The 144,179-nt window shown below is 46.0% G+C and overlaps 3 protein-coding genes across 3 annotated transcripts in view; 1 reads left to right on the plus strand and 2 right to left on the minus strand.

Annotated features, from left to right (window-relative positions):
• The first annotated feature begins 10,723 nt into the window (after positions 1 to 10,723).
• On the plus strand, positions 10,724 to 101,144 carry HELZ2 (helicase with zinc finger 2). The gene is made up of 21 exons (XM_063147290.1): positions 10,724 to 10,787; positions 35,810 to 36,565; positions 37,793 to 38,140; positions 41,908 to 42,091; positions 46,358 to 46,465; positions 49,116 to 49,630; positions 52,613 to 53,251; positions 55,046 to 55,832; positions 56,735 to 56,810; positions 58,595 to 62,111; positions 66,665 to 66,750; positions 67,945 to 68,079; positions 70,072 to 70,233; positions 73,489 to 73,633; positions 76,755 to 76,871; positions 79,414 to 79,609; positions 82,475 to 82,609; positions 84,174 to 84,392; positions 88,051 to 88,207; positions 90,989 to 91,156; positions 95,470 to 101,144. The coding sequence occupies exons 2-21, from the start codon at positions 35,928 to 35,930 to the stop codon at positions 95,589 to 95,591; spliced, it is 8,454 nt and encodes a 2,817-aa protein (XP_063003360.1). The 5' UTR covers positions 10,724 to 10,787; positions 35,810 to 35,927; the 3' UTR covers positions 95,592 to 101,144.
• A 2,135-nt stretch (positions 101,145 to 103,279) lies between these two features.
• Positions 103,280 to 111,170, minus strand: FNDC11 (fibronectin type III domain containing 11). Its single transcript, XM_063121114.1, has 2 exons — positions 111,157 to 111,170; positions 103,280 to 104,231 (listed from the first exon to the last, which is right to left on the minus strand). Exons 1-2 carry the CDS (start codon positions 111,168 to 111,170, stop codon positions 103,280 to 103,282), a joined length of 966 nt encoding a protein of 321 aa, XP_062977184.1.
• Positions 111,171 to 134,284: 23,114 nt separating this feature from the next.
• Positions 134,285 to 144,179, minus strand: part of LOC134413145 (serine/threonine-protein kinase 35-like) — a 59,919-nt gene continuing 50,024 nt past the window's right edge. The window contains exon 4 of the transcript XR_010026456.1: positions 134,285 to 134,297. The gene's annotated coding sequence lies outside the window, so the exon portion shown is untranslated. The remainder of the gene's footprint in view (positions 134,298 to 144,179) is intronic.

Genomic DNA, 144,179 nt, shown 5'->3' on the forward strand with positions numbered 1-144,179 from the left:
ACCGAAAAAGAAAGAGATCTTGGGATTGTGGTGGACAGCTCGATGAAAATGTCCACCCAGGGTGTGGTCGCTGTAAAGAAGGCAAACTCCATGTTAGGCGTTATAAAAAAAGGAATTGAGAATAAAATGGCCAAAATCATACTGCCCTTATACAAATCTATGGTGCGACCACACTTAGAATACTGTGTACAGTTCTGGTCACCACACCTAAAAAAGGATATTATAGAGCTGGAAAAAGTGCAGAAAAGGGCAACTCAAATGATCAAGGGGCTGGAGCATCTCCCCTGCGAGGGAAGGTTACATCAACTGGGATTGTTTAGCTTGGAAAAAAAGGAGAGCAAGGGGAGACATGATAGAGGTGTACAAAATGATGCATGGTGTGGAGAATGTGGACAGGGAGACATTTTTCTCCCTCTCTCAAAATATTAGAAACCAAAGGGTCATCCCAGGAAACTGATTGGTGGGAGATCCAGGACAAACAAAAGGAAGGACTTCTTCACACAGCGCATAGTTAAATTATGGAACTCACTGCCACAAAATGTAGCGATGGCCACCAATCTGGATGGCTTCAAATGGGGGTTGAATCAATTCCTAGAGGCGAAGGCTATCAATGGCTACTAGCCCTAATGGCTGTGTGTGCTATCTCCAGTATTCATGGCAATAAGCCTGTGTGCCCCAGTTGCTGGGGAACATGGGTGGGAGGGTGCTGTTGCACCATGTCCTGCTTGTTCATCCCTGGCTGATGGCTGGTTGGCCACTGTATGAACAGAATGCTGGACTAGATGGACCTTTGGTCTGATCCCGCAGGGCACTTCTGATGTTCTTAATACGTTGATGAATTGTAGCCAGAGGCTTGAAGAGGGATAAAGGATTTTTTAAAACAACAACACTACATGTGTTAATTGGTTTACTTAGCGCCAGGGTGTTTGTGCTGTCAGCAACAACTGCACTGTGAATGACCACTGTAAATAATATCGAGAGGGGTGATGTAAACTGTGTTGTTAGAGATGGTTCAAATGCAAAAAAGGACAGGCAGTGATGACTCTGTTAACAGCTGCCATTCACAAAACGTAGTTGGGTGATCTCACGGAGATCATGCAATGCTGAGCCGATTGATATCAAAGGGCTGTCTATACGGCGTATTTGCCCCGCAGTGGCCGGACCCTACGATCATCTTAGGGCAACCTCCAAATCACAAGAAATAAGAATTGAGTCTCTTGATGAATTGTACTCCAACAATTTCACATTGGTCTTTGAAATTCTGTTGTTCAAGAAAAGCCAAAAGGTCATTCACAAAGTTTCCTGGCCGGCGGACATGTTCCCTTTCCTTATGTCAAATCTGTGTCGATTTAGACAGATTTGTTTATTATTTATTTATTTATTTATTTATTTATTGCATTTATATCCCGCCCCATAGCCGTAGTTCTCTGGGCGGTTTACAAAAGTTAAAAACAGTAAACATTAAAAACAAATATACAAAGTTTAAAAACATAAAAAGAAGCATAAAACCAGCAGTATCTTCTGAGATTGTGGATGGCGTTATTGGGTCCTGTAAGAGTGTTGCCAGAGGAGGTACGGCAACACACAAACATAGACACGTGGTGTGAGTTGCCATCCAACAGGTCTAGAAGGCATCAGGTTCAGGAAGGCAGGTTGGCGACTGTCAGCGGAATGTTGACTTGCAGGTAGCGAAGGAAACAAAACGCACAAAAGAGTAAGGGGGAAGGAACTGTGATTAGGAAAAGCCCTAGAGGTCAAATGGACTAGATCCTATCTGACTTCTCAAGTGAGAAGAGGTAGTTGTTGTGGATTGAAAAACTTTCGTGATCTGTAAGAGGTTCTGTCAATGTGCTCCTAAAGTTTGGGAATGGAAAATGAGTCTGGTGTGCATGATACAGTCCCCATGGGGAATCATAGAATAGCAGAGTTGGAAGGGGCCTATAAGGCCATCGAGTCCAACCCCCTGCTCAATGCAGGAATCCACCCTAAAGCATCCCTGACAGGTAGCTGTCCAGCTGCATTTTGAATGTCTCTAGCGTGGGAAAGCCCACGACCTCCCTAGGGAACTGGTTCCATTGTCGTACTGCTCTAACAGTCAGGAAGTTTTTCCTGATGTCCAGCTGGAATCTGGCTTCCTGTAACTTGAGCCTGTTATTCCGTGTCCTGCACTCTGGGATGATCGAGAAGCGATCCTGGCCCTCCTCTGTGTGACAACCTTTCAAGTATTTCAAGAGTGCTATCATAGAATCATAGAATAGCAGAGTTGGAAGGGGCCTACAAGGCCATCGAGTCCAACCCCCTGCTCAATGCAGGAATCCACCCTAAAGCATACTTGACAGATGGTTGTCCAGCTGCCTCTTGAAAGCCTCTAGCGTGGGAGAGCCCACAACCTCCCTAGGTAACTTGTTCCATTGTCGTACTGCTCTAACAGTCAGGAAGTTTTTCCTGATGTCCAGCTGGAATCTGGCTTCCTGTAACTTGAGCCTGTTATTCCGTGTCCTGCACTGTGGGATGATCGAGAAGCGATCCTGGCCCTCCTCTGTGAGACAACCTTTCAAGTATTTCAAGAGTGCTATCATAGAATCATAGAATAGCAGAGTTGGAAGGGGCCTACAAGGCCATCGAGTCCAACCCCCTGCTCAATGCAGGAATCCACCCTAAAGCATCCCCGACAGATGCTTGTCCAGCTGCCTCTTGAAGGCCTCTAGTGTGGGAGAGCCCACAACCTCCCTAGGGAACTGGTTCCATTGTTGTACTGCTCTAACAGTCAGGAAATTGCCTTCCCCAAAGCGATGTGCTAATAGTCACCCGTGGAGTGGACTATTAACACAGGGTTGGCTGTTGTGTCATCCGAACGCAGCCCTTATCTTTAAACTGGAATTGGTCAGATAGAGAACTGTTTGTTCTCTGATAGCCTTTCTCATGGAGGACTGTCCTCTCCTCTGTAAAAGAGGACAAATGGGAGTCTGAGATATAATATCTTCAAACAAAACCCAAGTCTATCTATCTAATATTTACAAATCAATATGTTTTAATATTTAAGTCTACTGTTCAGCTTTAAGCCACCACAGCAGTATAAAGCATCTTACGGTGTTTGCTTTTATTACATATTTAGGAGTGAATGCAAATATTAAGATGTTTGTCTACGTTTTTTTCTTCTCCTCTTTGGCTTTCATTTAAGCTTTGGTCAAACAGTAGTGACAAATTGCTGAGGAATTTAAGCACAGAGAGAAGAAACCAAGGATGCAATCTTAAGCACACTGACTTCTCAGAGTACACAGCCTTCAGATCATGTTGTAAATCTCCCTTGTTTGGGAAGCTGAATCTGCTCTGGCTTTCAGTCAGAACTCTAAAGGAGCTGTTGAAGCACTTTAGAATCATAGAATAGCAGAGTTGGAAGGGGCCTACAAGGCCATCGAGTCCAACCCCCTGCTCAATGCAGGAATCCACCCTAAAGCTTCCCTGACAGATGGTTGTCCAGCTGCCTCTTGAAGGCCTCTACTGTGGGAGAGCCCACAACCTCCCTAGGTAACTGATTCCATTGTTGTACTACTCTAACAGTCAGGAAGTTTTTCCTGATATCCAGCTGGAATCTGGCTTCCTTTAACTTGAGCCCATTGTTCCATGTCCTGCACTCTGGGAGGATCGAGAAGAGATCCTGGCCCTCCTCTGTGTGACAACCTTTCACGTACTTGAAGAGTGCTCTCATGTCTCCCCTCAATCTTCTCTTCTCCAGGCTAAACATGCCCAGTTCTTTCAGCCTCTCCTCATAGGGCTTTGTTTCCAGACCCCTGATCATCCTGGTTGCCCTCCTCTGAACACGCTCCAGCTTGTCTGCGTCCTTCTTGAATTGTGGAGCCCGGAACTGGACGCAATGCTCTAGACGAGGCCTAACCAGGGCCGAATAGAGAGGAACCAGTACCTCACGCGATTTGGAAGCTATACTTCTATTAATGCAGCCCAAAATAGCATTTGCCTTTCTTGCAGCCATATCGCACTGTTGGCTCATATTCACCTTGCGATCTACAACAATTCCATAGCATCATAGAATCATTGAATAGCAGAGTTGGAAGGGGCCTACATTGCCATCTAGTCCAACCCCCTGCTCAATGCAGGAATCCACCCTAAAGCATCCCTGACAGATGCTTGTCCAGCTGCCTCTTTAATGCCCCTAGTTTGGGAGAGCCCACAACCTCCCTAGGTAACTGATTCCATTGTTGTACTGCTCTAACAGTCAGGAAGTTTTTCCTGATGTCCAGCTGGAATCTCGTTTGTAGTATTCTTCTCGTTTGTAGTATTGATCCTTTCTTGCAGCGATATCACACTGTTGGCTCATATTAAGCTTGTGATCTACAACAATTCCAAGATCCTTCTCGTTTGTAGTATTGCTGAGCCAAGTATCCCCCCATCTTGTAACTGTGCCTTTGGTTTCTATTTCCTAAATGTAGAACTTGGCCTTTATCCCAATTAAATTTCATCCTGTTGTTTTCAGCCCAGCACTCCAGCCTATCAAGATCACTTTGAAGTTTGTTTCTGTCTTCCAGGGTATTAGCTATCCCACCCAATTTTGGAGAGGTCCTTTAGAGTTCTGACTGGTTCTGACTGAAACCCGGAATGGATGCACTGCCCCACTGACTTCAGAGCCACCAGCCTCCACTGTTTAGATGGTACTATGTATTACTTCATTTACTTTAAAATTTGGGCACTCCGCTGCTCATTCTGTGGCATGGGGTGCTCTGCTCCAAAGTTTTGCCTTGAGCACTTTGGAGGAAAAGCAAAATATAAATGCAATTCAATAGATAATCATAGTAGCAGAGGACTTTACCTAAATCTCTAGGAAGGAGAAAAATCCGTTTAGTGAATAGTGCTTATAATACCTTTGAAGATACACCGGTGTTGTTTTCGTTTTGTTTTTAAGAGTTTGTGTTCAGTCCAAAGCTTTCTTGCATCAGGCTTTGACACTTCCTGCTGCACGACATACCTTGCAATAGTTTGAAAACGTCATGAAGCAATAGAAAGTGAAAACGATTATGAAGGGAAACAGCTCAGCTTGTGATGATTTCACTTCTGGAGAGGAATGAGAACATAATACAAAGAGAAGAATTCATCCAGCGGAGAGAAAGAGGACAGAATGAAAAGGTTTGGATCTGCACTAAATACTGATCTCGTGATGTCTGACAGCTGTATCTCAGCCACCACATCAAAAGTGACCACTCAAATCCAGGGGTCCATGCAAAAGTTTTATCAGATTCAGAATGTTGATTTCCTGTCCTCAAAATTCAGAAGAAATCCCTGCTCATTCAATCACCATCAACAAGCCATCCTCCTGACCTGCCTCACTGCTCTCTCTGTGTGTGTTGTGTATAACATGATCTATCTTTTTTAAAAACAACAACACACACACCAAAGTTTTGCTTGACCACTGAAACCATCCAACTCTTCCATGTCTCATTGGTGGCACCCCAGCCGAAAGCCTTCGACTGCAATTCTCACCAGCTTTTCATAGAGTCTAGGATCATTTAAAATACTTTCTTATTTACTTGGGTGCACTTGAAACTTCAGGGGGGTGTTTTGCACCTGCTGTTTTTGCTCTAAAAGTTGCTGCTGTCTGGTTGGTTTTGTTTGTTTTACTCATTAATTTTTTTGTATGGATTTTAGATCGTTTTGTTAGCTGACTTGAAAACTAAGGTTTCATTAAACATTTAATTTAAACATTTTAATCACACATCACTTTGTGCACATACTGCTGGATCAGACCAAGGGTCCACCTAGTACAGCATTCTGTTTATACAGTGGCCAAAGGGCTGTTGACCAGGGACCCACAAGCAGAACGTGGTACCACAGCACCCTCCCATCCATCTTCCACAGCAACGGGTGTATATAGGCTTACTGCCTTTGAAACTGGAGGTTGCATTTATCCATCAGGACTGGTAGCCATTGATAGCCTTCTCCCACAGGAATTTATCCAAACCCCTTTTAAAGCCATCCAAATTGGTAAAGAAGTATCTCCTTTTATCTGTCTTGAATCTCCCACCAATCAGCTTTATGGGATGACCTGTTGAGTTCTAGTATTATGGGAGCCACAGTTGGCTGGTAGCTTGTTCCAACCTTAAGAGCAGTGATAAAGTCAACTCTGACTATTATTATTATTATTATTATTATTATTATTATTATTATTATTATTATTCTGGCTGCCTGCATGTTTCCGAGCCCAATTCAAGGTGCTGGTTTTGACCTATAAAGCCTTACACGGCTTGGGACCACAATACCTGACGGAACGCCTCTCCCGACGTGAATATGCCCGGTCACTACGTTCAACATCTAAGGTCCTCCTCCGGGTGCCTACTCCGAGAGAGGCTTGGAGTGTGGCAACTAGGGACAGGGCCTTTTCGGTGGTGGCCCCCAGACTATGGAATGATCTCCCTGACGAGGCTCGCCTGGCACCAACGCTGCTATCTTTCTGGTGCCAGGTTAAGACTTTCCTCTTTGCCCAGGCATATGGCGGCACATCCTAATCACCCACATGTTTAGTTTTTTAACGGTTTTTAATGCTTTAAGTGTGTATGTTCTATGTTTTAGAATTTTAAATTTTGTATACTTGTTTTTACAAAGGAGGGCTTTCTCCGCTGTGGCACCCCGGTTGTGGAATGAGCTCCCCAGAGAGGTCCGCCTGGCTCCTACACTGTACTCCTTTCGTCGCCAGCTGAAGACCTTTTTATTCACTCAGTATTTTAATACTTAATTTTAACTCAAATTTAAATTATACTGTTTTAACTCTGTATTTTAACCTTATATCAATTGTGCTGCGTGGTTTTATCCTGGTTGTGCTTTTTATATTGTATTTTGTATTTGTATTTTTAACTTGTTGGTTGTTTTATGATGGTTTTAATTTTTGTGAACCGCCCAGAGAGCTTCGGCTATTGGGTGGTATAAAAATGTAATAAATAAATAAATAAATAAATTTATCTTAATTTTAGAATTTCTGTAAACCACCCAGAGAGCCCCCGGCTATGGGAGCGGTATATAAGTGCAATAAATAAATAAATAAATAAATAAATAAATAATTATTATTACATTTATATACTGCCTCATAGCCAAAGCTCTTTGGGAGGTTTACAAAGATTAAAAACACTGAACATTTAAGAAAAACAGGTATACAAAATTTTAAAACCCGTAAGAATATAAAACAGGTAATATACACAATTTAAAAACATAAAACAGGTAATATACAAAGACAATATCCGTTTATATGGATATTGATCTGGGGTCAGTTCGAAAGCTCAACGTATGCTGTTAAATGCCTGGGAGAAGAGAAAAGTCTTGACCAGGCACCAAAAAGATAACAATGTTGGGGCCAGGCGAGCCTCGTTGGGGAGATTATTCCAGAATTGGGGGGCCACCACCGAGAAGGCCCTCTTCCTTGTTGCCATCCTTCGAGCTTCCCTTGGAGTAGGCACCTGGAGGAGGACCTTAGACGTTGAGCGTAGTGTACAGGTAGGTTCATGTTGGGAGGGGCGTTCCGTCAGGTATTGTGGTCTCTGTAAAGACTGAGCAGGTTTTCCTGTGACCTGTTAACACCGGATTTAGCACGGACCCAAGCCAAGACAAAGAGGGCCCACAGATTGTGAAGCAGAAGACTTTATTAAGACTAAGGGTAGGGTAAATACATGAGAAGAATAGTTAAGAGTAACTTGAAAACATGCATAGCATAAAAACCCAGTAACGTATAAAGCAATAAAACCTTAACTGATGCTACCTACTTGCAGGTAGGGCCTTGCCCCTTTCGCCATGGTTCTCTCCGCATACTTTGGCAAAGACAAGTTTGGGTTGGGTCCTCAGCTATAAACCTTTTCCCTAGTTTCATTTCGCCCCCACCTCCAGGTGGTACCTTTGTGTCACTCCCTCTTTGTCCTCGGAGGTGAATGGCTGACCTTCCTTCCCTCTCCAGGTGGTTGGCCAGGACTCTTTGTCATTCAGACTTGGCGCATAATAATACTAGAATAGAACTACCATTGTGATCTCTGCTTCACCCCTCCCTTGGCCTCCAGGTGACCCGGCTAAGGTTCTTTATCAGTTAGAATTTGTACATATCAATATCAAGCCAACCACATCACCCATTTGTCCTCTGCCCAGCACAGTCTATCTGTTCTCCTTTGCAATCTCAAGCCATGTAAGGCTTTATAGGTTAAAACCAGCACCTTGAATTGGGCTCAGAAACATATATTGAAATATCCTGTAGTGACTAATGGCCCCTTCCATGTCCTTCCAGTAGTAGGGTCCTCCATGGTTGTCCTCCAGATGTTGTTGAACTCCAACTCCCATCAGCCCCAGCCATTGGCAAGGACTGATGGATGTCGCAGTTCCACACCATCTAGAGGGCCATAGGTTTCTCCTACACCTGCTATGCAGGATGGATAAAAGGAGAACAAAAGGCATTCTGAATAAAGGGTTATGATTGTTAAATGTTCTTCCTTAAAATGAAGAAACAGTGTTCCTTGTCTACCTAAAAAAAAAAAAAAAAAAATTCTGGAGGAAGATTTTGGATCATAACATGTTTGTTAACTACTGCTAGAAGTGCACTGCAGCCTTCTCAAAGTCTTCTACTGTTCCCTCTGTGATGGGACTGGTTCTCTAGAACAGGGATGGACAGAAGGTAGAAGTCCCAAAGAAGACTTTGGGACTTCAACTCCCAGAAGCCCCTGGCAGCATGGCCAATGGACAGGAACGGTGGGAGGTGAAGTCTAAAACATCTGGCAATTTACTTTTTGCCCACCATGGCTCCCGAGTGTGAAGAGTTGCTCTGTTGACAAAAAAAACCCGACGGGTTTAAAGGAGGAATACCAACAAAGGATTTCATTGAAAGGTGGGTTTTATTTGTCAGTTATTTAATGTCAAAACAATCTGCAACGTTATACACTATTTCCAGAGGAATAGCCCTGCTAGTCTGTTGACACAAACACAAAGAATCTTGTGGTACTTTAAGAGTTCTCAAATATATTAAGAACATCAGAAGAGCCAAGCTGGATCAGACCAAGGGCCCATCTAGTCCAGTACTCTGTTCAAACAGTGGCCAACCAGCCATTGGCCAAGGATGAACAAGCAGGACATGGTGCAACAGCACCATCCCACCCATGTTCCCCAGCAACTGGTGTACATAGACATACTGCCTCTGATACTGGAGTTAGCACACAGCCATCAGGACCAGTAGCCAGCCATGGATAGCCTTCTCCTCCAGGAATTTATCCAACCCCCTCTTAAAGCCATCCAGACTGATGGCCATCACATCTTGTGGTAGTGCGTTCCATAGTTTAACTCTGCACTGTATGAAGAACCACTTCCCTTTATCTGCCCTGAATCTCCCACCAATCAGCTTCGTGATACGGCCCCAGATTCTAATATTTTGAGAGAGGGAGAAAAACGTTTTCCTATCCACATTCTCCGTGCCATACTCTGGCGCAAACTTTTGTGGACCGCATTCCATTTCAGGCATCTGATGAAGCAGACAGTGTCCGTGGAAACCTGTGCTAGAGTAAATGCATTCGCCTTCAAGATGCCACAAGGCTCTTCGTCGTCCTCATCCACCATTCTCAGTTTTGGAGAGGAAATAATTGTCAAGAGGTTTCGTTGTTGTTTCTTCGTAAAGTCAGAGGTTACAATGACAGTGTGGCAACGAGGGATAGGGCCTTTTTGGTGGTGGCCCCTAGACTATGGAATGATCTCCCTGTCGAGGCTCGCCTGGCACTAACGCTGCTATCTTTCCAGCGCCAGGTTAAGACTTTCCTCTTTGCCCAGGCATATGGCGGCACATCTTAATCACCCACATGTTTAGTTTTTAATGGTTTTTAATGCTTTATGTGTATATGTTCTGTGTTTTAGAGTTTTAAATTTTGTATACTTGTTTTTATCTCAATTTTAGAATTTCTGTAAACCGCCCAGAGAGCCCTGGCTATGGGAGCGGTATAGAAGTGTAATAATAAATAAATAAATAAATAAATAAATAAATAAATGTTGCCTCATCCCAACAACACCAACAACCAGTGTGGTGTAGCGGCTAAAGTGTTGGACTGGGAGTCGGGAGATCCGCGTTCTTAGTCCCCCACTCGGCCATGGAAACCCACTGGGTGACTTTGGGCCAGGTACAGACTCCCAGCCCAACCTACCTCACAGGGTTGTTGTGAGGATAAAATGGAGAGGATGATGATGATGTACACTGCCTTGGGTTCCTTGGAGGAAAAAAAGTGGGATATAAATGCAATAAATAAACAAACAAACAAATATAAACAAACAAACAGCAACTTGAAGGAGCCAATAGTCTCTCCGCTTCCGCCACCTGAGATTCTTTTCAAGAGGGAGAGGAGAACAGAGGCGGGCGTGGCAACGGCGAGGAAGCAACGCGCCCCGAGAACGGAGCGGGCTGGGCCCGGCCGGGGTGGAGGGTGGCTGTGGGGCGGGCTGGGTGCTCTCACGGGGCAGATCCAGGGTTGCCGCTGCTGCTGCAGCCATCGCGGAGGCGGCCCTGCCCTGCCCGGCGCGCCCCGCCGCCCGCCCCTCCGCCGCGGCGGCGGCTCCTCCTCCTCCTCCCTGGGGCTGGAGCATCGCCTGATGTAATTTCCGAGAAGCGCTGCCATAGGTTTGGCCGCCCAGGACCCCGAGAAACGAAACCGTAGCCGGGCTTTAAAGACTCCCCGCGTCTCGTCCCCGCCAACAGCCGTCTCAGCTGGGCCACGCGGAGGCGCGGCGGCGGCCATCCCGAGCAGGGCCGGGGAAAAGCTCGCCGAGGTCCCACGGTAAGCGGGGGCGCGTCGGAGGGAGCTCGCCTTTCCCTGCGCGCGTGGAACCCGGGTTTGCCGGCCGTCTGAAGCCATCCCCCGGGGGGGGGGTGCAGTGTCGGCGAGCTCTCCCGCTTTTGGGGACGGATCTCGGATTTGCTGGTGTTTCAAAGTCATCACGCTCGGGGGCCGGTGTCCCGGAGAGCCCTGGCCCGCGTCTCCGGGCCGGGGGGAGAGCCGGACTTTCCACGTGGCGAGCGCAGGCCGCGGTGGGATGGACGGTCGGCGAGAGGCCACGGAGGGGGAGGCTGCCGCCTCCGCTTTGGCTCGGACTTTGGAGGTTCCCCCCTGTACCCCGGATCCTCCCCCTGGTCTAGGATCAGCGGTGCCCCCCTCCCCCGCCTGCAAAAGGTAAAGACAAAGGGGTGAGAGCGGCAAGCGAAGATTTTACAAGAGTCAATCCGGATCGTCTTGAGCGGAGAGGGCTCCGAGTAGGGAAGGGGGCTTTGGCAGATGTTGCCGCGCCGAGGGATGGGGGGACGGGGAAGGAAAGAGTAACTCGAGCTTTGTGAAAAGAGGCGCGCAAGAGATCAGCCGGCCGGATTGCCCAAAACCGTCCAGGCGAGTCCCTCACCCAGCCTCCCCTAACCTGGGGCGTTCCAGATGCGTTCGACTACAACTCCCATAATCCCCAGGCGGCCTGGCCAACGGATGCCCGGGTGGGGGCTTCTTCTTCTCATCTTTCCCATTTGGGCGCAGCGCTGGTGCTGGTGGCTGTGTCGGAGGGCGAGCCCCCTCTCTCTGGCGGTTCTGACCTTTTGGCCTCGGGAAGTTTCTGTTTAGCCATCCAGGAAAGTGTTTCCCTAATTCCCTTGACATTCCCCTCTGGCTGTGGATGCTTCTTGACCTGCCCACTCCGGTGAATGTTGGGCTTTTGTGCACCGGGACAAAACCAGGGCAAGGAAAAAGCGGTTGGAGAAGGTCCTGGGAAGGCTGGCTCGGTGCTTTCTCCTTGGACCTTTGCGCGCGTTCAGGTCCCGGCGGTCCTTGACTCCAGCGGCTGTGTTTACATGCAGCCAAATGAGCAACAGTGAGGTTGCAGAACCTGATTGGTTCGGAGCATCAACAGCCAAAAAGAAAAAAGAAAGAAAGGAAAAAGAAGAAGCTTGTGACACCCGGGAAAACTTCACACATTTCTGGGCACAAAAGCTTCTGAGCAATTTCTTGGCTTGGTTTTGTAAAAGGATGATCCCCGCCCCGCCCCCTGCACTTCTTCACCCCGCAATCCTCGCTCTGTATTCATGGCATATAAACCTCACTATTTAGAGATGACTTCCACTAACTTATTTTGTGCATTTTCGTCGTAGCTGCTGAGCAATCTTAAGGCAGCGTAAATCATTGATCGTGCTGGTCACGGCAACCCTGCGAGGTGGGTTAGTTAGGGCTGGCAGACCAGCCTAAGGTCGCCCAGTAAGTTTTAGGATGGAGTGGGAATTTGGACTGGGTCCCCCTGTAGCAGAATATACGCAGTAGTGAATGAAATTGATAAAGAGTTGTTTTTGGTAGATGTGATTAGTTTTGTGTGTGTTGTGAGCTAACTGTGAGTACTGGGAAATATTCCAGGAATATGGGGCAAAGAAGATTTGACACATGTGGGTTGGTTAAGGGTTGGAAGCAGACAGCTCCTTGGCTTAGGAGGGATACCTTTATTTATTTATTTATTTATTGCATTTGTATACCGCCCCATAGCCGAAGCACTCTGGGCGGTTTACAGAAGTTAAAAACAGTTAAAATTTAGGTGCTACTGGTGTAAGTGGTTAAACCTGGCTGCATTGGGAGGATGCTTTAGGGTGGATTCCTGCATTGAGCAGGGGGTTGGACTCGATGGCCTTGTAGGCCCTTTCCAACTCTGCTATTCTGTGATTCTATGAAGCCCTATTAGGGTTACGTGGTAAGAACATAAGAAGAGCTATGCTGGATCAGAACAAGGGTCATAGAATCATAGAACAGCAGAGTTGGAAGGGTCCTACAAGGCCATCAAGTCCAACCCCCTGCTCAATGCAGGAATCCACCCTAAAGCATCCCTGACAGATGGTTGTTCAGCTGCCTCTTGAAGGCCTCTAGTGTGGGAGAGCCCACAACCTCCCTAGGTAACTGATTCCATTGTCGTACTACTCTAACAGTCAGGAAGTTTTTCCTGATGTCCAGCTGGTATCTGGCTTCCTTTAACTTGAGCCTGTTATTCCGTGTCCTGCACTCTGGGAGGATCGAGAAGAGATCCTGGCCCTCCTCTGTGTGACAACCTTTCAAGCATTTGAGGAGTGCTATCATGTCTCCCCTCAATCTCCAGGGTAAACATGCCCAGTTCTTTCAGTCTCACTTCATAGGGCTTTATTTCCAGACCCCTGATGATCCTGGTTGCCCTCCTCTGAACACGCTCCAGCTTGTCTGCGTCCTTCTTGAATTGTGGAGCCCAGAACTGGATGCAATACTCTAGATGAGGCCTAACCAGGGCCGAATAGAGAGGAACCAGTACCTCACGTGATTTGGAAGCTATATTTCCAAATCCATCTAGTCCATCTAGTCCAGCATTCTGAAAACACAGCGGCTGATAGGCTGTCAACCAAGAACCCACAAGTAGGACATAGTGCAGCAGCAACCTCCCACCCATGTACACTGCCCTGAGATATTATTTGATAAATAATAATACATTTTAATAAATAAGCATTCCCCAGCAACTGGGGTATATAGGCTTACTGCCTTTGATACTGCCCAGGGCTGTGGAGTCAGCACATAAAACCTCCAACTCCTTTATTCATAGCAACTCCGACTCCTTTAATTATATATTGATAAAGGAAATAAGTTTCCTATATATTTCCTACATCGACTGCAAGCATGCAACTTTTTAGAACCCTAACCTATTAAAGTCCGGGTCTAAAGGCTATAGCTAAGACATTCTGTTATTTATTTATTTATTTATTAAAGGAGCCTGAAAATGAAAACAATGAGGTTATGTTTTTATTTATTTATTTATTTAATTGCATTTATATTGCCCCATAGCCGAAGTTCTCTGGGCGGTTTATCAAAAGACCATTGAGTATAAAGTAATAGGATAAGAAACTGTAAAAGAAAATCAGGATTTTTAGAATAAAAAATCTAAAGTATATACTTTGATATCAAAGTCAAAACTACAAAAAAGTAAAAAGCAATTGAACACCTAAAACAACTTAACAAATGACCATTTTAAAAGAAATGAACTCAGGTGCATAAGTAACATAAACCTTTTTCAAGATTAAAGTATCATTTGAATATAAAATTCAAGTGAATATACATATCGCAACTCTATATACAATTTAAATTTATTTGGAGTCGGAGTCAGTACATTTTTATCGACTCCGAATCCAGTAACCCAAGAATTGCTTCTGACTCCACGACTCCGACTCCACAGCCCTGGATAACACATAGCCATCTGGGCTAGTAGCCATTGATAACCTTCTCCTCCAGGAATTAATCCAACCCCCTTTTAAAGCCATCCAAATTGGTGGCCGTCACCACATCTTTTGGTAGCAAATTCCATAGTTTAACTAGAATCATAGAATAGTATTATTATTATTATTATTTATTTATTTATTTATTTATATAGCACCATCAATGTACATGGTGCTGTACAGAGTAAAACAGTAAATAGCAGAGTTGGAAGGGCCTATAAGGCCATCTAGTCCAACCCCCTGCTCAATGCAAGAATCCACCCTAAAGCATCCCGGACAGAAGGCTGTCCAGCTGCCTCTTGAAGGCCCCTAGGGTGGGAGAGCTGTGTGAAGAAGTATCTCCTTTTATCTGCTCTGAATCTCCCACCAATCAGCTTCATGGGATGACCCCGGATTTTAGTATTATGAGAGAGTGGGAAAAATTTCTCCCAATCCACATTCTCCACATTTTTGTCTGTCTCTTCTGCCAAGACTCTTGTTCATGCATTGGTTATTTCTCGGTTGGACTACTGCAACCTTCTTCTCTCTGGCCTTCCTTCTTCTCACATCAGTCCGTTGGTTTCTGTTCACCACTCTGCTGCTAAGATCTCTTCTTGGCTTGCCGCTCTGACCATGTTACTCCACTGCTGAAATCTCTTCATTGGCTTCCAATTCACCTCAGAATCCAATATAAACTTCTCATCTTGACCTACAAAGCTTTTCACTGTCTAGCTCCTTCCTATCTCTCTTCTCTCATCTCACACTATTGCCCCACTCGGGCTCTTCGCTCCTCTGATGCCATGTTTCTCACCTGCCCAAGGGTCTCTACTTCCCTTGCTCGGCTTCATCCATTTTCTTCGGCTGCCCCTTACGTCTGGAACGCTCTTCCAGAACATTTGAGAACTACAAGTTCAATCGCAGCTTTTAAAGCTCAGCTAAAAACTTTTCTTTTTCCTAAAGCTTTTAAAACTTGATTTTGTTCTGACTTTATACTGCTAGTTTTACCCTACCCTGTGCCTGTTTGCATTCTCTTCCCTTCCTTATTGTTTTATTATGACTTTATTAGAATGTAAGCCTATGCGGCAGGGTCTTGCTATTTACTGTTTTACTCTGTACAGCACCATGTACATTGATGGTGCTATATAAATTAATAATAATAATAATAATAATAATAATAATAATAATAATAATAATCAAGCATAATTTGGTTCGCCTTACTTGTAGAACTAGGGGTAGTGATATGACCAGGTCTGAAACTTAGGATGAGGTCATCAACATCGGGGTTATAAAATGCAAGGGTTTGATCTGTTTGAGAGAGAAATCCTGGGAGAAGGAGAAACCCGCCAGTGTGCTTATGCCAGCTCTGTCCACCATTCCATTTAGGTAAATTTGAAATTTTGATTAACTGCTAGTTTTAAAGGAACGTGGCTTTTGCTATGTTAACAATATGCTTGCTGTTATTTCTATTATACTACAGCTTATCTGGAGAGGAAAGCATAAAGGGCTTCCATACGCCCAGCGGAGATGTATTTGTGGTGCAGGGGAGGTGAAAGACATAGTACATTACTTGTTACACTGCTCCTTGTATAAAGATACTAGGGATCGGTTTTTGGGAGATCTCCTGAGAGCAAGAGCGGGTTGGCCCACTGCTGATATTATCTGTGATCTGTTATCAGATTATGGTAAAGCGATTACAATCAAGGTTGCAACGTTTGCTGCAGCTGCTCAAAAGAACCACCAAAATTTTCTTTCACCAGTATAAATTTCAGCCTTTTATCTCAGTTTGGTTCTTTGATATGAATTCTCTCCCTCTGAGTTTGTAAGTATTTAGGCTGTCATATAGACACCTTGCTTTATTGTTGTGGTTGTAACGGACTTTGTGCCATAGACAAATAAAATGTATTCTATACTTTTACTGATTATAACTTGTGTATGTTTAGGGATGTTTGTGACCTGTATTATCATAATTTTATTTATTTATTTATTTTTATTTATTTAAGCATTTTTATGCCGCCATTCAGCCAAAAAAGGCTCTCACGGCAGCTTACAAAAGTATTTCTTGACAGCCCCTGCCCACAGGCTTACAATCTAAAAGACATGACACAAAAGGAAAGAGGATTGGGAGGGAGGAGGAGGAGGGGGAAAAGGAAAGCAAATTCAGGCACTACAATCTTAGTTGTAAAGATCAGCAGTTAGTTGACAGTTGGCAGCAGGAGGGAGGGGGCTCTCAGCTGGAGCTGGACCCAGGCACGATGGAGAGGTGCCTGGCTGCTGCTTCCTCCCTCACTGGTGGCCTCTGCAGTGTCAGTTGGTAGCAGGAGGGAGGGGGCTCTCAGCTGGAGTTGGACCCAGGCATGATGGAGAGGTGCCTGGCTGCTGCTTCCTCCCTCATTGGTGGCCTCTGCAGTGTCAGTTGGTAGCAGGAGGGAGGGGGCTCTCAGCTGGAGTTGGACTCAGGCACGATGGAGAGGTGCCTGGCTGCTGCTTCCTCCCTCACTGGTGGCCTCTGCAGTGTCAGTTGGTAGCAGGAGGGAGGGGGCTCTCAGCTGGAGTTGGACCCAGGCACGATGGAGAGGTGCCTGGCTGCTGCTTCCTCCCTCACTGGTGGCCTCTGCAGTGTCAGTTGGTATAAGGATGGAGGGGGCTCTGTATATTCCTTAATACCAAATTTGTGTTGTCTGGTTTGAGAGACGCTTCAGGGGCCGCTAGCCCTATGTTAATTCTTGAAGCCGAAAACGTTCAGTGGTGATTTGTAAATCTATAGCAGTCTGTCCTTAAAGCTGTTGTATGTTCTCTTGATCCGCTGATTCTCAAATACAGCCGTTCAAGAAAAGGAAATAAGCTAGTCAAAGGGATCAAGGATAAGTTACTCGTCTTGTTCCCAGATCTTCTTTGACACTCCAACCACTTAACCTAGCCTTCCCTCACCTGGATCCCTCCAGATGTATTGGACTACAGGTAGGGTGACCCTATGAAAAGGAGGACAGGGCTCCTGTCTCTTTAACAGTTGCATAGAAAAGGGAATTTCAGCAGGTGTCATTGGTATATATGGAGAACCTGGTGAAATTGCCTCTTCATCACCACAGTTAAAGCTGTAGGAGCTATACTATAGTGACCAGATTTAAAAGAGGGCAGGGCGCCTGCAGCTTTAACTGTGGTGATGAAGAGGGAATTTCAACAGGTTCTCCATATATACAAATGACACCTGCTGCAATTCCCTTTTCAATACAACTGTTAAAAGATACAGGAGCCCTGTCCTCCTTTTCATAGGGTCACCCTACTACAGGTCCCAGGAGGCCCAGCCAGCATAGTGCAGGTCAGGGATGTCTGGTTTAGGCTATGCTGGCTCAAATTTATTTTGTCTGACAAAACGGGCTGTAGTCAATGGAAGCTGATGCTGCAAAATATTTGTTAGTGTGTAAGTTGTCATAAGCCTAGGGTGACCATATGAAAAAGAGGACAGGGCTCCTGTATCTTTAACAGTTGCATAGAAAACTGTTGCATAGAAAACATAGAGCTTCGGCTATTGGGCGGTATAAAAATGTAATAAATAAATAAAAAAATAAAAGGGAATTTCAGCAGGTGTCATTTGTATATATGGAGAACCTGGTGAAATTCCCTCTTCATCACAGCAGTTAAAGGTGCAGGGGCTATACTAGAATGACTAGATTTACAAGAGGGCAGGGCACCTGCAGCTTCAACTGTTGTGATGAAGAGGAAATTTCACCAGGTTCCCCATATATACCAATGACACCTGCTGAAATTTCCTTTCCAATACAACTGTTAAAGATACAGGAGCCCTGTCCTCTTTTTCACAGGGTCACCCTACATAAGCCTTATGCCTCCCATGCCCCCCGCTGAGAGTTGCCCATCTGTGCCAGGAGGGTCTCATTTTCTTTTGCTGCAAAAGATTGCTACCAGACTGAAACCTACTTTTACCCCTCTGTTGTTTCCAGTATTTGCCCCATTGATCTCAAAACTCCCTTAACAGATGACAGCTCAAACACATAGGGCAACCTTTCCCGACCAGGTCCTTTCCAGAGGTTTTGGACTTCAACTCCCTTCAGCCCCAGACAGCATCACCAATGGTCAAAAATCCTGGGAGTTGTAGGTCAAAACATCTGGAGGGCATCAGGTTGGGGAAAACGGGCATAAGGAATTTAGCCCTTAAGTAATAATTTCACCTTATCAGCTTTGCCCCCTTTGCAAAATTCACAATGAATTGCTTCATCGTGAAAGTCACAGAGTGCCTAGTTAAACTGTGGAATTCGCTACTACAAGACATAGTGATGGCCACCAGTTTGGATGGCTTTAAAAGGAGGGTTGGATAAATTCCTGGAGGAGATCAGTGGCTACTAATGGTTGTGTGCTACTTCTAGGATCAGAGGCAGTAAGCTTAAATACACCAGTTGCTGGGGAACATGGGTGGGGGTGCTGCTGTTGCACTCATGTCATGTTTCCCATGGGCAGCTGGCTGGCCACTGTGTGAACAGAATGTTGAACTAGATCAGTGGTTCCCAAACTTTTTCAGGTCACCACCCCCTTGGTTCCACAAACTCATGCCTAGTGCCCCCCTACCCTACCCTATAAAAATCATTATTCAGAATAGCGGCTTTCAACAACCCACTAAGGAAGATAATAACAATAAAATGCAAAACAGTAACAATTAATTTAATATTTATTCAAAATCCAAAGCACCTGCCGCAGGCTTGCCGAGGGAGGGAGGGAAAAGAGAGCGAATGCTTCTATTTTGCAGCCGGCATGGCGGGGCACACCAAGCAGGGTATGTCTCTTCATTACGGTTTTGATGCTTTTGAAACATTTCAATTCACCATTAAAAGGTCTCTTAAACAGTATTAATACATGTGTGGATTCTTCCCCTACATGGCTTGGGACCAAACTACCTTCTCCCATAAAAATGTCCCTGGGTTTTAAGACCTTCTGGAGAGGTGCTTCTCGGAAAAGACCACCTCGAGCGCCCCCCTGCTGCCCCCTTGCTCTTAGCGCCCCCCTGCCATCCCCTTGCCTCTTAACGCCCCCCCTATGCAATCCCACCGCCCACTTTGGGAACCACTGAACTAGATGGACTCTTGGGCTATGGCTAGACCAGACCTATATCCTGGGATCATCCCTGTGCATCCAAATGACACACAGGGGATCCCGGGAGCAGGCAGGGATGACACCTCCATTTGCCTGGGATAATCCTTAGGTCTAGCTAAGGCCTTGGTCTGATCCAGCATAGCTCTCCTTATGTTCTTATGCCAGATGGCACTCTGCCGTGTTCAAGGTGTTAAATTATTTCTGCCAGGGGTTCTTCAGGTCATGCCTTCCATAGGGGGTCACAAAGAGGCTGGTTTTGTGGAGAAAAACCCACAAGAAGAACTTGAGTGCAACAGTGCCTGGAATCAAGCCCTGAAACATACAGGCAGCCAGTGCAAGTGGACCAGAATCGGTGTTCTGTGTTTTGACTTCCTTGTCGCTGCTTTCAAGCACTTTGCACAAACTGCAGCTTTTGAACTGTCTTTAAAGGCAGCCCCATGTAGAGGGCATTGCAGTAATCTCACAGCCCTGTTATTCCCTCTTTTGTACAGTCTGAACACTTAAGACATAAACACATTTAATTAGCCCCACCCCAATTGAGGGTCTAATATACACATGAGTATAAGTTTGCCTATGTTGCCTTCTAGGCTAGTGTGGGCTACTTCTGTGCATCCAACACGCCTTCCTAGCTGAGTTTTTATGTTACTGACGGGGTTTAAAAGCCGGTTCAATATTTAAATGGATTGATACTCAGATTAGCATGGATTGTTTCGTAGGTGACCCAGTGCTGAGGAATTGTATCAGGAGCCATACTAGAGTGACTAGATACAAAGAGGGCAGGGCTCCTGCAGCTTTAGATGTTGTGATGAAGAGGGAATGTCACTACGTGCTGCATTGCATACAAAGGACACCTGCTGAAATTCCCTTTTCTGTACAGCTGTTAAAAGATACAGGAGCCCTGTCCTCCTTTCCGTAGGGTCACCCTATTTAGCTGTTGTATTGCTGTGTTTGTGGCCTGTGATTTGTGATGGCTTTAGGAGGGAGGGAGACTTGGGCCACAGCTAGACCTAAGGTTTATCCTGGGATTATCCAGGGTTCGCCCCTGCCTGAGCATTGGATCCCCTGTGTGTTACCTAGATGAACAGGTTTGACCCCTGGACGATCCAGGGATAAACCTTAGGTCTAGCTATGGCCTTGGTGGGGTGGTGCTATCATAAGCATAGTGTCAGGAGGGTGTTATGGTGGCAGGGGACAATGGCATCCGAAGGAAAGGCAGTTTAGACATCTTTATTCTTTTCTCCCTTGTGGAATGCCGTTTTTGCGTCTGAGCAGGATGGGACCCTTGGGCCATCTTGTTTTGTTATGATGGATACTTCTCAGTTTGAGCAACAGGAAGACGTGGACAAACTGCTTGGAAGGATTCCGCCCACCATATGGTTCTTCGATCCTTGTCCATCTCGGCTGGTGAAATCTGCCCGGGCTCAGCAGGGTCTATGGATCTCTGAGGTTGGGGGAAGCCTCTCTGAGGGATGCTTTAGCCCAGTGTTTCCCTTGGGGGTGGTGGGATTGCATAAGGGGGTGTTAAGAGGCAAGGGGGCAGCAGGGGGCGCTAAGAGGCAGGGGGGCGTTCGAGGTGGTCTTTTCCGTATCAGGACTTTTGGTTACAGAAGGCAATTTCTGATCGCTATCCTGCACTATGGAGAGGGGTTCAGAAGCTCCTGGTTGCATTTCCAACATCATGTTTGGTGGAATGTGGTTTTAGTGTGGTCTGCCTACTTCTCTCTAAGCAAAGAAACCAACTCCAGATTACTAAGCGCGGTGATTTAAGACTCATGTTAAGTGACTCTAAACCAGACATTGGGAAAGTGGTATCACTTCATCAGGCTCATCCATCACATTAAGAATTTACAGACTAGTGAGGTACTCTACCCTGGTTACTAAATGTGATATCTAATATTCTTGCTAGATGACTATCAGACTTTGAAAAGATGATATCACTGGATCAAGTTCATCAATTATGTTTAATTGAATAAACTAAAAAAATGTAATTGGATTTTGAATAAATATTCAATTAATTGTTATTCTTTTGAATTTTGTTATTATTATCTTCCTTAGTGGGTCGTTGAAAACTGCTATTCTGAATAATGATTTTTATAGTGTAGGGTAGGGGGGGCGCTGGGCATGAGTTTGTGGAACCAAGGGGGCAGATACCTGAAAAAGTTTGGGAACCACTGCTTTAACCTCTGCTGCCTTGAAGTGGTGAGGCTGTTAGTAAAGAAATCAATTGGACCCACATGAGTGAAATTAGCACATGCAAAAACAAAAAAAACCCAGTTCTGTGCGCAAAGTTGCTTGCAAAATTAGGGGGACCCTATGGAAAGGAAGACGGCTCCTATATCTTTAACAGTTGTCTAGAAAAGGGAATTTCAGCAGGTGTCCTTCGTATGCATGAAGCACCTGGTGAAATTACTTTTCCATCACCACAATTAAAGCAGCAGGAGCCCTGCCCTCTTTTGTATTTGGTCGCTCTAGTATAGCTCCTGTAGCTTTAACTGTGGTGATGAAGAGGGAATTTCACCAGGTGCTGCATGCATACAAAGGACACCTGCTGAAATCCACTTTTCTAGACAACTGTTAAAGACAAAGGAGCCCTGTCCTCCTTTCCATATGGTCACCCTAGTTTAGTAAGCGACAAATCTAAAAAAAAAAAAGTAGCTCATGTTAGGTTTTTGTCTCAAAATGCCAGAAATATTTGACCTAAAATACTTGAGGGGGGAAATAGTAAACACCCAATGTGATTTAAATGCTCTATTATGTTTTTTATTAATTGGAATACTTGTAAAAAAAGAAAAGAAAATAACATGTACTTCTCTTACATTGGTTACATTTAAGGAAAACACACACACATACACCCAGAGGTACTGAAAACTGCTGACACACTGACAGATTTTCACAACACAAAGAACTGTGCTGACAATCACTCATCTACAACTCTGAAACTAACATGTTTCCCCCGAATTGTATTTGCAATTGTATTCATTGTTACTAATATACTTATGAAGTAGGAAATTTTCCATGGAAAAAGAAAGCACTAGAAAATTTTCAGGGAAGAAAAATGAGTCCGGTTATTGACATAAGAGTTTGAGCTGGTAACGAGCCTTTAAATTTGCTAAAACGGGTCCAGTTTATGGCCTTAGAATCATAGAATAGCAGAGTTGGAAGGGACCTACAAGGCCATTGAGTCCAACCCCCTGCTCAATGCAGGAATCCACCCTAAAACATCCCTGATAGATGGTTGTCCAGCTGCCTCTTGAAGGCCTCTGGTGTGGGAGAGCCCACAACCTCCCTAGGTAACTGATTCCATTGCCGTACTGCTCTAACAGTCAGGAAGTTTTTCCTGATGTCCAGCTGGAATCTGGCTTCCCGTTATTCCGTGTCCTGCACTCTGGGAGGATCGGGAAGAGATCCTGGCCCTCCTCTGTGTGACAACCTTTCAAGTATTTGAAGAGTGCTCTCCTGTCTCCCCCTCAATCTTCTCTTCTCCAGGCTAAACATGCCCAGTTCTTTCAGCCTCTCTTCATAGGGCTTTGTTTCCAGACCCCTGATGATCCTGGTTGCCCTCTTCTGAACAAGCTCCAGCTTGTCTGCATCCTTCTTGAATTGTGGAGCCCAGAACTGGACGCAATACTCTAGATGAGGCCTAACCAGGGCCTAATAGAGAGGAACCAGTACCTCACGCGATTTGGAAGCTATACTTCTATTAATGCAGCCCAAAATAGCATTTGACTTTCTTGCAGCCATATCGCACTGTTGGCCCATATTCAGCTTGTGATCCACAACAATTCCAAGATCCCTCTCGTTTCCCCCATCTTGTAACACTGCATTTGGTTTCTATTTCCTAGATGTAGAACTTGGCATTTATCTCTATTCAATTTCATTCTGTTGTTTTCCGCTCAGCACTCCAGCCTATCAAGATCACTTTGAAGTTTGTTTCTGCCTTCCAGGGTATTAGCTATCCCACCCAATTTTGTGTCATCTGCAAATTTGATCAGCGTTCCCTGCACCTCCTCGTCCAAATCATTAATAAAAATGTTGAAGAGCACTGGGCCCAGGACTGAGCCCTGCGGCACCCCACTCGTTGCCTCTCCCCAGTTTGAGAAGGTTCCATTGATAAGTATTCTTTGAGTCCGATTCTGTAGCCAACTGTGGATCCACCTAATAGTTGTTCCATCTAGCCCTTGTCTCACTTTAACAAACTGAAGCCATTCTTTCCATGGTATTTCCTTGCCGATTCAGTTGGGTTCGTGTACTGGTGGAACAACAGTTGCCCATCACAAGCTCGATAGCATTTTGTTCCTTGTTTTCATTCTGTTGCTGTCGTGGGCTTTGGAGTTTATGCCCGTCTCTCGTCATTGCAATGTTGCACATCCATGTTGGGTGTGTCTTTGTGTGATTGTCTCCGGTCTTGCTGACAAGGAGAAGGTTGAATGTAATGCAGTGTAGTGGCAAAGTGTGTTAGCTTTGAACCAGGAAGTCCCTGATTCAAATCCTACTGTTAACACAAGCCAACCCCCAGGCAAGCCACAATCTCCCAGCCTCTCGGTCTCCTCCTATTGGCTGACCTCACAGTAGGGTTATCCAACCTGTTTTAGCATTCCAGAGGTGGGATGGCCGAATACCAAAACCACCCGTGTATTTTAGCATAAAACTCTCCCTTCCCGTCATTAAGCCTTCGGAGAGGAATTTCAACCTTTTTAGAAAGAAGCAGCTGGACAGCCATCTGTCAGAGATGCTTTAAGGTGGATTCCTGCATTGAGCAAGGGGTTGGACTTGATGGCCTTAGAGGACCCTTCCAACTCTGCTATTCTATGATTCTATGGGTCTATGATTCCTCTCCCTCCATGTTGTCATTTGCAGGGAATAGTCCAGCATGCCTGCTCAAAGCAGGCTTAAGTTTGTATCAAATGTCCCATCCATTTCAGTGGGTTTACTCTAAGTAGGACTAACATTGGATGGGTTGTATCCAGTGTTAGTACTACTTAGGATAAACCCATTAAAAAGAATGCAACTGATTAGGATTGGATACAACCCTTTAATAGCTATGTGCTACTAGACCTGATGGCTGCAAAGATGCCATGAGAAGGAGCAGGCCTGGGTCACAGTGAGCAGCTGCTGGTGGCCTGTCGTTGCCACTGCCAGGACCTCATTGCATCTCCTCCTCCGACGCACCGCTGCTTCTGCTTTCTTCTCTGCATCGGCTCTTCAAGAAGGATGCAGACAAGCTGGAGCGTGTTCAGAGGAGGGTAACGATATGGTGACCATATGAAAAGGAGGACCGGGCTCCTGTATCTTTAATAGTTGTATTGAAGAGGAAATTTCAGCAGGTGTCATTTGTATATGTGGAGAACCTGGTGAAATTTCCTCTTCATCACAACAGTGAAAGCTGCAGGTGCCCTGCCCTCTTTTAAAATGGTCACTCTAGTATAGCTCCTGCACCTTTAACTGTTGTGATGAAGACAGAATTTCACCAGGTTCCCCATATATACAAATGACACCTGCTGAAATTCCCTTTTCGATGCATCTGTTAAAGATACAGGAGCCTTGTCCTCCTTTTCATATGGTCACCCTAGGCAACGAGGATGATCAGGGGTCTGGAAACAAAGCTCTATGAAGAGAGACTGAAACAACTGGGCATGTTTAGCCTGGAGAAGAGAAGACTGAGGAGAGACATGATAGCACTCTTCAAGGACTTGAATAGTTGTCACACAGAGGAGGGCCGGGATCTCTTCTCGATTCTCTCAGAGTGCTGGATATGGAATCATGGGCTCAAGTTACAGGAAGCCAGATTCCGGCTGGACATCAGGAAAAACTTCCTGACTGTTAGAGCAGTACAACAATGGAACCAATGAGCTAGGGAGGTTGTGGGCTCTCCCACACAAGAGGCTTCCAAGAAGCAGCTCAAAGCTGGCATAGGTTTGTATCCAATGTCCCATCCATTTCAATGGGTTTACTAGATGTAGGACTAGCATTGGATGGGTTGTATCCAGTGTTAGTGCTACTTCGGATAAACCCATTGAAAAGAATGGGACTGAAGTTTGATTAGCGTTGGATACAACCCTTTAATAACTATGTGCTACTAGACCTGATGGCTATGTGCTACCTCCAGTATCGGAGACAGAAAGCCTGTGTGCCCCAAAATTTCTGGAAATTTTGAAGCCATGGAAAAAACCCGGGTTTTTCCTGGATTTTTGAAAAAACCCCGGAAATTTTGGGAAAAATTGAAATAATGCAATATTAGCACTTTTTACAGATTGAAAGTCACTTTGCTACTTTAGGAACATAAAATGTAATTACGTCCAAGTTGGTTTGGCATAAAATTATTACATTTGGTATATTTAAAAGTAGTGTATTCAAACAATTATTACAAATTTAGTTTACTTTTACTTTTTTTTGGTAACAAATGGAGCTACAAGCTCCTGAACTGTTAGGAACACTTGAACTGTAAGGAACCTGAGGAGCAGGCAAAAAACAATTTAAAAAAACAACAGAAGAAACCACCAACATTAGTAACAAAGAAAATTATTTATGTCTCCACTAGTCCTCCAGTGTCAAGACATAAAGCCCTCATTCCCATAAAAAACTGAGAAAAATGGGGGGGGGGACACCAAGATTCAATGAATATGCATGAAATTTAATCAGACTCATTTTCTATAGCTATCAGTATCAGTTTCAGTCTCTGCTTCCATGGCAGTGCTGCACCCTAGAGGCAGAAATGCATCTTGCTCTTGCATGTGAGAGTTGTAGTCTCAGTTTGCAACCTAGGACTTGCTTGTCCTTTGTGCACAGACATTGTAATAATCTGATACTGTTCAGTTTTTAGAAATCATTTGGAGAAGTAAATATCTGCACACCTTGTCTTAAACATTTTTATCATGCTAAAATAAAACATCCCGTAATCCGTTTTTTCTTCATTTTTTTTCAGCTTTCCGGAAAAAACCTTCCGCCTCTCCAGAAGGTCTTAAAACCCAGGGACCTTTTTCATTGGAGAAGGTAGTTTGGTCCTAAGCTATATAGGGGAAGAATCCACACATGTATTAATACTGTTTAAGAAGAGTCCTTTTAATGGTGAATTGAAATGTTTCAAAAGCACCAAAACCGTAATGAAGAGACATACCCTGCTTGGTGTGCCCCGCCACGCCGGCTGCAAAACAGAGGTGCTCGCCTGCGGCGGGTGCTTTGGATTTTGAATAAATATCCAATTAATTGTTACTGTTTTGAATTTTATTGTTATTATCTTCCTTAGTGGGTCGTTGAAAACCGCTATTCTGAATAATGATTTTTTATAGTGTAGGTTAAGGGGCGCTGGGCATGAGTTTGTGGAACCAAGGGGGCGGTTAACTGAAAAAGTTTGGGAACCACTGCTCTAAACATTATTGACTAGCGCACCCTTCCCCAAGCTCCAAAGGGGGTGGACTACAACTCCCAAGATTCCTGACTATTGGCCTGGTGGCTTGGGCTGATAGGAGTTGAAGTCCAAAACTTCTGGTTGGGCGAGGCTGGACTGGAGATTGACCACATTGTATAGAGCGTAAACTAGGGTCAGGCAGCCCTAAGGCTTTCCAGATGCTTTGAACTACAACTGGCATAAGCCTGAGCCATCATGGCCAATGGACAGGGATTATGGGAATTGCACTCCAAAAAAACTGGATGACGCCAGGTTGCCTTCTTTTTGGAGCAAACTAATCTGGGCAGGGGGCCATCTTGTTTCTTACAATTTATGTAGAGCTGGACCATAAGGAAAGCTGAGCGAAGGAAGATAGATGCTTTTGAACTGTGGTGTTGGAGGAAAATTCTGAGAGTGCCTTGGACTGCAAGAAGATCAAACCAGTCCATACTCCAGGAAATAAAGCCAGACTGCTCCCTTGAGGGAATGGTATTAAAGGCAAAACTGAAGTACTTTGGCCACATAATGAGAAGACAGGATACCCTGGAGAAGAGGCTGATGCTAGGGAAAGTGGAAGGCAAAAGGAAGAGGGGCCGGCCAAGGGCAAGATGGATGGATGATATTCTGGAGGTGACAGACTTGACCTTGGGGGAGCTAGGGGTGGCGACAGCCGACAGAAAGCTCTGGCGTGGGCTGGTCCATGAAGTCACGAAGAGTCAGAAGCAACTGAACGAATAAACAACAAATGGGTTCTCAACAAGGGGGTAATCCCCCCCCGGGATAGAATTTTAGGGTTCGGGGGGGAATTGGGACCATTATTCAGCAAAGTATGATGTCTTGTAGATTATGTCTTCCAACACGTTATTTAAAATGTCCCAGAAAAGTGTTCTGTCGTCTGCAAAATGCTCTCTTTTCCCTCCCTACTTCGAAATCCTAGAAGTTTCAAGCTTCCCATTTAAAGGGGCAATGCAAAGCATGGGAGCTGAGAATGTAAAAGGGGCCATACTTTGCATTGCCCCTTTAAATGGGACTAACATAGGAAAAAATAAAAGTTTTTCAATATTATATGCATATTATTTAGAATGCACCTTTTGAGTTAGACTATGTTGGGAAGGGGGGAAATTATATTCTGAACAATGGTGAAAGGGGGGAATGGAGCAAAAAAGGTTGATAACCACTGATGTAGAGCTTTGCACATATATGGCATTAAATCCTAACTTCCTAAATGGATGCTACCCCTGGGGGGGGCGGGCATGTTATATGTATGTATGTGTGTGAGGGATGAATGGTACGAGAATGGGTAGATTTCCAAGTGAGACCCCCAAGAGGTGTTGAATACGGATGTTAGCCAATTAAAGAAATCTTAATCAACTAAGGGCACAATCCTATGCATGTCAAGAACATAAGAAGAACCATGCTGCATCAGACCAAGGGTCCGTCTAGTCCAGTACTCACACAATGGCCAACCAGCTGTCAACCAAGGAACCACAAGCAAGACATGGTTCAACAGCACCCTCCCACCCATGTTCCCCAGCAACTAGTGTATATAGGCTTACTGCCTCTAATACTGGAGGTAGCGCATAGCCATGCGGACTAGCAGTAATTGATAGCCTTCTCCAGGATTTGATCCGACCCCCTTTCAAAGCCATCCAAATTGGTGGCCATCACCACATCTTGTGGTAGTGAATGTCATAATTTAACTATGCGCTGTGTGAAGAAGTCCTTCTAAGCCCAATTCAAGGTGCTGGTTTTAACCTATAAAGCCTTACACGGTTTGGGACCACAATACCTGACGGAACGCCTCTCCCGACATGAACCCACCCGTACACTGCGCTCAACATCTAAGGTCCTCCTCCGAGTGCCTACTTTGAGGGAAGCTCGGAGGATGGCAACAAGGGGGAGGGCCTTTTCAGTGGTGGCTCCCCAATTATGGAATGATCTCCCCAATGAGGCTCGCCTGGCGCCAACATTGTTATCTTTTCAGTGCCGGGTCAAGACTTTTCTCTTCTCTCAGGCATTTAACAACATATGCTAAGTTTTTTTTTTAATGGACCCCAGAACTGTTGTTCTTTAAATGGATACTGTTGTTTTATACTGTTGTTTTTATATTTTTGATGGTTTTAAATTTTGTATACTTTTAAATGTTCACTGTTTTTAACTTTTGTAAACCGCCCAGAGAGCTTCGGCTATGGGGCGGCACATACATTTAATAAATAAATAAATAAATTTTTTTTTAATCTGTCCTGAATCTCCCACAAATCAGTTTCATGGGATGTCCCCACTGGGATCTAGTATTACGGGAGAGGGAAAAATGTCTCTCTATCCACATTCTGCACACCTCCATCACGTCTCCCCTTAGCCTCCATTTTTCCAAGCTAAACAATCCCAGCTGTTGTAACCTTCCATCGTAGGGAAAATGTGCCAGAGCTGTACACAATATTGAGTGTGGTCATACCACAGATTTGTATAAAGCCAGTGTGATACTGGCAGTTTTATTCTCAATTCCTTTTCTTTATAATGCCTAACATGGAATTTTCCTTCTTTACAGTGGCTGCACACTGGGTGGACATTTTCACTGAGCTGTTCACCATAACCCCAAGATCTCTTTCTGGGTTAGTAACCACCAGCTCAGATCCCATAGGCTGCCTGGGGGATGATGGGAGTTGTAGGACTTTCTTCTTCTTCTAAACATGCATAAGATTGTGCCCTAATTGTTTGAGCTCTAATCGATTAATTATTCACTTAATTGTCTGCAAGAAGGTGGGGGATCCAGGTGGTAGAACAAGTTTAGGAAGGGGCACGCCCCATGTTCCAAAAATGCTTTCAGTTAGCGGCTTCAGTAGTCCAGAGTTTTGGTTTTGTGTTTGTGATGCCTAAAATCAAACTAAACATGACGTGACAGTCAACTCTCTTATGAGTAAGTCAACAAAAAGTTATTGTTTAGCTCTTGGATGCCTCAGATGAGGGCTTTGCCCAGACAGAAAGCAAATCCCAACCCACACAGACCTGGTATCTTTAAAAACAAATGTTTTGTGGTCTTGTGTCATCCTGTTGTGGGATAGAGCTATGCGTGAGTCACGGGACAAGGCCCTACATGTTAACCCTTGAGGAGGTCTTGAGGGATTTTGATTTACTTTTAAATAGGGTGACCCTATGGAAAGGAGGACAGGGCTCCTGTATCTTTAACAGTTGTAATGAAAAGGGAATTTCTGCAGGTGTCATTTGTATATATGGAGAACCTGGTGAAATTCCCTCTTCATCACAATAGTTAAAGCTGCAGGTGCCCTGCCCTCTTTTAAAATGGTCACTCTAGTATAGCTCCTGCAGCTTTAACTGTAGTCATGAAGAGGAAATTTCACCAGGTTTGCCATATATACAAATGACACCTGCTGAAATTCCCTTTTCTATGCAACTGTTAAAGAGACAGGAGCCCTGTCCTCCTTTTCATAGGGTTACCCTATATATATATATATATATATATATATATATGCAAATGTTTTCTTTTTAGTTTTAATAGGGTGACCATATGAAAAGGAGGTTGTCACGCCTTACGTGTAAATGGTTTTAATTTTTGTGATCCACCCAGAGAGCTTCGGCTATTGGGCGGTATAAAAATGTAATAAATAAATAAATAAATAAAATAAATGGGGCAGAGATTTTGCGTTAATCCCAACGCAAGATCTCCCCTCCTCTGCCCCAGAGCAAAAGGTAGGTCTAGCTAAGGCCATAGAATGCCAAGGTGTTTTTACACAACAGAGTGCAAATACTGAGCCCTGTCCACATCATCAAAAAGTGGCAATCCGCTTACAGGGTCTGATTTCTAAGGCACATTTTCTCCCGATGCAGCAGACGGGGCTGGAGAGTCAAATGTTTGTAACAGCAGTGATTAAAACTGGTGAGGTGGGCTCCATTCTATGAAAGCTGCTACCGTGCCGTTACATCACTTGGGCCTAATTTACACCAAGCAGGATATTGCACTATGAAAGCGGTATATAGTTTGTGTCAATGGGACCCAACAGTAGGGTGACCATATGACAAGGAGGACAGGGCTCCTGTATCTTTAACAGTTGTATTGTAAAGGGAATTTCAGCGGGTGCCATTTGTATATATGGAGAACCTGGTGGAATTTCCTCTTCATCACAACAGTGAAAGCTGCAGGTGCCCTGCCCTCTTTTAAATCTGGTCACTCTAGTATAGCTCTTGCAAGTTTAATCACGAGGAAATTTCACCAGGTTCTCCATATATACAAATGACACCTGCTGCAATTCCCTTTTCGATACCTCTGTTAAAGATACAGGAGCTCTGTCCTCCTTTTCATAGGGTCACCCTACCCAACAGTTGTCAATGCACTTCAATGCCACTACAAAGCAACAGTGTGGCTCCTGCCTTTTATATACCGCTTTCATAGTGCAATATCCTGCTTGGTGTAGATGAGGCCCTGGTCTTTAGAGTGCCACAAGAGTCTTTGTTGATTTTATAGCAATGTTTCCCCATCCCATGGGATATGATGCAACATTCGTTGCCCATTAACTTACACTGCTATTAGTACTTCGTTTGCTGTCCAACTTAGGCCTCAGCTAGACAAGGGGGGTCGGAGGGAGGCGATCTCATGATTTTATGATCGCAAGGTCATTGGCCTGGTTCACACGCAGCGCATGACATCGCGCCCACCACATCGCGCCCGCCATTTTGTGTTTTTTTTTTGTTAAAGGGGACGGAGCACACGAGCACTCGTGCGCAAATCATAAGTTTTTTTTTTTAAAAAAAACTAATTTCCCCTGCCCACCCCCAACCCACTCCCGGCTCCTCGCGGTTACTTGCGAGAAGCCGGGACAAACCGCAACACCAGGCCACATGTTCTGCGGTCTTGGGATCATCCCGAGACTGCGGAAAAAGTGGGCTACAACTGTAGGGCGAAATCCTGGGCCAAGGGAGGGATCATCCCTCCCTGCTCCTGGGATGCCCTGTGAAGATTTGGACGCACAGGGACGATCCCGGGGCGAACATCCGGATATCGCCCCGTCTAGCTATGCCTTAATACCCACTGACCCCTGGTCTTCGACATCCCTGTAACGGCATCTGCTCACATGCACCCCGTATTATGCTTCTCTTGTTCCTTCTCGGCATTCCTCGCTTTCAGTCTTTTTGCCTGCAAGCTCTTTGGGCAGGAATCTACTTCTGAGGCCCTCCTCCGAGAGAGGCTCGGAGGGCGGCAGCAAGGGATAGGGCCTTCTCAGTGGTGGTGCCCTGATTATGCAATACTCTCCCCACAGAAGGCCGCCTGTTACCAACATTGTCATCTTTCCGCTGCAAGGTTAAGACTTTCCTCTACTTCCATGCATTTGACGGCATATGGTGGGGGTATTTATGCCAAGTGTTTTATCAGGTCCTAACTTATTGTAAGTGATTTTTTTCCCTGTTTTATATGGTTTTTATTTTATTTTATTTTATTTATTTATTTATTTCATTTATATACCGCCCCATAGCCGAAGCTCTCTGGGTGGTTTACAAAAGTTAAAAACAGTAAACATTAAAACAAATATACAAAGTTTAAAAACATAAAAAAGCATAAAAACACGGTATCCTTGTAAAAAGGATTTTTTTAAAATATAATTTTGCATGTTAGTGTTTATGTTATGTTTTTACTATTTTGTATTTGTGGCTTGCAGTTTTTTGTGAGCCGCCCAGAGAGCTTTGGCTATTGGGCGGTATAGAAATGAAAGAAAATAATAATAATAATAATAATAATAATAATAATAATAATAATAAGAAGAAGAAGAAGAAGAAGAAGAAGAAGAAGAAGAAGAAGTTACCATATGAAAAGGAAGAGGGCTCCTGTATCTTTAACAGTTGCATCGAAAAGGGAATTTCAGCAGGTGTCATTTGTATATATGGAGAACCTGGCGAAATTCCCTCTTCATCACAACAGTGAAAGGTGCAGGAGCTATACTAGAGTGACCAGATTTAAAAGAGGGCAGGGCGCCTGCAGCTTTAACTGTCGTGATGAAGAGGAAATTTCACCAGGTTCCCCATATATACAAATGACACTTGCTGAAATTCCCTTTTCAATACAACTGTTAAAGATACAGGAGCCCAGTCCTCCTTTTCATATGGTCACCCTAAATAATAATTCTTGATGATCCTGCAAAAATGAGAACTCGTAAATTGCAGCTTCCTGGGAGGCCTTGCAACAGGCAAAAAGACCATGAGAGCCCGGCTCCAACTCTCCAGGTTTGGCGCATGGGCGTAGCGAACTCAAGAAGCTACACGTGATCCAGCTGAGAGAGCATGAAGGGTCGTAGCGACATCGTAGGTTTGGGGAGGAAGATGCCTAGGCGATCTGGTTCCTGTTTTTCTGCGGGCAGGAAGCAGTTTTGATGAGCCGACGCATCGATGGTGCAGAGTTCTGAGAAACCTGTGGAAATCATCCAAGCTTTGGGGGTCAAGAAAGATTTGGGAGAGGATTTCCAATCACAGCAGTGCTAGCGACAAGCGGCGTCCTGCACTCCGCAAGAGGGCCTCTTATCTAAAAAGGGCGTCACACCGTATTGCGTTGTGCACACACTTTGCGGGTGATGTGGCCCGGTGGAATCCAGATGTGTTTGTCATCGCTAGGTAGGGTTGCCCTCCTCCCTTCCCTTCGCCCCGGCCCTGTTCTTGTGGTTCGTTGTGTTTATTATTTAAAGTGAACTTACAAATGAATTTCTTGCTTGCTCCAAAGAATTGCTGCTGTGCTTTTCTGTCCGTGGCAATCGGAATGGCTAGAGTGACCATATGAAAAGGACAGGGCTCCTGTATCTTTAACAGTTGCATAGAAAAGGGAATTTTCAGCAGGTGTCATTTGTATATAGGGAGAACCTGGCGGAATTCCCTCTTCATCACAGCAGTTAAAAGTTGCAGGAGCTATACTAGAGTGATCAGATTTAAAAGAGGGCAGGACACCTGCAGCTTTAACGGTTGTGATGAAGAGGAAATTTCACCAGGTTCTTCATATACACAAATGACACCTGCTGAAATTCCCTTTTCTATGCAACTGTTAAAGATACAGGAGCCCTGTCCTCCTTTTCATATGGTCACCCTAGGAATGGCATGCAAAATAATGCTAAAGGAACTCCAAAATTCATGTTAAAAACAGACAAAGAAGCAACACAGAAAAACCTGCAGCGTTAGGGGCAATGACAGGTCCACGGCAGGGTGACCCTATGGAAAGGAGGACAGGGCTCCTGTATCTTTAACAGTTGTATCGTAAAGGAAATTTCAGCAGGTGTCATTTGTATATATGGAGAACCTGGTGAAATTTCCTCTTCATCACACCAGTTAAAGCTGCAGGTGCCCTGCCCTCTTTGAAATCTGGTCACTCTAGTATAGCTCCTGCACTTTAAGTGTTGTGATGAAGAGGGAATTTCACCAGGTTCTCCGTATATACAAATGACACCTGCTGAAATTCCCTTTTCTATGCTACTGTTAAAGATACGGGAGCCCTGTCCTCCTTTCCATAGGGTCAGCCTGCCCTGAGATGCAAGGCAAGAAGTTGGAACCAGAATGCACCTGCTTCGATCAGGACAATGGGCTGTATTTTTAAGCCCCCAAAGCAAATTGAGGTTATTGAAAGCGGAGAGTGGCTCTTATCATGTTGATGCATGGATCTCACCTGAGTTTGTAAAACTGGAGGGGGCTTTTAACAGCCCTACCTCTGCCCCCCAGAATGCACTGATTAGTTGAGCCCCCTCCAACCATGTGCCTTCCAGGTGTTTTGGACTTGGCCAGGAATGCTAGAAGTTTATTTATCTAATTGGGACCCCACTTTTCTGCCAAAAATGGCACTCCGGGCAGCTAACAAAATAAAATGCAGATTAAAAAACAAAACGTTAATGAAAACACGTCCATTAAAATACAATTCGAGACACAATGATAAAAGAAATAGCACCCAACCTACTATTTATTTATTTATTTATTTATTTATTACATTTTTATACCACCCAATAGCCGAAGCTCTCTGGGCGGTTCACAAAAATTAAAACCATCAACAACCAACAAGTTAAAAACACAAATACAAAATACAATATAAAAAGCACAACCAGGATAAAACCACGCAGCAAAATTGATATAAAGTTAAAATACAGAGTTAAAACAGTATAATTTAAATTTAAGTTAAAATTAAGTGTTAAAATACTGAGTGAATAAAAAGGTCTTCAGCTGGCGACGAAAGGAGTACAGTGCAGGCGCCAGGTGGACCTCTCTGGGGAGCTCGTTCCACAACTGGGGTGCCACAGCGGAGAAAGCCCTGCTCCTAGTAGCCACCTGCCTCACTTCCTTTGGCAGGGGCTCACGGAGAAGGGCCCCTGTAGATGATCTTAAGGTCCGGGTAGGTACATATGGGAGGAGGCGTTCCTTCAAATAACCTGGCCCCAAACTGTTTAGGGCTTTAAATGTCAATACCAGCACTTTGAATCGGGCCCGGACCTGGACTGGCAGCCAATGAAGTTGTAAAAGGACTGGCGTAATATGATCTTGCCAGCCAGTCCCTGTTAGTAGACGGGCTGCCCTGTTTTGTACCAGCTGAAGCTTCCAGACCGTTTTCAAAGGCAGCCCCACGTATAACGCATTGCAGTAATCCAAACGAGAGGTTATCAGAGCATGGATAACTGTAGCTAGACTATCTCTGTCCAGATAAGGGCGTAGTTGGTATATCAACCTAAGCTGATAAAAGGTGCTCCTTGCCACTGAGTTCACCTGTGCCTCAAGTGACAGTTCTGGATCGAAGAGCACCCCCAAACTGAGTACAGAGAATAGAGCTCAGTACATAGGTGTATCTGTTTCTCTCTCTCTGTGAGTGTGTGGGCGACAATTTCAGAAACACCTGGGATCCGCTGAAGTTACTCCAGTAGCTCTAGTGCAGTTTCCTCCAAGCTGGTGTTCTCCAGATGTGTGGGAGCATCCCCCCATCATTCCCAGCCAGTGGACACCCCTGGAGCGCACCAGGTTGGGCGAGGCTGCTTTCGTGTGCCTTCGGTAACTGCAGAAGGACGGCTGTCCTGTTCCAACGCTCCTGCTGACTTTTTAATTGTGCTCCCTTTTGCAGTCTCTAGGATTTGGAGAGCGCAGCCAGAAGTCCACCTCGCTGAGCGTTCCGCAGCTGGTCCCTGATCCATGTCACGGGGGATTTTTGTTCTCTGTTGAACAGAGTTTATCGGACCTTTGGACAAGATGCCCCACCTGAACGGGGTTGTTCTGGCGCCGCTGGACAGCCTCCAGGAGCAGCTGAGCCTGTACCTGGCCTGCTCGAAATGCAGCCAGCAGGAAAACGAGAGCACCTACAGGCTGAAGGAGGTGGACCACCCGTGCACGATGGACATCCTCCTAGCCAGGTGCAAGGAGCAGCAAGGCAAGCTGTGGCGGAAAGTTGGCAGGAGGCCCAGGCTCCCAAACCCCACCCATTATGACATCTGCTGGTACAACGTTGTTGGCTCAGGTTGCACAAAGCACAGGAACCGCTGCACCTTCGCCTCAAGCCGGGAGGAGGTGATCGTGTGGACGTTTGAGAGGAAGAACAGCATGGAAAGGCACGTTCTGAAGACGCTGGTGCGGCGGGCCCAAGCCCCCTTGGCCAATGGCCTTTGGGAGCCCAACGTCTCGGAGGAAATTCGTAGCGAGTTTGGGGGCCGTTTCCAAGAGATTTGTAAGTTCTGTTTTTACCGAACCCCACAAAGGATCTGCCCGAAAGACTTGGCTCACAGCTGCAAGGGCCACTGGAACGCGCTGTTGGTCCACGTGATCACCGACGGCAAGATGAAGGAGCAGTACACGGAGATCCGGCCCTGCCCGGGGGCCGTAAAGACCTTTAGGTATCTTGGCAGTCTTAGATCAAATACATTGCAGGCTATTTAATTATTGGTTTAAGCTACTTTCGATGAATGAGGCCAGGCTTCCAAAGATGTGTCTTCTCGAGCAGATGGCCAAACCTTTAAAAACTTCCTGGCTTTATAAATTTACAAAGATGTTACCAAGTTATGGCGTCAGTTTGCAAGCAATTAGCATTTCGAATACCAACATAAGAAATGCCGTTAAACTTAGGATTTCAGACATTAGAAGTCAGACTGATATAGCTGCAGTGTCAAAATCAAGGGCCATGAAATGGCTAGCCAGAACAAAATTCCACTTTAAAGAAGAAAAATATTTGTTCTTTGATATGAAACGGGTCCATCGAGTAGCCTTTACTCGGCTTCGATTTGAGCTGATGGACACAATGATGTTACAGGGTAGATTCCAAGGTATTCCATCGAAAGATAGACTATGTATATGTGGCAACCCTGAAATAGAAGATTTAGCCCACTTACTTGAATATTGTTTATATTCAAAAATGAGCCTCGTGTGGCGCAGAGCGGTAAAGCAGCAGTTTCTGCAGCTGAAACTCTCCCTATGGCCTGAGTTCGATCCCAGCGGAAGCTGGTTTCAGGCAGCTGGCTCGGGTCGACTCAGCCTTCCATCTTTCCGAGGTCGGTAAAATGAGTACCCAGTTAGCTGGGGGAAAGTTAATAACAGCCGGGGAAGGCAACGGCAAACCACCCCGCTATAAGGCCTGCCAAGAAAACGTCAGCGAAAGCTGGCGTCCCTCCAAGAGTCAGTAATGACCCAGTGCTTGCACAAGAGAGGTTCCTTTCCTCCTTTTCCTATATTCAAAATGTAGAGAATATTCTCTCTCTATGTTTTTAATACGCATGAGAGTCTGGACAGCCAAGGATAAATGGTTCTTTCTCTTACGTGGTTCTAACTATTTTGTGACCCAGAGGGTTGCTCTCTTCGCTCTTAAAGCAGCCAGCATAAGGAAAAAAGAATTCGAAAAAATGGATCAATTAATAAGTTTTTAATCAAATGTTGTAATATACGAGGGGTCTTATTAACTGTTAGTCATATATAATATCATATACGAATTGTATATTGTTTTAAAATTTTCAATCATAAATTTTAAGTAATGTCTGTTTGTTTTTAATGATTATGTGATTTTTTGAAATGGTCAGAAGACTTATTCAATAAAGGTATTCATTCATTCATTCATTCATTCATTCATTTAGTTACTGCAAGGACGGCTTTGCTGGCAAACCGTGCAAATCTACCATGCACCAGTGCATCTTTGCTCACAGCGATGTGGAATTGGCGGTCTGGGAGGCGGAGGAGCGTTGCGGCTTGGCGCGCGGAGACCTTCTGCGCCCGCCGGTAGGTTGCAGGGCGGAAGAGGAGGCCTCGCAGCCCAAAGTCCAATTCTACTGCAAAGTGTGTCTGGTGACCTGTGACTCTCAGGAGAGCTTTGAGAACCACTGTTCCTCCGTGGAGCACACGCAGCTGATCGTCACGGACACCATGATCGAGTGGACTCACCGGGCCCCTCCGTACGACCTGAAGACCTTTGCCCTTTGCAGCCGGTAAGCAGGACTGTTTCTGTAGCTTGCTTATTCTTTCAGGTGTATATTAATTTTTAAAGCTCAGAGCTTACCCAGAATCATTCCTAGGGTGGTACCCAATGTGAGTCTAAGGCCTTTTCTACACCTGCCTTTCCCCCCCAGGATTGTCCCAGGATCGTCCCAAATGATGCACAAGGGATCCCGGGAGCAGGGAGGGATGACCCCTCCATTTTCCAGGGGTAACTGAGACTTTGGTTATCCCGGTTTTACCTGTGGTCCTGGGACAATCCCGAGGACCACAGGCAGTGTGGGTGCTCATCCCGGTTTCTTTCCTCCTCCCCGTGAGTAGCGGGGTGAGCCAGGCTCGGGGGAGTCCAGGGGCATCGGGGATGGGTGTGGAGTGGGATCTTTTCACTGGAGCGCAAGTGCACTCTGGCTCCTTTTCTTTTTTTAAAAAAAAATGGCGGCCACAACAGGCGCGCCACCCCTGTGCACTTCCAGGGTGTCGTGTGGTCATCTGGACACAGGCTGATGATCCCGGAAGTTGGAAATCCCGGGATCATTTCCCCTGCGTCCCTCTATACCAGTGGTTCCCAAAGTGGGCGGTACCACCCCCTTGGGGGCGGTGGGATTGCATAGGGGGGCGTTAAGAGGCAAGGGGGTGGCAGGGGGGCGCTCCAGGTGGTCTTTTCCAAGAAGCGTCTCTCCAGAAGGTCTTAAAACCCAGGGACATTTTTTATGGGAGAAGATAGTTTGGTCCCAAGCCATACACGGGAAGAATCCACACATGTATTAATACCGTTTAAGAAGAGTCCTTTTAACGGTGAATTGAAATGTTTCAAAAGCACCAAAACGCTAATGAAGAGACATACCCTGCTTGGTGTGCCCTGCCACGCCGGCTGCAAAACAGAGGCATTCGCTCTCTTTTCCCTCCCTCCCTTGGCAAGTCTGCGGTGGGTGCTTTGGATTTTGAATAAATATTCAATTAATTGTTACTGTTTTGAATTTTATTATTATTATTATAATAATAGGGTCGTTGAAAACCGCTATTCTGAATAATGACTTTTATAGTGTAGGGTAGGGGGCACTGGGCATGAGTTCGTGGAACCAAGTGGGCGGTTACCTGAAAAAGTTTGGGAACCACTGCTCTATACCCTTAGGTGTAGAAAGGGCCTAACTTAAGTCTGGTTCATTTCAGTGGGTCTACTCTAAGTAGGATTAATTTTGGATACTACCCAAAGACCCGGTTCAGAGGACACGCTAAGCCCTTGTGGTTAAGCATTTTGAGTTAAACCTTATGGCTTAGCATGTTGTGTGACCCATTCCTAAGCATGGTGGCTACATGATCATGATTTAAACACACTCACTAACCATTTGCTGGAAAAGGATTATCAGGCTAGACTACTGTGTGCTTAATGAAATAGGCAATGTCCACGAAAGTTTATGCCATAATTTTATTTATTATTTTATTTTATTTATTACATTTCTATACCGCCCAATAGCTGGAGCTCTCTGGACGGTTCACAAAATGCATTTATTTTATTTTTTAAAGATTCTTGGCCACCTTTCAGGGCATTAGCTGTCCCAGGGCGGCTTACATTAGTAAAATACATAAAAATAGTTGAAATATTAAAAGCAGTTAAAAACATAAACACAACAAAATAGCAATAAAAACAACAATAAAGCCAATAATAAAACCAGCAGCAACGAGGATAAGAGTTACGACAGCACTCATATCACGAGAAGGCCGCCGTAAAATAGTGTTTTCAAGGGCTTCTTAAAAGGCTGCAATGACGGATCTCCAGTGGCAGCTTTTTGCAAAGGTGTGCCTCCCCCTCCTGTATTTGTTATTTATTTATTTATTTATTTATTTATTACATTTTTATACCGCCCAATAGCCGAAGCTCTCTGGGCGGTTCACAAAAATTAAAACCACAGTAAAACACCCAACAGTTTAAAACACAATTATGAAATACAGTATAAAAAGCGCAACCAGGATAAAACCACACAGCAAAGTTGATATAGGATTAAAATACAGAGTTAAAACAGTAAAATTTAAATTTAAGTTAAAATTAAGTGTTAAAATACTGAGTGAATAAAAAGGTCTTCAGCTGGCGACGAAAGCAGTACAGTGTAGGCGCCAAGCGGACCTCTCTGGGGAGCTTTAAAGTCTTTTAAAGTGCCACAAGGGTCTTTGTTGTTTTTGTATGCTCAGTGGGAAATCTGACCGCCTTCCTCTTTTTCATTGCTGATCTGGTGGCCAGACTTGAAATTGCATATGTTAGTCAATAGAGTCCATGAAAAGTGCTCCGGTCTTCGATTGATGGTCCCCAACATTCCATCACACTGAAAAGTGACCCAGAAACAGAATGTAGGGTGGAGCTATACAAATGAAGGGGTGGCGTTATGCAGATTGGGGCAGGCTTGACTCTTAACAGCCTGCGGTCATTCACAAGGATAAAGGAGCAGATCTATAGACACAGACACAGGCCGTTGCTAGATGAGGAGTTAGCCCGGTGTGAGGCCCGGGCTCCCTGCTGTGCATCCAGATGACGCACAGGGGATCCCGGGGTCAGGCCGGGCTAAGTCCTCCCTTGACCTGGGATAAGCGGATCCGCTTATGGCCCGGTTTTCCGCAGTCCCGGGCTGAGCCCGGGGCTGTGGAAGGTCTAGTGACTTCCGTGGCTTTTCCTGGCTGCTCGCTTACTCGCGAGTAGCCGAGAGAAGCCACGCACTGGGCACAGCATTCCATAGGAGCGCTGTGCCCATCGGGCCGGGGGGGGGGAATCATCGGGGGGGGGAGATGGGGGCCGGGGGGAAAAGCGGACCCGGCAGGAGAAATTGGGGGGGGGAGAGCGGAGCCAGGGTGGGGAGATCATGGATGGGGGGGGGCGCGGAGGGGGCATCGGACATGGCAGGCGGGTGATCGGGTGGGCATGGCTAGTGGGCAGGGGGGCATCAGACATGGCGGATGGGGGGGGAAGAAGAACGGGGCCAGGGCATGGTGGATGGGGGACGGGCATGGCGAGCGGGGACGGGGGATGGGCATGGAGGATGGGGGATGGGCATGGCAATTGGTGGGAGGACGGGCGAGCGAGTGGGCAGGGGGTCATCAGGCATTGTGGGGGGGGAAATGAGGGACAGAGGAAGCGGGGAACCCTTTATTTCTTTAAACAAAAACACTTACTGTTCCGTTGGTGCGCTCCTGCGCCCTTTAAGGGGAGAAAAAATGGCGGACGCGACGCGGCTTCCCTCGGCCCCGTCGTGTCTTACGTGTGGACAGGGCCTACAGGCCACGCTACTTCTAGCGCAGCCTGGCCCCTCCTCCCACACGGATTATCAGGTAGGTCTTTCAAGGCCCACAGACACACCATGGCATCCCAAACTGCACTCGATCCCTTTATCTCTGGAGTATGGAAAAGCTCTCGTGAGCTCCATTGCAGTGATGGGTGGGACCAAAGTGAATGGGATAGGACCAAAATGCAACACACACCCCTGCACAAAAAGCAGCCCAGCGTATTTTAACTCAAAAGTTCTTTCTTTAAAAGGTTGAAATGTCTTCGGAGAGGGCGTTGCACCCTTTTAGAATGGTGGGGGGAAACACATTAAATCAGGGAACTGCTGTTGATATTTGGGGGGAAGGGGGTGGCGTGGCTACCCGGAGGATCTCCGGAGGACTTGGATTGGGACCCCAGGAAGGTGAAGGCCTGAAGACCGTCTTCACACACACACCCCGGCATAATCTCATATAAAGAAATGATTGCCTGTGGGCTGGTTTCTCCGTGCAGAGCTGATGTCTGCGAATATGGGCAGGATTGCACCAAGGCCCATTCCATGGAGGAGCTGGAAGAGTGGATCCAGAGGGCAAAGGTTGCGGAGAGCAACAAGAAGCTGGCCAAGCAGGACGGCCTCCTGGCTTATCAGGACCGCCTTCTTGCGGAATACACAGGAAGCCACAGCAAAGCCTTAATTGTAAGTTGCCGGCCGCGGAAGGAAACTGTGGTGCTGAGGGAAGGCCTGTCTGCCTTTTGGTGAAATAATAATAATAATAATAATAATAATAATAATAATAATAATAATTTCTTACCCGCCTCTCCATTTTGATCGAGGCAGGGAACAATAGTAAATATAAAATACATAAAATGAATTGAGAACATAATATAACATTGTTAAAACATCCTAAAAACATTCTAAAATCCCCTTGGATAGGCCTGCAGGAATAGGGTGACCCTATGAAAAGGAGGACAGGGGAAACTGGTGAAAATTCCCTCTTCATCACAACAGTGAAAGGTGCAGGAGCTATACTAGAGTGACCAGATTTAAAAGAGGGCAGGGCACCTGCAGCTTTAACTGCTGTGATGAAGAGGGAATTTCACCGGGTGCTGCATGCATACAAATGACACCTGCTGAAATTCCCTTTTCAATACAACTGTTAAAGATACAGGAGCCCTGTCCTCCTTTTCATATGGTCACCCTATGCAGGAAGAGATCAGTCAATAGCTTTCTTGAATGCTAAAAGACTGTCAAGTTGACGAGTCTCCTCCGGCAGGCCATTCCACAGTCTGGGAGCAGCAGAAGAGAAGGTCCTCTGGGTAATACCTGTCAGCCTAGTTTTGGCTGGCTGAAGGAAGTTCTTCCCAGAGGACCTGAGTGTGCGGGGCGGATTGTACGGACAAGGCGATCCCGCAGGTAGCCTGGACCCAAACCATGTAGGGCTTTAAAGGTGATAACCAGCACTTTGTACTTCGCCCGGAAACTAATTGGCGGCCAGTGAAGGGATTTTAAGACTGGTGTAATGTGGTCCCCCCTAGGTGTACTGGTGATTAGCCTGGCTGCCGTATTTTGAACTAGTTGAAGTTTCCGGATTAGACCCAAAGGTAGCCCTATGTAGAGCGCATTGCAGAAGTCGAGCCTTGACGTTACCAGCGCGTACATGACCGTCTTTAGGTCTTCCTAAAGGGGCGCAGCTGGCATATCAGCCGAAGAATGTACAAAGAGCTTCCTGCTTGATCAGACCAATGGTCCACTCAGTCCAGCGACTTGCTTCCAACAGTGGCCAGCTAAGATGCTTCTAGAAAGGTGCTAAAATTCTTTTAGAGAAATCCTCTGCAGCTGGGATCTTTAACAATGGTGCCTGTGGGCAGCAATGCGCCCAAGAACACCTCTCTTGAAGCTCAATAGACTTCTTGCTTCTCCTCATTTTTGTTTTATTTCTTAAAAGACTCTTTCATTCATTTTTTAAAAATTGGGAGGCTGGCATGGTGGAAAGGGATGGGCTGCTTTGAGTTTGTGTCTTGGGGTTCAGCCCCCAACTCTGTCTTGTACTTTGCTTCTTCTGCAAGTTCCTTTCCTTTGGGTCTCACCAGTTTGCCTTCTGGGAAACAAGTGTTTTGTAATTGGCCAAAAATGCCCGCTATGGCAGTCATTTTTTGAATGAGCGAGATGCCTCCATGTGGCATAGGGTGACCATATTTTAGAAACCAAAAAGGAGGACAACATGGTCGGCCCCCAAGGGGGCGTGTCTAGCACCAAGGGGGCATGCCCACCCGAACATAGCCTTGGTCACATGTCTGATTTTACAGCACACATTTAAGACAAATCTGTTCTACAAAATAATGTTAAAACCTCAATTTTTAAAAATTTCCTAAAAAATCAATGGATGAACGGATCTGTTTCAAATTTGGTATGACTAAAGCCCTTCCTAAGAGCTACCATCGTGCCATGTTTCATGTCTTTATCTTTAAAAATGACAGAGTTATAAGCATTTTTGTTAATTCTCATTAGAGCTGCTCTTTGACTAGGGAAGATTGGAAAAATCCGGATTTCCCCTCCCCCCTCCCGGATTTGTCACCAAAAAAACTGGACAAATCCGGGCAAATCCGGTCATATAGTCACCCTAATGTGGCAGCCATTTTACGAGATAGTCCACAGCATTCTTTCAAAACTCCAGATGTGCCCAAAAAGGTTGGGGGAAGGCTTCTCTAGAGCAGCAGACTAGCCAAAACGTAGAGAGCAATCTTAAGTGTCCCAGGGACAATAGGATTGTTTGGAATCTCTCTTCCAAGGTCGGAGTTGATACTCAAACCGCAGAAGGGAGGGAATTGGAGATCCGCCTCCCTCCCTCCCCCTGCCCCTTTCCAGCTGGCGTAGAAAGAGCCACACTGGCTGACCTTCGAGATCAGAAAAGCGACCGAGGAGTTGGAGGGAAGAATCACAGAATCATAGAATAGTAGAGTTGGAAGGGGCCTATTTGGCCATCGAGTCCAACCCCTTGCTCCATGCAGGAATCCACCTTAAAGCATCCCTGACAGATGGTTGTCCAGATGCCTCTTGAAGGCCTCTAGCTTGGGAGAGCCCACAACCTCCCTAGGTCATGGGTTCCATTGTCATACTGGAACAGGACATTTTTCCTGATGACCATCTCCCTGTAACTTGAGCCCGTGATTCCATGTCCTGCATTCTGGGATGATCAAGAAGAGATCCTGGCCCTCCTCAGTGTGACAACCTTTCAAGTATTTGAAGAGTGCTTTCATGTCTCCCCTCAATCTTCTCTTCTCCAGGCTCAACATGCCCAGTTCTTTCAGTCTCTCCTCATAGGGCTTTGCTTCCAGACCCCTGATCATCCTGGTTGCCCTCCTCTGAACACACTCCAGCTTGTCTGCGTCCTTCTTGAAGTGTGGTGCCCAGAGCTGATGCAGTACTCAAAATGAGGCCTAACCAGTGACGAATAGAGGGGAACCACTACTTCACATAGTTTGGAAGTTATACTTCTATTAATGCAGCCCAAAATAGCAATATCACACTGTTGGCTCAGGAGTCCTTCTCTGTGAGCCCCTGCCAAAAGAAGTGAGGCAGGTGGCTACAAGGAGGAGGGCCTTCTCTGCTGTGGCACCCCGGCTGTGGAATGAGCTCCCTAAGGAGGTTCGCTTGGCACCTACATTAGATGCACTTAGACGCCAGGTGAAGACCTTTTTATTCTCCCAGCATTTTAACCGTCTATAAATAAATTTGAACTTGGTGTTTTAAATTTGTAATTTTGCATTGCTGCTGTTTTGATCTGGTTGAGCTTTTATATTGTATTTTATATTATGGTTTTATACTGTTGTTTTATACTTTGAATGTTTTTAATTTTTGTGAACCGCCCAGAGAGCTCCGGCTATTGGGCGGTATAGAAATGTAATTAATAAAATAAATAAATAAAATAAAATAAAGCCTGCCCCCTTCTGGTGGGCGGGGAAAGCAGGGGACCAGAGAGGTCAGGACATGAGTTGTTCTGCATCTCTTCCAGCCTCCTTCCGTTCCCCTCTGAAGCACCCTCACTAAAAAGCCCGTCAAACGAAATCTGCAGGGCAGGAGGGCAGGAAGTCGATAATAATAATAATAATAATGATAATAATTAATAAATACCTCTGCCACTCCTCCTGCCTTGCATTGGATGATCAGACACCTTGGAGTTCAGGGGCTACCCATCACTGAGGACGTAATCGATAGGGCTGTGCCCTTAAACACCTTGAACAGGATCCTGTAGAATGATTGTAGTGAGAGGCACTTTCAGTGAAGTATGACTAGTCCTTCCAGGAGATAATGTGCTTTCGCTACCATGTCCCGCCTAAGGGCTGCTTAAGAATAAGTTACCACAATGCTGTTTGCTACAACGAATAAAGGAAGGCTGTTTATTTATTTTTGGAACCTCCTTAAAAACTTAAAACTTGCGATTACTTACCCAAATTGGTGAATACTTAAATTGAATTGAAATGTTTGACTGTCAAAATCCGTGGGCATTGATCTCTTTGCTCTAGTTGCTCAAGCTCAGATTTCGATTTCCTGATTAAGCTCAGTGAACACAATTTGTGTTTGTGCGTCTTATGTGTGCACCTGGAAGTCACCCCCAAACCTGGAAGACACCCCCAAATTCATTTTAAGCCCCGTGTCCCATATAAGAAATGATGGCTTTGAAAGTAGGAAATAAATTCTGCAACCATCGATCAGCAAGCGAACACAATTTAAAACCTTGATGGTCAGTTTGATGCAAACATTAGCTTGGTTCAGACTACATGCTAAACCATGCTTCTTAACCACAAAATGGTTAACCAGCATGGTTTAGCGTGTTGTCTGAACCAGGCCAAAGAGTTACTTCAGTTGTTTACACATTCTTGACTGGGAAAGAAAGAGGAAAACTCCCCATGTTATCCTGCCACTTATTTGCCCTGGGCCTCATCTGGTCACTTCTCTCATCAGATTTCTGAGGAAGTAGACGGCGTGAAAGTTACTTGCCAGCAGCCGCTGCGGGTACAGTCGGAAGACAAGAAGATGGAGTACCGGTGGGTTTTCACCGTTCATTCCCAGGTAAGGTAAAATAGATCGCAGAGATGGTTGAACTTCGGCGACCCTATGAAAAGGAGGACGGGGCTCCTGTATCTTTTTTTTTTTTTTAAAAAAAATAATTTTTTATTGATTTTTACCTACAACAATACAATTAACAAAGGAAAAAAACATAGTACATAAACACAAAATTATATTTGTATCATATATTCAAGCTTAATCTATTAAACATAATCATACTCAACATAAAAGTGCTCCCCCCACCTCGGGATCTCATTCCTGTTTCCCAAAACTCATAGCTTCTTCTGTTGGTGGCTTCCCGCTTCCCTTAGAAAACACAAATACTAGGAACTTTTTCCAGATTCCCTCAAAATCATTCGTTTTTACTATACCTCTTTTCACTTTGATATTACATGTCAATTTATCATTAATAGCAATATCCCACACTTCTTTATACCATTCTTCAATACAATAATCAACTTGAATCTTCCAGTTCCTAGCTACGATTAACCTTGCAGCTGTCAGCAAATTCGTTATCAGTTCCTTAATTTCTTTACTACATTTAAGATCTTCTTGCAGTGAGAGTAATGCAATTCTTGGTGTATCTTCTATTTTCATTCCAACAATCTGCTCAATCACCATCTTCCACAACTTTTGCACATATTTACAATCCCACCACATATGTAAGTACGTTCCTTTTTCACCACAGCCCCTCCAACAATCTGCTGAATACTGATTATTAATCTTGTTTAATCTAACCGGAGTTAGGTACCACCTCCATAAAATTTTATAATACAGATACAGGGCTCCTGTATCTTTAATAGTTGCATAGAAAAGGGAATTTCAGCAGGTGTCATTTGTATATATGGAGAACCTGGTGAAATTCCCTCTTCATCACAACAGTTAAAGCTTTAGGAGCTATACTAGAGTGACCAGATTTAAAAGAGGGCAGGGCTCCTGCAGCTTTAACTAGTCAAGTATAGTTTGACGCTCAGGAGAAAGCTAGAAAGCTGGACAAGCTCAGGACTTTCCCAAGTGCAGAGGAGGAGGCTTAGGAGGCTGGCTTATACAGAGTCAGCTCATTGGCTGATGTAGCCCAGTATTGTCTGCGTTTAGCTGGCAACAGCAGAGGCGGGTGCCTCCGATGTCAGTGGGGCGGTGAATCCGCTCCGGGATTCAGTCACAACTCTAAAGGAGCTCTCCCAGGTGCTTGGAGAGCTCCTTTAGAATTTTGACTGGTTCTGACTGAAACCCGGAGCAGATTCACCACCCCACTGACCTGGGAGCTGCCTGCCTCCATTGGCTGGATACATACCTGCAAGGTCTTTCCAAGTCCTGTGAGTGAAGACCCTTTTATTTGGAGAGGCCAGTCATGGGACCTGGCACCTTCTGCTTGGGGCTGCTCCCTAGTTGTCCTAAGGAAGGTGGGACTTGAACCTGCACTCCTGGAGAACAAGGGGTGTGTAACTTCAGGCCCTACCATGGGGGCCTATCTGACTCTCTGGGGTTCCCCAAATTGCCCTGTTCCCTTTCACCCAACTGCCAATTGATTGGTTGTTGACTGACTTGTACGTATTCTTTAAAGGTTGAAATGCCTCATCTAAAGCTTAATTCCAGCCAGTAAGAACTAAAATAGAGCTAAAATTCGCTGCCAGTTTTTCCCCTTGGCTCCGCCCACCGCTGGAATGCGGCCCACAAGAGGTTGAATTTGGCCCTCAGCTGAAAGAGGTTCTGCGTAGGGTGACCATATGAAAAGGAGGACCAGGCTCCTGTATCTTTAACAGTTGCATAGAAAAGGGAACTTCAGCAGGTGTCATTTGTATATATGGAGAACCTGGTGAAACTTCCTCTTCATCACAGCAGTTAAAGCTGCTGGAGCTACACTAGAGTGACCAGATTTAAAAGAGGGCAGGGCACCTGCAGCTTTAACTGGTGTGATGAAGAGGAAATTTCCCCAGGTTCCCCATATATACAAATGTCACCTGCTGAAATTCCCTTTTCAACACAACTCTTAAAGATGCAGGAGCCCAGTCCTCCTTTTCATAGGGTCCCCCTAGTTCTGCGTCCCTCTTGACTTTGAGTACCCAACTGTGACACAGCATCTGGGAGAAGAGAGCCAGCCTCTTGGAGGACGGCTTCCATCCCTCGGCCTCTGGGTTATGGGCTTCGCCTGCTTCTGAGGCACCACTCTGACGCTGGGGTGGGGTTCCCCCCTCACTCCACTTCCTCTCAGGGGTCTGGAAACAAAGCCCTATGAGGAGAGACTGAAAGAACAGGGCAGGTTTAGCCTGGAGAAGAGAAGACTGAGGGGAGACATGATAGCACTCTTCAAAGACTTGAAAGGTGGTCACACGGAGGAGGGCCAAGATCTCTTCTCGATCCTCCCAGAGTGCAGGACACGGAATAACGGGCTCAAGTTAAAGGAAGCCAGATTCCAGCTGGACATCAGGAAAAACTTCCTGACTGTTAGAGCAGTACGACAATGGAACCAATTACCTAGGGAGGTGGTGGGCTCTCCCACACTAGAGGCCTTCAAGAGGCAGCTGGACAACCCTCTGTCAGGGATGCTTTAGGGTGGATTCCTGCACTGAGCAGGGGGTTGGACTTGATGGCCTTGTAGGCCCCTTCCAACCCTGCTATTCTCTGATTCTATGTTGTATTCTCCCCATTTCAGAAGCCGTTGGCGCACGTGGCCCTGCTGAAACGTGTCCCCGGAGCTGTCTTTTTCCTCCCCGTGAACGGGCCCTGCCAGGGCCTGACCTATGCCTCGGGAGGGAGATTCAAGACCCTGCGGGGATACCCGCTCACGACTGAGGTGGAGGTGTGCCTGGCGTGTCGCACCTTTGGGGTCTACGAGCAATGGCTGGTGTTCGATTTCGGCAGCCGCCCGGTGTTGCTCCGGAAGCTCCAAGCCAGGATCGGTCAAAAGGATCCCCTGTGGCGCATGGACCCGGCTGCCGAGCCCAGAAGTCAGTTTGTGGACTTTGAGCACTGGCACAGCGGCAACCGCGTGGTGGTGCCCAGCGTGGAGCGCACCGGCAAGGAGATGGAACTGCTGGCCAAGTACAAGTCTCCGCAGGAGTTTCCGCGGGGTGCCGGGGGCGAACCGATCAGTCGCTCGAATTACCGCCAGCAAATGCACAACTTCCTGTTCAGAGAGGAGTCGGCACAGCAAGTGTTGATCGCCAGGTGAGTGGCTGAAGAGCCGGCCCACGTGGGATCAGGGTGACAGTGCAGGAGCCGTGAATTAAAACGTACTGTGTTTTTTTAAAAATATTTTATTATTTATTTATTATTTATTTATTATTTATTTATTAATTACATTTCTATACCGCCCAATAGCCGGAGCTCTCTGGGCAGTTCACAAAAATTAAAAACATTCAAAGTATAAAACAACAGTATAAAACCATCATATGAAATACAATTTAAAAGCTCAACCAGATAAAAACAGCAGCAATGCAAAATTACAAATTTAAAACACCAAGTTAAAATGTATTTATAGACTGTTAAAACGCTGGGAGAATAAAAAGGTCTTCACCTGGCGTCTAAAAGCATATTATTATTATTAATTTTATTTATTTATTTATTTATTTATTTATTTATTTATTTATTTATATAGCACCATCAATGTACATGGTGCTGTACAGAGTAAAACAGTAAATCGCAAGACCCTGCCGCATAGGCTTACAATCTAATAAATCATAGTAAAGCAATAAGGAGGGGAAGAGAATGTAAACAGGCACAGGGTAGGGTAAAACTAACAGTGTAAAGTCCAAACAACATCAAGTTTTAAAAGCTTTAGGAAAAAGAAAAGTTTTTAGCTGAGCTTTAAAAGCTGCGATTGAACTTGTGGATCTCAGATGTTCTGGAAGAGCGTTCCAGGCGTAAGGGGCAGCAGAAGAAAATGGACGAAGCCAAGCAAGGGAAGTAGAGGCCCTTGGGCAGGCGAGAAACATGGCATCAGAGGAGCGAAGAGGACGAGCGGGGCAATAGTGTGAGATGAGAGAGGAGAGATAGGAAGGAGCTAGACCGTGAAAAGCTTTGAAGGTCGACAGGAGAAGTTTATATTGGATTCTGAATATAACGTAGGTGCTAAGCGAACCTCCTTAGGGAGCTCATTCCACAGCCGGGGTGCCACAGCAGAGAAGGCCCTGCTCCTAGTAGCCACCTGTCTCACTTACTTTGGCAGGGGCTCACAGAGAAGGACCCCTGAGAATGACCTTAGGGTCCGGGCAGGTACCTACGGGAGGAGGCGTTCCTTCAGATAACCTGGCCCCAAGCCGTTTAGGGCTTTAAATGTTAATACCAGCACTTTGAATCGGGCCTGGACCTGGACTGGCAGCCAGTGAAGCTGGAAAAGGACTGGCGTGATGTGGTCTTGTCGTGATGTGTACAATTTTAAAGTTGTACACCCTGCTTCTCTCCCCCTGCACTCCCCCCCCCCCCCCGCCAAAAAGGACCTCAAGTATACATGAAATAAAAGCAAATCCATCGAATCACAAACGGCAACAAATCCGCGACAGGCCCATTCAAATCAAGGAGCAGCTGGATAAAATGCATCTCTAAACAATCTTACCCTGTTTAGAACAGGCTGTTCTGAACCAGTGCCTGGGCACGGTAATGGACTGGATGAGGGCTAACAAACTGAGACTCAATCCAGACAAGACGGAGGTACTGTTAGCGGGTGGCTCATCTGTCCGGCGAGGTGATGTTTGCCCTGTCCTGGACGGGGTTGCACTGAAGGATGGGGTCCGTAGTTTGGGGGTGCTCTTGGATCCAGAACTGTCACTTGAGGCATAGGTGAACTCAGTGGCAAGGAGCACCTTTTATCAGCTTAGGTTGATATACCAACTGCGCCCTTATCTGGACAGAGATAGCCTAGCTGCAGTGATCCATGCCTTGATAAACTCTCGTTTGGATTACTGCGATGCATTATACGTGGGGCTGCCTTTGAAAATGGTCCGGAAACGTCAGCTGGTACAAAACAGGGCAGCCCGTTTACTAACAGGGACTGGCCGTCGAGATCATATCACGCCAGTCCTTCTACAACTTCATTGGCTGCCAGTCCAGGTCCGGGCCCGATTCAAAGTGCTGGTATTGACATTCAAAGCCCTAAACGGTCTGGGGCCAGGTTATTTGAAGGAACGCCTCCTCCCATATGTCCCTGCCTGGACCTTAAGATCATCTACAGGGGCCCTTCTCCGTGAGCTCCTGCCAAAGGAAGTGAGGCAGGTGGCTACTAGGAGGAGGGCCTTCTCTGCTGTGGCACCCCGGCTGTGGAATGAGCTCTCCAGAGAGGTCTGCCTGGCGCCTACACTGTACTCCTTTCGTCGCCAGCTGAAGACCTTTTGATTCTCTCAGTATTTTAACACTTAATTTTAACTTAAATTTAAATTTTACTGTTCTAACTCTGCATTTTAATCTTATATCAATTTTGCTGCGTGGTTTTATCCTGGTTGTGCTATTTATACTGTATTTTGTAATTGTGCTTTTAACCTGTTGGTTGTTTTATTATGGTTTTAATTTTTGTGAACTGCCCAGAGGGCTTCGGCTATTGGGCGGTATAAAAATGTAATAAAATAAATAAATAAATAAATAAATAAATAAATAAATACCTTGCAAAAATAGAGGAAGTTAGTGGGGTTTCAGGGGGAGAGGACTTCCAGAGCTTGGGTGCCACCAAAGAGAAGGCCCTGTCCCACGCTCCCAACACCTCAGATCGTGGTGGGACACACAGAGTGGTGTGTGTCCCATTCTGGAGGGCCGCCTCTGGTGATCCTGGAGTGCAGTTATTTTCATGCCATTGGAGATGGTCCTTTCGTCATCCATGTCCCCAAAATGTAGGGCTTTAAATCGCTGGCCTAGAGAAAGGAGTGGGCAATCTGGTGCCCTCCAGATGTTTTGGAGTCCATCTCCCATAATCCCTGATCAGTGGCCGTGGTGCCTTGGGCTGATGGAAGTTGTAGTCCAAGGCCATCTGGAGGACACCAGGATGCGTAGCCCCTGGCATACGGTGTTACTATGTTGCAAGAGAGGTGGGTGAAAGTCTCTGATCTTTGACCAAAACAAATAGACGTTCTTCTGTCTCCGTTGCTTCCTGGCCTCCCTCTGCACCCCTGTTCCTCCAATCTTGCCCTGCGCTCCTGGCTTGTTCCTCCTGCTCTGACACAGGCTCAACTTGCAAGTCGTGGCATCCCTTCAGCAGATGACGGAGACCCTTTTCACGGGAATGAGGTTTGCTCCCCCGGGGTTGCTGTATGCCGAACTCCGCACCCCCGACGCTCTGACCCCGGACTCCAAGGAAGGCCACCTGCTGCACCGCTCCGTCAAGACCGCCCTCCTGGCCCTGGATCCGCCGGCCAACAACCGCGTCTTCGAGGTCTCCGTCGACAGCAAGGCCTTCACCGAGCGGAGCATCTGGCTTCTCCTGCCCCAGCGCTGCTGCTCGGAGCTGGGCCTCAAGGCGGACACGTCCGTCAAGGTGGAGGTCCAGTTCCAGATCGACCGGCTCCTGTTCCGACAGTGGCACGAGGCCGTGGACCAGCTATGCGACGAGCAACTGGTCCTTCCTGATCTGGCCGCCTGCTCTGTCCCGCAGCCCCTAGGGCCTGCGCTGCCACCTCTGCAGGGGAACGCGAAGCAGAACCAAGCTGTCTCCTTCATCACCGGGGCGGCCTGGGTCCAGCAAGTGCCCCCTCTCCTGATCTACGGGCCTTTTGGCACTGGGAAGACATTCACCTTGGCCATGGCCACCTTGGAGATCATCAAGCAGCCACAGACGCGGGTGCTGATCTGCACCCACACCAACAGGTAAGTTGGGATCTGGGCGGAATCCTGGTTTTCAGCCATTTTATGAGATTTCGGGCGCTTCTCAGGCATAGGAACATAGGATTACACAGTGGAAGCTGGTGGCTCCAATCTGGAAACAAAGCCCTATGAAGAGAGACTGAAAGAACTGGGCATGTTTAGCCTGGAGCACTCTTCAAATACTTAAAAGGTTGTCACGCAGAGGAGGGCCAGGATCTCTTCTCGATCCTCCCAGAGTGCAGGACACAGAATAACGGGCTCAAGTTACAGGAAGCCAGATTCCAGCTGGACATCAGGAAAAACTTCCTGACTGTTAGAGCAGTACGACAATGGAATCCGTTACCTAGGGAGGTTGTGGGCTCTCCCACACTAGAGGCCTTCAAGAGGCAGCTGGACAACCCTCTGTCAGGGATGCTTTAGGGTGGATTCCTGCATTGAGCAGGGGGTTGGACTCGATGGCCTTGTAGGCCCCTTCCAACTCTGCTATTCTATGATTCTATGATCAGTGGGGTGATGGAACAGAACCAGACAGAGCTTTGTTTCACACCTTGGAGAGCTCCTTTAGGGTTCTGACTGCTTCTGTTTGTAACCCATAGCAGATTCACTGCCCCACTGACACTGGAGCCACCAGCCTCCACTGCATCAACATACATGCACATACATTGATGGAGTGCTCATAGGTTGCTTGGCCAGTCTTATGTATGTCTACTCTAGGGATTCCAGCCCTCCAAATGACTTGCCCTACAACACCCACAATCCCTGACAATTGGCTACATGGTCTAGGACTGATGGGAATTGTTGCCCACCTCTGGTCTGCTCAGAAGTAGGCCCTGCTGAGTTCAGTGGGAATTACTCCCAGACAACATTTGGGGGCATGCAGATTTAATCCTATCGAGGGTAGGGTGACCCTATGAAAAGGGGGATAGGGCCCCTGTATCTTTAACAGTTGTATTGAAAAGGAAATTTCAGCAGGTGTCATTTGTATACATGGAGAACCTGGTGAAATTTCGTCTTCATCACCACAGTTAAAGTTGCAGGTGCCCTGCCCTCTTTTAAATCTGGTCACTCTAGTATAGCTCCTGCACTTTAAGTGTTGTGATGAAGAGGGAATTTCACCAGGTTCTCCATATATACAAAAGACACCTGCTGAAATTCCCTTTTCTATGCAACTATTAAAGATGTAGGAGCCCTGTCCTCCTTTTCATAGGGTCACCGGGTGACCCTATGAAAAGGAGGATAGGGCTCCTGTGCCTTTAACAGTTGTATTAAAATCTGGGCTCCACAATCTGGGCTCCACAATTCAAGAAGGACGCAGAGAAGTTGGAGCGAGTTCAGAGGAGGGCAATCAGGATGATCAGGGGTCTGGAAACAAAGCCCTATGAAGAGAGACTGAAAGAACTGGGCATGTTTAGCCTGGAGAAGAGAAGACTGGGGGTGGGAGAAAGACATGATAGCACTCTTCAAATACTTAAAAGCTTGTCACACAGAGGAGGGCCAGGATCTCTTCTCGATCCTCCCAGAGTGCAGGACACGGAATAACGGGCTCAAGTTAAGGAAAGCCAGATTCCAGCTGGACATCAGGAAAAACTTCCTGACTGTTAGAGCAGTACGACAATGGAATCAGTTACCTAGGGAGGTGGTGGGCTCTCCCACACTAGAGGCCTTCAAGAGGCAGCTGGACAAGCATCTGTCAGGGATGCTTTAGGGTGGATTCCTGCATTGAGCAGGGGTTGGACTCGATGGCCTTGTAGGCCCCTGCCAACTCTGCTATTCTATGATTCTATGATTCTCTTGCAGCGCGGCTGATATCTACATTCGTGAGTATTTCCATGCTTATGTCACATCTGGGCACCCTGAAGCAGTCCCCTTAAGGGTCAAATTCACTGACCGAGATATCAGAACAACAGACCCCATCACCCTGCCCTATTGCTGCCTCTCCCCGAACCGGGATTCCTTCCGCCTCCCTACGAAGAAAGAGCTGGACCAGCACCGCATCATCATCACCACCTCCATGCTCTCCGTGGAGCTGGGGCTCAGCCCCGGCTATTTCAGCCACATCTTGATCGACGAGGCGGCCCAGATGTTGGAGTGTGAAGCTTTGGTCCCCCTCTCCCTCGCGACTCTCCGGACCCGCCTCGTCCTGGCGGGCGACCACATGCAGGTCACCCCCAAGCTCTTCTGCCTGCAGGAGGGCGAGCAGTTGGCGGACCACACGCTTCTGAACCGCCTCTTCCAATACTACAAGAAGGAGAAGCACGACCTGGCTGCGAAGAGCAGGGTCATCTTCAACGAGAACTACCGCTCCACCGCCAGCATAATTGATTTTGTCTCCCGGCACTTCTATGTGGGGAAGGGAGACGCCATCCATGTCAAGGGCAACGTCCCCCCTCATCCAGAGTTCTACCCACTCATGTTCTGCCATGTGGCCGGCTCTGCTGAGCGGGACATGTCCACGCCTTCCTGGCGCAACAGCTCCGAGATCATGCAAGTCATCGAGAAGGTGCAAGAGATGGACCAGAGGTGGCCAGATGAATGGGGGCAGCGAGACCTCAAGAGGATCTGCGTGGTCTCCTACGGCGTGCAGGTAATCGCAAGGGGTCCATGTAGGCCAGTGGTATTTCGTTTATTAATTAATGCATTTATATCCCACCTTTACTCTTGCAAAAGAAACCAAAGGGAGTTCGTGTGGTCATCCTACTCTCCATTTCATCCTCACAACAACAGCCCTGTGAGGTGGGTTTGGCTGAGAGTCTGTGAGTGGCCCAAAGTTATCCAGTGGGCTTCCATGGTCGAGTGGGGACTAGAACCTGGACCTCCTAACTCCAACACTCTAACCACTACACCACATTGGCTCACACATTGGCTATCTTCTCCCATATAATTACCGTGGCCCAAATTTAAGGTTCTGCATCAGAGACCCTGTCAGGCAGGCCAGTTAGTGCTGCCTGGGGATGATGGGAATGGTAGTCCACATCTGAAGGGGAAAGCTAGGGGAAACTGAGCTAAAGGGTTATTCTGCTGATTCCTCCCTGTCCTTCACGGTTCTCATGTGTTCTATAGCAGGCAGGAATTCAGAAAGTTCAGAAATTACAGGCAGGAATTCTGCTAAGCTTTCTTTTCCCATCAGCAGAGCTCCATTCTAGAGAGGTCTACAGTAGCCTTCTCCGCCCCTTCTCCATTCGTTTTGGACTACAACCGACCATTAGCCATTCTGGGTGGGGCTGATGGGAGCTGAAGTCCAAAACCTCTGGCAGGCACCAGGCCAGTCAACAGTCCACCTGTTGATGCAGCTCTTAAAATGCTCAGGAGCCTTGACAAAGAACAGGGCTCCCACACTAGAGGCCTTCAAGAGGCAGCTGGACAACCATCTGTCAGGGATGCTTTAGGGTGGATTCCTGCATTGAGCAGGGGGTTGGACTCAATGGCCTTGTAGGCCCCTTCCAACTCTGCTATTCTATGATTCTATGATTCTTTTGCTCTCACCAGGTGAAGGTGATAAGGCAGCAGCTGCGGAAGAAGGGCCTGGGAGAGGTGACTGTGGAGAGCTATGAGAACCTACCGGGTAGGTCTCCGCCCGTGTCTCTGACGCACTTGCAGCCGACGAAGGGAACCCATTTTAGTGTCCACGTGTAGAGATGTAAAATTTCCGGAAATTTTGAAGCCATGGAAAAAACTGTTTCCCCCCCTCCCCCGTTTCCCCCCCAGAAAAAACGAAAATTTTCGGAAAAATGGAAATAATGCAATATTAGCACTTTTTACGTATTGAAAGTCACTTTGTTACTTTAGGAACATAAAATGTAATTATGTCCAAGTTGGTTTGGCATAAAATTATTACATTTGGTATATTAAAAGTACAGTGTATTCAAACAATTATTACAAATGTAATTTACTATTACTTTTTTTACGGTTTTTTGGTAACAAATGGAGCTACAAGCTCCTGAACTGTTAGGAACCTCTTTGGTTTTTGCCAGTTCATGAGCAGGCAAAAAAATAAATGTAAAACAACAACATCAGAAGAAACCACCAACATTAGTAACAAAGAAAATCATTTATGTTTCTGCCAGTCCTCCAGTGTCAAGACATAAAACACCCATTCCCATAAAAAGAACTAAGAAGAAGGGGGAAACCAACGTTAAATGGATATGCATGAAATTTAACCATACTCATTTCCTGAGCTGTAGCCATCACTATCAGTTTCAGTCTCTGCTTCCATGGCAGTGCTGCCCCCTAGAGGCAGAAATGCATCTTCCTCTTGCATTTGAGAGTTGTAGTCTCAGTTTGCAACCTAGGACTTGCTTGTCCTTGGTGCATAGACATTGTAATAATCTGATACTGTACAGTTTTTAGAAATCATTGGAGAAGAGCTGGTAAAAAGCTCACTCCTCCATCACCCCCAACCTGGGGCCCTCCAGGTGTGTTGGGTGACAACTCATCATCGTCTAGCCAGCATGGCCATGCTGGCTGGAGATGATAGGAGTTATCCTCCAACATGTCTGGAGGGCGCCAGGTTAGGGAGAGCTACACAACTAATAGAAGGCAGTCGTTATGAAGCAGTACTGTATAAGGTGCCAGGAGGCACACAACTACTCCAAACACCAATAAAAAGTGATAATTATCAAATAACCCATTTATTTACAATTTGTAAAGATATGTAAAACAAACTGATGTGTCTCAAGGTGGTTAACAATCACGATGTTGGGTACGATAATAACCAATAATATGTACCATACATGAAAGAGTACAATTTTAATACAGTCCAACAATATTACAGACTTTTATAACACTTAGCACCTGAGACAATACCATCAGAATAATATATATACACAAATGGGGTTTCTTCTCATTTTCTATTCTTTTCAGCGTTGTCAATGCATTGAATGACAGGAATTTGCAATTCAACTTCCCGTTTTCGCTGTTTCAGCTTCTTTGGACTCAACGCTATAGAGATAAGAGATTCAATACAAAATTATCACCATTAGTTCTAATCCTCTTTATAGTTTAGGACACCAGATACTCATTTCCACAGTAGCCTAAGAACACTCACTCACCCATATCAGGTAATACCCTCATTAGAACTGGTGATAACACTGGCCCAGTGTTTTCTACTCTGAAGGGCAGCAGCTCTTTGGCAGAAAAGGAGTGGCAATTATGGCTAAGTCCTAAGGACCCAGCTCCGTCAGTACCTTCTTGCTTCGTGGGGGTAGACGCTGGTCTCTGTTTACTAGTAGTAACCTTTCCTTCCTTCCTTCCTTCCTTCCTTCCTTCCTTCCTTCCTTCTTTCCTTCCTTCCTTCCTTCCTTCCTTCCTTCCTTCCTTCCTTCCTTCCTCCATTTCACTTTCAAACAGGGAAGGAATTCCGTGTTATCATCGTCAGCACCATCCACACCAGGGAGAGCCTCAGCCGTATCACCTCGTCCAACTTGGACTTCTTTAACGATGCGCGGGTGCTGAACACCATCATGACGAGGGCCCAGTCCCAGGTCATTGCCGTGGGGGATGCGGTGGCGTTGTGTTCCTATGGGCAGTGCAGCAAGGTCTGGAAAGGCTTCGTCAAGGAGTGCATCGACAAGAGGGCTGTGGCTCCTGAAACCCTGACGCTGGAGGAGATCCGGCAGGCGGTGTGCGACCGGGCCAGCTGGAGCAGGGGGAGCCCCGAGCTCAAGGAAGAGGGGAGCGACACAGATTCCTGGTTCTCCGATGTAGAAAGCTTGAATGTCGACGACCCTATCTTGCAGGAACTCTTGGACGAGAGCAAAGACATGGCGGTGATGGTCTCCGAGGAAGGGCTGTTGAATGTGGAGCCCGTGGTGTCCACCCCTCAGAGCCGCAGGGAGCCGTATGTCAACTACTCCCCGCAAACCATGGGGGCGTACCTGCATATGCAGCGCAACATATACAAGCGTTGTGAGCTCATCAAGGAGGGGTTTGATCACGGTTCTGCCTTCACGCTGGACGACGTCCCTCCTGTGAGCATCCAGATCAAAGGCCGGCTTCATTGCGGGATGTCCTTCACCGGGGACCAGGTCTTGGTGGAGATCCTGCAGCCCAACCCAGCGAGGGCCACGACTGAGGGAAGACCACATGGGAGAGTGGTGGGTGTGCTGAAGAAGGCCGAGAGGGAGCGTATCTTTGTCTGTTCACTGGATGAGTATGATCTCCGAGTCATGGTCCCCATTGACCGTACAGTCACCAAAATCTTTGTCCCGGGTCTAAAAAATGAACCCAATGTTATTCCCATCCGCAAGGTAGACCAAGGAGGGCAAATCCGCCTGAAGAGGCGCATGAAGATAACTGAAGAAAGCAAGAAGAGATTTCTCTTTGTGGTCCAAGTCATGAAGTGGCAGGAAGTCTATTACTTCCCCCTGGGGATTGTCACAGATGTCCTTCCCGTGGCTTCCACTCTAGAGGAAGGATTGCCCATTCTTGATGTAGAGTACTGCCTCACGAATAAATACCCAGCCTCGGTGAACCGCGAGGTGGCGAAATTCACCTCCAGCAAATGTCCTTCCGCGGCGGGTAATCGGAAAGACTGCCGCGCCTACCTGACCTTCACGGTGGACCCCCCAGGTGCGAGAGATCTGGACGACGCCATCAGTGTCAGAGACCTGGGCAATGAATACGAGATTGGGATCCACATTGCGGACATAGCATCTGCGATCCCCAAAGACGGTGCTATAGATTCGGAAGCAAAGAAACGGGGAGCCACTTACTACGCTCCCAGGAAGGAGCCGGTGTGCATGATCCCACCTCAGCTCAGCCAAGACCTCTGCAGTCTCCTTCCAGGGAAAGAGCGTCAGGTGATCTCTCTCTTCGTCTCCGTGGATAAAGCAACTGACCAGATGGCACCTGTTTCCTTTACTCGGTCCACAATCTGCTCAGGCCGGCAGCTCAGCTACATAGAGGCAGAGGGCATAATTAAGAACTACTATAACCCAGAGACTCCATCGCTTAACTTCGACACCCTGGAGGACTGTATTGCAGTTGCGTACCATTTCTCCCGAGTCCACCGTCTGTCCAGGCTCCATGAAGATTGTTTTTATGACCAGTTGGATGAAGAAAGACCTCTGGGCCAGAGATGTTCCCACCAGATGGTCGAGGAGTTCATGATCATGTTCAACAGTTCCGTGGCAGAGTTCCTCTCCAACAAGGATCCCACCAGAAATATAACCCCTCTGCGTTGCCAGAAGGAGCCTAACCCACAGCAAATGTCTCAAATGAGGGACAAATTCAGAGATATAATCCCGCTATCCACCCACCTCTCCCATCATCTGGGGTCTCCAACCACTGGAGGCCACATGGAAACCACTAATAATTTTGTTGTCCTGACTGCAATGTGGGAACATCTCAAGTCAGCTGCCGATGTCGGTGACATTCCCAAGCTGCTCGACCTGATTACAACGGATGACATCCACCCCCGGCTGGCCCATGTGAACCTGGAGTTCCGGAAGCTTTTGAGCCGCTCTTTTTTCCTCTGCTCCAATTCCTGTGATCTGTCCAAAGTGGGCCATTACTCCTTGCATGCAGACTCTTACACCTGGGCTACCTCCCCCATCCGGCGCTACATGGACATTGTGCTCCAGCGGCACATCCTATCTGTGATCTTGAAGGAGCCGGTACAGTATAACCCAGCAGATATTGAGGTCCTTTGCCACGATTTCAACCAGAAGAACGGTATGGCCACCGCCTACGAGAAGAAGGCCCGCTGCTTGGAGATGGCGGCTCAGTTGAAGCGTCAGGCCCAGCAGAAGGTTGCCTTTGTGATGAACGTTGAAGAGATGGCCAAGCACTTCAGAGTCTTGTTTCCTCTGAACAAGGAAACGCTTCCAGATGCTCATCTCATCAACTACAGAGCCCTCCAACTGGTGGCACAGCCGTCTTTCGATCAGGAGCAGGGCAGCATTAAGTTGATGTGGAAGAGGAGAGTCTACTCCATGGTGAGCTTAAAGGAGTGCACCTCCAAATCGGCAGTGCTCCGGGACAAGAGGATCACTTTCTTCGATGTACAAGCTTGGGTTGATGTCCTTCAAGCCATCCGAAACAGAGGTTATGAGGAGGTGATCTCTCTCCTTGAGAAGGGTCACCACAAGGACCTGAGAAGTATGGGGAGAATGGAGAGGAGCAAGTGCTCTCACTTTGTCGAACTGTCAATGGAGCTCAGAGCTGGGGACGTCTTGTACCTCCAGCTCACAACAGATGTCCAGCGGGGCTTCCTGGCGCCGTTCGTGCAACTGTGGACCATAGGGCCGGGCGTTGATGTGTGTTTAGAGCACTCGGAGAGGCCCATTGACTGCTTCTCCAAATACGCCACCCAGGCGGCCAAGAAGGGGTATAAGGACGCCTCTGACTACCGCAAAGTGTGGCTGCCCCTCTCTGACATGGAAGCGGCTTCGGGTGCCGTGGCGGAAAACGACTCCATCGTCCTGCACGCCGTCAAGATCGCCTGGAAGAAGCAACGGTCAAAGAAAGGGCAGCTCCAGGGAACACTCTCCTTCTCCAAGGAGTTCCTGAAGGAGTGTGCCATCGAAGTTGATTTCAGCTATTGCTACCTGTGCATCCGTCTGTCGGGCCTGACAGTTGACCGAGTCCAGAACAATGCTGATGCCCTCAGCCACAGCCTCCAACAGCTCAGTTTGACCAAGGAAAATGCCGAGGTCGGCCAGTTCATAGTTGATCCAGTTACCTATACTTGGGTGGCCCATGGCTGCACCGAAGAGGTTAACAAGCATGAGGATTCTGATCAGCGTGTCGAAATGATGGTGAATTTCTACGTCCATTTTACGTCCATGGAAAGCATGCCTGTTGAGGTCACCCAGGAGTCTTCCCTGTTCACGGTGGAGCTGATTCCAAAGTTGGTGCCTGATATGTAAGTCTGCATTGCTTGCAAACCCAATTGACAGTTCTACTCTCACCTCTACCCATTTCTAGAGTAATCTTCTCATTGCAAATTACGTAGAGCAGTGTGGTGGAACCTGAAAGAGTGGGTCCCCGTGGTTCGCTGAGTGGTGATCACAGACTCTCAAAACACAATTTCTCTCTCTTTAGAAGGTTTATCACAAGCAGCGCTGCAGGGTGGCAGTCTCAGAAGACCTGAGGAACTGCCCAATAATTTCAGGAAAGGCTAACATATTTATAGGGTCAGTTCCCCTCAGTTACAATGACAGAACCTTCCCACCAATCATAATACAGCTCTGCAATACACTAACCAATGAGAAGCAAAGCATTTAGGCATGTACAGAGTTTAAGTACTTTTCTGACTAGAATACCATACATATATGGGTATTGCAACAGTTACAGGAAACACATCTCCATCTGTTTCTTTCATCGGTTATCTTGCCTTGCAAACATCTTACTCCACCCTACAACTTCTGGTGTGGACACCGCCTGTCTTGTGACATGGTTTCAGCATCAGCTTAATCGTGAAAGCAATTTCAGCATTAAAAATATGTTTTAAAGAAGCAGGAAGCCATGAACTTTATGGTTTATATAGCTAATGATTTATAGAGCCATTTTCCTATACCTATGGGCATAGTAAAAGAACCACCCAGCTTGATTTCCTCGACAGCAGCCTCCCCCAGTTTGGCTGGGGATGATGGGAACTGTAGTCCAATACATCTGGAGGGGCCCGCATTGGGGAAGTGTGACACACACACACACAGAGAGAGCAAATGGTTCAGCAATTTGACTGAAGGTACTCGTATAAGGCAAATACTCTCCACATCACAATGTAGATACTAACCCATCCTTCCTTTAGAGCTCTTCCATTTCCCTCTTAAATACAAGATGGTTTCCACTGTGTTTAGTCATACAATGCCTGCAAGTGTGACTAGCACAATATCAAGAGCTACTTCCCGTTTGATAGGGTCTGTATCCACCTTTCTTTGCCATTGCAAACCATCGACTGCTCTCCTGTCACCCTTTATGTGCTGACAGACGCAAAAATAGAATATTAGTTCAGATCCAGCTTCTGTGATGTTGAGGGAAAGGCAGCCTTTAGCCAACAAGAGCAAAATGGCCCTGTTCAGACAACACGCTAAACCATGATGATTAAGCGTTTTGAGCTAAACACTGGCCCCATTCAGAAGACACTTTAAACCATGTCTTTAACCACGGTGGTTAAGCCAGAAAGCCTGGCTGTGTTCAGAAGACACCTTAAACCACGGCTTTAACCATGGTGACTAAAGCAAAAAGCCTTATTCACGTGGTTAAAGCCGTGGTTTAAGGTGTCTTCTGAACACGGCTTGGCTTTCTGGCTTAATCACCGTGGTTAAAGCCATGGTTTAAGGTGTCTTCTGAATGGGCCCACTATGGCTTAGCATGCTATGTGAACCATGACGTAGCATGTCATGTGAACCGTTCCTAATGAAGGTGGCTACATAACCATGGTTTAAACGTGCTCACTAACCACTTGCTGCAAAAGGGTTAGTGGCCTGACATTGGCTTAGCATGTTGTCTGAACAGGCTCAATCTCCTCAGACCACCTGTCAGGGTTTCCTGGTCCTCAGGCAATCACATATTCTCTGTCAAACTGACCCGGGATACCCAAATCAGTGAGACTTCTTTATTGCAGAGAACACAGTAAAAGCTTAATGGTTACACGCTTCAGAATTCATATAGCTGGTCATCAGTGGCTGTAGCCTCTTAAGAAATTCCAGAACGGTCAAAAGCGAATCGCTACAACCATGGCAGAGATCATCATTAATATGGTTTCTGCATTGTCATCTCTAGGGTTCTGAACACAAAGGAAGGGCAATCCATACAGGGGTTCCAAACCCAGACAAGGAATGGGAATGATTCCTGGAATGATCCCTCAGGCAAATTTTTGAAAGGCCTAAGCCAGCCTTCCTCAATCTGAGGCGCTCCAGATGTGTTGGACTGCATCTCCCAGAATGCCCCAGCCAGGGTGAGGAAGGCTGGCCTAAGCAAAGCCACACCCATATAGAACTAGTCCAACTTTGAATCTTTCTCAATCATCCCTTTCTCAATTTTCTTCACAATTCCCCCCATTAAGCAATCTGTTATCTAATCTTCATCTTCTAGCATCCCTATAATCCTGTATTTCGATATCTACATTAACTAATGCATGATCCGTAACTTTGATTATACCTATTTCTGTATTTATTAATTTCGTCACTAAACTCTTTGATACAAAAATGTAATCTATTCTAGAATAATTATTGTGAGCTGAGAAAAAGTATGTGTACTTTGATTCATGCCCTTTAATCCACCTCCACACGTCTTGCACCTCGTTTCTTTCCATAATTTTATATAACCCTGTAATATTTTTACGTTTTTCTTGTGCTGTAGGCTTCAACTTATCTTTCTTTTTATCTAAAACCGTATTAAAATCTCCAGCCATTATTGTTGATCCATTTTGCAGACCCTCCCATTTCTCTAAACACTTGTTCGTAAAACTCCACCTGATTCTCATTCGGGGCGTATATATTCACCAATGTGTACTTTTCTCGGCCCACTTCTCCTTGAATTATTATAAATCTACCCCTTGTATCCTTCTTTACTTGTAACACATTAAAACCACATTTCTTCGAGATTATCACCGCTACACCCCTAGACTTTGATGATCCATATGCTTTTTCATACGTGGTTGCCCACCTCAATTTAAGTTCATTAACTCCTTCTTTAACTTGATGCGTTTCTTGTAAAAATATAATATCCGCTTTATCTCTGTTCAGTAAAGCTTCTATTCTCCATCTTTTTAACACTGTTCCTAACCCTTTGATGTTTAACGTAGTAATTCTCATTCAATTCTCCATATAATTATTGTCTTTTCTTTCAAATGGTCCTCTAGTGAAAAAACAACATACATATACATACATTCCCCGCTCTTCTCCCACCCACCCCCACCCATCCCCACATTTAAGCCCTTCCCCCCTTTCTTCTCTGGAGGTGTCCAACCTCCCGCATGGCAATTCTACCCTTGAGGGGGGTGGGATGACAACTCCTGGTATCTGGCAACCTCCAGCCCACACTCCCGGTCAGTCTTCTTCTCTCTTCTCACTTCTCTGCATTCCCTACAGCGACACCTCCAACTGCTCCTTCTTCTGTTTCAGATTCCACATCCTTGTTTTCCATCTCTTTGTTGCCTTGGATCAGCCCCAACTCCCGCAACAATGCGCATCCTTGCGAAGCCGATGTTATTCTGTGATGGCATCCCCCATATACAAATTTCAAAAACACTGGGTAACCCCAGCTGTAGCTTATTCTAGCTCTCTTCAAAATCACAGTGCATGGCTTCACACTCCTCCAACTAATGGTTTCCAGGCAAAAATCGTTGAAAACTTGAATTGGATTTGATTTGAACATCAGCAACCCGAGAACAAACCTTATTGCTTTCATCAGTTGGTCTTTTTTGAAAGAGCTTGCAAATCTTATGATAATGTCTCTTAGGTACATACTCCTTCTGGGGCCCATTCTGTAGAGATGTTCCAGATCAGCTTCTTCCCATCCCAGCGCTTTGGTCACAGTCCCCAACCATTCCAGGATCATGCCTCTCAGAACTTTAGGTTTCTCAACTGAAACCTCAGGGACCCTTCTGATGCGAAGATTCCAGCGGCAGTCCCCATCCTGTAAAAAAAACAATCCTTTGCTCCCATTGTTCAAATCTGACCTCATGTTCTTCCAGCTTCTGATCTTGAATCAAAGTCTTTCTTTGCATTTCTGCCACTTTTGTCTGCAAAACCTGTGTGTCTTTCTTAACCTCCTTAACAGCTTCTCTCATCTTCTCTTCCACTCTTTGCAGCAGTTTTTCTCTAGCTGCTTCTTCTTCCTTACGGAATGTTTGTAGCTCATCCCTTATCAGCTCTCTGACACTCCCTAGCATCTGTTCTGGAGTCATATCTGGCTTCTTAGCAGCAGGAGCTGCCTTGACTCCTTTCTGATTCCCAGTAGCCATCGGAGCGTGCGCTTCCGCTTCCGTGTCACTCTTATCTTGCTCCTTATCTCCGATCCTTTCAAAACATGCCAAATTCCTATCTGAGGGATGTCTACCCCAGCGCGGCAGCTCAAGTTGTTTATATACTTTCCGAGCTTTAGAGGAAGATTTAGGGTCTCCAGACATCAGCTTTCGGCCACACACCAAACGCCAAACGCCAGTTTCAGACCGGTAACAAAACTTATTTATTCCCCCCTTATCTCCCTCTTAAAACTCCAGCTCCTTTCGCTTTCAGTGCCAGAGGCTTTCGCTTCGCTCTGTCAAAATTTGCTCACTCTTAATTGCTCTCGGAAGTGAGATATTTTCTTATAAATGATTCAGCGACCGGGAGCTCGCGACTCCAGATGTTACTCAGCCACCAGAAGTTGCATCACACACACCCCCAACTCTACTATTCTATGCTTCCTCTGTGCTGAGCTGTATTTCAGAAGTTCTGTCATTACCCACCTTTCTTCCTTTTCTCACAGCCGGAAGGAGGAAGCCATTTGGGAACTGGCGTATGCGACTGAGCTCGTCAAAGGAATAGTCCTTGGCAAGAAAATTCCTATAAGAGGTAAGTGGAAACAAAGTGCAGGGTGTGAAATTTAAAAAACGAACAACAATAATAGTTCTAATAATAGGATCTTTTGCTCTGCCTGTGAATATTATCCAAGGATTGTTAGATAATTTTTCATTGATTTAACCTTCTGCCTTTTCACCATTTTCAGTTGTAATTCTATACTGTGTATCGTATACGTACTTACCTGGGAGTAAGCCCCATTGAGCACAGCAAGGCTTGCTTCTGAGCAAACACGTATAGGATTGCGCTGTTAATCAGTTAACGCCAATAATATTTTGCATGTTTGCAGAAACTTCCATATAGGCGCTCTTTTTTAGGATACTGAATAAGAATCCTTAGCATTTATTTATTTAGAATACCTCCGTACTGCTTAATATGATAAAATCCCTAAGCAGTTTTATTTATTTTATTTTATTTATTACATTTTTATACCGCCCAATAGCCGAAGCGCTCTGGGCGGTTCACAAAAATTAAAACCATAATAAAACAAGTTTACATTAAAAAGCAACGTAACAATATCAAACTAATAAATGGAAAGTTTATTTATGTTAGGACTGTAATATTTAATCCAGCCTTTGCCGTCCGGCTGGACTCCAGATATGTTGGACTGCAACGTCTGTCCTTCCCAGTCAGGTTGGTGAAGGTTGGTTTCGTCCATGAAATCGTCCAATTTAAAACCCTTTATGGTTATCTAAGCACCTGACAAAAGTGCCAGTGGCAGGAAGCATCTCAGAAGAGGCATTCTCCCATCATTCTGAGCCATGGAATGCCTCTTCTGAGATGCCTGCTATGCCATGTTGGTGCATAATCCCCAAACAAAGAAATTGCTTTAGTGTTTGTTGAATGACAATTCTAATCAGTATAATGCTCTGTGGTAGTCCCTCTGGCTTCTCAGGATTCTGCACCCTACTAGCCCTGACGGTTGTGTGCTACCTCCAGTATCCAAGGCAGTAAGCCTGTGTGTACCAGTTGTTGGGGAACATGGGTGGGAGGGTGCTATTGCACCATGTCCTGCTTTGTTGGTCCCTGGTCAACAGTTGCTTAGCCACTGTGTGAACAGAGTGCTGGACTAGATGGACCCTTGGTGTGATCCAGCAGGGCACTTCTGATGTTCTTAAATACTGGTTTATCTTGAGGTGCCTGTTGCAATGTCTATTTGATGCCTCTTCTTTTTTTATTAATATACAGAAATGAGTCCTTCCAACCTCTTGACACGCAGCAGCTTTGATCTTCCAGGAAGCTCCCGCAGACTCAACCCGAGCCAACATCATGCTGTTCTTGAGGCTTTGAAAAGGCCGTACACTGTTATCCAAGGCCCACCAGGTAAGGTGACAACGCAGGGGTACAGCTGATGGGAGACAGGATGCTGTTATTAACCTTACTCTCTGACTTTATTTTAGGGTGACCCTATGAAAAGGAGGACGGGGCTCCTGTATCTTTAACAGTTGTAGAGAAAAGGGAATTTCAGCAGGTGTCATTTGTATGCATGCAGCACCTGGTGAAATCCCCTCTTCATCACAGCAGTTAAAGCTGCAGGAGCCCTGCCCTCTTTTGTATCTGGTCACTCTAGCTATACTAGCTATACTCTAGCTGTATTAGAGTGACCAGATACAAAAGAGGGCAGGGCTCCTGCCACGACACAGACTCTGAACAACAGACCCGGCCGCGGCTACTCCCTGTTCAAGCTTGATACGCCTGAGACAAGGGACAAAAAACCCCACCTTCCTCCAAACTATGTGGAGAAGGATTTCAATATATAAAATAAAACACTGTGAGTTATATGTGCTGAGGTGAATTATTGACAGAGTGGGTGTTAAATGAGTAAACTTCAGATGATAAATGCCAAACAGACACGTGGGATTTTTGTGGTAGTTAAAAACAAAATAACTAAAATTTATTTTTAAAAGTTCACAAGTTTTGTTTCAAATAAAACATTTAAAAACCTTTTTAAAACCTTTCATCCAATCCTTCCACTCATTCACATACGCGCTTTCCTTTCTCTCACACAATCACTCTTGAGCTTTCTTTATTATCTGTATTGATTAATATACATCAACTACGTGCACACCACACTCCAAAGACACCACTCTACACTGAACCTCAAATTTCCCAGAACTTAAGTACTCTAAACACAGAGAGCTAAAGCTCGGAGAGCTAAAAACTCTAAGAGTACCTAAAAAGTCTCCCTCAATCCCCTCAGTCCTTCCCTTATATATCAGTCCTCCCCGTCCCAAGACATTCTAACTCCGCCCACTCAGGCCAACATTCTAAAATCCACAGACTTAAAAATGGCAGACATACATTTGGGAACTGACTTGTAGGGTGTAACACCACAGCTCCTGCCCTGGATTAACCAGGCCAGGGACAAACAGAGATTGCTGTCACTTGGTCAGTCAAAATGCGTCTCTTGGTTACTGGCTACAGCAACCGTGAGCTGGGGAAGACCTTTCTCCAGGTCTAGATTTGGAGATGGCTTTGTGGGTGAACTCAGAAGGGGATGCTGCCCAGAGCACATGCTTTGATGCATGCAACATCCCACATTCAATCCCCACCTGTGACGTAACAAACGCTTACACTAGGCCCGTCGCATAAACCCTTCTCAGTCCAAGCGCCACCCCCTGAAAACCTGAGGGAGTGTTAATTAAAACCTTTCCCCTAGCTATGAGGGAAACAGGTTTAATACAGGATCTGTTCTAAATGTACTGTGGGTATAATCTGGTGTGGGTATTTAATAACTGTAATGCAGGTAAATAATGCCAAGCTGACATGTGGTATTTGGTAGCTAACAAAATAATAAGTTTATTATTACTTAAAAACTTTAAATAAAATATAATACTTTCAATCCTGCCTTATTTATTTATTTATTTATTGCATTTTTATACCACCCAATAGCCGAAGCTCTCTGGGCGGTTCACAAAAATTAAAACCATTATAAAACAACCAACAGTTTAAAAATGCAAATACAAAATACAGTATCAAAAGCACAACCAGGATAAAACCACGCAGCAAAAATTGATCTAAGATTAAAATACAGAGTTAGAACAGTAAAATTTAAATTTAAGTTAAAATTAAGTGTTAAAATATTGAGAGAATAAAACGGACTTCAGCTGGTGACGAAAGGAGCTCATTGTAGGCCCCTTCCAACTCTGCTATTCTATGATTCTATGATCTCCTTTAGAGTTCTGAATACTTCTGGCTGAAGACCGGAGTGGATTCACCACCCAAAGATATCGGAGCCACCAGCTACCACTGGAAGCAACACCCAGCCAGGGATTATGATAGGCTGCTCACTTTTTTTCTTTTTGTCTTATCCAGGGACTGGGAAAACTGTGGTTGGTGCCCATATTGTGTACTGGTTTCACAAGCTGAATCAGGAAAGGATTCAGAAGGAACTGCCGACCCTGGACGACAAGACCAAAGCAAAGAGCCACATCCTGTACTGTGGTCCTTCTAACAAGTCTGTGGACGTTGTTGCTGGTAATTTTTTTGAGGGCAAAAGATCAAGTCAAAGTGGGCCTTGGCTGTTTTGCGGAGTCGTGGCGTAAATTTGGTTGTGATGTTGCCGTCACTAGCTGCTGCTGCGTTGTTCTAATAAGAATCCTTCTCGTTTTTTTCCGTTGAATTCCCTTAAATTTGCTGTGATTTTCCTCTCCAAAGCTCACTCTGTTCCACGTGCCCTGTAATTTATTTATTTATTTATTACATTTTTATTCCGCCCAATAGCTGAAGCTCTCTGGGCGGTTCACAAAAATTAAAACCACAATAAAACAACCAACAGGTTAAAAGCAAAATCACAAAATACAGTATAACAAGCACAACCAGGATAAAACCACGCAGCAAAATTGATATAAGATTAAAATACAGAGTTAAAACAGTAAAATTTAAATTTAAGTTAAAATTAAGTGTTAAAATACTGGGAGAATAAAAAGGTCTTCAGCTGGCGACAAAAGCAGTACAGTGTAGGCAACAGGCGGACCTCTCTGGGGAGCTCATTCCACAACCGGGGTGCCACAGTGGAGAAAGCCCTCCTCCTAGTAGCCACCTGCCTCACTTCCTTTGGCAGGAGCTCACGGAGAAGAGCCCCTGTATATGATCTTAAGGTCTGGGCAGGTACATATGGGAGGAGGCGTTCCTTCAAATAACCTGGCCCCAAACCGTTTAGGGCTTTGAATGTCAATACCAGCACTTTGAATCGGGCCCGGACCTGGACTGGCAGCCAATGAAGTTGTAGAAGGACTGGCGTGATGTGATCTCGCCGGCCAGTCCCTGTTAGTAGGTGGGCTGCCCTGTTTTGTACCAACTGACGTTTCCGGACCATTTTAAAGGCAGCCCCACGTATAACGCATTGCAGTAATCCAAGCGAGAGGTTATCAGAGCATGGATCACTGTAGCTAGGCTATCTCTGTCCAGATAAGGACATAGTTGGTATATCAACCTAAGCTGATAAAAGGTGCTCTTTGCCACTGCGTTCACCTGTGCCTCAAGTGACAGTTCTGGATCCAAGAGCACCCCCAAACTACGGACCCCATCCTTTAGGGAGAGTGCAACCCTTTCCATGACAGGGCAAACATCACCTCGCCTTAAAGTCCTTAAATCTCTCTAGTTCTTGTGGTGGAGTTTCTTCAAAGTATCATGTTGACCTGGTAGCCCGGCCAAAACAAACTTTTATTTAAACAAGCATCGACAAGCACATAAGGGTTAACAGCACGCCAGTGGGCCTGTTCAGATGACACACTAAGCCATGGTTGGGTCGCTAACCCTTTTGCAGCAAGTGCTTAGTGAGCGTGTTTAAACCGTGGTTATGTGGCCACCGGGGTTAGGAATAGTTCACATGACACACTTACTGCCTTGAGCCACAGTACTGGGAAAAAGTTGGGAAAATAATAATAATAATAATAATAATAATAATAATAATAATAATGTATTCATGGTTCACATGACATGCTAAGCCATAATGTTTAGCTCAAAATGGTTAACCATCATGGTTTAGTGTTGTCTGAACAGGGCCTATGTGTAATGATTACTTAATAGTTACAGGATCTGTTTCTACTTGCAACAGGTCTATTTGGTAGGGTGACCCTATGAAAAGGAGGACAGGGCTTCTGTATCTTTAACAGTTGTATAGAGAAGGAAATTTCAGCAGGTGCCATTTGTATATATGGAGAACCTGGTGAAATTCCCTCTTCATTACCACAGTGAAAGCTGCAGGAGCCCTGCTCTCTTTTAAATGTGGTCACTCTAGTATAGCTCCTGCAGCTTTAACGGTTGGGATGAAAACAGAAGTTCACCAGGTTCCCCATATATACAAATCACACCTGCTGAAATTTCCTTTTCAATACAACTGTTAAAGATACGGGAGCCCTGTCCTCCTTTTCATAGGGTCACCCTATTTGAGAGGCCATTACCATGCACAGGGTGACCCTATGAAAAGGAGGACAGGGCTCCTGTATCTTTAACAGTTGTGTTGAAAAGGGAATTCCAGCAGGTGCCATTTGTATATATGGAGAACCTGGTGAAATTCACTCTTCATCACAACAGTTAAAGCTGCAGGTGCACTGCCTTCTTTTAAATCTGGTCACTCTAGTATAGCTCCTGTTTATATATCCTGTTGCTTAGCAACACTAAGTTCTTAGCTCGAAACCACATTGCTTTAGCGTTTTATATATATAAATAAAATAATAAGCATACTGCCTGCCCTGTCTCTAGGTCCTATGTCAGCCCCCTATTCCAACAACTCGAGAGCAAGTGTGGTGTAGTGGCTAAAATGGATTGGGAGTCAGGAAATCCGGGTTCTAGTCCCCACTTGGCCATGGAAACCCACTGGGTGACTTTGGGCCAGTCACAGACTCTCAGCCCAACCTACCTCACAGGGTTAGAATCATAGAATCATAGAATAGCAGAGTTGGAAGGGACCTACAAGGCCATCGAGTCCAACCCCCTGCTCAATGCAGGAATCCACCCTAAAGCATCCCTGACAGATGGTTGTCCAGCTGCCTCTTGAAGGCCTCTAGTGTGGGAGAGCCCGCAACCTCCCTAGGTCACTGGTTCCATTGTCGTACTGCTCTAACAGTCAGGAAGTTTTTCCTGATGTCCAGACGGAATCTGGCTTCCTGTAACTTGAGCCCGTTATTCCGTGTCCTGCACTCTGGGAGGATCGAGAAGAGATCCTGGCCCTCCTCTGTGGGACAACCTTTTAAGTATTTGAAGAGTGCTCTCATGTCTCCCCTCCATCTTCTCTTCTCCAGGCTAAACATGCCCAGTTCTTTCAGTCTCTCCTCATAGGGCTTTGTTTCCAGACCCCAATCATCCTCGTTGCCCTCCTCTGAACACGCTCCAGCTTGTCTGCGTCCTTCTTGATGTGTTGTGAGAATAAAATGGTGAGGAGGAGGATTAGGTACTCCGCCTTGGGTTCCTTAAGAGGAAAAAAGGTGGGATATAAATGCAATAATAACCAATAAATAAGTAAATAATCTCTAGTCGAGCCAGTTTTCTTCTTCTCCTGCAGTAATCATCCGGTTGTCAGCATTCTGTGACATACTCACCAACCTGCCTAACCAATAGAATATGAAGAGTCACATCAACCTGTTAGGGGCAGGGATTCACAGGTGATGCCCAGTTACAGTTTAATGTATAAAATAAGAACAATGTTGTGGTCGGCTGCATCTACGTTTCGGGTACCTTTAACAGGCAGCAGAGTTCGTTGTCATGGTAGCTGTTTTGTTTCCTCTGCAGAAATGCTGTTGAAGATGAAGGAGTCTCCGCGGCTCCTGAGGGTGTATGGAGAAACCATAGAGTCCACGGAGTTCCCGTACCCTGGCAGCAGTTTGCATATCTCCCACAAAGCCCAGCGGGACTCAAAATCCAAGCCAGAGATCAGGTTTGAACTTATCCGTTTCCTTGTTTGGTCAGACACTGGGTTCACCATGGAAGGCTAAGCCATGATGGGTTGCTAACGGCGATTTTATTTCTTTATTTCTTTATTACATTTTTATACCGCCCAATAGCCGAAGCTCTCTGGATTAGATTAGAAGCCATAGACTATCTAATCAAACCCCCCTTTGCCCATTCTGCAGAGTGTAGGTCCTCAGAGTGGGGCGTTTGGGTGGATTAACCCATCTTGGATGGTGAAAAGATCCCACAGACAATACACAAAACCATCATGGCTTAATGTAAACCCACCCATAGAGTCAGTTCTTGACCACCTTTGGTTTTAAGGATAAATCTGGTCGGTTCTATAGTTTGGCGGCATGATTAATTTTGCATTTTGCATCTTGCTCTTATAGTTCAAATGTAAGAACAATTCTAGAAGGAGCCTTTGCTTACGCGCCCCCTCCCCTGTCTTCCCTTGCTCACAGTTTAATTAGATCTTTCCAGGTTTGTTGCAAACCATAGTTTGCCCTTGCATTTTAGCTGACAAACTATGGTGTATGCTTGCCCTGGAAACCAGGGTTGTAACCATGGTTTGGAAGTTGGTTTGCCGTCTTAGGCCTTTTCTACACCTCCCGGCCTTCTGGGAGGGAGGGAGGAGGATCTTGGGACTTCCTGGTTTCAAGATCCTCCCTCTGGGTCCGCCATGTCTAGGGACGGCATGGGCGCCATTTTATTTATTTTTAAGCAACAGGGCCAGTTGTGCAAGAGCAAGGCCCCGCTCCATCGGAAATGCGAGTTTGTTTGTTTTTAAAAAAACGAAACTGCCCCCCAACTCCCCTCCTGCCATCCTAGGGGTGGCAAAATTGGTGCCACCCCATGCCCATTTGTGGTGCCCTGCTTACTTGCCAGTACGCGCGGGACGGGCGCCCATGCCTCCTGCAGTCTTTGGACATTCCTGAGACCGCGGAAAGAATTGGGTTTTCCCAGAGTTTCTTTATCCCTGGGAAAACCCATGCCTGCCCCACCCCGGCCACCGGGAATCCCTGTGTGTCATTTGGATGCACAGGGACTCAGCCGTGACCAGCCCGGACTATCGGGCTAGTGTAGAAACAGCCTCAGTTTGGATTTGGGCAGTAAGCCAAAACCATAGTCTGCCGTTTTGGGTGTGTCTACTGCAAATCAGGAAGGAAACTGAGTAAAGGGGGTGGGGTGAGGAAGAGGAAAGATGAGGAGGGAGAGGGGAGACCAAGACCCGCTCTAGACTTGTTCAAAACATGAGTTGGTATTATGTCTAAACCACTGAGAAACATTTGGGAGCAAACCGCCTGATACTGTGGCCATGGCTAGACCAGGCGATATCCCCGGGGATCACCTCGGGATCATCCCTGTGCATCCACATGACGCACAGGGGATCCCGGGGGCAGGGAGGGATGATCCCGCCATTTCCCCGGGATCTCACCCTAGCCTTTTAGCCCGCTTTTTCTGCCGTCTTGGGATGATCCTCCTCCTAAACCTTCTCCTCATCTCTCATTCTCTCTTACTGTCAATGATGTTACACTTACTCCGGTCAAGGAAGCTCGTAGCCTTGGCTTTATATTTGACTCCTCGCTCTCCTTTATTCCTCATATTGAGGCAGTAGCTAAATCTTGTCGATTTTTCCTGTATAATATTGCCAGGATTCGATCATTTTTGTCTGTCTCTTCTGCCAAGATTCTTGTTCATGCATTGGTTATTTCTCGGTTGGACTACTACAACCTTCTTCTCTCTGGCCTTCCTTCTTCTCACATCAGTCCGTTGGTTTCTGTTCACCACTCTGCCGCAAAGATCATCTTCTTGGCTCACCGCTCTGACCATGTTACTCCGCTTCTGAAATCTCTTCATTGGCTTCCAATTCACTTCAGAATCCAATATAAACTTCTCCTGTTAACCTTCAAAGCTTTTCACGTTCTAGCTCCTTCCTATCTCTCCTCTCTCATCTCACGCTATTGCCCTGCTCGTGCTCTTCGCTCCTCTGATGCCATGTTTCTCGCCTGCCCAAGGGCCTCTACTTCCCTTGCTCGGCTCCGTCCATTTTCTTCTGCTGCCCCTTACGCCTGGAACGCTCTTCCAGAACATTTGAGAACTACAAGTTCAATCGCAGCTTTTAAAGCTCAACTAAAAAGTTTTCTTTTTCCTAAAGCTTTTAAAACTTGATGTTGTGCAGACTTTACACTGTTAGTTTTACCCTACCCTGTGCCTGTTTGCATTCTCTTCCCCTCCTTATTGTTTTACTAGGATTTTATTAGACTGTAAGCCTAAGCGGCAGAGTCTTGCTATTTACTGTTTTACTCTGTACAGCACCATGTACATTGATGGTGCTATATAAATAAATAATAATAATAATAATAATAAAATCCTGAGACTGCGGAATGTGTGGCTGGGTGGTGTGGATTGTCCCGGCTCCTCCCAAGTAACCGTTACGAGCCGGGAGTCGGGCACGGGGCACAGAGCTCTGTGCCCATCAGGAGCGGGGTGGGTGGGAGGACGTTTTTTTTAATTTAAAAAACCAATTACGTTTGTTGTTCGAGCACTCGTGTACTCCTTCAAAAAAACTAACAAAATGGCGGGCGCAACGTCCTCTTTGTCCCTGGACGAGTGTAGACTGAGGGGGGCGGCTCTCACGATCATAAAATCGCGAGCTCATTGCCCTCAATGATCTCGCGATTGCCCACATAGCCATGGCCTGTGACTGGTACGGCTGCCAACTGTTTCAAGATTTTTACATGGCAATCCTGTGCATATTTATTTGGAAGTTAATTTCACTGAGTTCAGTGGGGCTGGCTCCCAAGTAAGTTGGCATAAGATAGCAGGCTCCATCATCTGCATTTTCACTGGTCAAATTTAAGAAAATGTTGTATTAGCAAAACGTCAATAAAGAAGCCATGTGATATACTGAAGGAAGCATGAGGACCTTGTTGAACCAAAGGTACTGTCTTGACACAAGGGAATGGCCTTCTGAAAACCGATGTACGTTTATTGCCCTACTAGTGTCTTGCAGATGTTGGGAGTGATTTGCAAGAAAACATGTAAATGTTGTTTCTGTCAATATTTAGACTTTTACTTCAAAAAAACCCATCCTTCCTGCCCAGGTTTATAACTTTACACTACCGGATCCGTCAGCCATCAAACCCTCATGCCCTCCAAATCTTGGCATTTGATGAACGTGTGAAGAGAAGAGAGGAGATAACAGAGGAAGAAGTTGAGGTGTAAGTTCAATGCAAGTCCATTTGTGGAGAAACCTTGATTTTGTCACTGTTTTTATCTAGGAGGTTTCAGAACCCAACCTACAGTAGGGGTGTGCAGAGGGGGTCTTCTCCGCCCCGAAATTCGAGGCGGCGCTTCGATGAGGCGATTCTCTGCCCCGATTTCCAGAGCGCGTCCCTCTCTCTGCTCTGCCTGGTAGTTTGGTGAAAAACCACTCCGTTTATGGGTCACCGCTACGTTGTAGCCAATGGGAATTAACAGAAACGCTCACAGCTCCCTCAAGATTTAAAGATAAACGCATGAAATTTGGCACCGTGACAGCTTTTAAAGAGGGCTTTAGGCATGCCAGGTTTGGAGCAGATTCCTGCATGCGGTGATTCATAGGGTTTTTTTAAAGTCCGAACTCAAATGTCCTCTCAGGCAGCACCTCTCGTACCTTGACCTGTGTGGCGTGGGAGAGGGAAACGAAGCAGCGGGAAAACTAGAAGTGCTTTTAAAGAGGGCTTTAGGCATGCCAGGTTTGGAGCAGATCCCTGCACGCGGTGATTCATAGGGCTTTTTTAAAGTCCGAACTCAAATGTCCTCTCAGGCAGCACCTCTCGTACCTTGACCTGTGTGGCGTGGGAGAGGGAAACAAAGCAGCGGGAAAACTAGAAGTGCTTTTAAAGAGGGCTTTAGGCATGCCAGGTTTGGAGCAGATCCCTGCACGCGGTGATTCATAGGGCATTTTTAAAGTCCGAACTCAAATGTCCTCTCAGGCAGCACCTCTCGTACCTTGGACCTGTGTGGCGTGGGTGAGGGAAACGAAGCAGCGGGAAAACTAGAAGTGCTTAGTGCTATTATAAATAAATAAATAAATAAATAAGGAAACATAAATTAGTAAATGCCACAACAGCAGCACACAGAGAGGACGCTGGACAGGAGCAGAGGCTTGCAGGACGAGGAGGAGAAGGAGGCGAGCGCGGCACAAGTCATGGCAACAAAAGCTTCCCCCTGTATGTGAGGAGGAGGAGGAGGAGGAGGAAGAGGAAGAGGAAGAAGACGAGGAGTTCCCTCCCTGGAGTGGAAGCCTAGCAGCCAGCCAAACACTCACACACTAGTAGGCTTGGATTTTTAAAACAATTTTTCAGTGGGGAGGCAGCGGTCTACAGAAACACAGTGCGCTGGGAGTTTTAACGATTTTAAGAAGGAGAGAGAGCTTAGAAATATTAGCGGACCAAGAGACCGTGGCTGCCTGGCTGGTTGCAGACATCTTTCTCTTTGTCTCATGCGCGCGCGCGCAGATCTCCCCACTAGAATGACATCAGGCAAGGAGGACAAAACATTGTGATTGGAGAAGGGGACAGGAAGACAAGTGTGGCTAATGCCACCATGTGGTGCCACCACAGAGGGCCTTCTCTGTGGTGGCACCCTGACTGTGGAATGCCCTCCTCCTGGAGGCCCGATTGGCGCCAACATTGATTTCATTTTGACGCCAAGTAAAAACACGGCTTTTCAACAAAGCCTTTGATGGTTAAACTCACTGGCACATTGTTTTAACTGTTTTAACTGTATCTATTGCTTTTAAATTATATATTGTTTTAACTTGGATCATGGTTTAATTTGTTTTTAACTGTGTATATTTATTGTTTTATACTGTACGTTTTTATCTGTACGCCGCCCTGAGATCTTAGTGATATAGGGCAGGATATAAATATTTAAATAAATAAATAAAATAAACAATGGCTATTGGTTAGCCACAGATGTCAATATACCCTTACCCCAGTCAGCGTCTTCCGAATATGGAGATAATCAATTTGACACACACCTTCACCCAAACACACACACAAACACACACCATTGATGCCTGAAAAACAATCAGATAATTTCAGAGACATTAGAAGCTCCTATTGGCCTCGTCTCTGCTCTGAAATGATTCTATTGGTTTAGAAGCAGCCAATCCCCTCTCTGGAAGATTGAAGATTGAACTGGGCATGTTTAGCCTGGAGAAGAGAAGATTGAGGGGAGACATGAGAGCACTCTTCAAATACTTAAAAGGTTGTCCCACAGAGGAGGGCCAGGATCTCTTCTCGATCCTCCCAGAGTGCAGGACACGGAATAACGGGCTCAAGTGACAGGAAGCCAGATTCCAGCTGGACATCAGGAAAAACTTCCTGACTGTTAGAGCAGTACGACAGTGGAACCAGTTCCCTAGGGAGGTTGTGGGTTCTCCCACCCTAGAGGCCTTCAAGAGGCAGCTGGACAACCATCTGTCAGGGATGCTTTAGGGTGGATTCCTGCATTGAGCAGGGGGTTGGACTCGATGGCCTTGTCCCTTCCAACTCTGCTATTCTATGATTCTATGAATGCACTGTGGATGTTCGCGGTTTTCAGATGATTCCGGGGTGGAGAGCACACCCCTAGTAACTACTTATCAAAGTGCCGCCTTGAATTTCGGGGTGGAGAAGACCCCCTCTGCATACCCCTAGTAGTTACCCCTGCCCCTTGCCTAGAATGTTCTGGGCCGTGTGATGGAACTGAGTGGTGTTCCTTGTGGCCTTGCAGGTACAAGCGCGTGCTGTCCAAAGCACGGAAGCACGAACTGGAGAGGCACGACGTCATCCTGTGCACGTGTTCTGCCTCCTGCAGACTTGCCCTAAAAAAGAACCTGCACGTTGAGCAGCTGCTGATTGATGAGTGCGCCATGTCCACAGAGCCAGAGACCCTCATCCCGTTGGTGCACTACAAGAAGGTCAAGAAGGTGAGTGGGCCGGTTATCCTCACGGGGATGACTCGTGACTCCCGATTCCTATCATGACAAGCGGGGCTGTGCAAGAAAATGTTGCAGGATGTCCCCAACGTAGAAGCAGAGTGCGCCAGCCGGCCCGGATCAGGACCCTTGTAGTGCCGCTGGGACTCTCAAAGGACCTCTTTCTTTTCTTTCCCACCTTCTAGGAATTTTACTCTGCTGTTTCAGATAGTCCTAAAGGGATTAAGGCCGTTGCTAGACGAGGACTTAGCCTGGTGTGAGGCCCGGTCTCCCTGCTGTGCATCCAGATGACGCAGAGGGGATCCCGGGGTCAGGCCGGGCTAAGTCCTCCCTTGACCCGGGATAAGTGGATCCGCTTATGGCCCGGCTTTTCCGCAGCCTCGGGCTGAGGCCGGGGCTGTGGAAAGTCTAGCAACTTCCATGGCTTTTCCCGGCTGCTCGCTATGCGTCCATAGGAGCGCTGTGCCCATTGGGCCGGGGGGGGGGAATCACGGGGGGGGGGAGATGGGGGCCGGGGGAAAGAGCGGACCCGGCAGGAGAGATGGGGGGGGGGAAGAAGAACGGGGACGGGCATGGCGGATGGGGATAGGGCCTGGTGGACGGGGGGGAGAAGGATGGGGACAGGCATGGCAGACGAGGACAGGGCCTGGCGGACGGGGGGGGGAGAAGGACGGGGACAGGCATGGCGGACGGGGGGGGAGAAGGACGGGGACAGGCATGGCGGACGGGGACAGGGCCTGGCGGACCGGGGGGGGAGAAGAACGGGGAAGGGCATGGCGGACGGGGACAGGGCATAGCGAGCGGGCAGGGGGGCATCAGGCATCGTGGGGGGGAATTAGGGGCAGGGGGAGCGGGAAACCTTTTATTTTTTTTTAAAAAAAACCACTTACTGTGCTGTTGGTGTACTCCTGTGCACGCGGCCCCTTTAAGGGAGAAAAAAAATGGCGGATGCGACGGGGCTTCCCTCGGCCCCGTTGCGTCTTACGTGTGGACGGGGCCTACAGGCCGCGCTACTACTAGCTCGGCCTGGCCCCTCCTCCCACATGGATTATCAGGTAGGTCTCGCAAGGCCCTAAGTCTGGGGCTGGGCTCCCAGACCTGACCTTGACCACGTTATTGGTATTGTTGGAGCCAGTAACGGGGGTGGCGGGTCAGAGTACAGCATGGCAGGGAGATAATTTGAATTTATTACATTTATATAAATGTAATAAATACTACTACTACTACGCACCTCCAGGCTGTTATAAGCTGCTAGGGCAGGGCTGTTGAAAGGAAATTAACAGCCCAAGGGCTAAATTCCAATCCAGAGAAACTATTGGGGCTGCATTCCACTGGTGGGTGCGGCCAAAGGGAAAAGAGGCGGAGCCAAAACACCCCTGGAGGAACCACGAAGGCTCTGCAGGCTGGATGCAAAACCTCCGCCGGCCAGATTAGGCCCGCAGGCTGGAGGTTCCACATCCCTGGGTTAAACCCTAACTTTTGATTCAGGACAGATAAAAGGAAGGACTTCTTCATACAGCACATAGTGAAACTATGGATTTCACTACCACAAGGTGTAGTGGTGGCCACCAATTGGGATGGCTTTAAAAGGGGGTTGGATAAATTCCTGGAGAAGGCTATCAATGGCTACTAGCCCTGATGGATGTGTGCTATCTCCAGTATCAGAGGCAGTAAGCCTATATAGAACAGTTGTTGGGGAACATGGGAGGGAGGCTGCTGTTGCACTGTGTCTTGCTTGTGGGTCCCTGATCAGAAGCTGATTGGCCACTGTGTGAACGGAGTGCTGGACTGGATGGACCCTTGCTCTGATCCAGCAGGGCTCTTCTGATGTTCTTATGCCCAGGGTGCCTTGAACTTGGTTAATCTGGGATCTTATCCTGGCGCAACTAACTGGGCCGCCCTAGCCCTAGCCCTAACCCCTCAACTTCAGTTCCCACTCTTGTGGGTGGGGGAGCTTCCCACATTTTGTAATTTTAATTTCTTTTCAACCAGAAAAGGTCAATGTGGTGTAGTGGCTAAAATGGTGGACTGGGAGTCGGGAGATCCAGGTTCTAGTCCCCACTCGGCCACGTAAACCCACTCGGTGACTTTGGGCCAGTCACAGACTCCCAGCCCAACCTACCTCACAGGGTTGTTGTTGTGAGGATAAAATGGAGAGGAAGAGGAGTGTTATGTACGCCGCCTTGGGTTCCTTGGAGGAAAGAAGGCGGGATATAAATGCAGTAATAAATAAATAAATTTCATAGGTGGCTTGTCTTCATGGACAGCAGGAAAAAGCGAGGCATGGTGAAAAAGGCTGAGGCTGCAATCCTGTGCACACATACCTGGGAGTAAGCCCCATTGAACTGCATAGGGTTTACTCCTGACGATCCATGTATAGTAGGGAAGAGAAGATTGAGGGGAGACATGATAGCACTCTTCAAATACTTAAAAGGTTGTCACACAGAGGAGGGCCAGGATCTCTTCTCGATCCTCCCAGAGTGCAGGACACGGAATAACGGGCTCAAGTTAAAGGAAACCAGATTCCGGCTGGACATCAGGAAAAACTTCCTGACTGTTAGAGCAGTACGACAATGGAATCTGTTACCTAGGGAGGTTGTGGGCTCTCCCACCCTAGAGGCCTTCAAGAGGCAGCTGGACAGCCATCTGTCAGGGATGCTTTAGGGTGGATTCCTGCATTGAGCAGGGGGTTGGACTCGATGGCCTTGCGGACCCCTTCCAACTCTGCTATTCTATGATTCTATGACTGTACAGTGAGTGAAATGAATAAGTACATCTGAGCTCCCTTGCCCACCAGCGATGGGTTTGGGGCAGGAGGAAGAACGAACCGTCAGCCCTGCACATCTTTTCTTCCAGGTGGTCTTTCTGGGGGATCATAAGCAGCTGAGACCTGTGGTCCACAATGAATTCTGCAGGAAACTGGGAATGGAGAAATCCCTCTTTGAGCGCTACGAGCGGCAGGCCTTGATGCTAAACATCCAGTATCGCATGGTAAGCATGGGACTCTCCGCCTAGAAGCAGAGCATGACGGCTCTGATGGAGCAGTCGAATGGCCCTGCCTCACAGGGTTGTTGTGAGGATAAAATGGGGCTGGCAAGGAACCACGTGTGAATGAGTTCCTTGGAGGAAGAGAGGGAGAAGAATCTAATACGTCATAAAAAGCCCACTTGTTCTGCCTGTCGTTTGGTGCGCTCTCTCTGTGTGTGCACATGCTGGTTTTAATTGGCTGCTCTTCTATTATTTTGTTTTTAATCTGCTCATTTTTTAAAAAAAAGTACAGCAACGTTTTTTTTCTTTTCTTCATTTTGATTGTTTCCTTTACATTCATATGATTATTTTTAGCCACTTTGGCTATGTTTTCATGGTAAGGCAGGGCACAAATAAATAAATAAATGGGGTCCCGTGTTTGCCTCCAGCATCTGGTATCTAGGGGAAAGGAAAGGAAAGGAACCTCTTGTGCAAGCACTGAGTCATTGCTGACTCTTGGAGGGAGGTGGCGTTTTCTTGGCAGGCCTTATAGCGGGGTGGTTCGCCGTTGCCTTCCCTGGCCGTGATTACCTTTCCTCCAGCTAACTGGGTACTCCTTTTACCGACCTCGGGAGGATGGAAGGCTGAGTCGACCGGAGCCGGCTGCCTGAAACCATCTTCCGCTGGGAACGAACTCAGGCCGTGGGGAGAGTTTCAGCTGCAGAAACTGCTGCTATACCGCTCTGCGCCACACGAGGCTCTTCGCCCCTAAGAAAAAGCTAATTAATTAATTAATTAATCAATCAAATTTGAAAAACCTCTATCTCGCCCTTTCAACTCTGTGTCTGCATCAAAATGGCTAAAAAGCAATAATCAAAGTAATCTAGAAATGTCAGAGAAATTATATAAATTGACGTAAACAGGAACCGCCATGTACAATATTCATTTGCAGAAACCAACTAGGAAATTGAGAAATTAAAAGGTTAAATGTCCTGGGCAGATGATTATGAGGAGGGCCAGGATCTCTTCTCGATCCTCCCAGAGTGCAGGACACGGAATAATGGGTTCGAGTTACAGGAAGCCGGATTCCGGCTGGACATCAGGGAAAACTTCCTGACTGTTAGAGCAGTACGACAATGGAATCAGTTGCCTAGGGAGGTTGTGGGCTCTCCCACACTAGAGGCCTTCAAGAGGCAGCTGGACAACCACCTGTCAGGGATGCTTTAGGGTGGATTCCTGCATTGAGCAGGGGGTTGGACTTGATGGCCTTATAGGCCCCTTCCAACTCTACTATTCTATGATTCTATGATGGTGCACCTTTCCCTGTACACCTAAAACCTATCAAATTGGGTGCCAGGTGAGCCTTCTTGGGAAGTGCACATGTGGAGACACCGGCCGCGTTCAGACAACACACCAAACCATGCTGCTTAACCACAATAGCATGGTTTAGCGTGTTGTCTGAACAGGGCCGAACTGGGTTTGTAGCAGGATGGATGAGTGCGTGTCTGCTATCCGCAGAGCCTCCCCTCTGTTGCTGAGCCATCATCGCCATGGGAGAATTCGTGTCTCTTTTTTTTTGTCCACACAGCACCATGAGATTTGTGTGTTCCCATCCAAGGCATTTTATGAGGGCAAACTGAAGACCTACCGCAACCTTGAGCGTGGCTGCAGCACCTTCTATCACAAGGACCGTCCCTTTTGCCCCGTCATTTTTGGCCATATAGGAGGAAAAGAGAATAGCCTCATGATCTCCACCGAGGATGGAAATGAGAACTCCCGGGCCAACTTCGAAGAAGCAGGGCAGGTGGTGAGTGAAACTGCCAAGGGGCAGGGATTTCCTGGCCTCTCAGCAAGAACTGATGTGGCTGAGTTGGGTTGGGACTGCCAACTTTTACCTGCTCCTCTGCCTTTTGGAACACCTTGATCTGCACAGATAAGCAGGCAGTGATTCCTGATTGCCATGCTGTGAGAAGCTTCAGATGCCGGTTTCTGTAGATGGAGAGTGTGTTGAAGTCACAGGGATGGGCCGGGGCATTTTTATCTGGTCAGTTGGCAACCTTGTCTAGTGGGTAGAGGCCAGGGTTCAAATCCCAGCTTAGTCGTGGATTTGCTTAGACTGTTTTCAATATGCTGTAACACACCAGATTGTCTAGGAGCTTAGGCCCAGGGGTTGAATCTGGCCAGTTAGGATTCCCCAGAATGCCATGGCTAGGGTGACCGTATGGAAAGGAGGACAGGGCTCCTGTATCTTTAACAGTTGTATTGAAAAGGGAATTTCAGCAGGTGTCATTTGTATATATGGAGAACCTGGTGAAATTCCCTCTTCATCACAACAGTTAAAGCTGCAGGAGCCCTGCCCTCTTTTAAATCTGGTCACTCTAGTATAGCTCCTGCACCTTTAACTGTTGTAATGAAGATGGAATTTCACCAGGTTCTCCATATATACAAATGACCCCTGCTGAAATTCCCTTTTCCATGCAGCTGCTAAAGATACAGGAGCCCTGTCCTCCTTTTCATAGGGTCACCCTAGCCATGGCCCAATCCTTTCCCCTTGTTCACCAATCATTTCGTGGTTTCAGTGAAGGCTTCTTCACCTTGGATCGCTCCTTTAGATTTCTGACTGGTTCTGACCAGGGTGGATTTGATTCAAATCAATTTGATTTAAATCATGATTTAAATCACTACTCAGAAAGACTCGATTTAATCATGTGACTCCCCACCCCACCCCGAAAAAAAGTATACTCTATTCATTGCATTTTTGAAACTTAGCACTTAGGAGGTAAGGGGTTGTTTCAGTGTACATAGATTTGCAAAGGCACAGTGGGTCTGTGATCCCTGCAGACACAAATCCACAGTTTTGAGGACTGTAAAACCAAGCCTCTGTGATAATATCTTCTAGATCAGCCTTCCTCAACCTGGGGCGCTCCAGATGTGTTGGACTGCATCTCCCAGAATGCCCCAGCCAGCTGGCTGGGGCATTCTGGTAGTTGTAGTCCAACACATCTGGAGCGCCCCAGGTTGAGGAAGGCTGTTTTAGATACTCTGTACAGCACCATGTACATTGATGGTGCTAAAAATAAATAATAATAAAAATGGCCCCATAATCTTGCAGAAACCTCTGGAAGAACATGACATTGTGAATAGATTAATGGAATTTATTTACCAAAAAATTTAAACATTGCGTGAATATACAGCCTCATGCTACATACCATAATTAAAAACGAATCCTTATTTCATGATCGATAACATTTGGACTATAATGTATCTTAAATAGAAAACGATCTTTAGATAGATTTTTCTTCAAAAAGCATTTTATTAAAAAAGATCTGATTTAAATCAAAAAAATCCATTTTTTAATTTTTTTTTAATAGTTGATTTTTATCCATCCTGGTTCTGACTGAAACCTAGAGTAGATTCACTACCCATCGGAGCAACCAGCCACCCACTGGGTGGTTTTCTGGCTCTTTAGCAGTTTTTCCCATTCTGACCGGTTGAAATTCCTCTCCTCAGCCTTAGTTTCTGTCAGTAAGAACTTTAAGCTAAAACATGCTGGTATTTATGGCCCTCGAATTTGGCTCTGGAGCTGAGAGAAGTTCTGCACCCCTTGTGTTAAAGGCGCAGGAAAGGGCCAGGCATTCTTTCCTGGTCAGATGGCAACCTTAAATCAAGGACAGAGACAAGAGTTCAAATCCCAGTCAACTACCCCAAGAAGAGAAACAATTTCTCAGGATGCAAGATTAACCAAAAAGCCCAACGCGTTTCGGCTCGTCCCTTCTTTTGAGGCCTTCTTCAGGGGGGCGGACCATTAATAATAATGAAAATCACAAATAGGACAACACATAATATTTGAAACACATTTTGAAACACATTATACACGAGGGTCTGTGTATAATATTGTTTTAAAGCCAATTTAAACATACCAATGTGGTATGAAATAACAAATAAGAACGTAAGACGAGCCCTGCTGGATCAGACCATGGGTCCATCTAGTCCAGCACTCTGTTCACACAGTGGCCAACCAGCCATTGGCCAGGGATGAACAAGCAGGACATGGTGCAACAGCACCCTCACACCCATGTTCCCCAGCAACTGGTGCACACAGGCTCACTGTCCCAAATACTGGAGGTAGCACATAACCATCAGGGCTAGTAGCCATGGATAGCCTTCGCCTCCAAGAATTGATCCAACCCCCTTTTAAAGCCATCCAAATTGGTGGCTATCAATACATCTTGTGGTAGTGAGTTCTTAGTTTCTTAATCAATGTAGAGTTGAATGGATGTAATGGAAGGAACCTAGTTGGTCTTCCAGTTACTGGGCCAGGGTGGGGGAGAAAAGGAGGGTGCTGGGTGGACAAAGGTACTGTAGCTGTTGAACAGTGACCAACAAAGCAGGACATGGTGCAACAGCACCCTCCCACCCATGTTCCCCAGCAACTGGTGCATTCTCCAAGGTTGCACATTGTTTTAATTGTTCTTACTGCTTTTAAACTTCTCTACTGGTTTTAGTTTGTTAACGATTTAATACATTTTGGGCTGTGTATATGTATTGTTTTACATTGTTCTGATTTTATCTGTATGCCGCCCTGATATAGGGTGGGATACAAATGTTTTAATAAATAAATCCATGCCCCTTGAAGTAGGGTGACCCTATGAAAAGGAGGACAGGGCTCCCGTATCTTTAACAGTTGCATAGAAAAGGGAATTTCAGCAGGTGTCATTTGTATATATGGAGAACCTGGTGAAATGCCCTCTTCATCACAACAGTTAAAGTGCAGGAGCTATACAAGAGTGACCAGATTTAAAAGAGGGCAGGGCACCTGCAGCTTTAACTGTTGTTGATGAAGAGGAAATTTCACCAGGTTCTCCATATATAATATGACACCTGATGAAATTCCCTTTTCTATGCAACTGTTAAAGATACAGGAGCCCTGTCCTCCTTTCCATAGGGTCACCCTACTCAAAAACAACTGTAATGGAAATGCCAGCAATGTTCAGTTTAATCCCAGTTCTGACAGGAACTGCTTATGTAGGGTGACCATATGAAAAGGAGGACAGGGCTCCCGTATCTTTAACAGTTGTATTGAAAAGGGAATTTCAGCAGGTGTCGTTTGTATGCATGCAGCACCTGGTGAAATTCCCTCTTCATCACAACAGTTAAAGCTGCAGGAGCTATACTAGAGTGACCAGATTTCAAAGAGGGCAGGGCACCTGCAGCTTTAACTGTTGTTGATGAAGAGGGGATTTCACCAGGTGCTGCATGCATACAAATGACACCTGCTGAAATTCCCTTTTCTATGCAACTGTTAAAGATACAGGAGGCCTGTCCTCTTTTTCATAGGGTCACCCCATTTCATCTGTTTTTATTCTACTTTATTTTGTCCACCGCTCTGAAATTCTGAAAGGGGAGTGGTATATAAATATTGTAAATAAATAAATGAACAAACAAATCTTCCTGTTCTTTTTTAGGTGAGAATAGCAAAGGCGCTGACAGAGGACAAGACCACGAAGCCAGAAGAGATTGCTGTCCTGACCCCTTACAATGCTCAGGTTGTCGAGATCAAGAAGCTTCTTTGCCAGAAGGGGCTGCAACAGGTGACCGTTTGCACCATCATGAAAAGCCAAGGTGCGTTGTAACCACGTAAGGCAGGGCTCTGCTTTTTAGCCAGGGTGATCTGTCTGTGAGATAGCCATGGCGTACCTCGCACCAGAAAAGACACCCTCTGTGCACACCCAAGTATTTATACAATTTATTTTCCAAGGCCACCTCCATCATGCCCTGCACCTGACCTTATTTATTTATTTATTTATTTATTTATTTATTTATTTATTTATTTATTACATTTCTATACCGCCCAATAGCCGGACCTTCTCAGCTTTCCCACATCCTAACTGCACGATTAATTGTATTGGTAATGCAGATGTAAAACGTTTGGCTGTTAATGTCCTTTTTGCTCTGGCAGGGAGCTTAGAGTGACCATAGGAAAAGGAGGACCGGGCTCCTGCATCTTCAACAGTTGCATAGAAAAGGGAATTTCAGCAGCTGTCATTTGTATGCATGCAGCACCTGGTGACGTTCCCTCTTCATCCGAACAGTTAAAGCTGCAGGAGCCCTGCCCTCTTGACCAGATACAAAACAGGGCAGGGCTCCTGCAGTTTTAACTGTTATGATAAAGAAGGAATTTCACCAGGTGTGCTGCATGTATAACAATGACACCTGCTGAAATTCCTCTTTCAATACAACTGTTAAAGATACAGGTGCCTTGTCCTCCTTTCCATAGGGACACCCTAAAGGAGGTGCTTTAGAGAAGATAAATACACCACTGCTCGGTCTATCTCTTACCTGAGGGTACAGGAAAGGGGGGTGGGGTCTAGTGAGCGCTTTTAGGGCTTCCCAACTTTTCGAGGCTGGACCTGTGCTGCTTCAGAAGGAGTCCTCATCATTCTAAACCAGTGGAGCAGAGCGGGTTTTCCATGGGATTGCTTTTTTAGAACAGGCTGTGTGCTCAAACTGGCTCTGAGAGTGTTGAGACTTGGCCATTCACTGTTAGGGAGGAGGAGGAGGAGGAGGAGGAGGAGGATCATCATCATCATCATCATCATCATTATTATTTACATTTATTTTGTTGTTTATTCGTTCAGTCGCTTCCGACTCTTCGTGACTTCATGGACCAGCCCACGCCAGAGCTTTCTGTCGGCTGACGCCACCCCTAGCTCCCCCAAGGTCAAGTCTGTCACCTCCAGAATATCATCCCTCCATCTTGCCCTTGGTCGGCCCCTCTTCCTTTTGCCTTCCACTTTCCCTAGCATCAGCCTCTTCTCCAGGGTATCCTGTCTTCTCATTATGTGGCCAAAGTACTTCAGTTTTGCCTTTAATACCATTCCCTCAAGTGAGCAGTCTGGCTTTATTTCCTGGAGTATGGACTGGTTTGATCTTCTTGCAGTCCAAGGCACTCTCGGAATTTTCCTCCAACACCACAGTTCAAAAGCATCTATCTTCCTTCGCTCAGCTTTCCTTATGGTCCAGCTCTCGCAGCCATAGGTTACTACGGGGAATACCATTGCTTTAACTATGCGGACCTTTGTTGTCAGTGTGGTGTCTCTGCTCTTAACTATTTTATTGAGATTTGTCATTGCTCTCCTCCCAAGAAGTAAACGTCTTCTGATTTCCTGGCTGCAGTCAGCGTCTGCAGTAATCTTTGCGCCCAAGCTCTCTGGGCGGTTTACAAAAGTTAAAAACAGTGAACATTAAAAACAAATATAGAAAACTTAAAACCATAAAAAGCATAAAATACAAACAAAAAAACAACTATTCTGGGGTCAGTTAAAAAACTCAGCCTACGCTGTTAAATGTTGTTAAATGCCCGGGAGAAGAGAAAAGTCTTAACCTGGCACCGAAAAGATAACAATGTCGGCGCCAGGCGAGCCTCGTTGGGGAGATCATTCCATACGCCTGGAACGCTCTTCCACAACATTTGCGAACTACAAGTTCAACTGCAGTTTTTAAAGCTCAGCTAAAAACGTTTCTTTTTTCTAAAGCTTTTAAAACTTGATTTTGATCTTACTTTTATACTGTTAGTTTTACTCTACCCTGTGCCTGTTTGGTGCATTCTCTTCCCCTTCTTATTGTTTTATTGTGATGCTATTAGAATGTAAGCCTACGCGGTAGGGTTTTGCTATTTTATTGTTTTACTCTGTACAGCGCCAGGTACACTGATGGTGCTATATAAATAAATAATAATAATTGGGGGGCCACCACTGAGAAGGCCCTCACCCTTGTTGCCATCCTCCGAGCTTCCCTCGGAGTAGGCACCCGGAGGAGGACCTTAGATGTTGAGTGTAGTGTACGGGGAGGTTCATGCCTGCAGGAAACTGACCAATAGGACATGAATGCAATAGCACCCTCCCACCCATGTTCCCCAGCAACTGGTGCACACAGGCTTACTTCCTCTGATCCTGGAGGTAGTGCATAGCCATCAGGACTACTAGCCATCAATAGCCTTCGCCTCCAGGAATTTATCCAACCCCCTTTTAAAGCCATCCCAATAGTTGAACTCTGCGCTGTGTGAAGAAGCCCTTCCTTTTATCCGTTCTGAATTTCCCACCCATCAACTTCATGGGATGACCCCACTGGGTTCTACTATTATGAGGGGGGAGGAGAGATAATGTCTCCCCATCCACTTTTCCCCCAGTGTGAACCCCTTTCTACACCTCTATTGCTTCTCCCCTTACCTATTTTCTGAGCTAAGCGATGGCAAACATTGTGCCCTCCCCTCATAGGGGAGTTGCCCCATGTCCCGTGAATTATTTTGGTTTCCCTTTTCTGGTACAATACCCTTGTCGAGATGTGGTGACCCCAAAACTGCCCGCCGTTCTGACTGAACTGTTGCGATTTCTGGCCCTCCAGGCAGCGAATGGAAGTACGTGATTCTCTCCACCGTACGCTCGTGTGCCCGCGCGGACATTGACAGGAAGCCCACCAGGAGCTGGCTGAAGCAGCACTTGGGCTTCGTGGGTGACCCAAATCAGATCAATGTCGCCATCACTCGGGCGCAGGAGGGGCTCTGCATTATAGGTGAGTGTTCCGGGGAGGGTGCTGCTGATTTGCGGCACCGGATGCAGGCAAGGCCCGTTGTGTGAAGTGCATGGCTGTAGGAGTTCCCAATTAAATGCCAGAGCAAGCCTCAATAACCCTTTATTTATTTCATTATTGCATTTATATCCCACCTCCCCCCCCCCCCCCAGGAACCCAACGTGGTGTGTACATAATCCTCCTCCTCTCGATTTTATCTTCACAACAACCACCCTGTGAGGTAGGCTGGGCTAAGAGTCTGTGACTGGCCCAGAGTCACCCAGTGGGTTTCCATGGCCGAATGGGGACTAGAACCCGGGTCTCCCGATTCCCAGTCCAACACTTTAGCCACTACACCACACCCTTTGCCACAGAAGTGAGCAGGTATAGCCAGGGGACCCCTGGCCATAGTTGGTGTTCCTCCTTTTACCACCACTTTGGCAAAAGGGGGTTAGATTTGGCCAAGAGCTTGCCATTTGCTGTCCTCGTCCCTCAGTATGGAACTCCCTTTTATCAACTTCCCCTTGGTCTCTGCTTTATTGGCACAACACCCAGGTTACATAGGAATCTGCCTTTATACAGAGTCAGACCGTACATCCCATCTAGCTTATTATTATTATTATTATTATTATTATTATTATTATTATTATTATATTTATATGTATCCCGCCTTTTGCCCAATGCTGGGCCTCAAGGCGGCCTTACAAAGTTTAAAATATACATGGGGGGTGGGGGAAACAAAACCATAAACATTTAAAATACACAACAAAATTATAAGACATTAACATAGATGGAGGGCCAGATTACTCTCCAAAGGCCTGCTGGAACAAAAAAGTTTTAGCCTGCTTCCAAAAGCCCGTCAAGGAGGGAGCCAGCCTAGCTTCCCCGGGAAGAGAGTTCCTGAGCACCGGAGCAGCCACCGAGAAGGCCCTCTCCCATGTTCCCACCAAGCGTGCCTGTGAAGACGGTGGGACTGAAAGAAGGGCTTCTCCAGAAGATCTCAAAGCACGGGCAGGCTCATAAGGGAGAATACGGTCTTTCAAATAACCTGGACCCGAACCATATAGGTATCATCTGCTCTGACTGCTCTGATACGTCAGCTGCGCCCCTTCCTAGAGTCAGAAGACAGAAAGACGGTCATGCACGTGCTGGTAACTTCGAGGCTCGACTTCTGCAATGCGCTCTACATAGGGCTACCTTTGTGCCTAGTCTGGAAACTTCAACTAGTTCAGAATATGGCAGCCAGGTTGGTCACCGGTACACCTAGGGGTGACCACATTACACCAGTCTTAAAATCCCTTCACTGGCTGCCAATTAGTTTCCGGGCAAAGTATGAAGTGTTGGTTATCACCTTTAAAGCCCTACATGGTTTGGGTCCAGGCTGCCTGCAGGATCGCCTTCTCCCGTACAATCCGCCCCACACATTCAGGTCCTCTGGGAAGAATTTACTCCAGCCAACCAAAACAAGGCTGACAACCATTACCCAGAGGACCTTTTCTTCTGCAGCTCCCAGTTTGTGGAATGGCTTGCCGGGAGAGATTCGTCAACTTAACAGTCTTCCAGAATTTAAGAAAGCCATAAAGACTGATCTCTTCCGGCAGGCCTACCCAGCTGAATTTTAAGATGCCTTTTTTAATGGTGTGCTTCTTTTAATGATGCACTGGTTTTAAACGTTTGAATTAGTTGTATGTATTTTATGGTGTTTTTATTTGTGTCGGACCCCGCCTCGATCCAGAGGGAAAGGCAGGTAACAAATAAATAAAATAATAATAATAATAATAATAATTAGTTCTTCAGGCTCTCAAATAGAAAGAGGTCTTTCCCATCAGCTACTGCCTGGACTTTTTTTAGAACTAGAGGTGCCCAGGATTGAACCTGGAGCCTTTTGCAGGGACATCATGTTGCACTACCACTGAGCTCATGGTCCTAACCATTCTGCTGCCTTAAGTGTAGCCATGTTGCAAAACATTGTTCATATAATGTTTTCTTTTCAAAAAAAATTTTATTGTGAATATTAACAAAACACAACCAAAAAACAAACCGTGGAAAAGCAAAGAAAGCTGGCATTACATATATAGGAATATTGTCATTTCCCCCATCAAAATATACCATTCATTTTTTTTTAAAAAAAAAGGCAGGGGAAGAGAGTTACGCATAGGTTTCAAGAAAAGCAGACCAAACATCCATGTATTTATCCACTTGCAAGTTGTGCCTATATTAAACCCGTTCAAATGTTGAGAGCATTGTCAAGTCCTCAGTCCATTGCATTATGGGAGGTGAGCTTTATTTATTTATTTATTATTTATTTATTTATTACATTTCTATACCACCCAATAGCCGGAGCTCTCTGGGCGGTTCACAAAAATTAAAAACATTCAAAGTATAAAACAACAGTATGAAACCATAATATAAAATACAATATAAAAGCTCAACCAGATAAAAACAGCAGAAATGCAAAATTACAAATTTAAAATAGCCAAGTTAAAATTTATTTATAGACTGTTAAAATGCTGGGAGAATAAAAATATATCATATTTATAATCCCGCTCCTCAGCCAAAAAAGGCTCTTGGAGCGGCTTACAATCAGTTAGCAAAAATGACAGTCCCTGCCCTCAGGCTTACAGTCTAATAAAGACATGACACACAAGGAAAAGTAGTTCAGGAGGGAAGAGGGAAAAGAGAGAGATAAAGAGAGAGAGAGAGAAATTAAGTAGACTGCCAACAGGGCTGATGGGATTGTCCTGCTCCCGAAACAGGGGAGTCCAACTGGAGCAGGCCCCAATGTTTCTTCCGCCTGCTCCTGTCCCGTTGCTCTTTCTTCTTCCCCATAGGGCCAGTGTGATAATATAAGCCTTTTGGCTGTCATGCTGGCACTGAAAATCCATTTGCACTGACCGTGTGTTAACTTCCAAGAAACCGGTAGGTAGTTTAGGAGGACACGCACGTTGTTCTATATTAAAGACTGTTTCAGTACAAAGTTTATCCTTATTATAATCTCCTCCCCAAAGGGGACAACTACTGGGCACTGCCAAAATATATGAATTAAATTCAAAGTGCTGGTATTAACATTTAAAGCCCTAAACGGCTTGGGGCCAGGCTATCTGAAGGAACGCCTCCTCCCATATGTACCTGTCCGGACCCTAAGGTCATCCTCAGGGGTCCTTCTCCGCGAGCCCCTGCCAAAGGAAGTGAGGCAGGTGGCTACCAGGAGGAGGGCCTTCTCTGCTGTGGCACCCCGGCTGTGGAACGAGCTCCCTAAGGAGGTTCGCTTGGCCCCTACATTATATGCTTTTAGATGCCAGGTGAAGACCTTGGGCAGATCCACACATAGGCTTCGGGCCGCCCTGAAAGCGCTTTGGGGCGTCCCGAAATCGATGATGTGTACCCTACCTTAAGCGTTCCAAGAAGAGGAGGAGGAGGAGGAGGCCCCGCATCGCCCCTTGCGGGGACGGGCCGCCGGCTTCTTCCGCCAAGCTTTCCGACCCGGGTGGGCCCGGGTGGCTCTTTCGCTGGCAAAAGGAGGCCGGCGGGTAGGTGGACGGCAGCTGATTTCCTGGCGAAGGCGCCGGGCGCGGCAACTCTTCATCCCATCCCCGCGAGTGGCGATGCGGGGCCTCCTCCTCCTCCTCCTCCGACTCTTCTTGGAACGCTTAAGGTAGGGTACACATCATCGATTTCAGGACGCCCCAAAGCACCTTCAGGGCGGCCCGAAGCCTATGTGTGGATCTGCCCCTTTTTATTCTCCCAGCATTTTAACAGTCTATAAATTAATTTTAACTCGGTGTTTTAGATTCGTAATTTTGCATTGCTGCTGTTTTGATCTGTTTCAGCTTTTATATTGTATTTTATATGATGGTTTTATACTGTTGTTTTATACTTTGAATGTTTTTAAGTTTTGTGAACCGCCCAGAGAGCTCCAGCTATTGGGCGGTATAGAAATCTAATTAATTAATTAATTAATTAAAGAAGCATTAGGTCCATTACATTTCCAGCAGTTGTGCAAGTTAGACAAACCCTTTTTGAAAAGGCGTTGTGGAGTCCCAATGAACCTGAAACATTTTTATTTTTTTTGCTGAATAAGACTTAGCTTAAGATCCATAGAAGCTTCAGATACAGAGGCTAGGGCAATGATCCATTGATTAGGCAAAATAGGACACTCCAATTCTCTATTCCAATCCTGTCTTAAGCTATGGGTATCATATTTATTTACTACTACTAAATACTTTTATATGGGTTGTGGATCAACGTGTCTGTTCAGCCACTATAACAATGCTGTGCTTCGTTTCCTCTTCTCCCCCCGCCGCTTTTGCTCATAGGAAACGCTTACCTCCTGGAAAGCAATTTCTACTGGAAAAACCTTCTGGAACATTACAAGAACCAGCATTGCTACACCAAGGCTACTGAGATCCAGATTAGGAAGATGTTGGCTCCTCGGTGATGTGAATAGATGCCCAGCGGACGAAATGCGTAGCTGTTTTTCATGGACCTGCGTGATTTTTCTAGGCACATTCCTGCTTTCTTAAAGGATACAAGAATTGCCACACTGAGCCAGAACTAGTGGCTTAATCTAGCACATGACAATGGATAATCAGATGCCACTAGGAAAAAAAGAAGGCACAATGGGGGGGGACCCCGTTCTTAATCTGGCGATCATCCGTAGAACATTGGTGGCCAACCTGCACGGACCGTGGGTTTGGCTATGGCATAGAGGGTATTCCGGCCTCACTCTTTGTATTGCTGCCTGTTCCCCTTGGCTCAGTAGTCCAATGGTAAATGCTCCCCAAGTGGCAGGGGGCTGCAGGGGCAACATTGTCTCATACTTTGGAGTTGACGTGGTGGCACCCCTGCCAAGAACATTTGGTCACCACCACGCTAGATGGCATTTCTGATTATAACCACTGATTAATGTCTCTGGATTCTTTTCTGAAGGCATTCTTTCTGGAAGAGGAAGCATTTATCTACCTACCTATCTGTCTTTGAGTTCTGGGGCCAAAAGAATGGGGCACTCTGTCGAAACCCCGAGCCAGCTATTTTGAGGAAATGCATCTTTGTTTTGCTTTGGGGACCAAAGGGATGCTGCAGAAAACCAAAGAAATGTTCACAGAGGCCCTTTGAGAAGAATTCTTCCTGCTACGCTGGAGCCAAGGAAAAGTATGCCACTACGAAGTGGAATTGCCGGGGTCCTTCCACGCCCCAAACCATAACACCAGCTGCCAGGGAAGGAACGCAAACATTTCCTGGCACGGCATTAAAGAGCCTGTAATTAGGACCTTCTCGGGGCCCTTCATTTTTATGACGAGGCCGCCGTGGCTACCAAATGTAAATCATTTGGTAAACTCTTTTTGTGCAAATGTTTTTTTTTAAGCTTCCTTTTTGAATTCTACTTGAAAGTGTTTCCTCTTACCAAAAACGTGTTTTTAACTATTATTATTTTTTTTAAAAAAAGTTGCACCTGAGGTCTTGACTGGAGAACCACTGATCTTGTGAGGCTCGGCTTCCCTTGCTTTTTGCACTTTTTGTTCTACCATTGATTCTGAATGTATGGTGCAACTCTTAAGAAAACAATCTAGTGTGTGGAGAGTGGTCAGCTGCACACGAGGGAAGGAAATGACATTTTTTTGCAAGGTTGCTGCCTTTTCCCCGTTGTGAGCCTTGATGACAGTTGCCCCCCTGCTGCAAAGAACTGTTGCGCTCGCCCATATCAACAGCGCCTACTGTAGCTAGAACTGTATGGGGTTACTTGTGCATTCCAAGGCCGTAGCTAGACCTAAGGTTTATCCCAGGATTGCCCTGGGGTCAAACCTGTTCATCTAAGTGCCACACAGGGCATCCAGCGCTCAGGCAGGGACAAACCCAGGATGATCCTGGGATAAACCTTAGGTCTAGCTACAGCCCAACTCTATTGGAAATGGACTACAGTAACCTGTGGCCCCTTCAGATGTTGTTGGACTACAACCCCCATCATACTTGACAATTGGCCATGCTGCCTGGTGATGGGAGTTGCAGTCCCAACAACAACTGGAGACCCACAGCTTCCCAAACCCTAGTCTACAGTCTCTCGTGCCCTTGTGAGCCTTGTACCACACATCCACGTACATTGCACTATTTCCACATGGGTTGTGTGCACTACATTGTGGGAAGGAAAAGAGGGCTTCTGGGTTTGTTTCGTTTTCCCATTCCAGCTTCGACGATACCAAGTGCCTACTTTTTAAAAAGTCTTAGAGAAATTTGACGCAAGGAGACCTGGGATTACTCCCTTGATGCTCCAACTGGATTGGATTTAGCTGCCATTTTTTCGCAATTTTCGCGGAATGCAGCTGCTCTGGCCCGTGGTCAACTCTGGTGTAGCCATTTAGAACTGTACAAAACCCACGGGGGGAGTGGGGGGTGAATTTAGCCTAGTATTTGCACTAAGATGACGTAGAGCGTCATCACACAGGGGGAAAGCTTGTTTGCTTACCGTCGCTTCTCCGCCCGCACATTTGTCCCTCGTTACTTCCTCTTTTGAAAGAGGAAGTAAACAACGTGCCCGTGGCCCATTCAGTGGGCCGTTTTGATTCCGCTGCTTCTCCTGCACACAGCAGCAGATAGTGGCAACTTCTGTCTTTAAAAATAAGTCCGACTTACTGGGGTGTTTTTTTTGTCGTGCGAAGAATGCTAGAAGGAGTGGGAGGCGTATGAGAGGGCCCAGTAATCAGTGTGCAATAAAACGCTTGTCTGATGGAGCTCGTAGCTAGGTTTCTTCATCAAGTCCTGTGTTCTTGTATTATTGCTGTGTGTCTTACTCTGGCTCCTTTTTGCGGTCTTATATTTTATTGCAGTGTCTGGAGCTGCTGTATAATAACAGGGAAGGGGAGAAAAGAGTCTTAAAATTTTGCAAGCGACCCACGTAGCGTTGCTTGCAACTAAAGGTCTCTAGTTTGCACAATTTATTCAAACCGCACAAACATTAGTAGGTGGATCCAGAATTAGCCATACTAATTGTACGGTAAGTGTGGCTAAACCTGGATCCACCGACTAATGTTTGTGCGATTTGAATAAATTGTGCAAACTAGAGACCTTTAGTATTCTTCTTTTTTGTTGCGGGGGGCAGGGGTTTCTCCTCTAGAAATGTAAACATAGAGCTCATCTACACCAAGCAGGATATTCCACTATGAAAATGGTATGAAAGTGGTTTATTATTATTATTATTATTATTATTATTATTATTATTATTATTATTATTTACATTTATATATTATTTACATAGCTGAAGCTCTCTAGGCGGTTTACAGAAGTTAAAAACAGTGAGCATTAATATATAAGTTTAAAAGCATAAAAAGCATAAAATACAAACAAAAACAGACAATATCCATTTAAAAACAACTATTCTGGGGTCAGTTAAAAAACTCAGCATATGCTGTTAAATGCCTGGGAGAAAAGTCTTGACCTGGCACCGAAAGGATAACAACATTGGCACCAGGTGAGCCTCGTCTGGGAGATCATTCCACAATTGAGGGGCCACCACTGAGAAGGCCCTCTCCCTGGTTGCCATTCTCCGAGCTTCCCTCGGGGTAGGCATCTGGAGGAGGACCTTAGATGTTGAGCGTAGTGTACGGGTAGGTTCGTGTCGGGAGAGGCGTTCCGTCAGGTATTGTGGTCCTAAGCCGTATAAGGCTTTATAAGTCAAAACCAGCACCTTGAATTGGGCTCAGAAACATACAGGCAGCCAGTGCAAGTGGACCAGAGCAGGTGTTATATGGTCGAACCTTCTAGTTCCAGTTATCAATCTGGCCGCTGCATTTTGCACAAGCTGCAGCTTCCGAACCATCTTCAAAGGCAGCCCCACGTAGAGGGCATTGCAGTAATCTAATTTGGAGGTTACCAGAGCATAGACAACTGAAGCCAGGTTATCCCTGTCCAGATAGGGGCGTAGCTGGGCCACCAGCCGAAGCTGGTAGAAGGCACTCTGTGCCACCGAGGCCTAGAACAGAGATGGTTCTAGGAGAACCCCCAAGCTACGAACCTGCTCCTTCAGGGGGAGGGCAACCCCATCCAGAACAGGCAGGAACCACACTACTGTTTTATGGTGGTACTGAAGTCCTCTGACAACTTTTAGGGCCCATGACACATCCACACCAAGCAGGATATAACACGATGAAAGTGGTATCTGGTCTGTATCCATGGGCCCCAACGGTTGTCAGTGCACTTCAATACCGCTATAAAGCAGTAGTGTGGCTCCTGCCTCTTTCATACCGCTTTCATCATGCAAAATCCTGCTTGGTGTAGATGAGCCCATAGTGTCCGGGATCTTGATAGCAATAAAAGGGCAATTTCCTCCCATTTTACCTCAGTAATTTTAAATGTGAAAGTTTGGAATTGTTATTACAAATGCAACCCCCACCCTACAAGGGCCATTTTATTCTGGAAGGAGTAGTAAATTTTGACAGGAGAGACGACCTTGTGGTGCTACTCCTTGTACCTGGTGCACAAAGAGAGAATGAGCAAGTCAGTTCCAAGGCTTAATAATACGCCTGTGCTGACTCCTTCTTCCTTTATGCAGGAGCTACAAACGCCTACGCCAGCCTCAAAAATAAGACAAAAGTTACCAGCCCATGTCTACCAGCCTTTCTGTCTGCATATGCTTACTGAATTAGCATTAAGTGACCTAAAGAAAATAATAACCACTTTTTAAATAGCAAATAAAACTGAAAGCTACCATAGCTGGTGACCTGGAGGTGATCTTTATTCGCCATAGGTGACTAAGCAAGTGACCATTTACATTTTCAACTCTCTACTTCTCTGTCCTTGCTCAGTATTTCTTCTTCCATCCCTCTCTGTCCCCTCCACATTCGCTCCTCTGCTCATGGCCACGTCTGTCCCCTTTTTCTACCTTGTGTCTTCTCCTGGGCTGCCTGTACCTGGCAGAGAACACCGCCTGCACAATATTTATTTAGCTCTTTATTCGGTGGGTGTGGGGTACAGGGTATATCAAGGAAATATAAGGTAACTTATTGTGGCCCTGTAGCATTAATACAAATGCACTAATTTGTGTTAATGCTTACAGGGTGACTTTTACAGTTCGACCTTTTTATTCTTTTACAGGGTTGTGTTTGATTGTTGCCATTCTGAGAAGAGAAACCACTAGGCGTAATCCACCGGACATATGCCCCAATGAAATTAATAGGAAGTGTGCAAAAATACACACATATTTGTACAAGTCCCATACGTTTCAATAGGTTTGCTCAGGAGAATTTTCTTGTGGGTTCGACCATGATCTATCCATAGCATTCAATGAGTACAATTAAACCACTTTTTATATCAGCAGCAGTTCTATTGAAGTCACTGCATACCCAGATACAGTGAGCTTGCTTCTCCAAAGAAAATGTTCAATGCAGAGCATTTGAAATTTGAGCCTTGTATATACTTCCCCCCCCCAATGATGTATCTCCTTAAAACAAAGAGTGTAAAGGCAGAGACAATTTTAAAGCTATGTTTAGTGCAATAAAAATAGCACAATCCAGGCAGAACTTTTCCTGTATGAGCCTCGTTGGCATAGATTCCATGTGTTTTGGGAGAGTTTCTGGCTGGATTGTGCCTGAAACGTTGATTATCTGTGAAATGGACTAAAATATTTCTGAGCTGTAACCAGCCGTGTGTCTTTTTATATATGTAATATATGTTAAAGCTATCTGAAATTTATTAGTCATTTTGATTGTATTTGATTATTGGATTATATTTTTATGATGTATTGTATTTTTAAAAATGGGATTTGCATGTAAGTTGTCTTAGGGACCCTTATCGGTGGTGGGCCCCCTGAAAGGTGGGATAGAAGTTAAATACAATTAAATATTTGCTATCTATAAATTATGGCTTTCTAGTACTCTGAACTGTTTTTTAATTAAGGCTGAAAAATATCTGCAATGTTTATATGAACCTTAACATTCCTCTTTGATCAAGTATTGTGGAATTGATTGTATTGTATAGAATAAAACTTGTTTCTGAATTCTGATTATGTTAATAAATGGTGGATTGGGTGGTGGACAGGGGAGGAGGCCTGAAAGTCTTATGCATGCAGCAGAATGACGAGGTGGAACCCTGAGGCTGCAGATAAAGGATATTTTCTGAATGCTCCCCTGTGTTAAAAACAACAAAAGCAAATCCCTGCAAGTAGAAAACTAGCACAGCAAGAAGTAACCCTTTCTCCTTGATGTTCATTTTTGTTCTCGTCAGGTGACCATAAGGAAAGGAGGACAGGGCGCCTGTATCTTTTAACAGTTGTGTAGAAAAGGGAATTTCAGCAGGTGTCATTTGTAGGCATGCAGCACCTGGTGAAATTCCCTCTTCACAACAGTTAAAGCTGCACGAGCTATATCAGTATGACCAGATACTAAAGAAGGCAGGGTCCCTGCAGCTTTAACTGTTGTGAGGAAGAGGGTAGCTTCGTCAGGTGCTGCGTGCATTCAAATGACACCTGCTGAACATCAGGAAAATCTTCCTGACTGTTAGAGCAGTACGACAATGGAATCTGTTACCTAGGGAGGTTGTGGGCTCTCCCACACTAGAGGCATTCAAGAGGCAGCTGGACAACCATCTGTCAGGGATGCTTTAGGGTGGATTCCTGCATTGAGCAGGGGTTGGACTCAATAGCCTTGTAGGCCCCTTCCAACTCTGCTATTCTATGATTCTATGAAATTCCCTTTTCTACACAACTGTTAAAGATATGGGAGCCCAGGCCTCCTTTCCGTAGGGTCACTCTACCTTATCCTCCATGAATTTGTCTAATACCCATTTAAAACCATTCAAGTTAGTGGCCATCACTACATCTTGTGGTAGTAAATTCCAAAGTTGAAGTATACGCTGGGTGAAGAAGTACTTCCTTTTATCTATATTGAATCACCAACCATTCAGCTTCATGAGATGACCCAGGGTTCTAGTATTATAAGAGAGGTATCCACTTTCTCCACACGCTGCACAATTTTATACACTTCTATCATGTTTCTTCCATTACTCACTTTTTTCTAAGCTAAAAAGATCCAAATATTGTAACCTTTATTCATAAGGGAAATATCTCAAGTGATGCTTGATGCATGTTTGGGACCACCTAATTGGATAAGTTCCTGGAGGCAAAGGCTATCAACGGCTAGTAGCCCTGATGGTTGTGTGCTTTCTCCAAGATTTGAGGCAATAAGCCTGTGTGCACCAGTTGCTGGGGGACATGGGCGGGAGGGTGCTGTTGCACCATGTCCTGCTTGTTCATCCTTGGCCGATGGCTGGTTGGCCCCTGTGTGAACAGAGTGCTGGACTAGACGGACCCTTGGTCTGATCCAGCAGGGCGCTTATGTTCTTTCCTCCAGAAACTGGATCAATTCAAAGATGGTACAGAAACAGATACAGGCATCATGAGCTTTGGTACCCCTCCAAAATTGGGCTGTGTTGAGCTTTCCACCTCTGTGCTAGGTTATGCATTATACCAGTAGGAAGCAAAAGCTGACGGTCATGACCAATTCACATATTCAATAAACATGCTAAGACATTGTTTTCTATGTGATTAACCAGGTATTAAGAATGAAGCCGTTCCAGGCTTGTCTTCATTTCAGTCAGCCTCTCCTTATGAAGAGACACGCGGCAAGATAGAATGAGCCCTGCTGTTTCACATAAACAAGCCATTTTAGTAATAGCAACGTGTCCCGACATATCAAGTAACTGTGTGAACTGTCAATTAAATTGTCTCCTGTTCACATTCCCCTGCCACATAAATAGCTCTCTCTGTCCTTTTTCCTGCTAACTGTTTCAGTACTTTTTCTTTTTTAAATGGTTTTGAATTTAAAGTCAGTTGTTAAAAGTTAACCCAATTTCCTACGGAGTCATTTTGATATGTAAAACTTTTATTGATGTTTTGCACTAGATCAGAGGGAAACCTTCCAAGGCAATCTCATGGGAAACAATGCCAATAGATCAAACACCGCTCCAGTTTTGCTTGGCCTATCGACTGCAGCGGTTTTCTTGTCAGCTTAAGGTTTGTCAAATTTCCAGCCAAGACAAGGGAGGGGGAAAAAAAATCTCATGCTTTGATGCAAAAGCTTTAAAAATAAGTTTTTAATCTGACTTATTTTACATTCCTTGTGAATTGCTATGATGGGAAAGTCATGGTTCAGACATGGCGCTCTCCATTTCTTCCTCAAGGTACGGCTTTGTTTTCAGCAGGATGGAGTCGTGCCACTGCTCGTAGACCAGCGTGTAAGTCTCTGCTCTTTTGACAGTGAACTTGTACAAACGGTCGGAGAGGAGGTTGTGGATCTCGCACGTGTTCGAGGCGACTGGCATTATTCCGCAGTGGACGCGCTCTTGGGAAGTTCTGGGCTCCAGCAGCTTAAAACGGAGCTCGTACTGTTCTTGCTGAAGCTGCTGACTAGTAACAAACCACTTGAGACTCACCCAGTCCTCGTGTGCCACCGACTCCCTTCGGTCAAACATCACTGGCATTTTTGTGCTAAGGACTAGCCTGATGTGAGGGATTTTGGTGATCCCCACATCTGATACCAGACGATGCTTGACGTACAACCTTCCAGGTACCAGCATAGCAAGGAAATAATCCATCTGCTCAGAGAGACCAGACAACCTTTGTTTGACTGTGTCCCATCTGGAGAGGAAAGTCATCATGTCGTAGGTCTCCAGGAAGTGGACCAGCTCCTCCCGACCTCTCTCCAGCTCTTCCAATAGGTCAGACAGGAGCAGGAGTTGGATTTTGGTCTGGATGGTCCCCACTTTCTTCATCCTCTGGAACCTCCAGGGGTCAATCAGTTGGAACATGGTGGTGGGTAGCATCAGATGGTTCTGATCTCCCAGTGCCAAGTGCTTAGGCAGGATTTCAATGTAGTAGGAGCATTTTTTCAAGAGCTCAATCCTCTTGTGGTGGCGTTTGAGCAGGTGGAGGCTCAAGTCAGAGTGCAGGAATTCCAGCACTACGTTTTTCCTCTCCATGTACATCCTCCAGGCTTCGTGCTCCTGCTCCTCATCACTGTACACCACCGTCTGGAGGTTGGTTCCTAACTTGTTCAAATAGACATCAATAGTTCCAATGTTCATCATGCCTGGGCTGTAAAACAACGACGACAGAAAGACCAAACAGAAAAACAGGTCAGTTGCAAGGTCGTTGTAGTAACATTCAGTTCCATTTTACTCCACTAATATGGACTCTTGGAGGCTTGTAGCCAAAACAAACAGAGCTGGTTACCTCAACCAAACACATGAACTTCAGTCTTCCTCTGCTCTGAAGCACCTGACCCCTCTGAAGCTCTTCCTGTTGGCCTCTTCTTCCTTTCATTCTTCTTGACTACTCCCAGTTGGGGGTCTTATTTTTAGGGGTGTGCACGGAACCCCCAATCCGCTTCATGGCCGGATCCGGAAAATCCGGATCGGGCCTGATCCTCTTCGCACCGCTCCGCCCGTCTCCCGCTCCGTGGAGCGAGATCCAACTTCGCCGCCGTTGCTACACGGACAGCGGCAGCAGCGGCGGCGCAAGATAAGCCACACCCCCGCCCCCTTACCTCCATCCGTCACAGGCTTCAATTGAGGCCCCAGTTGAAGCCGGAAGACGCCTCGGCCTTCACTTCCGCCTTCAACCAGGGCCTCAATTGAAGCCCGTGACGGAGGCAGGTAAGTGTCCCTCCTCCCTGCTCCCTTACCTGGTGCCGCCACCGCCGCATGGATGGCGTCGGCGCCAGGTAGGCCAGCCCCCCGCCCCTGCCCCCTTACCTGCCCCCGTCACGGGCTTCAATTGAGGCCCCGGTTGAAGCCAGAAGAGGCCTCGGCCTTCACTTCTGCCTTCAACCTGGGCCTGAATTGAAGCCCGTGACGGACGCAGGTAAGCGTCCCTCCTCCCTTACCTGGTGCCGCCACCGCCACCGCCGCATGGATGGCGGTGCCGGCAGCGCCAGATGAGTCCCCCTCCCCCCCCACTTACCTGCAGGCGAAGCTCCGGATTGAGGCGATCCTCTTCGCCTCAATCCGCAGCCCCCGACTCTCTTCGCCTCCGCCTTTTCCGGAGGCGAATTAGGCCACCTCGCTCCTGCTTCTCTGAACCAAAGAGAAGCGGAGCACATCCCTACTTATTTTCCTAGCTCCTTCCCCACCACGCCCTGCTTCCTTCAGCTGACTGCTGACCCTATCCCAGGGGCAGACAACTGTTTGGGGCTATGAGCACATCTGGTGATTTGAGAAACACTCCTGGGCACCTCTACAAATAGGCTACCACAGGCGGCTTGGCAGAGGACAAGTAAGCTGCCCAAAAGACTGAGTACAAGGCAGAGGTGGGATTTGAGCCCCAACATCCTAAACAACAACTTTGAATGCACAGTTTTCAGCACCAAGAGAAACTTGTTTCACAGCAACCAAAGCTGGTGGTAAGAAAATGTCTTTTTGTTTAAAAAGTGGGAAAGGTAGGGCACCTTGGTGGGCATCAAGAAAGGTGTCCAGGGGCTCACCAGTGCCATGCTGCCTACCATTCCTAGGTCCTTGCTTGATTCATGCTTCTTTTCCTAGGTCCTCTGCCTGTTCAGCCTCTCTCTCTAGGTGTAGAATCTGAGCAGTTGTCAATGTAGCCTTCAGTCCACCAGCAGAGATTCTTGGGGAAAGAGTGTCTCAGCCAATGGTCAAGTAGCTGCCTTAATGAATGGAGCAGCGGAGTTATTTAAAACAGTGGGCATAAGGGATGCTGAAGGGAAAGATCCCTACATCAGCGTGTGAGGACGAAATCCTCAACGAAGGGACTCATGCGTGAGTTGCATGACAGAGCCTTTCGGAAAATATGTACGCGTGAGTAGAGGGGGCCTGTGATGAGCTAGTCTTGTCTGACAGTAAGAGACTGAAAGCATTGGGCATGTTTAGGAGAGACTGAAAAAACTGGGCAAGTTTAGCCTTGAGAAGAGAAGACTGAGGGGAGACATGATAGCACTCTTCAAGGACTTGAAAGGTCATCACACAGAGGAGGGCCAGGATCTCTTCTCAATCACCTCAGAGTGCAGGACACAGACTAATGGGCTCAATTGACAGGAAGCTAGATTCCGTCTGGACATCAGGAAAAACTTCCTGACTGTTAGAGCAGTATGACAATGGAACCAATTCCCTAAGGAGGTTGTTGGCTCTCCCACACGAGAGGCATTCAAGAGGCAGCCGGACAACCATATATCAGGGATGCTTTAAGGTGGATTCCTGCATTCAGCAGGGGGTCTATGGCCTTATAGGCACCTTCCAACTCTACTGTTCTATGATTTTAAGTTCTTTCTGATTTATATTCAAGTGACAGCATGGCGCTTGAGCTTCTCCCAGTAATAGGGAGGCACAGAGTGCCTATCTCAGATTAAAACATGGCTGCTAGTCATGTGTGGGAAGTTTGAAAGACCAAACCCCCAAAGGCCATATTCTGCATGTTTCCCACTAACTTGAGCATATTGCACAATTATGCTGAACAACCATAACATTTAACTAGATACAAACACCGTTCTGTATCATCAGAAGTGGCAGCAATTCACCTGAGCCCGGGCCATGCATTCCCTCCTAATTGCAAGACTATGGATGAAGGATACTAGGGGAGGGCAGAGGAGTAGGACTGAAATCTTTGTACGTAGACAAAGCAAGGAAGAGTGAAAAGACTCTTCTGTGTGGTCAGTCAATTTCTCTCTCAGGGCCTCTCAGTTCTCAGTATCTTCAGCTTTCTATTCATCTCCATAACCATAGAGACATATTCCCTTTTAAAAAGCAATGGAGGGATATTTTGGAAGTTGACATTTGCACTGGATAGTATATAACTAAGGTGGTAAACTAGTGTCTGTGATCTAAACATGCTAGTGCAAATAACTCCATTATCATGTCTAATTTCGTAGGTATGTCCCCTCCAAATTTGCCAATGTGCGTATACATCGCTGCTACATGACAAAACCTACCTAAATAACCTGCCAAACTATAAGTAGACTAAATAAATTAAAATCAAATTATGCCCAGGTCTCTAATGATTAATATTACAGCACAATCCTCTATGCCTGTTTACTTAGATGTGAAGTCCTGCTGGGTTCAATTGGATTTACTCGCTAGTAAGTGTGTTTAGGATTGCAGGTTTAATAATATTGATCACTTACAGAATGCTTTAGAGCATTCAGAATGCTTTACATATATTATTGAAGCAATCCTTACAACAACCCTGTAAGGTAGGCCAGTATTACCATCTCATATTACAGATCAGAGGCAAAATTTGAATGGAGGACTTCCTGGTTCACAGCTCAGTCTCTCAGCCACTATGTACGACAGCTAAGAAGACTAAAGCTTACTTAGCATCACTTACCTTAGGGGTAAATTTATGCAAAGGATGTTCCATGCTAAAAATAAATAACTAATAAAATGTAGCTGCCAAAACCAAGCGGTCATAAAGTAGGTGGTTTGAGGATCTCCCCCCCCCCCAACAAATAATTTTAGTCTCTGATTAGGTTTGGAGCCTTTAAACCAGGGTGTATTCCCACTTTTCAGTCTTCTTCCACAACTTCTTTAGGGCAGGAGCGGGTTGAAGGAGTATCACTCCAGTTGGGCTTCTCCCATCCCTCGGAAATAAGCAGCGAAGCAGAACCACTTCACCTGCCCTGCTGAAAATCTATTGATTTCCCCCGTTTTTCTCCCCATCCTATGAAAAGAAAGACAGGACTCCTGTATTTTTAACAGTTTTATTAAAGAGGGAATTTCAGCAGGTGTCATTTGTATGTATGCAGCACCTGGTGAAATTCCCTGTTCATCATAACATTTAAAGTTGCAGGAGCCCTGCCTTCTTTGTATCTGGTCACACTAGGCAGGGATCCTGCAGCTTTAATGGTTGTGATGAAAAGGGAAGTTCACCAGGTGCTGCATGCATACAAATTACACCTGTTGAAATTCCTTTTTCAATACAACTGTTAAAGATACAAAAGCACTATCCTCCTTTTCATACGGTCATCCTACCCCATCCTCCTTGTGGGTTAGGTCTTTTTAGATTTGTAAGCCTGTGGGCAGGGACTTATTTTACTGATTTACTGTAAACGGCTCTTGGACCTGTTTCTGGCTGAGGAGCAGCGTAAAAATACCTATAATATTGATGTAGCAATACTATATGTTGTTTTATACTTTGAACGGTTTAAATTTTTGTGAACCGCCCAGAGAGCTCCGGCTATTGGGCGGTATAGAAATGCAATACATAAATAAATAAATAAAGTTTAGACAAATAATCAATAAAACTCAGAGAGGACCTACAAAGAGGCTCACAACCTCGCCAGTTTGTGATCCACTGAAACACCCAGGTTAAGCACTCTGGATCCGGCACTCTGTTCACACCGTGGCCAAGCAGCCATCGGCCAGGGATGAACAAGCAGGACATGGTGCAACAGCACCCTCCCACCCATGTTCCCCAGCAATTGGTGCACATAGGCTTACTGCCTAGTGTGCACCAGTTGCTGGAGAGGTTTCCACACTGTCAGGTGTGGAAAATCTGCTGATTTATCAATGGACATTTAACAGGGGAGCAGCTGATTCCATTTCACACAGTCATCATATATATTAAACCACTCAATTTTCTCAGCATGATCTTCCTTAGCTCTGCACAGCAAGCCCATTGCTGTAGGTGAGAAAGCACAATGTGAACCAGTGATTTGGACATAGGTTGCTTGGTAGCCGGTCTGGGCTGCTGTGCATGTGAAAATCACAGCAAACTAAATGTACATGCGTGCACGTGCACGCACACACACGGGTGCACCGTTCAGGTAGCCTATTTCTCTAAGCAAGGAATGGTGAGTGTTTGTGTGAATGCAGCAGCAAATGGCTGTGTGAACCAGCTCCTAGACATGATTTTCCCCAACCCTCCTGCCAACCATCTCTAGAGGCGCCTGCAGCTTTCTCTAGCCGTGCTGATGGGTTTGAGGGTACCTCCACTTCATCTCCCCCCACCCCAACTTTCTTGACACCCATCCTTGACACCCTTGGATTAAAAGAGATTTTCCTCCTCCTGACCTCCTCCTACTGTTGAGGCTATCAGAGGAGAGCGCCTTTCTGGAAATAATAATAATAATAATAATAATAATAATAATAATAATAATAATAATAATAATTTAATGCATTTTATGCCGCCCAATAACGAAGCTCCCTGGGTGGTTCACAAAAACTAAAACCAAACAAACTATAAAAACATGATACAAAATACACATTAAAACGGATTAAAACATACCATACATGATCAAAACATCTTTAAAACATCCTTAAAACATCCTAAAATTTCACTGGATAGGCCTGCCGGAATAGATCAGTCTTTATTGCTTTTTTTTAAATTCTAAAAGACTGTCAAATAGTCTATAAATAAATTTTAACTTGGTGTTTTAAATTTGTAATTTTGCATTGCTGCTGTTTTTATCTGGTTGAGCTTTTATATCGCATTTTATATTATGGTTTTATACTTTGAATGGTTTTAATTTTTGTAAACCGCCCAGAGAGCTCCAGCTATCGGGCGGTATAGAAATGTAATAAATAAATAAGTAAATAAATAAGTTGACGAGTCTCCTCCGGCAGGCCATTCCACAATCTGGGAGCAGCAGAAGAAAAAGTCCTCTGGATAACAGTTGTTAATCTAGTTTTTGCTAGCTGAAGTGGATTCTTCCCAGAGGACCTGAGTGTGCAGAGGTGGGTGGGGTGGGGGGATTGTAACTAGGGTGACCATATTATTATTATTATTATTATTATTATTATTATTATTTATTTATTTATTTATTTATTTATTTATTTATTTATTTATTTATATAGCACCATCAATGTACATGGTGCTGTACAGAGTAAAACAGTAAATAGCAAGACCCTGCTGCATAGGCTTACATTCTAATAAAATCATAGTAAAACAATAAGGAGGGGAAGAGAATGCCAACAGGCACAGGGTAGGGTAAACAGGCACTGGGTAGGGTAAAACTAACAGTATAAAGTCAGAACAAAATCAAGTTTTAAAAGCTTTAGGAAAAAGAAAAGTTTTTAGCTGAGCTTTAAAAGCTGCGGTTGAACTTGTAGATCTCAGATGTTCTGGAAGAGCGTTCCAGGCGTAAGGGGCAGCAGACGAAAATGGACGAAGCCGAGCAAGGGAAGTAGAGGCCCTTGGGCAGGCGAGAAACATGGCATCAGAGGAGCGAAGAGCACGAGCGGGGCAATAGTGTGAGATGAGAGAGGAGAGATAGGAAGGAGCTAGACCGTGAAAAGCTTTGAAGGTCAACAGGAGAAGTTTATATTGGATTCTGAAGTGAATTGGAAGCCAATGAAGAGATTTCAGAAGTGGAGTTACATGGTCAGAGCGGCGAGCCAAGAATGAAAAGGACAGGGCTCTTGTATCTTTAACAGTAATGTAGAAAGGGGAATTGCAGCAGGTGTCAATGGAAGAGGGTGAAATTCCCTCTTCATCACAACAGTTAAAGCTACACTAGCTATAGTAGAGTGGCCAGATACAAAAGAGGGCAGGGCTCCTGCAGCTTTAAATGTTGTGATGAAGAAGGAATTTCACCCTCTTCCATTGACACATGCTGAAATTCCCTTTTCTACATTACTGTTAAAAATACAGGAGCCCTGTCCTCCTTTTCATAGGGTCACCCTATTGTAACCAATGATAAATGTCAAGAAATACTTTTGTAAGCCGCCGTGAGAGCCTTTTTTGGCTGAATGGCGGCATAAAAATGCTTAAATAAATAAATTTAAAAAATTGAAATACTCTTTGAGTCACGCCCTCCTCTCCATCCCAATAACGACCTCCCGAAAACCGACTGAGTCTTGCCCCCCCCCGAGTTTTGCCCCCCCCAACTCCCCATCTCAGGGGGGAAATATTTCCCATCCCTCTTTTTCAGGGGGATCCCCCTCCTCCCAAGTAGCTGCTTCTGCATTTGGGTGGGAAAGGGGTGTGTGTGGGGGGGGGGGACATGAGCTGCGCCCCTCACTTTCCGCCCCTGCTTCTCTCTTCTCCACCCCCCACCCCTCCCCGGAGTTACCTGTGGCTTAGCATGGTTGGTCCCGGGGCAGCCGCTCGCCCGCCACCCCCCTCTGCCTGGGCCAGGGCCAGGCTCGGGGCTGGGACCAGGCCTCGCCGGTCGCCTTGGCAACCCATTGTTCCGCAGGGCCGCGTTCTGGAGCCTGTAGGCCTCACCGCGGGGGCTGGGCGGGGAAGACCCAGGCCGCAGGGGAGGAAGTGGGACAAGAGGGGTGGGTGGGAGCGAGACTGAGGGACCCTTAGGGGGAGAATGGGGGTGAGGGGGTCAGAATGAGATAATACCTGGCTGTGAGGGGGTTATTGGGGGGGGGGGGTGAAACCATGAGGGGAGTTTTTTATGTTTATTTCTTTACCAGTGTCAGCTTTTCTTAACCTGGTGGTCCAGAGGTATTGGATAACAACTCCCAGCATCCCCCCTGCCATGTTGGTGTGGGGATGCTGGGAGTTGTAGTTAACTACGCTGAGCATATGAAAAGGAGGACAGGGCTCCTGTATCTTTAACAGCTGCATAGGAAAGGGAATTTCAGCAGGTGTTATTTGTATATATGGAGAACCTGGGGAAATTCCCTCTTCATCACCACAGTTAAAGCTGCAGGTGCCCTGCCCTCTGTTAAATCTGGTCACTCTAGTATAGCTCCTGCAGCTTTAATTGTTGTGGTGAAAAGGGAATTCCGCCAGGTTCTCCATATATACAAATGACACCTGCTGGAATTCCCTTTTCTATGCAACTGTTAAAGATGCAGTAGCCCTGTCCTCCTTTTCATAGGGTCACCCTACATTTGTATGTATAGGGAACCTGGTGAAATTTCCTTTTCATCACAACAGTTAAAGCTGCAGGTGCCCTGCCCTCTTTTAAATCTGGTCACTCTAGTATAGCTCCTGCAGCTTTAACTGCTGTGATGAAAAGGGAATTCCGCCAGGTTCTCCATATATACAAATGACACCTGCTGAAACTCCTTTTTCTATGCAAGTTTTAAAGATGCAGGAGCCCTGTCCTCCTTTTCATATGGTCACCCTAGTGTTGGACAACAACTCCCTGTATCTCCCTGCCATGTTGGTGGGGGATGCTGGGAGTTGTAGTTAACACCACTGGACCACACCAGGCTGGGAGGGCTGGCCTATGTAATATATTTGTTAATGACAGCCTTTCCCAGATGTGTTGGGCCGCAACACATTATTTGCAGACATAATAATTTGCAGGCACATTATTTGCAGACATTATTTATTTATAAATAAATAAATAAATCCTCACCCGTAGGGTGACCCTATGGAAAGGAGGACAGGGCTCCTGTATCTTTAACAGTTGTATTGAAAAGGGAATTTCAGCAGCTGTTATTTGTATATATGGAGAACCTGGTGAAATTTCCTCTTCATAATAACAGTTAAAGCTGCAGGCGTCCTGCCCGCTTTTAAATCTGGTCACTCTAGTATAGCTCCAGCAGCTTTAACTGGTGTGATGAAGAGGGATTTTCACCAGGTTCTCCCTATATACAAATGACACCTGCTGAAATTCCCTTTTCTATGCAACTGTTAAAGATACGGGAGCCCTGTCCTCCTTTCCATAGGGTCACCCTTTGAGCCTCACCCAGCATGCTGGCTGAGGATCGTGGGGGGTTGTAGCCCTACACATCAGGAGGGCACCTGGGCTAGATCTACACTACTGCTTTATAGCGGTATTGAAGTGCTCTGATAGCTTTTGAGGGCACATTACACATGGCTTCTACCGCATTCATAGTGTTATTTAATGCTTTTTATTCCATATTTTCGAAAATATTGCAACAAATGACATTTACGAGGGATAAATGTGCAAGAGGGATATAGCATTACATGCTAGAACAGTAATGATGTGACACAAGGTGTAGATCTGGCTGAAGTTGGGAAAGGCTTGTTTTTGGCTTTCCTTAATAAATCATACATCATGGAACACTGTTTTAGAGGAGCATTGGTTATATAGCATTGGTCATTAAGGAAGCCTTTCCTTAATGACCAGCCATGGTTCACTGTACATTTTGTTTCTTTTAAAATGTATTTTAAAGTGTTTTATTCTGTTTTTATTTTATCTTGTACACCGCTCCGAAATTTTCAATGTGAAGCGGCATATAAATAATAGAAATAAATAATGAATATGCACGTTTTCTCCAAGATTTGTTTTCTCCAAGGGGAGTATACATGGAGGTTGCATACCTGCCATTTTACCCTTGCAAACACTCTGCAGGGTCAGTGTGTAGTGGTTACAGTGTTGAAGTAGGAAGACCCAGATTCATAGAACCATAGAATAGCAGAGTTGGAAGGGGCCTACAAGGCCATCGAGTCCAACCCCCTGCTCAATGCAGGAATCCACCCTAAAGCATCCCTGACAGAGGGTTGTCCAGCTGCCTCTTGAAGGCCTCTAGTGTGGGAGAGCCCACAACTTCACCAGGCAACTGATTCCATTATCGTACTGCTCTAACAGTCAGGAAGTTTTTCCTGACGTCCAGCTGGAATCTGGCTTCCTTTAACTTGAGCCCGTTATTCCGTGTCCTGCACTCTGGGGGGATCGAGAAGAGATCCTGGCCCTCCTCTGTGTGACAACCTTTCAAGTATTTGAAGAGTGCTATCATGTCTCCCCACTCAGCTGTGAAACAAATTGGTTGACCTTGGGACAACCGCTCTCTCTCAATCAGACTGATCTACCCTACAGGGTTGTTGTGAGGATTTACTAGGTGTAGGTTAGGTTTAGGACTCTACTCTGAGCTCCCTGGACAAAGGTGAGGATATACATATAATAAATTAATCATTTGACCAGGAGCTGGCAGGCCTGAGGGAGACCCCTGTTTCTTTTCTCTCTTTTTGACATGTTAGGGGTCTACCATTTGTTTCACAAATAAAAGATACTGTAGTTCCTTGATGTTCTGACGAAAGGGATGTCTTCAACAAAGGATATGTTTGGCAATCCTATTTTGTATATGATAGGGTGACCATATGAAAAGGAGGACCGGGCTCCTGTATCTTTTAACAGTGGTATTGAAAAGGGAATTCCAGCAGGTGTCATTTGTATATATGGAGAACCTGGTGGAATTTCCTCTTCATCAACAACCGTTAAAGCTGCGGGGGCCCTGCCCTTTTTAAAATCTGGTCACTCTAGTATAGTTCCTGCAGCTTTAAGTGTGATGAAGAGGGAATTCCACCAAGTTCTCCATATATACAAATGACACCTGCTGAAATTCCCTTTTCTATGCAACTGTTAAAGATACAGGAGCCCTGTCCTCCTTTTCATAGGGTCACCCTAGTATATGAGGTAGGTATTTCTATGGTATTGTAATAGTTGTCATCTGTGAGAATAGCCCCTTTTGTGTGTGTGTGTTTCCCTTTCTTCCTCCAAACCAGAGACTCATCTTCCTGATAGCCTGCTTCTGACAGTGTGGCCTTTTTTAGATCCTTCCGATCCCACAAAGCAAATATGGCCTTTTGTGTTTCGTTTTCCAGTTGTGCTCCTCTTGCCCCTTTTCTTGGAGCTCAGCACTGGATTCCTCAGTCTCTTTGCAAATTTCTGGAGACTAGAATCTCAACTTGCACCTACAAAATCCCCCATCCTTTCTTGCTTTCTCTGTTCAAGACAAACTTCTCTGCTCTTACCTCTTTTGCTTGGTAAACCCTGCCTTGTGCTTCAGGGTAGCCAGCTTTTCAGCCAGGCATCATAGTTGTGCCTTTAACTGAAGCTTGTTACAAGAGAAATTAACAGCTGGTAATTATAGCCTCTATATCATAAATGTCACCTGCTGATTTTTGCACATCACACTGCTTTTCAAGGCACAAGAGCAACCGATTACCTGGCAACAATATATGTTGTTCTCTATGCTTGCAAATATCCCTTCTTCTTCCTTCCTTCAAGCAGCAACCTAATTCTTTACCAAAGCTTTCTTGAACCCTCTAACATCCTGGTCCTATGCATGTTTACTCAGGAGTATGTACTGTTGTGTTCATTAAGGCTTACTCTGGGTTTGCAGCTTAACAACTTGCATCTGTGTAGATCTTCGTTTGAAATAATTTGGATTAAGTTTGCCTAACAGTAAATAGGATCAGGCTGTTAGGCAATCCTACACATATTCACTTGGGACTATGCTCTATAGAACTCAGCAGGATCAGGCTGTAATTAATTTTTCCTGCACCTGTACTACTGTTTGATTCCTTCCTACTCTGCTCGATTTTCGATATTGATCACTCCTCATCTCTTTGTCTTGGCTTCTCTGTCTAATAGAGTTTCTAAAAAATATATTATGAATGGCTAAATAAGGAAGTTCCTACTACAAGACATACTCATGGCCACTGCTGCTACTAAGGCTGGACAACAGGGTGCAGTTCTGGGCTCATCCTGCTATGCGGCTGACAAAGGAAAGTGCTGCAGCTCCACAGGGCAGCATTTTTACTGAATTTGATTAGTAATGATCTGCAAACAAAATGTAGACCATGCCAATGTTAGTTTTCAAAAGTGAAATTTCAGGAGAACCTACTGAGAAATGCTTAAATGTAATTTAGGGTGGCCCTATGAAAAGGGGGACCTGGCTCCTGTATCTTTAACGGTTGCATAGAAAAGGGAATTTCTGCAGGAGTAATTTGTATATATGGAGAACCTGGTGAAATTCCCTCTTCATCTTGACAGTTAAAGCTGCAGGTGCCCTGCCCTATTTTAAATCTGGTCACTCTAGGATAGCTCCTGCAACTTTAACTGTTGTGATGAAGAGGGAATTTCACCAGGTTCTCCATATATGAGCCTCGTGTGGCGCAAAGCGGTAAAGCAGCAGTTTCTGCAGCTGAAACTCTCCCCACGGCCTGAGTTCGATCCCAGCGGAAACTGGTTCTCAGGCAGTTGGCTCGGGTCGACTCAGTCTTCCATCCTCCCGAGGTCAGTAAAATGAGTACCCAGTTAGCTGGGGGAAAGGTAATAATGGCTGGGGAAGGCAACGGCAAACCACCCCGCTATAAGGCCTGCCAAGAAAACGTCAGCGAAAGCTGGCATCCCCCCAAGAGTCAGCAATGACTCAGTGCTTGCACGAGAGGTTCCTTTCCTTTCCTTTCCTTCTCCATATATACAAATAACACCTGTAGAAATTCCCTTTTCTATGCAACTGTTAAAGATACAGGAGCCCTGTCCTCCTTTTCATAGGGTCACCCTATGTAATTATCTCTTTACAACGGGAGAGTTTTGTGGATGATGTGGACTGTGTGGTCATCGGTGGTAATGGGCCGCCTAATCCTATGCAAAATGTGCCTCAATTCACAGAAAGCCATAGCCTTGAGAGCACCTTACTCTAAACAGGCTGCCGTCAGACAGAATGCCTCCTGTTGTTGGTCTAAATTGTTGAAAAGAATGATAAATAAAGGAGCTCTGACTTGTTCTGTTGAGCTCAGCGTACATCACTGCCCCTCTCAAACATCTCTGAGCACTGTGTTGCTCATCAGTCTCCCCACAACCCCCCAAAGGAGTTGGCATGAAGAGGGGCAAAGGTATTTTGGCTGTGCTTACTTCCTCAATGGGATAATGCAGAGTTGGGAACTTCATACGCATGTGGGCACACACACTTTGCTGCTGAGCCCTAGATCAGATTTAGGGGGCTTTAGTGTCCTCACCCTCTTGCAAATGTGGAAGGCCCAGACCGTACACAACAACCTTTTTCTTTGCAAGAATCAGCTCTTTGGAGCCCATCTTACAGCTTGATCAATGCACCTGTTTTTCCACAAGAGGACAGCAAAGTTATTTTCTTCTCACTTTGAATCTGCTTCTAAATAAAGTTGTTTCTAGGATCCAGGAACCAACTTTAGCCTTCATGGGTTTTTTGTTTTGGTTTCAGATCCACTGAGAAAGGAAGCGACACCCAGTATGACTTTGATATCCAGGACAGTTACAAAATGAATGTTTCCTGTGATGGATTTACATGTTAACAGTTTGAAATGTGGGATTCTCTAATCCCCACCCCAAAGTTCATTTCTGTACTGTTTAAAATATTAGAATAGTTCACATAATGGGATTAGGCAAATTCATGGAGAAGAGTTCTATCGATGGGTATTAACCGTAAGAGCTAAATAGAACTTCCATTTTCAGAGCCAGTGTGCCTGTGAATACCAGGTGAATACAATGTGTGGGAGATGTACTCATCACGCTGTGATTGCCCCAAAAGCATCTGCTGGCCAGGGCTGGAAATAGAGTACTGGAGGAGACGGCTCTAATATCTGATTTGTCTTAGGTCCTCGTAGAGTCACTATATTTTTCATTACGAAGGAGGGTTCAGATCAGGATTGTCAGCACACGGGAAAATCGTGTTTGCTTACTGTCGCTTCTCCGCCCACGTGTTTGTCCCTCATTACTTCCTCCTTTGAAAGAGGAAGTAAACAACGTGTGTGTGTGTGGTCCATTCAGTGGGACGTTTTGATCTCACTGCTTCTCCTGCACCCAGCAGGAGATAGCGGCAATTCTCATCTTTAAAAAAATTAGTTGGACTTACTGGGGTGTTTTTTTGTCGCGCGAAGAAAGCTAGAAGGGGCGGGAGGCAGACGACGACGTGTGAGAGGGACCCGCGAAAATCCGTGAGTGCCCAGTAACGAGTGTGCAATAAAACGCTCATTGGATGGAGCTGTATGACAGAAGGGAACCTCCTGAAAAGGTGTTGTGCTTAAGAACTTTAGAAATATAAAAATGTAGAGTTTTGAAAGCTACTTCTTAAAAAAACGCACTGAAATGTATATATATTTTGCCACAATTTTAGTTCCTTCCACTCATTCATCATTCATTCTCTCAATCACCCTCCTCTCTTTCTCTCTCTCTCTCTCTCAAACACACACACACACACACACACTCTTAGGGCCAATTCAAACATACCCCCACATGAAAGTAACTGAAAATGACTTCATGTGGCAGTGCTCCAGGTAGGCATTCATAACACCTTATGCAGCTTGCCATATGGTTCATTGCGTGTAGTGTCTCCATGCCAACGCTGCTGCTTGGAACACGTGGGTATGACAGGGAGACCTTCCATGTGATTGGGCCCGTAGCAAGGAGTATCTTCATGCAAAGATGGAAGAATGCATCCCTAAATCAAAGAATAGGTGGGCACAGACTATCCTGGTGTTTGTCAAAGGATATGCCATAATCCTGCCGCAAATAGTACCGCCTGTACCCCGTGGGGTAAAGCGTGGAGAATGTTGCAGTGCGCCCAGCTTTATGGTAGCTGCCACTGCTGAAAACCTTGACATAGGTTTTAAACATTGTCTGGGTAAATGATTGCTGTGTTGTTCCTGGCCAGCTTTCACCAGAGACCTGAGTCACTCAGTCACTCTGACTCTGCCCTATACCCTGTGGAAGGGGTAGCCTTGTTAAGTCTACTTTTTTTAAAAAAAGAAGGCTTCAGTTGTACTTTTAAGGTTAATGGATATTATTTTACTGGAGGAGCACAAACCCCTGTAGGTAATCACCTACTTCACTGGATCTTAGCATGGCAGTGTAAACAGGTCAGAGGAATCAGTCTTTTCCCCACTGCTCCCACTGAATCACTCCTGGCTCTCACTAAGAGCTCCATCAGATGAGGAAAATCACATTTGCTTACCGTCGCTTCTCCGCCCACGTGTCTGTCCCTCAATACTTCTTCTTTTGAAAGAAGAAGTAAACAACGTGCACGTGACCCATTCAATGGGCCATTTGGATCTTGCAGCTTCTCCTGCACACAGCAGGAGATAGCGTCAACTTCCATCTTTAAAATAAATCAGACTTACTGGGGTGTTTTTTTGAGGTGCAAAGAAGGCTAGAAGGGGCGTGAGGGAGGCAGACGACATTGTGAGAGGGACGTGTGAAAATCTGTGAGTGCCCAGTAACGAGCATACAGTAAGAGCTCCACCAGATGAGCTTTTTATTGCACACTCGTTACTGGGCATTCACGGATTTTCGCGGGTCCTTCTCACGACGTCGTCTGCCTCCCGTGAAAGTAATGAGGGACAAACGTGTGGGCAGAGAAACGACGGTAAGCAAACGTGATTTCCCCCTGTGTGATGATGCTCTAAAACAGATATGGACACAGATTCAGTTTTCACCAGGAATATGCCCTGAGTGCACCACTGCTGACGGAAAAGGGTGACAAATCCCCTCCATGATGATCTGTCCTTATAGACTGCAGTCTCTCAGCGGCTGCATCGTGTAAAAGAACCATGCAATGACAGCCTCTAGTTCCACTTTTAGTTGAATGTGTATACTCGGTCTTGCTCAGCCTTCGAAGGGATCGTTAATATTCTTTACTTCGCTCTTTACATCACTACATTGGCATTCGCGTTACAAAGTGCTTCTCTTAGCTTTTATCATGTGAAATAAAACGTAGGGTGCAATCCTATGCATGTTTAGAAAAAAAGAAGTCCAACTCCTAGCAGAATGTTGGAAGTTGTAGGATTTTTTTAAATGTCTAAGCATGCATAGGATTGCATTCTTAATCTGTTTTGGCCCAGTTTAACAGACACCATTTTATTTTTTTGGCATAAATTCCAGTTCTTCCACCTTAAATTCCATACAGGGATTCCCAACCTTTTTGGACCCATGCGAAGATTTGGGAATTTGAAACCATGCTGTGGGCACCACCACAAAATGTCTAATCAGTCGCTTACTGCTTTGGTGTCTTACCTGTCACATATATGAATCTTAGGCTGCGTCTTATTCAGCAAAAACATTTCATGTCTATTGGACACAGCAATGTCTCTTTAATAAGGCATTGTCTAATTTGACTAATTACTGGTCATGCAATGCAGCTAATGCTTCTTTTAAATTATGTTTTGGCAATGTCCAATGCTTCTTTTTGGAAGGAGTTCATTATACAGATACATTTTGTACTAGAACAGTCTTTAATATTCACTGATGTACACACTCTTCTAAATTATTTACCTGGTTCATGGAAATTAACAAATGTTCACCATAAATAGATTCTGTGCTTCCTTTTGAGAGTTAAAAGACTGATATTACAACATTGGAAGAATAAACACTTATCTCCTATAATCCAATAAATTTCAACAATTGAATGGGTGGCATATAGAAGCCACCTTCAAATGGATACTTATTTGAATATTTGGTCCACATGTTGAAATCCATGTATAGTTGCTAGTAAGCTGTATGCATTTGTAGAAGAGAAGATTGAGGGGAGACGTGATAGCACTCTTCAAGTACGTGAAAGGTTGTCACACAGAGGAGGGCCAGGATCTCTTCTCGGTTATCCCAGAGTGCAGGACACGGAATAATGGGCTCAAGTTACAGGAAGCCAGATTCCTGCTGGACATCAGGAAAAACTTCCTGACTGTACAACAATGGAACCAATGACCTATGGAGGTCGTGGACTCTCCCACACTAGAGGCATTCAAGAGGCAGCTGGACAACCATCTGTCAGGTATGCTTTAAGGTGGATTCCTGCATTGAGCAGGGGGTTGGACTCAATGGCCTTGTAGGCCCCTTCCAACTCTACTATTCTATGATTCTATGATAGAAATCTATGAATGTTTATTTAAATAATAATACTTGTTCTTGAATGCCCAAGGGCTCCATGTTGGTGATCCATGCACAGGCACGATACAGGCTTGCTAATTTGATAACTGGCTAGGAATCGGAACCTTAAAAACTACTGTTTCCCACATCAACCTACCTGTTGATTATAGTTTCCCTTGGAAGCCCATCTTCAGGCCCCTGCAACCCACAGAATTAGTGGGGAGATGTGTGAGAGGGTGACTTTGCAATTCTATCCTTAAGTAGGTTTACATGATACATTCTATGACATATTTTAGGCTCCAGGTAACCCCCTTTTAAAATTTCCTAGGCCTTAAAGACTTAAATTTTATTGTGGTTCTGTGCCAGCTTTGCGTACTCTGCTGCCCAGTTGAGGTTTTTATTGTTTTATGGTTGTTTATTCTTTTAATGCCACATAAGCTTCTCTGAGAACTTTATGGTTCTGGAGACCAGCATAACAAATAATAGAAATAAAGAAATAATAAATCAAATGCATCCGTTTTTATCATCCTAAAGATGTCTGCTCCTACGCATTTCCCCCGCCCACCCCCTATCTATATCAGTTTTCTATCCATTCCCTATTTTCCTGAAACCGTTCAGTCTGCCCAGTGAAGACTGCTGATGGACATTTTGTGCAAGAGATCATTATACAACATGAGTCAAAATGTAGGTGTTAGTGCGAAAGCTCTTTTATATAAGCCATCTTGCTGTGGTTAATTAATGAGCAGAAGAACATTAGAAGAGCGCCAAATCAGGACAAGGGTCACAGAATCATAGAATAGTAGAGTTGGAAGAGGCCTATAAGGCCATTGAGTCCAACCTCCTGCTCAATGCAGGAATTCACCTTAGAGTAGTAGAGTTGGAAGGGGCGTGCCTCTTGAAGGCCTCTAGTGTGGGAGAGCCCACCACCTCCCTAGGTCATGAGTTCCACTGTCGTACTGCTCTAACAGTCAGGAAGTTTTTCCTGATGTCCAGCTGGAATCTGACTTCCTGTAACTTGAGCCCATTATTCCGTGTCCTTCACTCTGGGAGGATCGAGAAGTGATCCTGGCCCTCCTCTGTATGACAACCTTTCAAGTATTTGAAGAGTGCTCTCATGTCTCCCCTCGGTCTTCTCTTCTCCAGGCTACACATACCCAGTTCTTTCAGTCTCTCCTCATAGGGCTTTCCAGACTTCTGATCATCTTTGTTGCCCTCCTCTAAACATGCTCCAGCTTGTCTGCATCCTTGATGTGTGGTGCCTAGAACTGGATGCAGTACTCAGTTTGAGGCCTAACCAGTGCTGAATACAGGGGAATAGAGGCCAACCAGCTGCCTGTGGAAATTACACAAGCAGGACATGAGTGCAATAGCTTCCTCCTGCCCATGTTCCCCAGCAACTGGTATACAGAAGCATACTATCTATCTCTGATCGTGGAGGTGGCCTATAACCATCAGGAATAGTAGCCACGCATAGCCTTACCCTCCAGAATTTATCCAACCCTCTTTTAAAGCCATCCAAACCGGTGGCCATCACCACATCTTGTGGTAGCAAATTCCATAGCTTAGTTATGCACTGTGTGAAGAAGTACGTCCTTTTCTCTTTCCTGGATCTCCTACAAATCCACCTAATGGGATGACCCTGTGTTTAGTGGGTGCAATTGGCACTTGGATCTGCTGACATCGTCCTGTGCCTTGAGGAGTTATCTTAGGGTGTTCTGATGGCCCGTACATCCTTGTTTAACTAGGGTGACCAACTGTCAGGATTTCCCCAGATTTGTCCTGGTTTTTGTTCTTTCCATGGTGTCAGGGGGGATTTTCTATAATTTTCAATAATGTCCTGGAATGACACACCTTCCTCTTTAAGGCTGCCATTAGCATGGCAGGAGGGAATGACATGCTTTCTTGAGGCACATCATTCCCCCACCCCGAGCTCCAATTGAGGTCTTAAAGGGGAAAGTGGGTCATTCGTGGACGTTATAGAAAAGGCCCCAATTGGAGTGGATGGTGGTGGTGCAGAATGAAATCCTTTCCCCTCCTCCACTCCAATCGGGTTCTTTAAGGTGGCGGGGGAATAACGTACTTTCTGCAGGACTCAGAAAGCTGCTTCCCCCCCCCACACACACTAGATGTCCTCTTTTTTGGTTTCCCAAATATGGTCACCCTAGTTTAACTTAACACAGGTATCCATATCCCAGCATAGCTCTGCCTTGCACTTCCTCTCTCTGAGCTGGGCACCCAAAGTAGTGGTTTTAAGGGGGCTCAGGGCCTTCGTTCTCCTCCTTTGGTAACACCCCCACTGAATGGTTTTTCATTCCGTACCTGCCGCTCGAGATGCTTTCTCCAGGCCCACTTGCTTCACCTTTTTGCTCCCGAACCACCTGAGAGAAACTTTCTTTTCTATTTCTGAGCCATCCGCCCACCGTGTTTCTTTCTTATTTCTAATGCACGTTAGTCAGTTTAAAAGCTCTCGCTCGGTGCCCTTCACCTCCAACCCACAGCTTTGACACAACGCACTTAGGATACAGCTTGATCTACCCTCGTTCCGCCCCCTCTGTCTCCATAGCAAACGAAACGTAGCAAATACTCCGGTGAGTCTCGCTGTGTGCATGTATAGATTTGGAAGCTCTGGAACACCAGCGAGAAGCAGCTATCTCTTGGGATGACTTGTGAGGCAGACAGGAGATGGGGGGATCAAGCAAGCCGTGTTTGGTGATGTAGGAGCCGAAAGCTGGTTTAGTGTGGTGGGGAAGAGACAGGTCTATTAAACAGCTAAACAGTTCACACCTTTGCTGTGAACTTGCTATGCCAGACCTCCCCATTCTGGTGCCCTCCAGATGTGTTGGAATACAACTCCCATAATCCCCAGCCATTATGGCCAGTGGGTTATGGGAGTTGTAGTCCAGAGTACACAGACAAGCTGGAGCGTGTTCAGAGGAGGGCAATGAGGACGATCAGGGGTCTGGAAACAAAGCCTAATGAGGAGAGACTGAAACAAACAACTGGGCATGTTTAGCCTGGAGAAGAGAAGATTGAGGAGAGACATGATAGCACTCTTCAAATACTTGAAAGGTTGTCACACAGAGGAGGGCCAGGATCTCTTCTTGATCATCCCAGGGTGCAGGACACAGACTAATGGGCTCAAGTTACAGGAAGCCAGATTCCAGCTGGACATCAGGAAAAACTTCCTGACTGTTAGAGCAGTATGACAATGGAACCAGTTACCGAGGGAGATGGTGGGCTCTTCCACACTGGAGGCCTTAAAGAGGCAGCTGGACAACCATCTGTCAGGGATGCTTTAGGGTGGATTCCTGCATTGAGTAGGGGGTTGGACTCGATGGCCTTAGAGGCCCCTTCCAACTCTACTATTCTATGATTCTATGAGTATCTGGGGGGTGGGGTACCAGTTTGGGGAAGGCTAAACTAACTAAGCTATTCCACCGTCTATAAAATGAGGATGACCTACCTCCCAGGGTTGTTGTAAAAATTAGAACAAGATAAACTGCTTTGAACCATAGAAAGTACTAAATGGTGAGCACTACCATATTTTTTTAAAAATCTTTACATTATCCCTCCTTTTCCCCAGGAGATTAGGGAGGCAAACTTAGTCATCTTTCCCCGCACGTTTGATCTTCACCACATCCCTGTGAGGTAGTTTAGGATGAGAGAGCTGGTAACTGGCTCAAGTTAACTCTAGGAGCCTCAGGGCTGGGTAAGGAAAACTTCTGTGTTTTCCTTACCTGGGTGGAGGAGTATTTGCAGCCAAACTCATGGCGCACCTTCCAGCCAGTGTTTGATTTCTGACTTTGAAGATGAAGTGGGCTCTTCCCTGCCAGGGAATCATATCTTGTATCCCAGAAACCTTTCCTCTGGATCTTAAATGAGTGTGAACTGGTTGTGGTGGCTCCCTGGTTCAGAAGCAAATGACACCTGCTGAAATTCCCTTTTCAATACAACTGTTAAAGATACAGGAGCCCTGTCCTCCTTTCCATAGGGTCACCCTAACTTTACGGTCTATTTTTCTGCAAACCAGCTTGTGCATTTAATATATACATTGAAAGAAATTACCTTACTTCTTCCTGTACCGCAGCCCTGAGGTTCCTGTAGGGTGACCCTATGAAAAGGAGGACAGGGCTCCTGTGTCTTTAACAGTTGTATTGAAGAAGGAATTTCAGCAGGTGTCATTTGTATATATGGAGAACCTGGTGAAATTTCCTCTCCATCACCACAGTTAAAGCTGCAGGTGCCCTGCCCTCTTTTAAATCCGGTCACAGTATAGATGCAGTATAGCTCCTGCAGCTTTAACTGCTGTGATGAAGAGGGAATTTCACCAGGTTCTCCATATATACAAATGACACCTGATGAAATTCCCTTTTCAATACAACTGTTAAAGATACAGGAGCCCTGTCCTCCTTTCCATAGGGTCACCCTAACTTTACGGTCTATTTTTCTGCAAACCAGCTTGTGCATTTAATATATACATTGAAAAAATTACCTTACTTCTTCCTGTACCGCAGCCCTGAGGTTCCTGTAGGGTGACCCTATGAAAAGGAGGACAGGGCTCCTGTGTCTTTAACAGTTGTATTGAAGAAGGAATTTCAGCAGGTGTCATTTGTATATATGGAGAACTTGGTGAAATTTCCTCTTCATCACAACAGTTAAAGCTGCAGGTGCCCTGCCCTCTTTTAAATCCGGTCACAGTATAGCTGCAGTATAGCTCCTGCACTTTAACTGCTGTGATGAAGAGGGAATTTCACCAGGTTCTCCATATATACAAATGACACCTGCTGAAATTCCCTTTTCAGTACAACTGTTAAAGATACAGGAGCCCTGTCCTCCTTTTCATAGGGTCACCCTAGTTCCTGCCAACTAGCCTTCATCTTGACGAGTGCGGAGTACAGATAGATTAAGCCCTGTGCACATTGCAAACTGACCTCAACCTGGAGATTGTTGGCCTTGTCACACAAAGATGAGGACTGATAACAGCAACCTGTTTCATAAGCCGCTCGGGAAGAGTAAACACCTATCGGAGAAACCACAAATATTACATTTGCGCCGCAGACATTGTCATTATCTTTAAAGCTGACAGTTTGAAACATGTATCTCGGTGTTGGTGGGATGTAGGAGCATTCTTCAAAAGCAACAGATGCCTCTGTACTCCAGGAACTGATGTTTAGCCTGTGTCTGTTAGTAAACCCTGAAATGCGTCCCAGGGCCGAAAACAGACATTACTTTAAATCTGTGTATAGCGCAACATCTCTTCCTATCCCTGCCCCATCTTTTACTCTTGAGTAGATGCAGGGCCACTGTTCCAGATTGGGAACCTAGTCGGGAGAGGGGGAGGGTTTCTTAGGGTTTCTTTCAAGAACTGGTATGGGCTCCCTGAGCCTACTCTAGAGTAAAAACGAAAAAGAGATGTAGCTGCTAGACACAGATTTAAAGTGAGGTCCACTTTGGCCCCAGCCTACCCCTCCTCAGGACTTATTATCTCAATGGGCTTGTCTGTATGCTCTATGTACCCCGTCGTGGCTGCGCAGTTGCGTCCCGTTGTTTATATGACGCAGCTGCCAACTCACAGCCCCATCGTGCCCATTCCCTGCGAAACTGGGCTTTTTTGATGTGTCGTTTTATCACGACTTCTTACATTGCTCCGACGTCACTACTGTTGTTCGTTGTCTGTCAGAGGTGGGTTCAGTTCGAATTAAGAGCGTGGGCATAGTTAGGGGCAGATCCCAGTGCAGGGTTGGCGCAGGAATGCAGGGCAGGGGACGAAGGGTGGGCTTGACAACCCTACTATTTTTATTTATTTATTTATTTATTTATTACGTTTTTATACGGCCCAATAGCCGAAGCTCTCTGGGCGGTTCACAAAAATTAAAACCATAATAGACCAACCAACAGGTTAAAAGCACAAATACAAAATACAGTATAAACAGCACAACCAGGATAAAACCATGCAGCAAAAATTGATATAAGATTAAAATACAGAGTTAGAACAGTAAAATTTAAATTTAAGTTAAAATTAAGTGTTGAAATACTGAGAGAATAAAAAGGTCTTCAGCTGGCGATGGGAGGAGTACAGTGTAGGCGCCAGGCGGACCTCTCTGGGGAACTCGTTCCACAGCCGGGGTGCCACAGCGGAGAAAGCCCTACTAATGGCTGCCGTGGCAATATTGAAGTCCGGGGAACGAAAGGAATGACAGTTATGACGAATAACGGATAAATTCAATGAACTGCACTGCTACAGGCTTTCAACGTTGCACAGAGCTGCCAAACAACACAATGCCCCCCAAAAAGGTTTCCGCGATTTTCGGTCCCTCGATATTTGCTGCCCATCACCTCCGTCCGACAGCTGCAGTTTTCCTGCTGTGGTTTTTTTTTTTGGGGGGGGGAATGAGTAGGCAAAGGTGCACTGTATATACTGCCCCCATGTTTGTTGGGTGAGTATCCTACCCTGGATGCTCAGAACAGGTAGCACCTGATGAGTACAAACATCCCACAAGCTATCATGTAAGATCCAGTTGAAACCAGCTATGAGCAGATCAGGAGGTAGCTCCCCCTGCCCTCCCCAGCTATTCTGTCTGCTTAACCTTGGCCCTTGAAAAGTCTTAGGATACCGTCAAAATGGAGAAACTCCCATCTCATGACCAGTTTTTGAGCTCCATCCGATGAGCCTTTTCCTACACACTCAGGGCCGGTGCCAGACTATTTTGCACCCTAGGCAAAGCGAGCTACTTGCACACACACCCAAATTGCGCAGAAGTCCGAACATGTGCGCCGAGTGGAGAACTGGGACTGGCTCACTTCGATTTCAGACCGAGCTGTCTGGAATTCACTGGGACTTACTTCCGTGCAAACGCGACCCGTTATGCAGCCTGGTGTCCCGATCCCCTCTGCATGTTTACTTGGGGGAATAAGGCTTCCGAGTAAGGAGGCATAGGCGGATCGGGCCGCACTGGTGTCTCCCGGTGCAAGGCTTTCTCGGATGCAAGTCCCGTTGATCCACGCACGCAGGATCGGGAAGCAGGAGAGTTTGCCTTGCGAGGAGTCCACAAGTCCCTAGCTTTCCTGGGGGAAGGGAGAGGGAGTCCCACTTGCCTGCCTGCCTGGACATCGCAGCCTGTTTGAGGAGAGAGGCGAGGCGACCCGATGCCCTTTCCTCGGGAGTAAAGCAGAGGCTGGCTTGAGCCAGGGTCGAGCTCGCCACATGCTTTTTCTTCTTCTGGCGGCGGCCTCCCAGCTCTGGGAGGGCGGCTTCCGGGTGGAAGTCCCCAGTGTCCCTGTCTACACTTCGGCTGGGCGGGGTGCCACCTCGCCCACCCAGGCCCAGCTGAATCCTCGGGCCGGGCCAGCTCACAGCCAACAACGTGTGTGAGCGCTGCGCGGCGCGGCGCCCCTCTTAGCTTGGCGCTCTAGGCAGCCGCCTGAGTGGCCTCTATGGTAGCACTGGCCCTGTACACACTCGTTACCGGGCACTCACGAATTATTCACATGACGTTGTCTGCCTCTCGCCCGTCTTCTGCCCCTTCTGGCCATTATTGCGCTGCAAAAAAACCCCCATTAAGTCCGGTTACTGCTCTCTCCTACTGGACTGAATGGCGCTGATTACTTCCTGTTTTCAGGAACCGACGTGGGAGCAGCGACAGAAGAAGCAACGGGAGCCAGGTTTGATGACACTTTTTGTCTTGTGATGCCCAGAGTAATGACACTTCATAACTGGACTTCAGGAGCGGATCTACATGTCGTACTGAAGGCGCTTGCGTGCGCCTCCAGTGCGTCCCCAAAATGATTGTGTAGATCCTGCAGAAGAGATGGAGGAAGAGGCGGCGGCGGCGGCGGCGGCGGCGGCCCCGCATCACCCCTCGCGAGGAGGAATGGCTCCGAGTGATTGACATCGTTGGGGCCTAGAGCGTCCTTGCCGCCGCCGCCCACCTCCCCGGCGGCCTCCTGCTGCCGGCGAAAGAGCAACCCGGGGCGGAAGAAGGCGGGGCGGCGGCTTCTTCCGCCGAGGGGCGATGCAGGGCCGCCTCCTCCTCCTCTGCCTCTTCCTCCGTCTCTTCTGCAGGATCTACACAATCGTTTTGGGGGCGCACTGGAGGCGCACGCAAGCGCCTTCAGTACGACGTGTAGATGCCCTCCAGGTCTCTGTGAGACTTGTGCTTTAGCTGAGCTATGAGAATCTGTAGCTTCCTCAAGTTCTTCTTTATTTCAAGAGGACATGTAAGTAAGTAGGAGATGAGGGTGGTGGTACTGGTGCCCAGAAAGACATGGAACAAGGATTCAACCTTTTTAGAATTCTGAGAGAATTTCTCTTCCTGACGGGCAGAACAGAAGAAGATGCCTTAACGTCCCATCAGGCATTTAAGATCCATTTGCATTGTAAAAGCCCTGCTCCAGGTGGAGGTGGGAACTGCTAGAACTCGTTTGTTCCTTGACCACCTACTTAGAATCATAGAATCATAGAATAGCAGAGTTGGAAGGGGCCTACAAGGCCATCGAGTCCAACCCCCTGCTCAATGCAGGAATCCACCCTAAAGCATCCCTGACAGATGGTTGTCCAGCTGCCTCCTGAAGGCCTCTAGCGTGGGAGAGCCCACCACCTCCCTAGGTAACTGATTCCATTGTCGTACTGCTCTAACAGTCAGGAAGTTTTTCCTAGTGTCCAGCTGGAATCTGGCTTCCTTTAACTTGAGCCCATTAATGCGTGTCCTGCACTCTGGGAGGATCGAGAATCATAGAATAGCAGAGTTGGAAGGGGCCTACAAGGCCATCGAGTCCAACCCCCTGCTCAATGCAGGAATCCACCCTAAAGCATCCCTGACAGAAGGTTGTCCAGCTGCCTCTTGAAGGCCTCTAGTGTGGGAGAGCCCATAACCTCCCTAGGTAACTGATTCCATTGTTGTACTGCTCTAACAGTCAGGAATCCAAGATGCCACGGCTGCCATCTCCAAAAGACCCCTTGCTACCCCTTCCCTTTCAACCTTTGCTGCCAAGTAGCATCAATGGCTGCAACGACGCCTCTGTGGGACCACCTGCAATTCCCCTTTACAGCTTGCCTTTCAGCACGATCTAAAATCCAGGGTCGTCCCCCTCTATCACATTGCAGGAGAGCCTGCGGATCTGGTAATTAGAAGAAATCTCTGGAGGAAATAAAAACGGCAAGCTGAGCTGTTGATTCGCTGGGTTCTGAGGGAATGGGTAAACATGACGATGAGACCCGTATTGTGCACGAGGCAGCAGAACTTTAATGGTCTTGTACCGGAGAGCCGTTTGGCCCAGAAGAATGTGCAAGGCTATGAATCTCTGGGAATTAATGCAAATATAAATTTATGTGAGGACGTCAAGCTCCACGCTTTCCTTTATCAGCGAGATCTCCTTGTCAACTAGCTGCGCGCTGTTGTCCGGGGTATTAATCACTCTGACCTTTTGCGATCAAAATTAAGTGTGTGCCATCGTTCCTGTCTTTGGGATCAAAATATAAAGGAGTCAATTGATCTCCCTCCCTCTCCTTTCCTGCGCACTCTGATCTGACACTTAATAAAACATTATATTTCCACATGCCGGGAGTAAGCAAAACGCCCGGGTGCCACCTGTCCGACAGGCCCAGACTGCTGCGATTCATCTTCAAGGGAAATCGATAGCTCGGGGCTGAAGAACTAGCTGAGCCCAAATTAAAAGTCTCTCGCAATCTCTGCCCTCGTAGTTCATGTCAATTGAGTTTATGGGACAGCAATGCAGGGTGCTAAATAAAACATTGAGAGAAGAAAATGATAGGCGGAGTTATTTTACAAAACATTTTTTTTTATTCTTTCTCCATCTTTGGGGTTTGTTGTGGTTGGAGGTTGTTGGTGTCAGGGCCTGGGGACAAGTGCAAGTGAGTGAAGATGGCAGACAGCGCACTCTCCTGCTGCTCGGGAGAGAACAGAAGGGGGAAATGAAGAAGGAACTGTTCACACATGCAGTCCCAACACCCCTTGATGACTGCAACATGTCACTGGACCACTGCAGATAAGAACATCTGAAGTGCCCTGATGCTGGATCATAGAATCATAGAATCATAGAATAGCAGAGTTGGAAGGGGCCTACAAGGCCATCGAGTCCAACCCCCTGCTCAATGCAGGAATCCACCCTAAAGCATCCCTGACAGATGGTTGTCCAGCTGCCTCTTGAAGGCCTCTCGTGTGGGAGAGCCCACACTAGACCAAGGGTCCATCTAGTCCAGCACTCTGTTCACACAGTGGCCAACCAGCCATTGGCCAGGGACCAACAAGGCAGGACAGAGGAGGGCCAGGATCTCTTCTCGATCCTCCCAGAGTGCAGGACACGGAATAACGAGCTCAAGTTATAGGAAGCCAGATTCCGGATGGACATCAGGAAAAACTTCCTAACTGTTAGAGCAGTGCGACGGTGGAATCAGTTCCCTAGGGAGGTTGTGGGCTCTCCCACACTAGAGGCCTTCAAGAGGCAGCTGGACAAGCATCTGTCAGGGATGCTTTAGGGTGGATTCCTGCATTGAGCAGGGGGTTGGACTCGATGGCCTTGTAGGCCCCTTCCAACTCTGCTATTCTATGATTCTATGACATGGTGCAACAGCACCCTCCCACCCATGTTCCCCAGCAACTGGTGCCATACGCTTACACACAGATATTTTATTACCCTATTTCTTCGATTCTAAGACTCAATTTTCCCCCATATAAACATCTCTAAAAATGGGGTGCGTCTTAGAATCGCAAGTGTGTCTTAGGTTTTTTTTTCTGTTGGTGGTACTGAAATTAGTGTGCGTCTTACAATCGATGGCGTCTTACAATTAAAGAAATACGGGTATCTATTATTTTAAATAAATTATGAATGATTCCAGTAAACTCTATCAAAATCATTCTGCAACTCCAAACAAGATGTAAAATATAAATAAATATATACCAAAAGAAATATATCTCAAAATAACTATCTCAAAATATAAAATATAGATGCAGCAATACTGTAAGAATATAACAATAATATTATAAAAGTAAATGAAATATATCTATAAACTTTGTAGATATAATATTTAAGGATTACATTGTAAGCAGCAATGCATACGGATCAGCATTATCTTGGACATATGGAAAGGAGGACTGGGCTCCTGTACCTTTAACAGTGGTATAGAAAAGGGAATTTCAGCAGGAGTCATTGGTATGCATGCAGCACCTGGTGAAATTACCTCTTCTTCACAACAGTTAAAGCTACAGGAGCCCAGCCCTCTTTTGTATCTGGTCACCCTACCTTTTTATTCTAAAATCTTATTTGACTTTTGTTTCCTTTCTATAACTCTATGTTAATTTTGATCATTCGTGCCATATCCTAAACCTATTAGCCTGTACTCATCAAGTGATCAGAAGCTGTTGGTCAGTGGGTAGAGCCTTTGATCCCTGCATCTCCATGTATTTATTTATTAATTACATTTCTATACCACCCAATAGCCGGAGCTCTCTGGGCGGTTCACACAAATTAAAAACATTCAAAGTATAAAACAACAGTATAAAACCATAATATAAAATACAATATAAAAGCTCAACCAGATAAAAACAGCAGCAATGCAAAATTACAAATTTAAAACACCAAGTTAAAATTTATTTATAGACGGTTAAAATGGTGGGAGAATAAAAAGGTCTTCACCTGGCGTCTAAAAGCGTATAATGTAGGTGCCAAGCGAACCTCCTTAGGGAGCTCATTCCACAGCCGGGGTGCCACCGCAGAGAAGGCCCTCCTCCTGGTAGCCACCTGCCTCACTTCCTTTGGCAGGGGCTCGCGGAGAAGGACCCCTGAGGATGACCTTAGGGTCTGGGCAGGTACATACGGGAGGAGGTGTTCCTTCAGATAGGAGATTTTTGTGAACCGCCCAGAGAGCTCCGGCTATTGGGCGGTATAGAAAGGTAATAAATAAATAAATAAATAAATAAATAAATAAATAAATAAATAATAGGGCTGGAAAAACTCCTGACAGAAACATAGAACTTCTGCTTTATAACAGTTTATAAAGGTTTTGACAACTGTTCGGGCCCAGGACACATTCCATGTACTGTTTTCATACTGTTTTCAAAGTATTATATTCTGCTTGGTGTAGATCGGAAACCATTGCTGTGAGGCAGTGTTGATAATAACACGCTAAATTGTCGTCTGACTCAGTATAAGACAGCTTCTGATATTCCTATGCACTTCCAGTGGTAAGCAATGAAGAGAGACTGAAAGAACTGGGCATGTTTAGCCTGGAGAAGAGAAGATGGAGGGGAGACATGAGAGCGCTCTTCAAATACTTGAAAGGTTGTCACACAGAGGAGGGCCAGGATCTCTTCTCCATCCTCCCAGAGTGCAGGACACGGAATAACGGGCTCAAGTTAAAGGAAGCCAGATTCCAGCTGGACATCAGGAAAAACTTCCTGACTGTTAGAGCAGTACGACAATGGAATCATTTGCCTGGTGAGGTTGTGGGCTCTCCCACACTCGAGGCCTTCAAGAGGCAGCTGGACAACCATCTGTCAAGGATGCTTTAGGGTGGATTCCTGCATTGAGCGGGGGGGTTGAACTCGATGGCCTTATAGGCCCCTTCCAACTCTATGATTATATGATCATACAAGCAGTTATTAATATATGCATGAGTAGGCTGAGCATATGGAAAGGAGGGCAGGGCTCCTGCAGCTTTAACTGTTGTGATGAAGAGGGAATTTCACCAGGTGCTGCAGGCATACCAATGACTCCTGCTGAAATTCCCTTTCTATGCAATTGTTAAAGATACAGGAGCCCGGTCCTCTTTTCCACATGGCCACCCTATGCATGAGAGCTACTGCACTGTATTGGCTAGAGAGTTGGATTGGCACTTGGGAGATCCGGGTTCTAGCCCCTGTTCATCCATAGAAGCTCACTGGGTGACTTTGGGCCAGTCGTAGACTCTCAGCCCTACCTACCTCACAGGGTTGTTGTTGTGAGGATAAAGTGATTAACCTCACGACAGAGGAGAATTTCTGAGGAGAATTATTATTATTATTATTATTATTATTATTATTATTATTATTATTATTATTATTAATATATTTATTTGTTTCTTACCCGCCTCTCCCTTTGGATCGATATTACGCTGCGTCGGGTTCCTTAAGGAGAGAGAAAAAGTCTCAATATGAATGCAATAAATAAATAACCATTTCAATGTTCCAAACTCTTAATGAAAAAGAATCACCAATGGATCTGATGGTATATTATATATTTAATTTATTTCTGGATTAGGGACATTTGGCAATGCAATACTACAGACAGAACCTCGATATTGACTCCAATCTAGTTCACACATACGGCTGCTGTCATGTGTTTAGATAAATCAAGGAAATGTGTGCATATACTTATACCAGCATATGTCCGTAACTGCTACTTGCTTGCAAAAGTGGTGTTTATCGCACACAGCATCTTTGCAGGTAAACAGCAGCTGGAGGGGAGTTTCAACAGAAATCGGCACAGCTGCTTTTCCTCTTAAATAAAAGAGCCGGTGCTGAGCCCACTTTGAAAAAAAGTGTAATTGACTTAAAATGTTCTGCAGCACCCATCTCTGGGCTGCAGTATGCCAGCTCCTAGAATAGGACTCCGGTTTCTTGATTTACAGCACTCTCTGTAGTGCTGGGTTGTTTGTTTTTTTGCTGCCATCATCCAAGCTGAGACTTTAATTTACAACCTCAAATGCACCTTTGTATAAATAGCATAAATCCACCCCAAATGTTCTGTTCCTGGGGAGAGGTGGGGTGGGGTGGGGAGTGAGGAAGATGAGTACTGATAGCAAGGTCCAGGCAGCCTTAGATGTCTGGCAGGGGTGTAGGAGACCAGGCCAGGGAGCAGGGGATGGGGGTGGGGGGATGAAGTTTGAAATAGCCCATATAAAATATAATATACTTTAAGGCTGCTCCATAATGCTGATTCATTTGAGGCATTTTGTATTTTCATAGAATCATAGAATAGCAGAGTTGGAAGGGGCCTACAAGGCCATCGAGTCCAACCCCCTGCTCAATGCAGGAATCCACCCTAAGGCATCCCTGACAGATGGTTGTCCAGCTGCCTCTTGAAGGCCTCTAGTGTGGGAGAGCCCACAACCTCCCATGGGAACTGATTTCATTGTCGTACTGCTCTAACAGTCAGGAAGCTTTTCCTGATGTACAACTGGAATCTGGCTTCCTTTAACTTGAGCCCGTTATTCCATGTCCTGCACTCCGGGAGGATCGAGAAGAGATCCTGGCCCTCCTCTGTGTGACAACCTTTCAAGTATTTGAAGAGTGCTCTCATGTCTCCCCCTCAATCTTCTCTTCTCCAGGCTAAACATGCCCAGTTCTTTCAGTCTCTCTTCATAGGGCTTTGTTTCCAGACCCCTGATCATCCTGGTTGCCCTCCTCTGAACACGCTCCAGCTTGTCTGCGTCCTTCTTGAATTGTGGAGCCCAGAACTGGATGCAATACTCTAGATGAGGCCTAACCAGGGCCGAATAGAGAGGAACCAGTACCTCACGTGATTTGGAAGCTATACTTCTATTAATGCAGCCCAAAATAGCATTTGCCTTTCTTGCAGCCATATCGCACTGTTGGCTCATATTCAGCCTGCGATCTACAACAATTCCAAGATCCTTCTCGTTTGTAGTATTGCTGAGCCAAGTATCCCCCATCTTGTAACTGTGCCTTTGGTTTCTATTTCCTAAATGTAGAACTTGGCATTTATCCCTATTAAATTTCATTCTGTTGTTTTCAGCCCAGCACTCCAGCCTATCAAGATCACTTTGAAGTTTGTTTCTGTCTTCCAGGGTATTAGCTATCCCACCCAATTTTGTGTCATCTGCAAATTTGATCAGCGTTCCCTGCACCTCCTCGTCCAAATCATTAATAAAAATGTTGACGAACACTGGGCCCAGGACTGAGCCCTGCGGTACCCCACTCGTTGCCTCTCCCCAGTTTGAGAAGGTTCCATTGATAAGTACTCTTTGAGTCCGATTCTGTAGCCAACTGTGGATCCACCTAATAGTTGTTCCATCTAGCCCACTTTTAGCTAGTTTGTTAATCAGAATATCATGTGGTACTTTGTCAAAAGCTTTGCTGAAGTCAAGATATATGATGTCCACAGCATTTTCACAGTCCACAAGGGAGGTTACCCGATCAAATTTTTTTGACCCCCTTGTTTTGGCTTTACGTTATTGTAAAGATAAAAATAAAATATTCCATACTTGAAACAACCAAGATTTGGATCTGCTTTGATTTATAATATAAAGCATTTACTTTGTGTGTGTGTGCTGTATACTGAATATAAATTCCCTTTGATTTCTAACACCAGTTCCTTTTTAAAAGTCCAGTAAGGAGTGAACAGAAACAATGATCAGATGGATATTAGTGATCTGAGATGGAATCGCTACAATACTGCATAGCAAGAGTTTAAGAAAGCACCATGAAGTCACCTATCATGATGTTTTATAGCCTTCCCGCTCCCAGGATCCTTCACCATTGGCTATGCTGTGTAGCGCTGATGGTTTGTAGGCCAAAATGTTAGGAGGACCACAAGTTGCCCACCTGACAGGGATGCTACAGCATCCCTGTCAGGTGGCCATCTAGCATCTGCTTAAATACCACCAGCGAAGGAGAGCCTCCCTCCCTCTGAGTTTCTCTGTTCCACTACTCATCCCAGAGTGCAGGACACAGAATAACGGTCTCAAGTTACAGGAAGCCAGATTCTGGCTGGACATCAGGAAAAACGTCCTGACTGTTAGAGCAGTACGACAATGGAACCCATGACATGCGGAGGTGGTGGGCTCGCCCACCCTAGAGGCCTTCAAGAGGCAGCTGGACAACCATCTGTCAGGGATGCTTTAAGGGGGATTCCTGCATTGAGCAGGGGGTTGGACTTGATGGCCTTATTTATTTTATTTTATTTATTTATTTATTTATTTAAGGATTTTTATGCTGCCATTCAGCCAAAAAAGGCTCTCACGGCGGCTTACAAAAGTATTTCTTGACAGTCCCTGCCCACAGGCTTACAATCTAAAAGACACGACACAAAAGGAAAGGGGATTGGGAGGGAGGAGGAGTAGGGAGAAAAGGAAAGGAAATTCAGGCACTACAATCTTAGTTGGAAAGTTCAGCAGTTACAGTTGACAGCAGGAGGGAGGGGGCTCTCAGCTGGAGCTGGACCCAGGCACGGTGGAGAGGTGCCTGGCTGCTGCTTCCTCCCTCACTGGTGGCCTCTGCAGAGACAGTTGGTAGCAGGAGGGAGGGGGCTCTCAGCTGGAGCTGGACCCAGGCACAGTGGAGAGGTGCCTGGCTGCTGCTTCCTCCCTCACTGGTCACTTATAGACCCCTTCCAACTCTACTCTTCTGTGATTCTATACTGAACAGCTCTCTTAAGATTGAGCCGAAATGTGCTTCCCTGCCGTTTGCAGACGTTGTTCTCGCCCTGCCCTCCAGAGCAACCGAGAGCAATTCTTTCGATGGCTCTTCTACACCCCGAAGAAGCTGAAAAAGGCCTCAGTAGCAGCATATGGCTCATGACGGTGGAGGTTCTTCCAGCGATCAACGGCCAAAGTTTTGAAGCTGGGGGAAAAAAACTTCTTTAAAGCTTCTGCTTCTCTGCCAGGGGAATGAGGTTTTAATTGTCTCATTTGCAGTCGGCTTTAGCATATCTCTTCACAGATGCTTAATTCTCAGCACACAAGCGAGCAGAGAGCCAGGCCATTAATCCTGGATGGGGGAAAGAAAAATACAATCTCTGCCGAGGAACAGTTTTCTCAACCCAGCCGCCAGTCTGAGTCAGGAACAGCTTAACTCTGTGCTTGTGGAGAAGCTGGTACCAGTTGTGCCCAATTGCATCTCAGCTTCCTCGGAGAAGCGTAAACATTATTTTACATCTAATTCAGTGTACATCAGCATGAGTTGGTTCAACTTCTGTGGCTGCTGTTCCTAATGGAAATAATTAGACCTTATTAAAAGTGTCTCGGAAGGTGAACGAAAACCATGGGGCTTTTGGAGCATATAGACCAGACCCTCTAGCCCAGTGATTCCCAAAGTGGTTGGTACTGCCCCCTTGGGGGCGGTGGGATTGCATGGGGGGGGCGATAAGAGGGAAGGGGGCAGCAGGGGGTGCTCAAGCTGGGCTTTTCCGAGAAGCGCCTCTCCAGAAGGTCTTAAAACCCGGGGACATTTTCATGGGAGAAGATAGTTTGGTCCCAAGCCATATAGGGGAAGAATCCACACATGTATTAATACCGTTTAAGAAGAGTCCTTTTAACGGTGAATTACTGCAACGCCCTCTACATGGGGCAGCCTTTGAAGACGGTCCGGAAACTGCAGCTTGTGCAAAATGCGGCGGCCAGATTGATAGCTGGAGCAGGGAGTTTTGAGCATATAACACCAATTCTGGCCCGCTTGCATTGGCTGCCTATATGTTTCCGAGCCCAATTCAAGGTGCTGGTTTTAACCTATAAAGCCCTACATGGCTTGGGACCGTAATACCTGAGGGAACGCCTCTCCCGACATGAACCTACCCGTACACTGCGCTCAACATCTAAGGTCCTTCTCCGAGTGCCTACTCCGAGGGAAGCTCAGAGGATGGCAACAAGGGAGAGGGCCTTCTCAGTGGTGGCCCCCCGACTGTGGAATGATCTCCCCGATGAGGCTCGCCTGGCGCCAACGTTGTTATCTTTTCGGCGCCAGGTCAAGACCTTTCTCTTCTCCCAGGCATTTTAACAGCATTTAATAACGTTAAGTTTGTTTTAATGGACCCCAGAATTGTTGTTTTAAATGAATACTGTTGTTGTTTTTATACTGTTTTTATGTTTTTTTAAATTTTTTGTATACTTTTAATGTCTACTATTTTAATTGTTGTAAACCGCCCAGAGAGCTTCGGCTGGGGGGCGGTATATAAATGTAATAAAATAAATAAATAAATAAATAAATAAATAAAAATGTTTCAAAAGCACCAAAACCCTAATGAAGAGACATACCCTGCTTGGTGTGCCCCGCCACGTCGGCTGCAAAACAGAGGCGTTCGCTCTCTTTTCCCTCCCTCCCTTGGCAAGCCTGCGGCGGGTGCTTTGGATTTTGAATAAATATTAAATTAATTGTTACTGTTTTGAATTTTATTGTTATTATCTTCCTTAGTGGGTCGTTGAAAACCGCTATTCTGAATAATGATTTTTATAGTGTAGGGTAGGGGGGCACTGGGCATGAGTTTGTGGAACCAAGGAGGCGGTGACCTGAAAAAGTTTGGGAACCACTGCTCTAGCCACTTGAAGCAGTAGACCCAGGGTGAGCAACTTGGGGCCATGCAGATGTTTTGGCCTACAACTCCCATCAACCCTAGCCAGTGGTGAGGAATGATGGAAGTTGTAGGCCAAAACATCTGGAGAAGGCTGCTTTAGGTGCTGCTATTTCTCTGTGAACTCCTGCAGGGAAGATGTTTGGGAACCAGGAATAATATATGTACCTTTGAAACCAATTTGCTCCCTTTCAGGTTGCAATTATGCACATGTCCACACGGGGGAAGCCTGAGCATTGGCTAAGGCTTTGAATAATCTGTTTGTTTGAACCCATGCTTGGTAATGGGGAAATGCACGTTTCCCGTGTCAAATAAGTACTTGGCGTACGTGTGTAAAGGCTCTTTGGTGGGAATTGGATAAACCTATTCACCACGTCCAATGAGTGGTCAAAGCCAGCTGAGAGCAGCAGGCGTGCAGTAGTTAGAGCAAGGAGACTGGAGAAAGAAAGCAAAGGCTATAAGTAGAATTGCCATCTGTCTGTCTCCTACTTTTAGATATTGGATACTTCCAGACTAGGGTGACCATTTGAAAAGGAGGACAGGGCTCCTGTATCTTTAATAGTTGTATTCAAAAGCGAATTTCAGCAGGTGTCATTTGTATATATGGAGAACCTGGTGACATGACCTCTTCATCACACTAGTTAAAGCTGCAGGTGCCCTGCCCTCTTTGAAATCTGGTCACTCTAGTATAGCTCCTGCAGCTTTAACTGTTGTGATGAAGAGGGCATTTCACCAGGTTCTCCATATATACAAATGACACCTGCTGAAATTCCCTTTTCTATGCAACTGTTAAAGATACAGGAGCCCTGTCCTCCTTTTCATAGGGTCACCCTATTCCAGACAGAAGACTCCTAGCTGGAGCAATCACATGGCCTTATGCATCACTTTGGTATTTCCTCCCCTTAACAGTTTTTCTGCAGTAAGGGAAAAGCTTGAAGTAGTAGTGGAAAACAAAGAAGATTATGAGTGGAAGATGTCATTATCTGGACCACCCCTGTAAAATTCCATGAATGAGGCAGGGCGACGCTAAAAGCCTCGCCTGGAAGCATCTATGATTTATTCCCAACTTTCTGCCCCTGCTTTTATGCTTTGATACTTTTTCCTTTAAAATTATAAACAGATTTCCTTTTCTTCTTTTACCCCATTAAAAAGAAGCTTTACAAGAGCGGAGCGGTAAAATTCTATTTATTTTATTTGTTAAAACATTTGTATCCCACCCTGTATCACCAGGATCTCAGGGCGACGTACAGATAAAATCATACAAACAACATAAAACAATAAATATACACAGCAAAAAACGAATTAAAGCATTAATAAGCTTTTGTGAACTGCCCAGAGAGCTTCGGCTATTGGCGGTATAGAAATGCAACAAATAAATAAATAAATCCAGTATAGTATTTAAAAACAGGAAAACCTATTAAAACAATCAAAACTATGCACAAGCTTGGTGGATTTATCCATCAAAGGCTTTGTTAAAAAGCCATGTCTTAACCAGTCGGGCTTCCAGGGGGAGGGCATTCCACAGCCGGGGTGCCACCACAGAGAAGGCCCTCTCCCACGTTCCACCATAGCGTATGCCTCGTGTTGGTGGGACACAGTGGAGGACTCCTCCAACAGAGCTCAAATCTCGGGCAGGCATATATAAGGAGAGGCGCTCCCTCAACTGTCTGTCAGGGATGCTTTAGGGTGGATTCCTGCATTGAGCAGGGGGTTGGACTCAATGGCCTTGTAGGCCCCTTCCAATTCTGCTATTCTATGATTTAAGTATTGAGGTCCCAAGCTGTTTAGGGCTTTAAACTTACCAACACCTTGAATTCCAACCAGAAGAGAATAGTCAGCCAGTGCAATTCCTTAAAGACAGGTATTTAATGCATTTCTTAGCCCCCTTCTCAGACTATGGTCTTCCCAGTTAAAAACTGCTCCCTATGAAAATGGTTGCATGTGAAGTTCAGCAGGGTGAGGATTTGCAAGAGGTCAGCTGCAAGTGAAGAGCAGCCCTTGCGAACACTGCATAGCAAAATGAGTCATTCAAGAGGCAGCTGGACAAGCATCTGTCAGGGATGCTTTAGGGTGGATTCCTGCATTGAGCAGCAGGATGGACTCGATGGCCTTGAAGGCCCCTTCCAACTCTGCTATTCTATGATTCTATGATTCACCTTTATATTGGTTAACGTATGTTGGTCTGAAGTGCCGGATGTTTTTGCCTTTAGCATTCCTAAAGCGAGAGTGGGAGACTCTGAGCTCTGGGGAGTCCAGGCAAGGCTCCTGGACTTTAACAGCTGTGCAGAGGAATTCAACAGGTGACACTTCTTTCTAGCTGGAGGGTGCATGACGGAGAAGTGTTTGTCCAGTTATTCTTTGCCTGATACTGAGCTGGGCTCCACAATTCAAGAAGGACGCAGACAAGCTGGAGTGTGTTCAGAGGAGGGCAACCAGGATGATCAGGGGTCTGGAAACAAAGCCCTATGAAGAGTGACTGAAAGAACTGGGCATGTTTAGCCAGGAGAAGAGAAGATGGAGGGGAGACATGAGAGCACTCTTCAAATACTTCAAAGGTTGTCACCCAGAGGAGGGCCAGGATCTCTTCTCGATCCTCCCAGAGTGCAGGACACGGAATAACGGGCTCAAGTTAAAGGAAGCCAGATTCCAGCTGGACATCAGGAAAATCAGCTGGACATCCTGACTGTTAGAGCAGCACGGCAATGGAACCAGTTACCTAGGGAGGTGGTGGGCTCTCCCACACTGGAGGCCTTCAAGAGGCAGCTGGACAAGCATCTGTCAGGGATGCTTTAGGGTGGATTCCTGCATTGAGCAGGGGGTTGGACTCGATGGCCTTGTAGGCTCCTTCCAACTCTGCTATTCTATGATTCTATGATTCTATATTAAAGACACAGAATTGGCAGAATAAAAGGCAGCTGCTCAATGGCAGTGCTGTCATATATATTTTTTAGCGTTTTTCAAATTATGGCAGGAGAAATCAGCTGAGGTTTGTGTGGGATGCAAAGTTGACTGCGAGTTCTGAAGAGCTTTTCCACCCAAACTTGCTCCTGTTGCTGTGGCAACCCTGCTGGTTTCCAGCCATGGGAGGGGTAGATATAAAGTGAGGTTTGTTACAATCTCACCTTGAGGGTTAAACAATAGAAATATGGAGATGAGCAGCAGAAGGGTGGGTGGGAACACAGCTTTGCAGCTGGCATTAATTTTGTCCTCAGCAGGAGCTGGAGAAGGCGGATGTGGACTTTGGGTCTGGATTGATCTGGCCAGGGGGAGTCCGGCCAAGCCCCGTGAGGAGGGAAGGAAGTGGGAAAGGAACCCTTTCCATAATTTTCCCTGGCAAGTTGCAAGATGCACGAGGACCCACCGGGTGGAAACTATTTCGACTTTGCCCCTGCAGAGTTCAAAGAACACACAAAAGTGCTTTCGTGTGTTGAACTCCTGGGGCTACCTTTGAGTAAATTTATTCAGGACCCCAGGCTAGGCTGTAGCAATAGTCTACTTCTCCACCTTCTCCTCCATCTCCTTTCGTGTTTTCTCCCGTGCATGTATTTTGGTGGTCAGTGCCGCCAGTATTAATGGTTGCCAACTTCTCAACTCAGTGACTGTAGGTATGTCGATACTACCACAAGATGTAGTGATGGTCACCGATTTGGATGGCTTTAAAAGGGGGTTGGATCAATTCCTGGAGGCAAAGGCTATCCATGGCTACTAGCCCTGATGGTTATGTGCCATCTCCATCCCTAAACGGCTTGGGACCTCGATACTTGAGGGAGCGCCTCTCCTTATAGATGCCTGCCCGAGACTTGAGATCTGTTGGAGGAGCCCTTCTCCGCATCCCACCAGCGCAACACATTCGCTATGTTGGGACAAGGGAGAGGGCCTTCTCTGTGGTGGCACCCCGACTGTGGAATGCTCTCCCCTCGGAAGCCCGACTGGCGCCAAGTAAAAACATGGCTTTTTAACAAAGCTTTTAATGGTTGAATTCACTAGGCACATTGTTTTAACTGTTTTAATAGTGTTACTGTTTTTAAATTATATATTGAGCAGGGGGTTGGACTCGATGGCTTTGTAGGCCCCTTCCAACTCTGCTATTCTATGATTCTGTGATCGTTTTAACTTGGTTTATGGTTTAATTTGTTTTTAGCTGTGTATATTTACTGTTTTATACTGTATGCTTTTATCTGTACACCGCCCTGAGATCTTATTGATATAGGGCGGGATATAAATGTTTTAAATAAATAAATAAATCTCCAGTATTCGAGGCAGTAAGCTTGTGTGCAACAGTTGCTGGGGAACATGGGTAGGAGAGTGTTGTTGCACTCATGTCCTGCTTGTGGGTCCTGGCCGATGGCTGGTTGGCCACTGTGTGAACAGAGTGCTGGACTAGATGGACTAGTCTGATCCAGCATCTGGGCTCTTCTGATGTTCTTATATGGCTACAGCGCCTTGGTCAATATCAATTAGCCGGTGATGGTCTTTATCTCCATGCCTTGAAAAACAAAACAAAAAAACCCATCATCTGCTGGTTTCTGCAACATCAACTGTCACTCAAGGCACAGCTAGAGAACAGGTTTAAAAGTTGGCAATGTGACTGTATAAACCAGCCTTCCTCAACCTGGGGTGCTCCAGATGTGTTAGACTACAACTCCCAGAATTCCACATTCTGGGAGATGCAGTCCAACACATCTGGAGCGCCCCAGGTTGAGGAAGGCTGGTATAAACCGTGTGAGCATGGGTTGCAAATCAATAAGCCACCAACTGAAGGTGAAGGGAATATGGAATAGCTTGCCTTTAGTTACAGTCACCTTCCCCAATCTGGCACCCTCCAGATGTGTTGATCTACAATTCCCATCATTTCCAGCCAGTACAATGTATGAGCTGTGGATTGTGGGAGTTGTAGGCCAGCACATCTGGAGGGTGCCAAGTTAAGGAAGGCTGAGTTGTGAGGGCCTGTTACATGAGGTCGTGAACCTCCAGGGCTCCTCCTGCCCTTTCTTTGCCATTATAGCGGCTTAATTCTGGGGGGGGGGGGGATGTGATAAAAAGACTTCAGGTCCTGAGGAATTTCCAGAATTCCTGCTATATTGCAGTGCCATCTAATGGCTGAATAATGAAGCATATAGAACTTGTCCAGAAAGAAACTCACTGGCTGAAGCCACAAGAAAAGGAGCCAATCTTAATCCCGTGAGGAATCCAGAAGCAGAAGCCCCGGGAAAGGTGCAGGATTCATAGAATCGTAGAAT

The sequence above is a fragment of the Elgaria multicarinata genome, chromosome 1 (assembly GCF_023053635.1).
Source record: "Elgaria multicarinata webbii isolate HBS135686 ecotype San Diego chromosome 1, rElgMul1.1.pri, whole genome shotgun sequence".
Classification (NCBI taxonomy): Eukaryota; Metazoa; Chordata; class Lepidosauria; order Squamata; family Anguidae; genus Elgaria; species Elgaria multicarinata.

What these genes read in the sequence shown, in the direction of transcription:
- HELZ2 (XM_063147290.1), top strand. Translation starts at nt 35,928, where the DNA reads ATGCCCCACCTGAACGGGGTTGTTCTGGCGCCGCTGGACAGCCTCCAG. An exon ending in ATCTGCACCCACACCAACAG is followed by an intron (nt 53,252 to 55,045) that starts GTAAGTTGGGAT and finishes ATTCTCTTGCAG; the next exon opens with CGCGGCTGATATCTACATTC. An exon ending in TGTTATCCAAGGCCCACCAG is followed by an intron (nt 68,080 to 70,071) that starts GTAAGGTGACAA and finishes TGTCTTATCCAG; the next exon opens with GGACTGGGAAAACTGTGGTT.